Here is a 142500-nt window from a genome sequence, read left to right on the forward strand (position 1 = left end):
TGAGAGACTCTCTCCTCTCATCACGGAGAGGGGGGGGGGAGGAGGAGGAATGACACATCATCATTAGCTTTGGCTAACGGAGAAGGGTTCTGGCTACGACCAGGCCTGACCACCATTGGACTGAATAGCAGAAGGACGATAGACTGAACACACCGAAAGATCATTAGAATAGATTTTACAAGGACAATACGAATTGGTTCCCATCTGATTATGAGGTCTCTGTTTATGTAAATAAACACTGCTTCTCCTTGTAAGGTATTACGCTGTGTCAAAGTGTCAAATTCTTATGAAGGTGGAGAATTATTATGGTTTGCGGATCGCACTAACGGGAGAGATAAGGATTGTATCAGCCAGTATATGAGACGTCAGGACCATTAAAAGTACACAACGCAGAGGAGTGGATGGAGAGAGGATAACACAAGAAGACGTGATACTGGCCGAATGATCAGAATCTAACACCCTGCATGCAGAGTTCTGTAAGATTCTCCTACATGTCCAGAGGAAAACTACAAACAATGCATGCAGGGCAGAATTAGGCCGTTACTCACTAATACTAAAAATACAAAAAAGAGCAATTAACTTTTGGACACACCTAAAACAAAGTGACCCCTCTCGTACCATTATCAAGCCCTGCAGTGCCAAGAGCTGAGGAGCATCAGGAACCCCCTTACCCAGCTGGTCCTGAGGCTGAGTCCACAAACCTGCTCTCTTAACACACCTCAGGAACAGCACACATCACCAATCAGAATAAATCAAATTACTACACAGCTAAAACAAAACTACATCACCTATTGGATAACACAAACAAAAGCACAGAGCAAAATGCAGTGCTATCTTGCTCTAAATCGACTGTACACCATAGCAGACTATTTGAGCATGGTGACTGATCAACAACTAAAAGAACCTTGACAAAATACAGACTGAGTGAGCACAGCCTCGCTGTTGAAAAGGGGAGGCACAAGAAAACCTGGCCTCCTGCAGAGCAAATGCTGTGCTGTCATTGCATCCTCAGTGAGCCTGAAACTGAGTTGCACTTCCTCACCAAATGTGAAAAATATAAATATATTAGAGAAACGCATTTAAAAATTTTTTAATTAATAACAAAAGGTTTTCTTGCACTACCAGATATAGGAAAACTACCAGTCCTACTAGGGGAGGATTCAACAAGCTGTGAGCTAGCAGCAGCCTATGTTGCTGCCTGCCATAGACTGAGGGACAGTGAGTGACAGTCACCTGACATGTTTATGCCGTAATATTGTATGTTTTATTTATGATGAAAATGTTTGTATGTACTATGGCATAATATCTGTTTTGTATTTCATGTTTATGTTATTAATCATTTGCTTTGGCAAGATGTACAAGTTGCGTCATGCCAATAAAGCCATTTGAATTGAATTGAATTGAATTGAGAGAGAGAGAGAGAGAGAGAGAGAGAGAGAGAGAGAGAGAGAGAGAGAGAGAGAGAGAGAGAGAGAGAGAGAGAGAGAGAGAGAGAGAGAGAGAGAGAGAGAGAGAGAGAGAAGAGAGAAAGAGAGAGAGAGGAAGCTAGAGAAACAAATGGGGGGAGAGGGGGAGAGGTGAATAGAGAAAGAGGGACATGGAGAGAGAGAGAGACAGAGGGAGAGACAGAAAGGCAGGGGAAGATACAGGAGAAAGAGAGAGGCAGAGAGAGAGAGAGACAGAGGGAGAGACAGGGGAAGATACAGGAGAAAGAGAGAGGCAGCGATAGAGACAGAGAGAGAGAGAGAGAGAGAGAGAGAGAGAGAGAGAGAGAGAGAGAGAGAGAGAGAGAGAGAGAGAGAGAGACGGAGGGAGAGACAGGGAAGATACAGGAGAAAGAGAGATAGAGACAGAGAGCGGGGGACAGAGATACAGGAGAGAGAGAGACAGATGGAAAGTCAGGAGAGAGAGATGGACAGAGAGAGGACTAATAACACCAATCAAGAGGCATCACCAGAGAAGAGACCAATAATTGGAGACATGACTCATCACCATATGTGCCCAGGTATGGACTTCAGGGTCATGTTGAGGGATCTTCATTTTAGGACTTCAGGTTAACCTTCTGTAGTGTGGTAGTGACGGATAAAAAAACGGATAAATAGTTTTTTTCACCATATTTCTAATATTTATTTTGGCTAAATACAATTATAAATATCTCGACGAATTACCTCTGAATATGAATCAAAAAAAAATATTAAAGATTCGCTCACTAGTTCTACCAGAAACGGAGTTGAGGCGAAGCATTACTAAGCTTCTGTAGTGTGGCAGTGAAAGGGTTAACGCGCCCTCATCGCGCCGCAGCGCAGTTTACATCAGGGCCCCACAATATGAAAAAGCCGATGAAAAAGCCATTTTTATCACTCCGTTTCCGTATTAAATTAATTTACTTTTAGCCATTAGTTGGAAAAAATGCACCCTACCGAAATTCGTTCGCTCATAAAATTCGAACTGTGTTTTAATGGTTTTTAATTAAGTTAAAACACACGTTTATAAAGGCCGTAAAGGCCTCTTTTTTTTAATCTTTTTTTTAGACACTGCGTTACGTTGCTTATAAATCATCTGAACTTATAACATTAAGATAGTGTATTAATAGTGTGTTATTCTAAAGCTAATGACGTCTGTGTGTTAACACCTATTAAGTACAGTACTTAACCCCTGTGGACAGGCCCCACAGCCCGCGCGTGTAGTTTTTTCTCCTCACTTGGAAGAAAATTTGTGGAACTATTATAACAATAATTACCTCATTTACAAGTTGTATTTAAGTTTGCAACTAAGGGCAAATAAGGAACACATCAATGACAATTCAAATATGTAAAAAAAATCAAGATATCGATTTTTAGGATTTTCTAAACAGCAAGACATTTTCTTCATTTCAGAGCACCTCCCCCTTTGCGGATCAAATCGGGTTTGGTCACGGCGAGTCACATATAGCAAGAACCATACACGTGCACACACACACAATCAAGTGTGCTTGAGTATACAGACACACAAACATACACACACGTGCAAACACACGCTCACTTTCTCATCTCCCCCTCCCTCCACTGTCACTCATACTGCTACACACACACTTCCATCTTGACATTCAAACAGTGCTGTTAGCACTGACATAAGGGCTCTTCCTGCTAGTCAAACTGGCAGCACTTAATGCAAAAAGGCCGTTCAACCTCAAGGGAAACACTTAACAAAAAAATCCCTTTCACCTTTTCCTTTGTAGAAGCACAGATGTATGTTATTATGAAGCTTTTGACTTTCAAATGGGGCAATAGGCTTTTCTTTTTTTTTTGTAATCATGTTGAAACATTCTTTTTTTCTTTTACAATTTCTGCCTAGCAATAGCTTAAAAAGCAAGGGGGGGGGAATAATTCGATTGGACCAGTCAGAGTGTTCTAAATTCACCTCCCAAATGGCTTGTCAGTGTCACATTTTAACATGATCAAAAGCAGACGTGTGGCCATTTGCTATTCAACATGGCAGACGACATCATAATACATTGTTCCTTTACTTTGCAGTGTTTGTTTAGCCTGACCCAGGGCTGGACTGGGACCAAAAATCGGCCCTGGCATTTTTGGCCCAGACCGGCCCACCATAATCGTTCGGACACCACCCACTAGTACATCCTTGCAGTCCCCTTAAATATGCGTACCTACTGTACTATTCCCCCAAACCACTACAAAGCTGGGTAGTAAGTGCCATGGACAAGTGTACCAGTGCAAGTGGACCAGTGTACTCACTCACTCTTGGCTGAATCTTGTTTTGGGTGGTGATGTAAAAACATCTGCATCATAGCAGGCTCAGGACGGGCAAAGTAGTCTATAGCCTGTTCATCCCTGTCTCTCTCCTCCACAACCTGGCTTGACTAGACATAAGGAGAGAGAGATGATTACAATTAACTGGTACATTCAGGTCCAGAATTGTTGGAATTCCCTGACAAAGATGTGCAAAAAGCTGTCAAATGTAAACAATACCATACTGGTAATGAGCAAATAGTTGTTTATTCAATGAATGCATGGAGCTGTTCCATCTTATTTCATTTGATACTAACTACTCAGTTCATACAGATTTCAAGTATTCAAATATCAATGATGAATATTGCATAAGGTTTACACAGTTAATAGATCACCTTCTTGTTTTATATTCATGTTCAGAGAGGAGTAATAGTTAGATCTTTGTATGTGATTTATATGGCAAGTAAATCAATGGTGTGCTTGTTTGTTTGGGGAGTTTGACCTACAGTTAATGTGCCTACCATGTGAAGGTGCATGATCAATGGACAGCACAAAAACAATTTGTGTAGGTGGAGACTAGAGCTACCACAGATAGTAATAAGTTATAAGAGTAAGTAATCCATACCATATATATCCTAATTACCTTATTACCATACTTGGCTGAAAATAAACATTGCTGCCTGTTATGAATGTATTTTCCCCTGTAGGCTAATACATAATTAAGTAGGCATACATTTTTGCAGTTGAGCAAAAATTTGCAGGTGAGTAGGCTATGCTGTGTTTTTATGTCTTCCATCGAGGACCACCTTGGAAATAAGTGTTTTAATGAATGCGTTTAGGTGATATCCTCAGGAATACAAATTGGTCAAGGTAATTTGTTTTTATGATGTGTTTTTAATTTCCAAATACAAATCTAATCAAATAAAAAAAGCAGTTTTTGCAGTTGAGCTACAGGTAAATTATACAGCCTTTTCATGCATCTTTATCAAGGGAACCCTTATCCTAATGATTTTAAAAATAATATTATGATGATACGATATGGACCTAGTAGTTGGGTCATCTGTGGCACTTCGTTTCTCAATGGATTTGTCATCTAGGAGGGTTAATAAACAAATTTAGCCGGGGTGTATTTTTTAAAAAGGTGGGGGAAATTTGTGAGAGACCAAAATCCAAAATGGCTGCTGTGGAAATTAACTTTTTAATGGTTTGACCTACAATGATGCACAAGACATGGTACCAGCCCCCTCTCAGTCATGTACCAGCCCCCTCTCAGTCATGTACCAGCCCCCTCTCAGTCATGTACCAGCCAGCCCCCCCTCAGTCATGTACCAGTCCAGTCCCCTCTCAGTCATGTACAGTACCAGCCAGCCCCCTCTCAGTCATGTACCAGCCAGCCCCCTCTCAGTCATGTACCAGCATCCTCTCAGTCATGTACCAGTCCCCCCTCAGTCATGTACCAGCCCCCTCTCAGTCATGTACCAGCCCCTCTCAGTCCTGTATACCAGCCCCCTCTCAGTCATGTACCAGCCCCCTCTCAGTCATGTACAAGCCCCCCTCTCAGTCATGTACCACAGCCCCCTCTGTCATGTACCACAGCCCCCTCTCAGTCATGTACCACAGCCCCCTCTCAGTCATGTACCACAGCCCCATCTCAGTCATGTACCAGCCAGCCCCCTCTCAGTCATTTACCACAGCCCCCTCTCAGTCATGTACCACAGCCCCATCTCAGTCATGTACCAGCCCCCCTCTCAGTCATGTACCACAGCCCCCTCTCAGTCATGTACCACAGCCCCCTCTCAGTCATGTACCACAGCCCCCTCTCAGTCATGTATACCAGCCCCCTCTCAGTCATGTACCACAGCCCCCTCTCAGTCATGTACCACAGCCCCCTCTCAGTCATGTACCAGCCCCCTCTCAGTCATGTACCACAGCCCCCTCTCAGTCATGTACCACAGCCCCATCTCAGTCATGTACCACAGCCCCCTCTCAGTCATGTACCACAGCCCCCTCTCAGTCATGTACCAGCCCCCCTCTCAGTCATGTACTGTACCACAGCCCCATCTCAGTCATGTACCAGCCCCCCTCTCAGTCATGTACCTGCACGACTGGCGGGGGGGTGCTTAGTAAGATATGTGATTGGGCCAGCCCAGTTTCAGTCAGTACCAATGGGCCGCTGTCCCAGCCTAGTAGTAAGCCGGTCGTTGACCAAATTTTTTTTTTTTTTAAGTTTACATTTTTTTTATTTTTATAAATATATATATTTTTTTATCAAATCATAATGCCCCAAATATGCGTCGGCCCACCGGGCATTTGCCCGGTATGCCAGATGGCCAGTCCAGGCCTGGCCTGACCCTGTTTGGAATAGGGCCTAGTGGCAGGCAACATGAATGACCACAAGGTGGCGCGATACAACGTAAGGAGGACAGTGACAGAGGCCAAACGGCGCTACAGGGATACAATTGAACTCCAGTTTGAACAGGCTGACTCTAGAGCTATGTGGCAGGGGCTCAAAACGATGACAGACTACAAAGGCGCCTCCCTCAAACTGAACAGTGACATCTCCTTAGCAAATGACCTCAATACCTTCTATGCAAGGTTTGATGCTGGTAATAACAACACCAGCCCACAAGCCACGGCAATGGGGGGGGGGGGGGGGGGGGGGGTCTGCTGCTGATGGAGACTCAGTGTTCAGGGTAACAGAGCATGAGGTGAGGCGGACCTTTAAAAAAGTGAATATCAGGAAGGCAGCAGGTCCAGACGGCATCCCCGGCCGCGTCCTAAAAGTCTGTGCCGACCAACTGGCCCCGGTATTCACTGACATATTTAACCTGTCCTTAGAACAGGCTGTCATCCCCACCTGCCTGAAGAAGTCCACTATTATCCCTGTACCCAAAAAATCCAAGCCTGCTTGCCTCAACGACTACCGCCCTGTAGCTCTCACCTCCATAGCCATGAAGTGCTTTGAGAAGCTAGTAAAGGGCTACATCTGCTCCTCCCTCCCCATCAACATGGACCCCCTGCAATTTGCATACCGCCCCAACAGGTCCACGGAGGACGCCATAGCCCATGTGCTGCACACAGCAGCATCACACCTGGACAAGAGGCAGGGGAACTATGTGAGAATTCTATTCATCGACTACAGCTCGGCATTCAATACCATAGTCCCCTCCATACTCATAGCCAAGCTCAGGGACCTGGGCTTGAACTATGACCTCTGCCAGTGGGTCTTGGACTTCCTGACGGGCAGACCCCAGGTGGTGAGAGCAGGCAACTGCACCTCCTCATCCATCACCCTCAACATAGGGGCCCCCCAGGGCTGTGTTCTGAGTCCCCTCCTCTACTCCCTGTACACACACGACTGTGTGGCTCAGCGGAGTAGCAATACAATCATCAAATTTGCTGACGACACAGTGGTGGTGGGCCTGATCTCTGCCAACGACGAGAGGGCCTACCTGGAAGAGGTCAAGGTCCTGGCGGGATGGTGCCAGGAAAACAGCCTCTCCCTGAACGTCAGCAAAACAAAGGAGATGATTGTGGACTTCAGGAGGTCGGGGGTCAAGGACTACAGCCCCCTCAGCATCGACGGGGCACCGGTTGAGAGAGTCAACAGCTTTAAGTACCTCGGAGCCTACATATCCGAGGACTTGACATGGACCACACACATTGACAGTGTTGTGAAGAAGGCACGACAACGCCTCTACTTCCTCAGGCGCCTAAGGAAGTTCCAAGTCAGTCAGAAGATCCTTAAGAACTTCTACTCATGTACAATAGAGCATCCTGACTGGCAACACAACATTCAGCCGAACGCACAATTGGAGGGGGGCTCCCCACCCTCCAGAACATTTACAACAAGCGGTGCAGGGGCAAGGCTAAGAGAATCATTAAAGACTCCAGTCACCCGAACAACTGCCTCTTTGAACTGCTGCGGTCAGGCAAGCGATACCGGAGTCTCAAGGCGAGCACAGAAAGACTCAGAAGAAGCTTCTATCCCCAGGCCATCAGGCTGCTAAACGAACAATGAACACTACACAACAACAACCATCAAACGCACATAGCACACACATCCACACGCACACACTCACTTTAAACAAACACACTGTAGCACCCACTCCACACACTTTATAGCACACACTCACTTTAAACAAACACACTGTAGCACCCACTCCCCACACTTTATATTTATTGATGAAGGATTGCACTACAACTCGTACACCTTACTGTAAATTGTACCTAAATTGTACCTCATCCCATTTCTGCTTTGCACTATATAGTACTGTACATTAGTACACTGCATAGTATTGTATATTATATGGTAACTCAGTTACGTCTATTCTGCATCGAACATTGTACATATGTCTATACTGAACACTGTGACCTCATTTTCTACTTCTAAATTACATGCTATACTATGTTATTTGATACTATCTTGTCTAGCACAGTCTCTGGAGCGTAACAGTAAGAAGCATTTTGTATGAAAGTATTCTGTACTTCTGTATGACAACTATTAAAGAAACTTGAACTTATATACTCATATACACAACTATATATATATCATCTATCAAGTCACGCCTAAACCATATATATAATCCATCACGTTACACCTGAACCATATATATCATATTATCAGAAGAAAACGGAATGAATTAACAAGTAAGAAATAATTACGGACTGGAGTGTGTAGAGGTATAAACCCTTGCCTACCACCAGGCTGGGTAGTGTAGAGGTCTAAACCCTCACCTACCACCAGGCTGGGTAGTGTAGAGGTCTAAACCCTCACCTACCACCAGGCTGGGTAGTGTAGAGGTCTAAACCCTCACCTACCACCAGGCTGGGTAGTGTAGAGGTCTAAACCCTTGCCTACCACCAGGCTGGGTAGTGTAGAGGTCTAAACCCTCACCTACCACCAGGCTGGGTAGTGTAGAGGTCTAAACCCTCACCTACCACCAGGCTGGGTACTGTAGAGGTCTAAACCCTCACCTACCACCAGGCTGGGTAGTGTAGAGGTCTAAACCCTCACCTACCACCAGGCTGGGTAGTGTAGAGGTCTAAACCCTCACCTACCACCAGGCTGGGTAGTGTAGAGGTCTAAACCCTCACCTACCACCAGGCTGGGTAGTGTAGAGGTCTAAACCCTCACCTACCACCAGGCTGGGTACAGTAGAGGTCTAAACCCTCACCTACCACCAGGCTGGGTAGTGTAGAGGTCTAAACCCTCACCTACCACCAGGCTGGGTAGTGTAGAGGTCTAAACCCTCACCTACCACCAGGCTGGGTAGTGTAGAGGTCTAAACCCTCACCTACCACCAGGCTGGGTAGTGTAGAGGTCTAAACCCTCACCTACCACCAGGCTGGGTACTGTAGAGGTCTAAACCCTCACCTACCACCAGGCTGGGTAGTGTAGAGGTCTAAACCCTCACCTACCACCAGGCTGGGTAGTGTAGAGGTCTAAACCCTCACCTACCACCAGGCTGGGTAGTGTAGAGGTCTAAACCCTCACCTACCACCAGGCTGGGTAGTGTAGAGGTCTAAACCCTCACCTACCACCAGGCTGGGTACTGTAGAGGTCTAAACCCTCACCTACCACTGCAGAGACCCGGGTTCAATTCCCAGCAGCGGTACCTCCGGCTTGGTCAGTCAACCCTACAAACACAATTGGCAGTGTTCACGGGTGGGAAGCCAGTGGGGTATGAGTCCTGGACTGGTCATTGCAATAGCGACTCCTACTGGTCGGTCTGGGAGCCTGTTCAGCGGGGAAGGGATCTGGGGGAAGATAGCGTGAACCTCTGCACGTGTTACACTCTCCTGTTGAAACTCGCCACGTGAAAAGAAGCAGCTGGTGACTCCACATGTATCGTAGGAGGGGTGTAAAAAGTACCCAGAAATTATACTTATGTGAAAGTATGGGTACCATCTCAAAATCTGACTCAAGTAAAATCTAAGTATCTATCTGGCTAAAAACACACTTGAGTAAAAGTAAAAAAGTCCTACTTTTAAATGTACTTAAGTACTAAAAAGTAAAAGTACATTTTTTTTTAAAGGGATAGACCAGGGGTCTCAAACTCATTCCATCGTGGGCCAAGTTTAAATTTTAACTATACATTGCACCAGGTGAGTTAGTTGAAGAGGTGAGCCAATTAGTGAAATTATCAGCTGGTGTTTAGGCAAGGCTGGAATGAAACCAAGCATACACTCTGCCCACAATGGAATGTGTTCTGTGATAGACAATGCTGAAATGAAAGAACCGAGGACACTTTTTTTGCATTAAAATGAACTAACATGGACGCCATGCACATCACAGCATGAATAATATCACAATATTAAAAACAGAATGGTGTATCCTGAATAATATCACAATATTAACCACAACATACTGGATTATCCTGAATAATATCACAATATTAAAGGCAGAATACTGGAGTACCCTGAATAATATCACAATATTAAAGACAGAATACTGGAGTACCCTGAATAATATCACAATATTAAAGACAGAATACTGGAGTACCCTGAATAATATCACAATATTAACCACAGCATAATGCGGATCTGACTGTCTATTCTTCTGATAGCAGGTGTTTAATCAAAGATCCCCGCTTTCTAGTGTTGCACAAGGACCAATCAGCATGGGTATGGGTGGGTTCATTTTCCATTGATGGTACATAAATTGGGGATATGGGAGCATGTACTGTAAATCTCAAGAGAGAAACTTTATGAAAGAATGTTGCACAGATTTCTATAATGGCACAAGCAGATGTGACAGGTTTATAGGGACACACACAAATGTGTCAACAGTTGGGTTGTGTGTGTTTATGTGTACAGTATACATACAGTACATGTATTTCCCATTACAATACAAGGATGTGGCTCCCCTCGTTTTCAGAGGCATTGACAGTCCTTTATAGGGATATTGCATTTTTTTAAGCCGATAAAATAGAAATAAATGTCCTACTGCTATGGACGATTGCTAGAAACAGATAATGACACATGCCTCTCTTCAGATAATGAAACATGTCTATCTTCAGATAATGAAAAATTTCTATCTGCAGAAAATGAAACATGTCTATATTCAGAAAATGAAACATGTCTATCTTCAGATAATGACACATGCCTATATTCATATAATGAAACATGCCTATATTCAGATTATGAAACATGCCTAACACTCTTTATAACAAAAAGGACAAACGCATGACTTAACAGAAATCTCATTTTAACCTTTATTTAGCCTTTATTTAGGCTATAAAATGAGAAATCTCATTTTAACCTTTATTTAGCACATACATTCAGATAATGAAACACTAAATTTGTTCTTTCAACAAAAGTCCTTGTCATTCAATGTTATTATTTTGTACTCTTGGTCAAACCCTACCTGTATATATAGGTACAAACTAAAGGAAGAAAGAGAGAAAGGCAATTCTACATTCTGACAAATAATTGGCTGTAAAAATACCCATTGTGCTTTTTAAAGCCCATATTGGCCAATGCCAATTGTCTGCCAGTCAAATGTATCCTTCAATCACTTTTCAGAAGTATGGCATCTGTCATTGTCAATATGATGATAGTTGGGGAACCGCATTAAAGGAGCAGTTCACCATCTGTCCATCCAGGTGGTTTAGGTGCGATTTGCCTGGTTCTGGAGATATCTGCCATGGAGAGATCTGCTGTCACTCCAACACAATGGAGATGAAGGGCGGTGTACTTTGGTACGACGGTCTGTGGATTATCCTTAGTAACGGGTCATGATTCCTGCTTTTTGAGTTTCTCTTAATGTATTTTGTCTGCATTTTCATTCAAGATTCAAGAGGTTTATTTGTGACATACATACACAAGGCATACAATGAACCCCTCATTGAATGAACCCCATTGCCACGAACCAAGTGCCATTCAGCTCCATTGTACTGGAGTGACGGCAGACATCTCTATCGCAGACAGCTCCAAATCACACCGACACTATCTGGATGGATAGCAAGCTGGGTATGAGGGAAATGTGTTTTTCTGAATTTTGGGTGAACTGCCCCTTTAATGTAATCAGCAAATTATTATATATATTTTTTTAAATAGACAGAAAATAAATTTCACACAGAGAAGCTGGGGGCGAAAAGGTGGCATTTCGAAATGGGCCTTTGCTGGTTTCAGACCCGTTCACACAGAAACACCATCTCTCCCTCCGTCGCACCGTCTCACCAGCGGCCGATTAAATAGGACGACCCGATATGAACCCTCAAGTCTTTGAGGGACAGGACAGGTTGTTGTCCCGGTCCTGGGATGGCTCAGTCTCCGCGATACTCCGCTTCAAGCCTTCCCTCTCTCCCCCTCGTCTTCCCCCCCGTCCCTCCCGCCGCCCGCGTCCCCCCCGTCCCTCCTGTCGCCCGCGTCCCCCCCGTCCCTCCTGTCGCCCGCGTCCCCCCCGTCCCTCCTGTCGCCCGCGTCCCCCCCGTCCCTCCTGTCGCCCGCGTCCCCCCGTCCCTCCTGTCGCCCGCGTCCCCCCCGTCCCTCCTGTCGCCCGCGTCCCCCCGTCCCTCCCGCCGCCCGCGTCCCCCCCGTCCCTCCCGTCGCCCGCGTCCCCCCCGTCCCTCCTGTCGCCCGCGTCCCCCCGTCCCTCCTGTCGCCCGCGTCCCCCCGTCCCTCCTGTCGCCCGCGTCCCCCCCGTCCCTCCTGTCGCCCGCGTCCCCCCCGTCCCTCCTGTCGCCCGCGTCCCCCCCGTCCCTCCTGTCGCCCGCGTCCCCCCCGTCCCTCCCGTCGCCCGCGTCCCCCCCGTCCCTCCCGTCGCCCGCGTCCCCCCGTCCCTCCCGCCGCCCGCGTCCCCCCGTCCCTCCTGTCGCCCGCGTCCCCCCCGTCCCTCCTGTCGCCCGCGTCCCCCCCGTCCCTCCTGTCGCCCGCGTCCCCCCCGTCCCTCCCGTCGCCCGCGTCCCCCCCGTCCCTCCCGCCGCCCGCGTCCCCCCGTCCCTCCCGTCGCCCGCGTCCCCCCCGTCCCTCCTGTCGCCCGCGTCCCCCCGTCCCTCCCGCCGCCCGCGTCCCCCCCGTCCCTCCCGCCGCCCGCGTCCCCCCCGTCCCTCCTGTCGCCCGCGTCCCCCCCGTCCCTCCTGTCGCCCGCGTCCCCCCGTCCCTCCTGTCGCCCGCGTCCCCCCCGTCCCTCCTGTCGCCCGCGTCCCCCCGTCCCTCCTGTCGCCCGCGTCCCCCCCGTCCCTCCTGTCGCCCGCATCCCCCCGTCCCTCCCTTCCCTCCTGTCGCCCGCGTTCCCTCCGTCCCTCCTGTTCACCGCGTGACCTTCGTCCCTCCCTTCCCTCCTGTCGACCACTTCACCTTCGTCCATCGCCTCCTTCCCGCCATTCCGCGTCTTGCCGTCGTCTCTCACCGCCGCCCCGTCCTCCTTACAGGCGGCGCCCCTCGGTCCGGTTCTGACCGTCCCTATGTTGGCCTCCGCCTCGGTGAAGTAGTTCTGGAGGACCGCCACGGGTCCCTTGGCGGAGAACAGGTGGTCCAGGTAGGCCTCGGCGTACTGATCGGAGGTGATGAGGTCCAGGTTGGTGGAGGAGTACACAGGACCGGGGGCGTTCTCGGTCACAGCACCTGTTATTATAATAATAATAACTTGATTTGTATAGCACCTTTCATACAGTTCTATAATAATAATAATAATAATAACTGTATTTGTATAATAATAATAACTATTTCTATAGAACCTTATAATAATAATAATAATAATAATAATAATAATAATAATAATAATAATAATAATAATAATAATAATAATAATAATAATAATAATAACTATTTGTATAAAGCACCTTTCATACAAGAGACCTGTTATAATATAATGATAATGTTATTTGTATAGCACCTTTCATACAAGGGATTGCAGTTAAAAGTGCTTTACATCAGTGAGAAATAAGACATAAAATCAGTGTAAAACAAGCAGCGAGAGCAAAGCATAAAGTGGGATAAAATAATGCAGATATATTAATCAAATCATATCAGAACCTCATGTTCCAATATGCTTCTTGCAAAATAAGTAAAATAATAGCAAGGGTAAAATGAGCACATACAATCACAGTTTTTCACAGTAGGATCTAACAGCCCAACAGGCCACTCTGTTTATGGTTTGATTCAGTTTTAGTAGAATAGAATAGACATGAAATGAGCACATAAAGTGCAGACATATAAAATCACAGGTTTTTTTAGTGTTGAGTTTAGTTCAATTCAATTTCAATTAATTTCCAATTGGGTTTCATTGTCAGAAAAAGTGTGTATTGCCACACGACACGCTGTAGGCTAATTACTGTAGGCAAACAGAGAGGAAGAGATTATCTAGAAGAGGAGATGGTGTAGTGGTGCAGAACCCTGGCCCGTTCTGACCTGGGGTCAGATCCCTCCAGAACCTTCTCTGCTGTGTCTCTAGAACCATATGTACCCCTTGCTGGCCTGGGGTCAGATCCCTCCAGAAACATCAACCTATGAGACCCAGACCGATTAGGTCTCCCTATCAGCCGCCTCCATAAATCAATTACAGTATAAGGCTAATAAAATGGCTGTTCTGTGCTACAAGGGGTTAAAAATAAAATATATGCCGGTGTAAATATGGCCTATTTGAATATGGTTAAGAGAGGTGTCTCCGGCTGTGGTATGTGGGGTAATGCTTTAGATTCAGTAAAACCAATGTGTAACAGAATGTACAGGTGGAAATGGTTCTATCGCTGTGCCGTCTTGTCATTTATCCAATCTTGACTTAATTATTTAGAGGGAAAAAGGTTGGCAGTATTAGAAATTGCTGTATAACAACTCGTGATTTTAACACGTATCACATGTTAGCATCTTCTTAAAGGTGGACTTCACCAAAAACAATGCTGATTTATTTTCCATTATTTTTATAATCTCACACAGATCCAAAAACTCTAAAACGCTTTGCAAACGTTCATTTAGTTTGACAAGTTATTGAGAGTAAATGAGTTTGAATATGGCCACCAGTGATCATGTCATCGGGGACATTGAATCCGTGTGTTGTGTTAATTACAGCTCAATGAAATGACAAGATAGTAGTCCCTATAAGACAAGGTGTTGCTATTTTACATCATTTCATGGAGCTGTAATCAACACAACACAAGGATTCAACGTCCCTGACGACACCACTCGTGGGCCATATTCAAACACATTTACTCTCAATAACTGTCAAACTAAATTAATGTGTGCAAAACTGTTTCGAGTTTTTGGATGTGCGAGAGATTATGTGCAAAATAAACCAGCAGTGTTTTTTTTTTGGTGAAGTGCCCCTTTAACCTCTTAAGCCCGGAGCCCTATTTTCTGAAAATCCGCCTAAGATACATACCGTACCTAAGTAAATGGAATATTGCTCCACTTCTACAAGGTCCATTTGCATGTTCTTGGTATCTAGGGACATCTATGGACCTCAGTGAATGTATTCCCAGTGTCAGAAATATTGTGTCTATTACTAACTAGGCTTGCTTAAATTGTGATGAAACAAAGGAGAATATGAATTATGATTATTTTCTTTGCATCTTTGACAGTGAATAAAATGCAAAAAATTACCAGACATGAAAAACTGCCACTGATCTCATTCAGTACCTTCTTGAGATAACGTGCACAGATAATTTAAGGAAATTAATGAAGGGAAGATGATTAAACAGAAGGTTTTGTAGGACCAATGCAATTAGAAATATTATTATATAATATAGAATAGCAGGCTTATAAATTACCTTATTATAGCCAATTGGCACATTTATGGATTGTGCTTAATCTTATCTTTCAAATGCCCAAGTTCAATTTGGATTTAGTATCACCAGGCGTGCATAATAACAGATAATGACATCTACTGTATTTACAGTAGGTTTCTTATTCTGGCCAGAGTGATGCCATTTTGAAACTGATTCAAATCTGATTGTTGCTCAATGCTAAAAATAGGGGAGACAAACTAACTGCTCTCCAATATATGCCAATAACGTTAAAAAGTTTTGTGGTATATTATCCCGAGTAATAAGAGATATTAAAATGATTCATACAGAATCCATTTGCTTTTTTTTTTACCTAGAGGCCTCTGGGTAGGGTGTTTCGAAAAATTCCAACGCTCATTAAAAACTCTTGATGTCCTCTTCAAAATGGCATCAACAAAACTACAATTAACGACGGACAATTTTTCAAAATGGCCGACTTTTCGCAATAAAAACAGAAAAACTCAAACTAAAATCTATCTAATAACACTTTAACCTATTGGTAAACTAACGTATTGATGATAATATACATTATAACTGCTGTTGCGACATGGTTATGATGTTCATACTTGAATACGTAAAAAAATAAAAATAAAAAAGATTATTTTGACAGACAGTCTGGAGAACTTGATTTATGACGTGATGTCATTTGCGGTCCGCCCCCGGGCCACACGGGCGGAAGAGGTTAATGTGAGAACAGTGATTACAGAAACAGTCCTGAGCTGAAAATGTAAAGGGATATTTAAAGACGGACACCTTTCTCTCTCTCCATGGCGGAGAGGGGGACAGTGGCATTCCGTCCCGTCTCTTTGTCCGTCACGGTGAGACCCGTCATGCTCCCCTCCTCGTTCTCCCCGCCGGATGCATCACTTGACCCCCGTAGGCCCCCTCGACACTTCACCACACACACAGTACTGGCCTTGTGACGCCTGAGAGAGGGAGGAGAGAGGGAGGAGCAGGAGGGAGAGAGGAGGAGGAGGGGAGGGTTGAGAGAGAGGTGGAGGAGGGAGAGAGGGAGGAGGAGGAGAGGGAAGGGGGAGATAGGGAGGAGAGGGGGGAGAGAGGGAAGGGGGAGAGGGGGAGAGAGGAGGGTTGAGAGATGTGGAGGAGGAGGAGGGAGAGAGGGAAGGGGGAGAGAGGGAGGAGGAGAGGGAAGGGGTTGAGAGAGAGGGGGTTGAGAGAGAGGGGGAGGGAAGGGGTTGAGAGAGAGAGGAGGGTAAGAGGGAAGGGGTAGAGAGGAGGACGGTAAGAGGGAAGGGGTAGAGAGGAGGAGGAGGGGAAGAGGGAAGGGGTAGAGAGGAGGGTAAGAGGGAAGGGGTAGAGAGGAGGACGGTAAGAGGGAAGGGGTAGAGAGGAGGAGGGGAAGAGGGAAGGGGTAGAGAGGAGGGTAAGGGGGAAGGGGTAGAGAGGAGGAGGAGGGGAAGAGGGAAGGGGTAGAGAGGAGGGGAAGAGGGAAGGGGTAGAGAGGAGGACGGTAAGAGGGAAGGGGTAGAGAGGAGGAGGAGGGGAAGAGGGAAGGGGTAGAGAGGAGGGTAAGAGGGAAGGGGTAGAGAGGAGGAGGAGGGGAAGAGGGAAGGGGTAGAGAGGAGGGTAAGAGGGAAGGGGTAGAGAGGAGGGTAAGAGGGAAGGGGTAGAGAGGAGGGTAAGAGGGAAGGGGTAGAGAGGAGGGTAAGAGGGAAGGGGTAGAGAGGAGGAGGAGGGGAAGAGGGAAGGGGTAGAGAGGGGGGTAAGAGGGAAGGGGTAGAGAGGAGGAGGAGGGGAAGAGGGAAGGGGTAGAGAGGAGGGTAAGAGGGAGGGGGTAGAGAGGAGGAGGGTAAGAGGGAAGGGGTAGAGAGGAGGGTAAGAGGGAAGGGGTAGAGAGGAGGAGGGTAAGAGGGAAGGGGTAGAGAGGAGGAGGAGGGTAAGAGGGAAGGGGTAGAGAGGAGGGTAAGAGGGAAGGGGTAGAGAGGAGGGTAAGAGGGAAGGGGTAGAGAGGAGGGTAAGAGGGAAGGGGTAGAGAGGAGGGTAAGAGGGAAGGGGTAGAGAGGAGGAGGAGGGGAAGAGGGAAGGGGTAGAGAGGGGGGTAAGAGGGAAGGGGTAGAGAGGAGGAGGAGGGGAAGAGGGAAGGGGTAGAGAGGAGGGTAAGAGGGAGGGGGTAGAGAGGAGGAGGGTAAGAGGGAAGGGGTAGAGAGGAGGGTAAGAGGGAAGGGGTAGAGAGGAGGAGGGTAAGAGGGAAGGGGTAGAGAGGAGGAGGAGGGTAAGAGGGAAGGGGTAGAGAGGAGAGGAGGGTAAGAGGGAAGGGGTAGAGAGGAGGAGGGTAAGAGGGAAGGGGTAGAGAGGAGGGGAAGAGGGAAGGGGTAGAGAGAGAGGAGGGGAAGAGGGAAGGGGTAGAGAGGAGGAGGGTAAGAGGGAAGGGGTAGAGAGGAGGAGGGGAAGAGGGAAGGGGTAGAGAGAGAGGAGGGGAAGAGGGAAGGGGTAGAGAGGAGGAGGGTAAGAGGGAAGGGGTAGAGAGGAGGAGGGTAAGAGGGAAGGGGTAGAGAGGAGGAGGGAAAGAGGGAAGGGGTAGAGAGGAGGAGGAGGGGAAGAGGGAAGGGGTAGAGAGAGAGGAGGGGAAGAGGGAATGGGTAGAGAGAGAGGAGGAGGGGAGATAGTGATAGAAAGGTACTAAATTATATATTATTGTATTATATTATACAACTAGAAGATATAGACAATAATTACCTATAGAGTGGTATGATCTGTGTGAGGTCTTCTTGGTATTGGTCCAGGGCGGCCCTCGCAGCCAGGGGCTCAGGCTGGCCCTCTAGCCCGGACAGATGAACCAACATCTGGGTATGAAACGCCGCTCCACTGGCCCATTGCTTCAGAGACCTGGGGCGACAGGGCAGTTCTAAGAATAACCTAAGCACTTAGTAACTTAAGACACAAACTAACCAGCAGGTACAGTATGTCCCCGAACACTGAGGACTACTGTTCTACTACTCAGTACTACTACTGAGAACTAATGTTCATGTTTTTTTTGTTAGAATAGCGCCACCATGAGGCCAGCCGACTCAGAACTTCACAGGCCTGCTTGCTGTAAGGCAAACATATTTGTCATGTTTGGTGTAAATAGGAAAGTATGTTCACAAGTAACCAATCACTTCCTGTTTACCATGCGCTTCTCAGAAATGTTACCATATTGGTCACATGGTTGGGACCATAGATATATGTGCCTAGTCGTGGATAGGAGGGACTTGTTGAGGCAACATCAGATTTTATTTTTTTTACATATTATGAAAGTACAGATTCATACCTTCAAAATAAGCCATCACTTGAACATTTTGGTGGGATACTTTTCAAGCTACTTCCTATGAATCATGGTGATATCACACAAACTTATTCAGAGAAAATGGCCTTGGAACCTTCTGGAGAGTTTCACACTTGTGTGTCAACTACAACCCTACCCACAATGCATTGTATTCCATGGCCCCCTCTCTCTCTGGGGACATTAACACCTTGCGTCAGGCTCTTTTGTTATGGCAATGACTCTGTCTTGTGGCAAGTTGTTGTGGTAGTTGAAGTATTTGCAAATTGTATTGTATCATATTGGAAATTCAAACAGCGTCTAGTTTCTGGCTGTTGTTTTATTTTTATTTTTTTTGGGGGGGGGGGGGGAGTCCTCTTTTCCCATTTCATTTATTTTTCAAATGTTGTTTTGCCGGTCAATGGTAAATGTAGCCAAACTAACACTGGGGTTTGAAATAAAACTATTGAATCAAAATAACTGTGTTTTGTTTCGTAGTGTGACTTGTCGTACAGACCTTGTAAGTCTAAAAGCTAAATGACTAAATGTAAATGTATTATAATGAAAATGGGGGACCCTGATATAAACAAGACAATCAAGTGAAAGAGTTAACCTTCTGTAGTGTGGTAGTGAAAGAGTTAACCTTCTGTAGTGTGGTAGTGAAAGAGTTAACCTTCTGTAGTGTGGTAGTGAAAGGTTAACCTTCTGTAGTGTGGTAGTGAAAGGTTAACCTTCTGTAGTGTGGTAGTGAAAGGTTAACCTTCTGTAGTGTGGTAGTGAAAGAGTTAACCTTCTGTAGTGTGGTAGTGAAAGAGTTAACCTTCTGTAGTGTGGTAGTGAAAGGTTAACCTTCTGTAGTGTGGTAGTGAAAGGTTAACCGTCTGTAGTGTGGTAGTGAAAGGTTAACCTTCTGTAGTGTGGTAGTGAAAGGTTAACCCTCTGTAGTGTGGTAGTGAAAGGTTAACCTTCTGTAGTGTGGTAGTGAAAGGTTAACCGTCTGTAGTGTGGTAGTGAAAGGTTAACCTTCTGTAGTGTGGTAGTGAAAGGGTTAACCTTCTGTAGTGTGGTAGTGAAAGGTTAACCTTCTGTAGTGTGGTAGTGAAAGAGTTAACCTTCTGTAGTGTGGTAGTGAAAGGTTAACCTTCTGTAGTGTGGTAGTGAAAGTGTTAACTGATCCAATCTTCTCACAAACTCACTAAACCTCACAAACACCAGCAAGGAAAGGCTGCATCAAAATAACTGTTCTGTATCACACTAGCTCCCGCTCAGCGTCTCATTGCATATATCTCGACAGAAGCTCCTCCCCCTCCCTCTCACTCGCTCATTGTCTGCCTCGCTCTGTTTGAGGAAGTGTCGGGTTACACTATCTGCCTTGCTCTGTTTGCTGTCGCTGTCAACCATAGAGGGGGCGTTAGTTATGCAAATCAGTGCTATATTAACACTTTGGTCGCCAAAAACGCCTAAACTCGTCATTCCCCGCCATGCTCATTCTGCCAAAGACGCCGTACCACGTCATTGAGATCAATATTTCAAAAATCGGTGATCGCAATCATATTTCTCCCCCGGAGACTTGAGATCTACTGTTGATTCCCTCTCAACTCTCCAACGGTTCAAGAACGCCATCTGGTGGCCGATCGGCGGATCACTCAAACCGGAAAAGGAAGCTGGTGCTCATTCCAATTCGGTCCGATCACTCGCTAATAGTCCCGGGACTCGAACTAGACACAATGGATAGCAATCCGTTACCAATAACTCGATAAACAACATGATTTGGACGTATATACTATCATACAACCTGGAGATGGATCGCATATTTCAACATCCCATAATAGGAATATTTCTGCTCCACGCTCATCGCCCAACGCTACGAGGAAGCTACGGTGAGTTTCAGCGTTTTTTTTTAACGTGTTCGATACAAACTGCTCTAATGATCATATCACCCACACTAGATGAATCATCTAACATTGGCCACGGAATTATAAACGACCCCCCCGCCCCATCCGGTCAACATTAGATGATAAGTAGTAACTTCTAGAAGCACGTCCATTTGAAATGTGTTATCTCGCGCAGATCGCTATCAAACTGTATTTGATCATCAATATAATGCATTTAGGGCTATAAATCACATTCTGGAGAATGCTGCAGAAAATGATAAAAACATACTTATACTTTAGACCGTATTTTAGTATGAATATGTGAATGAAAAAGTATAACGTTGCTACACCCTGAACAATAGATACTTGACGTTGAATGGGCCATAGTAATGTCAATTTAGCAATACAATTTAAAAAGTTATAGCCCTGCAAAGAAGGGGAACTTCTCCATAGACAAATAGAGCTGGCGTGGGATGGTTTATTATGGATATAAGCCTGGCGAAGAAAGTGTTAACGTCAGCAAAACCGTCAAATCAGAACAGCTTAGTTGAGTGAGGGAGGATCTCGTGAACTCGAGACTAGACTGCTGAGTCAATATGGTAATTAGAGACACAGACCCATTGATACTAACCCATATTACTATAAAACCATGCTAAACACAGAAAAAAGCCATTTATAATGCATGTCCCCTTTAATGCTGGCACTGAATAGATGGGCCCCGGAAACAACGTGGCACCCAAAGTGTTAAGGTGATGATCTGTACAAACAAAAATACTCTTAACTCGCTGAAATCTTGACGGATTTACAAACGTTATTAACGTGGCTATGATTCTTGCTTGGAAGATTATTATTATTTTTTTCATATGAAAGTCCATTATAAGTATGCAGTATGATAACTACATCTCTGACGTTTTTAACAAACCAAACGGTTGAAAACTTTGCAAGCTATGGTCATTTCAATAGTACATGCACCATAGACATGCATGTTATGAGTGGGCGTGCTCCACCTACGCAAGATGGCCACCATGTGGCAACACTATGTGGCAACGTCGGTCTCCGTTGGCCAGCAGCGCGGGTGAGTCATCTAGTCTATCTATCTAGGTCGTCCTCGGACGGGCCCTCCATCGGTGCTTCCAGTCATCCCGATCCTCCATGCATCTGGCTAGCTCGCCGGTGCTTTCTGTTCCCACATCTCTCCTGAGTACGTCCACGTAGGTTAACGTGGGACGTCCTCGTGATCGATGCCCGTGTGTTGGTTCCCACAGCACAAGTTTGCTGGTTGGCATCTCATGGTGTCTCTGGCAGTGACATGCCAGCCTCATTCTCCTGACTGCCACTTTATCGCTCACCTTTAGCACCCCCCCATACAAGTTTGCATTAGTGACATGCTCATCCCTGTTGATGTTGAGCACCACACGCATCATTCTGGTGTAGCACCCATCCAAGGACTTCTGCAGGGTGGGCTTCAAGGTCCAGCATTCACTGCCATACAAAAGGACAGACTCAACTGTTGTGTCCTTGGGCAAGACACTTAACCTACTTGCCTCGTATGAATGTGTATGCATGTGAATGAATGTTGGTGGTGGTCGGAGGGGCCGTAGGCGATGATTATTCGCCACGCTTCCGTGAGTCTGCCTCAGGGCAGCTCTGGCTGCAATTGCTTACCACCACCGGTATGACTGTGTATGAACGAATAATGGACTCTGTGAAGTGCTCTGAGTCATAATGGACTCTGTGAAGTGCTCTGAGTCAGAGAAGAGCGCTATATAAATCCAATCCATTATTATTATTATTATTATTATTATTTAACTGTTGCATGAAAGAAGTTGAGCTTGATTTGACGGGGGAGGTTGGATTTCCACACACTGGTCATGCCGTGATATATATCTATGGTTGGGACTATCAATGATCTAATGGCGCTTTTCCACTGCATGGTACCTACTCGACTCGACTCGACTCTGCCTTTTCGGTTTTCCATTGCCGAAATTTGTGGATGTTACCTGGTACCGGGTACTTTTTTTTGTCGAGGTTCCAAGTGGTGGAACGGGTACCAAAAAGTTACCTGAAACACTGATTGGTCAGAAGAGAAAATCATCACTACGTCATCATTGCGCTACACAGGGGGCGTCCTGCACAAAAACACAAATCTTTAAATAGCCTCGCGAATACTAAACATTAGCATTCAGTATTTGTTTGCAGCGAGAACAAAGTGCAATAAACCAACAAATATTCATTCAGTGTATTTTGCCTCATTTATTGATGAAACTAAACAGCAACACAATTTACCACCAAGAACAAAGAGTTTAGTCTCACAAAAAGATAGCAAATTGTGTTCGCTTATGTGCTAATGTGACTGGGATTTCCCATTATACAGTAACTGTTAGCATTGTGGCTAGTGTACATTAGCTAATAAGGCACTGGTTTCATAACTAGCTTCGATATGTCTTTGACTAGCGTCTTTGAAGGAGACGTCACAGGTATTACCTGCAGTGGAAAACGAACGAAGTACCAGGTACTAGGGCTGTCACTTTAACAAAAAATCGAATTCGATATTCAGAATTGTAGGCAAATTCAATTTCAAATTTCAGCATCAAAAAAGGTTTTTAAAATTGCAATAACCATGACCAGTAATTATTTGGAATACGTGTAGGTCAGCTACGTAATGGTGGAACGACTCACCTGCCTGCTTTCATCGTTGGTGAAAAACAATCTGCCGGAGCAGCAGGTGATACAATCCCGATAATTAGGGGAGCATCAGCTAGCCTGACGGCTATAATTACGTGTCGAAAGATTCCAGCCAGTGAATCCACAGAATTGGTGGCTCGCCAGGCAGGGCGAGGAATGGAGAGAGATGCGAGAGTAAAGAATCAATAATCCTTGTTGCCAATATTGTGTATAATAACTAGGGATGTCAGTTTATCGCATTAATTAGATTAATTAATTACACAGCAAATTATCGCGTTATGAAAATTAACTAAACATTTATTAAATAAAGTTTTTTTTTTAATTTATTTTAAATATTTTTAAATCTCATTCATTCCATAAGAAGGTACAATACACATTTACAGACTTTTTTTTAACATGGTCCATTTGCATGTTCTTGGTATCTGATTCTAGGGACATCTATGGATCTCAGGGAATGTATTCCCAGTGTCAGAAATACTGTCCGTTACTAGGCTTGAGTAAATTGTAATGAACCAAATGAGAATATCAATACATTTCTTTTTATCTTTGACTGTGAATAACACCATGCTAAACCAGACCTGAAAAATCTAAGCAAATGAATAAATGTTTATGTTTATGTTTATTAAAGGATCCCCATTAGAGACCCATGAAACGGCCTCTAGTCTTCCTGGGGTCCTGGACAAAACAAATACAATACAAATGTACAACAAAAAATACAAATAAAAAATTTAAACAATTTTAAATAAAAAAGTTATACAAATATACAAATTCACATTATAAAAACTAACATTCCAGTCAAACAACAAAAAATAGAATACACAGATAAGTTACATACTTGACATGTTTGCAAGATATCTCTTAATATTTGTTTTGAAAGTAATTTTATTATGTATTGTGGATGAGATGTTTTTCGGCAGAGCATTCCAGAGTGCTATTGACCTATATATGCCAGTGAGTTTGAGACAATTTGGTGCTGATTTTGTTCTGATGTTACCAGAATAAATAATGAATAAATGGAAGATGATTAAACAGAAGGTTTTGTAGATACAGTACTGAATTCTGCCATCCGGACACATGCCATTTGAAATATGATTATAGAATATCGAATATCAGGCCTAAAATGGTTATGCGATTCAAATGCGATTAATTAGACTAATTAATTACAAATCCTGTAAATAATGATAAATTTTTTTAATCGCCTGACAGCACTAATAATAACACAACGGTAGACGTTCAAACACTCAAGCCAACTGCCGGCAATAACAACACTTGGCATGTCGCAAAACCCATAGACAGTCAGTTTAAATTGTTTTCAAATTCGAATTTCTCCGTATGATATGTCGTAAAGATATTTCAGTCCCCAGATTACAGTTTGGTGTGAAACAGGCATAAATAAGCATACATTCCAATATGGGTTCATATGTCCTAATGGTAAATGTCTGGATATCAGGCTCATGATTTTATTTGATTTTTCTTTTTTTAATTAAGAGTTTGGCCTGATGGTGGCGCTAGACCAAAGTTCATGGGGTCACCAAAATCAACAGGGTTCTCCCTCTAGGGGTCATGAAGTTATGAGTTATCACATTCAAACTTAGGACCTGCCACGGCAGTGGCGACAATCAATTATATTCCAAACACTGTCGTTCAGGGATAGAATTACACTATTATTTCTCTACTCTACTTTATGGTATCTTGCGCTATTCTATTCTATTTATACATGGAGTAACAAATCTATTTATACCTGGAGTAACAATACTCTCTCCTCTCCCCTCTTCTCTCCTTTCTTCCCCTCCCCTCCCCCTCCCATCCTCTCATCTCCTCTTCTCCTCTCCCATCCTCTCATCTCCTCTTCTCTACCCTCCCATCCACTCTTCTCTCCTCTCGTCTTCTCTCCTCTCCCATCCTCTCCCATCATCTCATCTCCTCTCCCATCCTCTCCTCTTCTCTCCTCTCATCTCCTCTTCTCTCCTCTCCCACCATCTTCTCTCCTCTCCTTTCCTTTCCTCTCCTCTCCCATCCTCTTATCTCCTCTCCCCTCCTGTCCTCCCAGGTGCTCTCCTACCCTGTCCTGTCCTATCCTCTCCTCTCTATTCTCCCATCCTCTCGTCTCTTCTCCCATCCTCTCCTCAGCATTCCAATCCATTATTTTCTATTCTGTGCCATTCTATTCTCTACAGCAGTGGTTCCCAAACCTCTCCTCGAGGCACCCCAGCCGTTCCATGTATTTGTAAAATTCCACCACCAGCAGACCTGATTCAACTAATAAAGGGCTTGTTAAGTTGAATCAGGTGTGCTGTGGTGGTGGAATTTAACAAATACATGGAACGGCTGGGGTGCTTCGAGGAGAGGATTGGGAAGCACTGCTCTACAGTACACACCTGGAGTCACAGACCCCCCACAGCAGGGCGGTCTTCAGCTCGGTGAGGGTGAGGCTGAGCTGGGCCTCCAGCCTCAGGGTGTCCTGTGTCAGTCTGCCGTGGTCTCCCAGGTTGATCCTGCAGCGTTTCAGGAACTCCTCCATGAGCGACTGCAGCTCCGCCACGCGCTGCTGTAGCGTTTCAGGAGAGCACACAGGTGGGGAGGTCAGGCACAGACGCAGCTGAACAGGTGCAGTTAACCCTTTCACTGCCACACGACAGAAGGTTAACCCTTTACTATCACACAACCGACGGTCGCTGTGTGTTAGTGAAAGGGTTAACCGGCTGTCGTGTGGCAGTGAAAGGGTTAACCTTCTGTGTATTGTCGCAGTGAAAAGGGTTAACCGTTTTGGTAGTGCGGCGGTGAAAGGGTTAAACAGATGCAGTTAAACAGATGCAGATAAACAGATCAAATCAAATCAAATGTATTTGTAAGGCCCGACAACACACGTTAATAATGTCCCCATGGGCCGGACACGTCTTCTTTAAAAAAAGACAAGAAGAAACATACAAGATACAAGAGTTTTATTTGTCACGGCATACAGGTATACAGTGAAATGCGGGGGGTCTCACCCGCAACGATGTGCATAATACAAGTAATAATAATAATAATAATAATAATAAGAGTCCAACCAATAGAGCGACATAGACAGTGCAATAAACAAGTAACATCACAATAAATCAAGAACAAAACAAAAACAAAAAAAAGTCCAAACAAATTAAAAATAAAATAAAATAAATGCAAACTCACTAAAACGGACCACTTGAGATTAAATATGTCTAGACAATATCCTTTGCTGTTTACTAAATAATATTCAGTATGTATGTACGCATTGAAATGACGTGTGGGATTTTACCCGAGTTCGATACCCGTATGCCTATATAAATCTGTCCCTATTGGCGCACCGTTAATCAGGACAGCTATTGGCGCACCGTTAATCAGGACAGCTGGAAGCACCTGTGAAGTGATGTAGTCGGTCGGCAGCAGGAACGTTTGGTGCATCTTTGTTTCGCCTTTGTATTCCTGTGCGTCGCGACTTTTATCCTTTTGTATCATGTATTGATCGTGTGTTTTAAACAGAAGAAAGGACCTTTTCGCTTACATTCCTTGGAGAGCGCAACAAGGTATGCTTTGTTGTTTATTTGATTATGGTTGCAACTTTGTATAATGTAATTTGTAAATGAATGATTTTATGTCTTGTGTAAGAATGTAATCCTTGTAGTTTTGATACCAATGTTATTTAGTTTAGTGTTTGTACTGTGCTGTGGAAACCGTTATGTGAAATGTTTGTTTGTCTGTTTATGTACGTTTCCAATGCAGTTTTCACGGTGCTAAGATGACGTCACGGATGGACAAATAAATAAAGATCGTCTTATGCATCAGTCGAGACTCTGTCGTTTGGATCCAAGGGCTGTAACAGTGAAAACTTGCCCGCAACGTCTGGGTCTACTCTCCTGAGTCCTGCCATGCTGTGTTGCTGTCTTCATTGTCAACAACCCGCGTTCATCTGGTCCACGGCGCGCATTCGGGCAAGGACGTGCAGCAGCAATTTGAAGAGACTGCAGGTGCGGTGAGAGACTCTGATCAACAAACAAACAAACTGAACTGCTACTTGTTGGATTGATACGAACTATAGTAGCCTAAGCAGATCATCCCAACCAGCAGATGATGGTTATGAAATGTTCATGTTGGCTTATTGAACTGCTGTGCTAGATGATTTCTCATGTTTCATGCTTGAATGGTTTGATTTGAACTTGTAAAAAAATTAAAAAAAAGAGGAAAAAAAAGAACCTTCACCTGGAACTTGAAGTTACAATTCGCTTATGCTTAAATTCCATTAGCTTTGCCCAAGCTCCCTTTGATTGGACTATTTAAAATATTGATGTTTTGGGAGCTCAATATTTAATGTTTAATGTTTTAATGAGGTGAGCAGAAGGCTATTTCACAGAAGTCCTCAAGCTCTAGTTATCTAGTTTCAGTGATCTGAATTCACACATTAATTTGCAATAGATAGCAAAATGTCAGTGAATGGAGAAAAGGGAAAAGTCCCTGATGACAAGGACTTAGGTCCTAAAGAAGATCCTTCACCAGTTTTGATTGATTGATTGAAAAGTTTATTAACAGATTGCAGAATGGGTACAGTACAGTACATCTCAATACATACAATTGTTAAGGGGATGCAGACCAGAGAAAGACTTTCGTCTTGTTTCCACCAGGGTCCCCCATTTTCAATTCATCATAATTCATCAGTTGAGGAGGATAAAAGGCCTACTGACTCACAAGAAATTGCCACTGGTTCTCGCCAGCGGGAGCTAACAGTTAAGGGCAAACAAATGCGTGAAGAACAAGGTAAAAAACATTTAAAGGCATTTTTGAAAACGTATGAATCCTGGAAGAAAATAGCAAGAGAGTCTAGGACAAGACTTAAGACATTTTGTCTGAAGGAAGATCTGGAGAAAATAAACAAAGACATTCAATTTGTATATGACCATGTAATGCAAAATTATGAGGCACTCCAACGCAATTGTCTTAATACTACTGATGTTGTGCAAAAAATAGATGCTTGTAGCACACTGACTGCAGAGATAGGTGATATTGTGAGTAAACGACTGGAAGTAGGTCTAGACCAAGAGACTTTTAAAGAGGAAGTCGAAAAGGAAAGAGTGCGAATGACTCTAAATCGTGATGGAAATCAATCTATTTTTGGTAGCACTAACACAGAGAGTGTAATTTCTCACGATTGTTTCTCTGTTGTTAGCAGAGCCTCTAGTAAGCGAGTTGAGGCAGAGGCAGAACTTGCGGCTAAATTAGAACAAGCAAAGTCTATGCAGGAGATACAGGTTCAGCATGCTAAACTTAGTAAGCTGGAATGTGAATGGAAATTACATGAGTCACAAATGATGGTGCAAATGCAACAGAGGCAGGCTGAGGTCGAACTGCATCTCGAGGAGGAAAAAACAAAGTTGAAAATGATGCATGCAAACATGGATGTTAAAGTGGCTGCAGCTCGAGTGCGGACATACAATCAGTTTGAAGGTGATGTAGTGGGAGAGCCCAACACCACCGTCCCAGTCATCGTAAAAACTCCAACTTTTAATTTGAACCACCAACTAGGCACCACTGTTGCACTGCCCCAATCACAAGAACTCTCTCAGAGTTTTGCAGTCAATCTAGCAGAAGCAGTTGCTAGCTCACTTAGCTTAAACCGTCTGCCTGTTCCTGAGCCAACCATGTTTGCAGGTGATCCTTTGAAGTTTGTTGACTTTAAGATGACATTTACAACTCTGATTGACAGAAAACCTATCCCTGTTGGTGAAAAAATGCTGTATTTGAAAGGTTACCTCACAGGCGAGGCACGCAAGGCTGTGGAGGGAATCTTTTACCGGAGTTCTGAGGATGCATACGAAGGCGCCTGGGCCGTGTTAAAGGGCCGGTATGGAAACCCTTTATCATGCAGAAAGCATTTCAGGACAAGCTTATGAAATGGCCTAAAGTTGCCTCAGATGATCCTTTAGCACTGAGAGATTTTGCAGACTTCTTAAGGGGCTGCGCTGAGGCTATGCCCCACGTTAAGGGCTTGTCTATTTTAAATGATAGTGAGGAAAATCATAAGCTGTTGAGAAAACTACCAGATTGGGTTGTATGCAGATGGAGCAGACTTGTAGTAGAAGAACTCGATAGATCCGAAGAATATCCTACATTTGAACGTTTTACTGAGTTTGTGCAGAAGGAAGCCCGCATAGCCTGTAATCCTATTGCCTCTCCGTTCTTGTTTAGCTCCAAATCAGCAGAGGATAAGTTGCCCGGGAAGGTAAATGCATTCAGCACTAGTGCTCAAGTGAAAGACCATATACCAGAAAGCCTCCCTGGTTTTAGGCCATGGCTTTGATTGATTGATTGAAAAGTGTATTAACAGATTGCAGAATGGGTACAGTACAGTACAACTCAATTCAATTGTTAAGAGGATGCAGACCTGAGAAAGACTTTCGTCTTGTTTCCATCAGGGTCCTCCATTTTCAATTCATCATATGACACACACGACATACAGATAGACAGTACTGCTACATCTATACATTTATGACATACCAGATTTTCAAATACAGTACTGTTTGTGATACTAAAATCCAGAAAAAGAGTGTATATACATTTGACATAGAAACTGTGCATTGGAGGAGGTTGGGTAGGTGGGGTGGGGCTGTACATTGGAGGTGGGGGGGGACACACACTGTACATTGGAATACTGACATACATTTGACATAGAAACTGTACATTTGAGGAGGTTGGGTAGGTGGGGTGGGGTTGGGTGGGGCTGTACATTGGAGGTGGGGGGGGGGGGGGGGGGGTTGGGTACATTGGAATACTGACAAAGCCATGCTTGGTCTTTATTGTACAACTGGGTTAGGACATTTGTAGGGGCCAGTTTTGAATTGCAGTCTCCCGTAGGTGTTCTTTGAGAGTGTTTTTGAAGGTGGGTAGTGATTCACATTCCTTTACAGCTTTGGGTAGGGCGTTCCACATTGTTGTGGCATAATTGCAAAACGTGTTTAGTCCCTTGTTTGAGCCGAATCTGGGTTTTACATGATTTGTGGAGCTCCCTCTGGTGTTGTGATCGTGGTATTCACTGACCTTTGGGAAGTATTTTGACATGTACATGGGTACCTTGGTCGTGTAGTGTATCTTGTAGACCAGGCCCATTGCAAGTTGCTGTACTCTGTCGTCTACTCTAAGCCATCCTAGGTTGGCAAAGTGTGCAGGGGTGAGGTGGGTTCTAGGAGTCAGGTCAAGCAGTAGTCTGACTAGTTTGTTTTGAGATGTTTGTAATTTGGTTTTTAGTGCTACCATGCATTATCTGTAAAGAAGAGTTTCATGGTATTGCTAGGTGCCCAGCTTTCGCTTCCAAGTCCATGGCAGATAAAAGGTTGTTTATTCATCAGAATTATTTGTGCTTTGGGTGTCTGCGCAAAGGGCATGTCACTAAAGACTGTAGGACTCGACATATCTGTGGAGTGTGTGGCCGACGTCACCCAACATGTTTACACGAGGAAAGGGAGACAAGGTTTGAGGAAGCAGCAAATGGGGTTCAGACTTTCACAGAAGGAGAAAGAAACCAGGAAGTCCATAGGGTCTTGAGCCACGCGCTAGTTCAGAATGCTTCTGCCACCTCTAGCATTGTCCCAGTTTTCTTGTCATCTGCAAGAGATCCTCAGAAGGAGATTCTCACATATGCTCTTCTTGACACACAGAGCGATTCGACCTTTGTCTTGGAAAGTCTAGTCAGAGAATTGAACGTGGCATCTCGACCATTACAGCTGAAGCTTAATACAATGACTGCTGTAACTGAGGGGTACAATTCCCTGATAAGTATGGTATCATTAAACCACTACCGCTTTATGTACTTTAACTACTGGCCATACAGTACACGATATCTAAATATGATGAACACTTTCCACAATGAAATCGGTTCCAGTCAAAGGTAATAATCAAATATTTAATGGAGCAAAAGGTACATAGAATATTTATCTTACATTTATCATTTGAATGCACTTGTAAGGCAAATGAGTACTCGTAGGCAAATCAACACTGAATGTCCAATCTCTGGTTACGCAGGAAGCAAGTATACAACCTGGCTCTTAGGGAATTATATCTATGGTACACTTAATGATATAGCGGGATATTCTGGAGGGGGTCCTCCCGGTTGTAAGCCGGTAGGGGGGGTAGGAGAGCCGTCGGTAGTAGACCGTCTGGTCAACGATATCTATGGAGACTTCAAGTACAGAAGACAGTGCAATAGACTCTTGATCCGCAGATGAATACACCTTGGTTCTCTTGTAGGCTGTAGCTCCACAATGAAGAAGAAGCTAGGCGACCTCAGTCTCTCTGAGCGCCGACTCAACTTGACTCCTCTCGGGGGTAAATCCAACACTCACAGGCGTCGGCGATTATCCGCTCCACAAATCACAGTACCAAAGCAAATATATATTCCAGCCGCATAGGGCTCAGCAGTCGTCGGGTAGGTAATCCAGTGTACATGTCCCTCGGTCCTCGCCTAGATCTCCTCGGATGAAAGCGCCATGTGGTCGGCCCAACCTGGATAAGACTCTAGATAACACGAGGAAGCGTTGGAGATGCTGGTCACTTTAGAACTCTAACCGCACGATGCACCATACACGATAGACTATTATTACTTGATAGAAATACGTCGCACTTTGACGGTACAGTGCCAAACTCTGACAATTCAGTTATTAATTCGCACGAGGTCTCAATGCTATTCTAAGGCCAAACAGGCCATACTTCACCGCACGTCGTATCGTGGGTGAGGCTTCACGTTCTGTTACTAAGTTGGGAAGAAGGGTAAGGGACTTATACATTTACTTGCGCCATATTTATATGCACGGTGAACAAATAGTGCCACTCTCATTTCGGTAGCCGTATCCCTGAGCGGAGCCGGGGCTAGTACGGACATGTCTCGTCGGTACCTTTGAACTTGACGCCAGGGGCTGGTCCCCTGGCGCCTGGTCCTTTGTCCAATAAGAGAATGAACTATTATGGGCTATAGTAGGCTAAAGGGATATTCCGTGTATATGTACAAGGAATATACAAGGGATATCAAACGACATACAAATACTATTCAATATATATCAATAAATAAATATTAGTGCTGTCAAACGATTAAAATATTTAACTCGATTAATCGCATGATTGTCCAAAGTTAACTCGCGATTAATCGCAATTTAATCGCGTTTATTATTTTTTACCATAAACTGATATTTTTCAAGTTTTAATACTCTTATATCAACATGAGTCGACAAATGCTTGCTTTATGCAAAAAATGCATTGTTTATTTATTGCCACAATAGAAATACTGTCCAGAATCTTCAAGTAACTTATTATGTGCAAACTGCATTGTAAAACAAATGCAAGATCATAAACTAAAAGAATAAATAAAAAGCCCAACAAAAAAATAACAGATGGGCATACCAATTTACTAACTAACATTACATAGTAATGATTACTAACACAGTAATGTTGAACTTTACACGTCAAAACAGAGTGATGCACAAAATAACTTAATATAAAACAATGAATAAAGTGTGCATTAAACAGTGTAATACAGGACTCAAATGATATAGTGCAGTTAGGCTATAGCCTATAAACAGCTGTTCTGTTGTATTCAGCAGAGTCAGGCTGAACAACACAGCCTCATTCTCTTCTGTTCTTTTAACAGATCAAATAAACACCAGCTCAGCTTTCTTCTGCTCTTTTAACAGATCAAATAAACACCAGCTCAGCTTCCTTCTGCTCTTTTAACAGATCAAATAAACACCAGCTCAGCTTCCTTCTGCTCTTTTAACAGATCAAATAAACACCAGCTCAGCTTCCTTCTGCTCTTTTAACAGATCAAATAAACACCAGCTCAGCTTCCTTCTGCTCTTTTAACAGATCAAATAAACACCAGCTCAGCTTTCTTCTGCTCTTTTAACAGATCAAATAAACACCAGCTCAGCTTTCTTCTGCTCTTTTAACAGATCAAATAAACACCAGCTCAGCTTTCTTCTGCTCTTTTAACAGATCAAATAAACACCAGCTCAGCTTTCTTCTGCTCTTTTAACAGATACAATTAATATCAGTTATACTATGTGTGTGTGTGTGTGTGTGTGTGTATGTGTGTGTGTGTGTGTGTGTTTATGTGTGTGTGTGTGTTTATGTGTATGTGTGTGTGTATGTGTGTGTGTGTGTTAGTGGGTGTGTATGTGTGTTTGTATGTGTGTTTAAGTGTATGTGTGTGTGTGTGTGTGTGTGTGTGTGTGTTAGTGGGTGTGTGTTAGTGGGTGTGTATGTGTGTTTGTATGTGTGTTTAAGTGTATGTGTGTGTGAAGTGGGGATATAAGATGCACTGGACGCTTTTGGTAAACATGTGCCTCGTTACCACACTAAACAAGCCCCGACTGAGAATTGCTGCAATGTCAAAGACAAAAGACAAACAAATTGCCAAATATTGCTCTGTCTCAGCTATTATTGGCAGCTTAGCCGCGTGGAGAAGGAGGTGCTATGTGTACCCTTAAGTGTTCAGTGCTGCTTGGCCCCGATACATTTGATTCCCTGTTTATGTAATATAATTTGTGGAACCAAATAAAGTATTCAAGTGTGTGTGTGTGTGTGTGTGTGTGTGTGTGTAATTATTTCTTTGCACTGAGCCAGTTGCTCAAACAGACAAGCCTGTTGACATTTTCAGAAGACAGGGAGGCTCTCTTCTTTGAAACAATATGCCCAGACAGTGAAAACAACCTCTCGCATGGCACGGAGGTGGCAGGTGTTGCCAAGTACTTGCGTGCAAGGCAGGCCATCATGCTGTGTGCCCCTTCATGGTTGGACCACCACTGCTGTGGACAGTCCTCTGTGTCAATAGTTGGCTCCGCCCTGTAGCGCTCCACACATTTCTCAATGCAGTCCTCTTCCTCTTCATCCGATGAAGACGGTGGAGCAAGCAGAGCTAATCTTTTTGTCCCCTTAGGTGGCTCAGACGTCGTTGGTTGTTCCTGCTGTGCAGGCCACCCCCTGAGCAAGGCACTGATCGAACGCCACACCTCAGCCCTCTCAGCTTTGCTCAAAGACTTGAGGTCCTTAAACCTAGGGTCCAGAGCTGTCGCAACCCTCAGCCATGTCAAGTTTGTTTTGGCCTTGCGTTGCTTCAAGTCTGCTGTGAAGGTCTCCTTGAATTTCACCATATATGCTGGGTCATCCTCAGAGACATCCATGACTTGTGACAGATGGCACAAGGCTGGCAGCACCACTGAGCAGGATACAAACTTCTCTCCTCCGAGAAGTTCTGTTATGTACCTGCAATAATAGTGGAAAGAAAAAAGTTAGGAACTTGTTACATCACCCACACAAGGGCTGAGGACCCCCCCCCCCCCCCCTCACACACACACTTTGTTCAATACCCTTTTCTGTAAGTTTAGTGTATTTTACTTGTTACTGCATTGTATGTGTTTATCATGTCCTACTTGTAAAGCACTTTGGTTGGCTTTTAGTAATTGTAAATGTGCTATAAAAATAAAGCTGACTTGACACAGTCTCCCAGCTCTCTCTCTTGCCCCTTCTTCATCTCTCTCACACCCCCCTCTTTCTCTCTCTCTCACACACTCTCTTTCTAGCTTGCCCCTTCTTTATCTCTCACACACACTCTCTCCCAGCGCTCTCTCTCACACACACACACTCTCCCAGCGCTCTCTCTCACACACACACACTCTCCCAGCGCTCTCTCTCACACACACACACACACTCTCCCAGCGCTCTCTCTCACACACACACACTTTGAGTCAGAAATAATTCACCTGCAGGGTTCCAGTACTGTCTCCAACTTCTGCAATTTGTCCAGCTCAGCTGCTGTTGGCATTGTGACCTTGGTTGCATGTAGGGCCAGGACCTCTCTCAGTGGTTCTTGATTCCTCAGAATCCGCCTTATCATCTCCAGGGTGCTGTTCCATCTAGTTGAAACGTCTGGTGTGAGTGCCTCTTTAGATTTTCCATTTGCAACCTGCTGCTGCTCAAGCTCTGCTGCATTTGGTGCGCTGTGTCTGAAATGGCCCACTACCTTTCTGCATTTTGTCAATGCATTATCAAATGGGCTGTTTTGTAGAGACACTGTGATGGCTCGTTGGAGGAGGTGTGCTGCGCAAGGCATGTGTTCAAACGGGAGTCGGCTGGACGCTGCGATCATGTTGCGTGCACTGTCGGTGGTCAGTGTGCTGACTTTATCTTCAAGGTTCCATTCTCGGGCTACCTGCATGAAGTGCTCCGCGCATGTGTTGGCAAAGTGCCTCTCCTCTGTCTTCATAACAGTCAACGCATGTGACTGAAGTCCCCACTGCTCGTCAAAATAATGCGCTGTGACCCCGAGGTAACTGTGATTAGCGAGTGAAGTCCAATAATCTCCAGTGAGCGCAACTGTGCTCGTCACCCCCAATGCCTCCGCCAATTTGGCTCTCTCGTTTTCATACAAGCCGCCAATCTTCTTGGTAGTAGTGGCTCTACAAGGCAATTCATAAGTCCAGTCGTTGGATGCGATGCGTATGACTTCACGCAGACCGACATCCTCCACAATGTTAATCGGCCTGCAAGCCGTAGCCACCCATTTAGCGACCGCTGTTGTTAGCTTGCGGCTTGTAGCGCTGTCCAGCTGTTTCCCCAGCATATTATCACCCATCGTTGTTTGCCTCAAGCGAGGAGGAACGGGGGTGGGGCTATCTGCAATGGCACTGTGTTTGGCATACAAGTGGTATCTTAAACTAGACGTACTCCGGTGGTAACTCAACTCACATCGACAGTAGATACAAATTACCTTTGTCCAGTCGAGAGAGCCATCTGGCATGGCTTTGAAGCTAAACTTGCCATTCAAAATAGTGTCCTGTCTAGGCATTGTGCTGCTAACAGGGGTTTGTTGATAATATTATTTGCCGCGGCTTCAACGTTAGTGCATTGCTTCCGGATTTCCCAAACCACGGGGGCCCGAGGTCCAATCACAGCCCGCTCGTTAATCTCGCGACAAAAAAAATAGTGCCATTAAAGGAAGTCAAAGTTAACGCGATAATATCGCGCTAACTTTGACAGCCTTAATAAATATATATATTCGGTTTAATCTGATCCTTCGTAACAGCCGCCCCCTAATTAGTCCCACCTAATTAGCTAAGCAGAGACAGATTAACCGCACTGTCCACTACTCAATGTCCGCTGTGAGGGTCAGTCAGTTCACAAAGTCATGGGGTCATGGTCGTCATCGATAGTATCGGGGAGCCTTGGCAGTTCTATTAGCCTCGCCACGGGTCGGGTGTAGGTCCGCCCTTGGACGAGCACTTCAGCTGCTCGGACCTTTCCATCGGCACCGGTGATCACTTTGCTTACGCGGCCAGCCGGCCACATAGCTCGGGGTAGTGACTGGTCGATAATCATGACGACTGTTCCTTCTGTCAAATTGTCTCTCTCTTTCACCCATTTCTGGCGGGTCTGTAGACACGGTAGGTAGTGGAGTAGGAAGCTGTTCCAAAACTTGTCAGCCAATACTTGACTGTACCTCCACATTCTTCGGCCGTTCGCTTCTTCAGGCCTGTACATTGTCTGGGGTAGCGCGGGGTCCAGCCGCACCATCAAGAGTGTGTTGGGGGTGACTGGGTCGACATCTGCTACATCACTTGAGACGTAACCGAGGGGCTTTGAGTTCAATACTCCCTCGATCTCCGTGAGGACTGTCATTAAGACTTCTTCTGCCACGGTCTGGGCCCCAAGCACGGCGTACAGGGCTGTCTTTATAGAACGTACTTCTCGTTCCCAAGTTCCACCGAAGTGAGGTGCGTTCGGGGGATTAAACTGGAAGTCAATCTGGGATGGAGCGAGGTGGGTCTTAAGTTCTGGGCCCATAGCTTGGAAGCTCTCTCTCAGCTCTCTTTCTCCGCCTTTGAAGTTTGTCCCGTGATCAGACAATAATGTAGACGGTTTTCCTTTCCGTGATGTGAATCTTCGGAAGGCCATAAGGAATGAGTCTGTGCTCATGGTTGGAAGGAGTTCGATATGTATCGCTCTGGTGGTCATGCATTTGAATACAATACCCCACCGCTTCTCGGTTCCTCTTCCTTTCTTTATATACAGCGGGCCGAAACAGTCCATACCGGTGGAGTGAAAAGGCTTGTCGCCGAGTCGGAGGCGACAGGGAGGTAGGTCAGCCATCCGGGGTATACTGGGCTGGGCTCGCCACTTACGACAGTCTAGACAGGTTCGCTGGAAGCGCCGCACTGCTTCTCTCCCTTGCAGTATCCAATAACGACGTCTGATCTCCGCGAAGACTCTCTCTGCCCCTGGGTGGTGCACATCCTCGTCGTATTTCTTTATGATCAGCTCTGTGACCTTGTGTCGGCTGTTCAAGACTATCGGGTACTTGACGTCATCCGGTAAGTCTGGGGCTCTCCGCAGACGACCACCCACTCTGATGAGACTATGGGCGTCGCTCTCGGGGGCTAGGTGGAGCAGTCTGCTGTCTGATGGGACGGGCTTTGCTCCCTGTAGACAGTCTAGCTCATCGGGGAACGAGTCTCTCTGGGCTCGTTGTAGTAGAAGAAGTTCTGCTTCTTCGTAGTCAGCTGCTGAAATGTCAGTCGTGGGCTGAACCTCTGGGTGGTGCCACAGAAATGTCTTTAGCTGCGCACTCTGTAGGGTGAGGCAATCGTCTATGTCGGGGTCTGTGGAGACGAGTGTGTTCAATCCACAGAACATAGGTTTCTTGTTTTCGGCCTCCTCTTTACTCGCCTCCCGTGGGGTGGGTGTAGGCCACTCTTATTCGGGGAGCTTGAGAAACTCTGGTCCGTCACTGTAGAGGTTGTGACGGGTGAGGTCATCCAGGGACATTCCCCGGGTGATGACGTCAGCTGGGGTGTCCACATACCTCCAGCTCGCTACTTCTGTTAACTCTTGAATCTCGGTGACTCTGACTCCCACGAAGACCTTGTATCTGCACGAATCAGACCGGATCCATGTGAGTACTGTCGTGGAGTCTGACCACAAGATTGTTCTTTGCACCGGGATGGTGAGTTCACGTTGGATTAACGTGGCGAGCTGCGCTCTTGCTAGGGCTGCGCAGAGCTCTAGACGCGGGATAGATTGTTGCTTTCGTGGGGCTATTCTTGAGCGAGCCAGGATGAAAGCAGTATGTATTTCTCCTCCCTCCTCTCGGGCACGCAAGTAGGCCACCGAACCGTAGGCTACTTCGGAGGCGTCGCTGAATACGTGCAGGTCCATCTTGCATGTCTCTGGCCTCACTGTGGGTGGGAAGTAGCTGCGGCGTATGTTAACACCTGGGAGTGAGCGGAGTTCCGTCTCCCACTCTCTCCATGTGGATGCAAGGTGTTCGGGTATGGGATCGTCCCAGCCCTGGTCCTTGTCCCATAGCGCTCTTACAATCATCTTTGCCCTGGTGGTGTAAGGTAGAATACATCCCAACGGGTCATATTGTCTGGCGAGTGTTCTGTATACACTCCGTCTGGTGGTCGGTATTGCCGTCGACCTTCCCTGCTCCTTGGTCAGGGGTTTGTGTCTATAATGGAGCGAGTCTGTTTTGAAGCGCCAGACTAGTCCTAGTGTCATTTCTTGGGCTTCTCCTGGGATGGTCGCCATCCAGGTCTCGCTGCTCGCTGCCTTGTCCTCGGGGGAGAGGCTGCGCAATACTTGCGGGTCGCTGCTGGCCCACTGCCTGAGATCAAAGCCGCCTTTGATCAGGGAGGCGCGGAGCTTGAGTAGAAGAGCCTCGGCTTCTTCTGGCGTCGAGGCGCTTTGTAAACAGTTGTCCACGTAGAAACTATTCGTCACACTTTGTCGGACCTCTTCATCTGCTACTGGGTCCTCTGCGACGTGTTTTTGTAGTGCAAACGTAGCACAGCATGGGCTGCATGTGGTTCCGAAAGGGAGGACTTCCCATTGATAGATGGCTGGGTGCTCATCTCCGATCCTCTCTCTCCATAGGAACCGCAGCAGGGGCTTGTCCTCCTCCACTAGTCTCACCTGCAGGAACATCCCTTTGATGTCGCCGCTGATAGCCACCTTGTCCTGGCGGAAGCGTAGTAGCACGCCTAGTAGAGAGGGGCCGAGTGTTGGGCCGGGCAAGAGCTCTTTATTCAGATTTTGTGATCCGATCTGGTAGCTGCAGTTAAACACAATACGATCCTTGCCGTTGTGGTGGACCTTGTGGTGCGGCACGTACCATGATTCGGTCGTCTGATCGGCCTCTTTAATGTCAATTTTCTTTATGTGTCCCGCTGTGATTAGCTTGTTAATCTCAGCGCGGTACACAGTCTCTTGAGCGGGGTCTTTGGCTCGGCGCCGCTCTGTGTTCAATAGATACCGCTCCGTCGCTTCTTTTGTGGCGTGAAAGGTGGGCATTCCCTCTCGCCTCAGGAGTGGAGTTGCGTATCTCATCACTCCGTTGGCTGTGACTCTCTTTGTCCCTTGCTCGAGGAGGGCTATAGCGTAAATATCTTCCTTAGAACGAATGTCTTTCTTTTCGTTCTTAAAAGGGCATTGTCTCTAGTGTCCATAGCCTCTCGACATGCTGCAGGAGAGTGGTGTCTTCTTCTGTCACTCTGGAGTGGAGGCAGCTAGTGGCTGCTGTTCGGTTAAGAGACTTGGCGAGGGGGCCTTGTAATGTCCATCCTAGGCGGGTCTCGACTGCTGCAGGACAACCTCTGGGTCCTGTATGGACCCGGTCTATCGGGACTATGAGGTCTGCATGGTCGGAGCCTATCAGCAGGGTCGGGGTGGCACCGTCTATGAGCGGGATAGGTAGTTGACGCAGGTGCACATATTTATCCATCAGCTTGGCGATGGGGTAGGTGTACTGCGATAGTCCTATTTCTTGGCTGGTGAAAGCATTAGTAATCCTATACCGTCTCTCTGGCTGCCCGCTTGCTGCGATAGTGAAGGAGACATTCTCGCCCTTTATCGTCTTTAGATCTCTTCTTATTGTCCGAATCGTCATCTGGTTTTCGCTCCCCCGCAGCCCCAGCTGGGCCGCAGCGGACGCGAGGAGAAGGGTCTTCTCTGACCCGTCATCAAGGACGGCGCAAGTGTCCATGACCTTATCTTGGTAACTCAGTGTTACGCGGACCACCTTTAAGAGCACCTGGGCGCCCCCGCTGCTAGCGGGGTCAATGTACATAACACTTGCCTTTGTGCTGCTGGATGGTGCAGGCTTTCTTCTGTTACTGTCGTGTAGGACATCTAGGTGGGCTCCGTCACACCGACTACACCTCTTCTTTAAGCGGCAATCGGCTGCCATGTGACTGCGCGCACATCGGTAACAGCGTCGGTTGGACTTTATCCATTGACTCACTTCTTCAGCGGTCATCTTCTTGAACATGTCACATTGTGACAACCAGTGTTCCTTTTCGCAGTACGGGCACACCATCTTCCACTTCTCTTTCATCGAGGGGGTACTGTGGTTCTTGCTGCTCGGTACTGATTCTGATTGGTGCATGACAGTCACCAATCTTCGGCCATCGTTTGCTCTCCTAGGTCCCTCTCTGGAGCTTGGTGTGCTCCGCACGAACGTATCCAACCGTAGGCTGCTGACTTCTCTCGCCAGGAAGTCGGCTAGGTCTAGGAGGGATGGCTCGGGACCGTTAGGATCACGGTGGTCTCTTTGCCGCCTGAAGCGCTCCTGTCGGGCGGGCGGCAGCTTCTCTAAAATCCTCTCGACATTCGAGTTTGCGTATAGTTCGTGCATACCCTTTTCTCGTTGCGCCCCCAGCATCCCTACCAGGGATTGTACTTTGATAGACAGGTCGTCTAGTGAGCGATTGTCTGTTGCTGGGGGTAGGCGGTCAATATGCCTTATCTCTTGTATTACGTAATCCCATATACGTCCATATCTTTGGTCTAGAGCCGCGGTGTATGGGGTCGTAGAGGTGGCATAAGCTAGCGCTATGTTGTGCGCTCTGGGCACTTTCAGGTGCTTCAATAGGATAGCATACTTGTGGCGTTCATCAGCTACATCCACCATCATTGTCTCTAAGCACATCCGTAGCTCCGTGTACTGTGCTCGGTTCTCATGGGTGAAGTCTGGAAACGTCGGTGTGCCAATGTATGACGCCGTGGATGGCTGGCACATCGGTGAGCGTTGGAAGAGAGGCCTCCTAGGCGAGTCTCCTCTTACGCCTCTCGGTGGGCTGGTACCGGCAGGGTACCATGGCCCGCTGGTCCAGGTGCTATTCCTCGGGACTGGTCGTGCGTCATGCTCACCCGTGAATAGAGTCGGGGGTCTGTAGCGCAGAGCCGCGGGGGTATAGCCTGGGCTGTACTGGACCTCCTGGTCCTGTGGAGTACTGTGCTGCTGTCGGGCTTGACTCTCCTCCTCTCCCTCTTCTTCCTCTGTCAGGTCATCTAGATCCTGTAGTCGTCTATTTAGCCTCTCCGCGGTGTACGCCGTTCCTTCTTTGTAGCTGGGTCTCACTTGGACCGGTCGGGGAAGGGGTTCGGAGGGGGGTATAGGCTCTCTCTGGTGGTCGAGTTCAGGGTCGCTTAATCGGTTAGGGGAGGGTGCCCTTGACCCGTGTCTTGACGAGGCCCTGGAACCCCGTGTCGAGGGAGGGGGTGTTGCCCTGGCGATCAGCTGCTCCATTAGCTGCGCTTGTAATCGGTCGCGCTCGGCTTCGCGCTTGGTGAGAGCGATGTCGCGCTCTGCTTCTCTTTGGGCACCGGCAGCGGCGCGCTGGGCTTCGGCGGCGGCGCGCTGGGCTTCGGCGTGGTCTCTTACCATATTCTCTTCCGTCTGAAGGCGTCTAATCTCTAGACGTATACGATCTTCGTCGCTCCGTTGCTGCGCTTGAATGCGTTCTCTTTCCATGGTAGAATGTTCGCGCTCACTAAGCGTCTGTGCTTGGAGCCGATCGCGCTCTGTGGAGGCTGCTAGGCTGGCGAGGAACGCCTGTGCCAGCATCTTGTCCGCCTCGCTGGGGGAAGACGCTGGTTGAGGTGATCCGCTCCTGGCAGTACTCGTTGGGGATGCGTTCTCCTGCGGGGAGTCCTGGAGCTCTATCTCCTCGGCGCTCTCCTCATCTTGTTCCGTGCAGAGTTCCATCTCTGGAGGGTTGTCTTCCTCCCGGAGCTCTCCGGGGACTACTTCTTCTGTCTTGGCGGGGGGTAAAGTCGTGTCAGTTCCCTCCTGGTCCCCACCGTGAGCTTGGTCAGTTACATTAGAACCCACTAGGGCCTCTGTGGTCGGGGTATCCTGGTTGATAGGGTCGGACATAATTTTACTTTCTACTTTTACCGCGTTTACCGCTTGTAGAAGGCTAGGTAGTATACTGGCAGCGTAATCCTCTAAGTACTGAGGTGGCTGCCGTCTACGCTGCGGGCGTTCTACTTTAGGAGGACCGTTTCGTGGAGTGTTCATCATAGGCCATTTCAATATTAATACCACTATATTAATATTACACTAATTACCATCCGGCTCGAAGGACCAATTGTAACTGAGGGGTACAATTCCCTGACTGTATTGATAAGTATGGTATCATTAAACCACTACCGCTTTATGTACTTTAACTACTGGCCATACAGTACACGATATCTTAATATGATGAACACTTTCCACAATGAAATCGGTTCCAGTCAAAGGTAATAATCAAATATTTAATGGAGCAAAAGGTACATAGAATATTTATCTTACATTTATCATTTGAATGCACTTGTAAGGCAAATGAGTACTCGTAGGCAAATCAACACTGAATGTCCAATCTCTGGTTACGCAGGAAGCAAGTATACAACCTGGCTCTTAGGGAATTATATCTATGGTACACTTAATGATATAGCGGGATATTCTGGAGGGGGTCCTCCCGGTTGTAAGCCGGTAGGGGGGGTAGGAGAGCCGTCGGTAGTAGACCGTCTGGTCAACGATATCTATGGAGACTTCAAGTACAGAAGACAGTGCAATAGACTCTTGATCCGCAGATGAATACACCTTGGTTCTCTTGTAGGCTGTAGCTCCACAATGAAGAAGAAGCTAGGCGACCTCAGTCTCTCTGAGCGCCGACTCAACTTGACTCCTCGGGGGTAAATCCAACACTCACAGGCGTCGGCGATTATCCGCTCCACAAATCACAGTACCAAAGCAAATATATATTCCAGCCGCATAGGGCTCAGCAGTCGTCGGGTAGGTAATCCAGTGTACATGTCCCTCGGTCCTCGCCTAGATCTCCTCGGATGAAAGCGCCATGTGGTCGGCCCAACCTGGATAAGACTCTAGATAACACGAGGAAGCGTTGGAGATGCTGGTCACTTTAGAACTCTAACCGCACGATGCACCATACACGATAGACTATTATTACTTGATAGAAATACGTCGCACTCGACGGTACAGTGCCAAACTCTGACAATTCAGTTATTAATTCGCACGAGGTCTCAATGCTATTCTAAGGCCAAACAGGCCATACTTCACCGCACGTCGTATCGTGGGTGAGGCTTCACGTTCTGTTACTAAGTTGGGAAGAAGGGTAAGGGACTTCTACATTTACTTGCGCCATATTTATATGCACGGTGAACAAATAGTGCCACTCTCATTTCGGTAGCTGTATCCCTGAGCGGAGCCGGGGCTAGTACGGACATGTCTCGTCGGTACCTTTGAACTTGACGCCAGGGGCTGGTCCCCTGGCGCCTGGTCCTTTGTCCAATAAGAGAATGAACTATTATGGGCTATAGTAGGCTAAAGGGATATTCCGTGTATATGTACAAGGAATATCAAACGACATACAAATACTATTCAATATATATCAATAAATAAATATATATATTCGGTTTAATCTGATCCTTCATAACAACTGCCATTGACACAATCATAGCCAGCCACACAGGGAACAAAATAACTGCACGCCATTCGCCAAATGCATGTAGATTTACCGTCTGGCGGCTAAAAATAATAGTCTGCCCGCCAGCTGGCGTGTAGTTCATATCGATACTCTTATTTTGAAAAACCTGTGCGGGTCTCATTGCCGCGCCAAGCGCAGCTCCAGTCATAATATCTGGGCTCCGGCAGCTAGCAACGTTCAGGTTCATATGATACTCTTATTTTGAAAAACCCTCTAGCAACTCCGCGAGTCATATGATATCCGCCCACTCCGTGTTTCACTTTCTTGAAAACAGAGCAGCAGCGTCAACACAGCAGCGTTAACACAGCAGTGCGCCTACAGACGCGAAATAAGTCTGTGATGTTTTTTTTCTTCTCACAACGAGTCCAATGCAGCTACATGCTTTGCACCGTCGCCATTCCTTTATGCCCACATCGCCCGAAATGAACGTTTATGTACCAATCACTACAACGTTAACGTAAGCTAACAAGCTAATCCTGATGATCAGACGAGGCAGAGCCACAGTGAACAGCACTGAGGAAAGGGAAATGGGGGGGGGGGGGCACTCTCCCCTTCCCTGTGTGTGTGCGTGTGCGTGCGTTTGGAAAGACGACGGAGTCACTAGTCAGGACTCAGGACAGGAGTATATTATAGTAAACTGAGGATTACTGAGGATGGACAGATAATGTTGATATTCAAATATAAAAAAGTTTCGAGAGGAGTGGAAGTTTGAAGACAGACTACAATATGATGCGGGGGTGGTGAGTTGAAACACTGTGTGTGTCCCGACCCCACTTCTATGTTTCAATCAATTATTTGCATTTAAAACTATTAACGCTGACTCATTCCTTCAGTCCACTAAAAATTATGCTAATATTCCTTATGTTGTTTATGATATTAATTGAAATTAGCATATGAGAGTATTATATGTAATAATAACACATGGCGATATACTAAAAAGCTATTTATAATTTTTGGCTAGTAAAAAATCTGCCCGGCTGGTACTTTTAAAAATCTACCAGCCGAATGGCTGGTAAGTCAAAAAGTTAAGTTTGTTCCCTGCAGCTACAGTGTGTGTGATTTGCAAGTTCGAAGTTTCTATTCGGATAATCGGATACAGCTACAGCAATCGTATACACGTGACTTCATTCCGGCTGATAAATCCTGTATACCAACCAAGACTACAGCATTACAGTGGCCACATCTCAAACATCTGGACAATAAGTTGCCAGCACTCCAGGAGTGTGATGTGGGACTGTTGATTGGTTACAATTGTCCTGCAGCTCTGGCCCCCAATTGAAGTCATCATGGGTGGTGCGAATGAGCCGTTTGCCCAGAAAGCAGAGCTGGGATGGAGTATCATAGGATCAGCCAATCCCCACCTTGATAGGCAGGGAAGTCAAAGCTATGTACACAGAGTTGCTGTAAGAGAACTGCCAGTCTCATTAGCCTCAGACGTTTTGAGTGTGCGGGAGTCCGACTTCAGTGAGAAGAATTCTGAGGGCAAATACGTCTCACAAGATGACGTGCGTTTCATACAGCTCCTTAGTGAGAATATTCAGCAGAAAGAGGATGGCCACCTGGAGATGCCTCTCCCGTTCAGAGGTGGTAGTCCTCCCTTGTTGCCAAACAATAATAAGTTGGCGACTATTCGCTTGCAACATCTAAAGAGGAAGCTTAAGGCCAATCAACAACTCTATGATCATTACACAGCCTTTATGAAGGAAGTAATCGACAATGGTGATGCGGAGCTAGCTCCAGAGGCACCTTCGGGAGAGATCGTTTGGTACATACCACACAATGGTGTACCATCCAGTGTGCGAACCATACCACGATATTCGGGGGAGCTCAGAGCGTGTTTAGTCACTTATTACATGGCGTTTTCACATTCGCCGAAATGCTTGCTTGTGATTGGTCAATAGCCCCCCGACAGCGGTCAATTTCAATAATGACCGCTGTGGGACAATAATGACCGATGTGCGCAGCTGTTCGCAATCAAGCCCACATCAGTGCAGCAAATCAGACACACCTGCCGCGACTGCACTGACAGCGGAGTGTGTGTATTACAGCGGAGCCAGAACAGAGGCTGCCCGCGATAATAATAATCACTTTATTTGGGCTGACAGAGCCACAGAACAACTGCGATTTGTCAAATGAATTAGGTATATTGTTAGTAAGTTAGCCATGTAATAAGCGGGATAATGTATAGCTTTACTCGGTCATTGTCGCAAAATAATTGACCTTCACTGACGTTTAAAACACCTCGCCGAAGCGGCTCGGTATTTTAAACTACGTGTCGGTCAATTATTTTGCGACAATGACCTCGTAGCTATACATTATCCCTTACATATTTGTCATGTCTAGGTGGGTTTTCCAGCAAACTCACCACTCTCGCTGCCGTTGAGTTCGTAAGGGCTGCTACCACATAGTAGTACTTGGTGGCATCCGCGGTAATATCCCTGAGAGCGAATTGGGCTTCGGCTTGCGCAAACCAAGCGTTGGCACTCTGCTCCCAAAACTCAGGCAGCTTGAGTGAAACTGCGTTCAAAGTTCTGCGATTTGCATTCTGTTGTTCAGTTGACATATAATCGATATAATCTCCGAAATACGTCCAAGATCACGTCAGGGTCACAAATGTAGGAATGCAGTAATGATAGCGTAGACGGTGTCGTGTTCCGATGCAAACAACAACACTTCCATTCATCTCGTCTCTCTTTAACTACGTCATCCCCCGCTAAGGGTCATGGGAGATGTAGTAAACACCACAAAAGGCTAGAATGCCGTGAATTATGTCCCAGTAGCCACTACACGCAAATCATTAATCATACATCAAAATAGCATAATTTTATTATTATACACGAAGATGACGATACAGAAAATTACAGACAAATGAGAAATGCATGGCAAAAATAGCATTTATTGCCAGTATTTTAGAGACCCCCCAAAAATTCACAAATCATGTTTTCAGAGGAGCTGAACTAGGGGAGCCAATGGCTCACCGAGCTGCCCCATGGTTCGCACCCTGGTACCATCCCAAGAAGCCTAACAAGTTAGGAGTCGTTTTTGATTGTTCGGCTAAAGTCTGTGGCATCTCCTTAAATGACACCTTGCCGACAGGCCCAGATCTGATAAATTCCTTGGTGGGAGTGCTCTTCCACTTTAGGAAGGAAGCAGTGGCTATCATCTGTGATATTGAAAGTATGTTTCACCAGTTCCTTGTTACACCTGAGCATCGTACTTACCGGAGGTTTCGATGGTGGGAGCATGGAGACCTTGATCACGAGCCAAAAGAATATCAGATGGCAGTCCACCTGTTTGGTGCAGCTTCCTCTCCAGGGTGCGCTAACTTTGGCCTTAAATACTTGGCACAGAAATACAAGGCACGCTATCCCACTGCAGCATCATTCATAGAGAGCAGTTTCTATGTTGATGATGGCCTAGTTGTTAGTTAGTGTTCCAACAATTGAAATGGCTTCAGAGCTGATCGTTGAAGCCCAAGAGTTGTGTAAAGGAGGAGGGTTACGACTCCACAAATTCAACTCGAATGAGAGCAAGGTTCTTGGTTGCATCGAACCGTCTGAAAGTGCAAAGACCAGTGCAAAGGCTAGTGGTTCTCCTCAAAAGTGAATAATAGGTCATAGACATGCATACATACAGTAGCATGACGATGCTTATTTGCATAATTGTCTAAAGTCAAGATAAATGGTATTTTGGTCTTAAATCATTCATGATTATTTTTGTGTTGTATCATGAAGTGATTGGGGGGAGTGTAATGGACCACTTGAGATTAAATATGTCTAGACAATATCCTTTGCTGTTTACTAAATAATATTCAGTATGCATGTACGCCTTGAAATGACGTGTGGGATTTTACCCGAGTTCGATACCCGTATGCCTATATAAATCTGTCCCTATTGGCGCACCGTTAATCAGTACAGCTGGAAGCACCTGTGAAGTGATGTAGTCGGTCGGCAGCAGGAACGTTTGGTGCGTCTTTGTTTCGCCTTTGTATTCCTGTGCGTCGCGACTTTTATCCTTTTGTATCATGTATTGATCGTGTGTTTTAAACGGAAGAAATTACCTTTTCGTTTACATTCCTTGGAGAGCGCAACAAGGTATGCTTTGTTGTTTATTTGATTATGGTTGTAACTTTGTAAAATGTAATTTGTGAATGAATGATTTTATGTCTTGTGTAAGAATGTAATCCTTGTAGTTTTGATACCAATGTTATTTAGTTTAGTGTTTGTACTGTGCTGTGGAAACCGTTATGTGAAATGTTTGTTTGTCTGTTTATGTACGTTTCCAATGCAGTTTTCACGGTGCTAAGATGACGTCACGGATGGACAAATAAATAAAGATCGTCTTATGCATCAGTCGAGACTCTGTCGTTTGGATCCAAGGGCTGTAACACCTAGCAATAGGAAAAAATGCACCACAGGCAATGTGGAGGATGCAGCTAAACAGGTGCAGCTAAACAGATGCAGCTAAACAGGTGCAGCTAAACAGATGCAGCTAAACAGATGTAGCTAAACAGATGCAGCTAAACAGGTGCAGCTAAACAGATGCAGCTAAACAGATGCAGCTAAACAGATGTAGCTAAACAGGTGTAGCTAAACAGATGTAGCTAAACAGGTGCAGCTAAACAGATGCAGCTAAACAGATGTAGCTAAACAGATGCAGCTAAACAGGTGTAGCTAGACAGATGTAGCTAAACAGGTGCAGCTAAACAGATGCAGCTAAACAGGTGCAGCTAAACAGATGCAGCTAAACAGATGTAGCTAAACAGGTGCAGCTAAACAGGTGCAGCTAAACAGATGTAGCTAAACAGGTGCAGCTAAACAGGTGCAGCTAAACAGATGCAGCTAAACAGGTGCAGCTAAACAGGTGCAGCTAAACAGATGTAGCTAATCAGGTGCAGCTAAACAGGTGCAGCTAAACAGATGTAGCTAAACAGATGTAGCTAAACAGAAGTAGCTAAACAGATGTAGCTACTAGCTACGTTAACCAGCTGCTAAAGTATTGCCCTTTGTGTTGTACCAAGGACACAAGCAATCAATTAGCTTTAATTAACCAAATATTAAAGCTACACTCCCTACATAATCTATTCATTATTTTATTTATTTAACTTTTGGGTGTGGTGTAGCCAGGCAGGGGGATAATTAATAAAAATGGTGGTATGTGTTACACCCAGCCATTTTTTTTTTATTTTTTTTTTTATAATTTAACGACTATTCGATGCCCATCCCTATTCACTAGGGGTGTAACGATGCATCGAAATGCATTGATTCTAATGTGACGATTCAACTGCATCGATTTGAAAATGTTGGAATCGATTATAATCTAAATTAATCAGACAATTTTTTTCTTTTTTCTTTTTTGTATTGTTTTTATTGGCCTATAGTCCATTCATGCTGAGTGAATCAATTGCCCCAGCCACATTTGTGTATTTTAATTTTTTGGAGGAATTAACTGAAGAAAATTAATCGAATCGTGGTCAAATGAAGAAATTTCATGATGCATTGAATCGTTGCCTGAAGATTCATAATCGAATTTAATCGTTGTGAGGTTGCATCGTTACACCCCTACTATTCACGATCAGCTGGTCTGTCCCACATTCCGGGCTACAACGGCAGTGATCAACACGACTGTGAGGGAACCGGCTGTGCCGTCTTTTCGATGCTAACGGATTGGAATCAAATCAAAGCCAGGTTTATTTGTCACATACCGCTGCCAAAGTACGAGTGAAAAGGTAAAGGAAGTGAAGCTGGTATACAACTAAGCTAAATATATACAGGGACAATGGGATGGGAATATACAAGAGTGGATGGGCTGTCAAATGTAAATCATAGATGGGTTGTACTGTGCGGCTGGGTCTGGTGGAACCAGTCAGTATGTGATCTATTCACCTCAGATTTGATGGACAGAGGTAACAAGCCTGGTGACGGTGAGAGTGTCTCCCAGACCTACCAGCAGCAGTATATATAAATTATATATAACGTTTTATAATAAAAAAAAATGTACCTGGCATAATGATGAACCTGTTGACCTCGCCGTTGCCCCCGATGAATGCCTTGATGAAAAATAGGCCATCTCCACCACCATGGCGACCACCGTGCCCACCAGGCCAGCCAGGCTGGGGTCGTCCGAGAACATCGAGAGTCGACCGATCAAATCCCTCAGGTAGGTCGGTACCCGGTTCCCCATGTCGCCTTGCAGCTGGGCGAGGAAAACAAACAAAGAGTCACTACATGCACACCGTCCAAGGAACCAAATATTATAAGTAAATTATATTATATGTATATATACGGTAATATATTAATAAAACTTTTGTCTTTTATAGTTTCCTTGACCCAGTCAGGGATGTAGTGTAGTGGAGCATAAACCCACCTGAAGTCAGATTTACCCAACTTTCGTAATTGTGAAATAAGAGTTTATCCACCTTTTCATCAGCCGATGAGTAGATACTGATAGATTATAGTAAGTAGTATCAGATTGAAGTTACATGAATAAGAGTCTTTCTGAGGAGGAAATAATAATAATAATAATAATAATAATAATAATAATAATAATAATAATAATAATAATAATAATAATAATAATAATAATAATAATAATAATAAATAATAATAATACAAATAAATTACAAATAGACATATGTTGTTTACATTGGAGATTTAGTATGCGGTTACCGTCGGTAGTGTGATAGTAAAGGGTTAACATTCTGTAATGTGGCAGTGAAAGGGTTAACCTGCTGTTGTTTGTTTATTTGTTTATTTATTGTTATTTGCACTTACAAACATACATTCTGGAATAAAATAAGTAAAAGAAGAAGAGTTAAAATGTGCAGGAAAGGTTAAAAAAAACCAAGGGCTTATAAGCAACCTCCTATCTTAAACCTATATAGGATAACTACAAAAAATAATCCCCCCCCCCCATCACATTATGCACAAACACACATGCGCATATCCCTCTCTCATACACACAGATACATACAATACAGTATTATACAACAATTATAATGGTGGGGGGAAAAAAGACTGCTCACAAATACACATGGATACTACAGACTACAGGATCTGTAGTTCTTTTTTAAGTTTGCTTTTAAATGTATTTAAAGTGGAACATGTTCTGTTAGATTTTGTATATCATTCCACATCACTGCACCGATAAACAAATGAGAATTTGGCAACAGAGGTCCTACAGAAAGGAATGCGTAAGTCTTTATTTCTTCTTGTGAGATGTGCATGATAATGAGAATTAAACTCAAAATAACTTTGAAAGAAATTTGGCAAAGATAAAGGAAGACCAATCACTTTGTACATAACAACCCCTGTTTGGTACTTGTTGACCTCATAAATTGTGAGTAGTTGCAGTTGTTTAAATAATGGTTTGGTTGGGGCTAAATAAGAAGAGTTGACAAAGGATTTATGAGCTATATGGATTGTTTGTAAGTAAGATGGGTAAGTGCTGGCCCAAATTATATTGCAGTAAGAGATGTGAGGATGAATTAAACTGTAATACAAAGTTAGTAATGTGCTCTTTTTTTAATTGGTTTTTAACCCTTTTTATAATGCCCAACTATTTTGAAACGTTCTTGCAAACAATTTCACAATGATTCTTAAAGAAGAGTTTCTCATCGATATTGACACCTAAGAACTTCACTGATTAAACTTGTGCAAGTTTATTGTTATTGATACAAATCTTGGTTCCGTCTGAAATGTTTTTATTCGTATTTAAAAAAAAATAATGAAGTTAGATTTTTTTTACATTGAGTGATACCTTGTTTAACTGAAACCAATAGGAAAAATTAATGAGTCCAGAATTTGTTTTATCAATAAGGGAATCAAAATTCTTGTCAGTGACTAATAGATTTGTGTCATCAGCGAATAATATAGGTGACAATAAACTGGATGCATTTGCAAGATCATTCACATAAATCAAAAACAACAAGGGTCCTAGAATGGACCCTTGTGGAACACCACATTTTAGTACAGCCAGCTGTGATCGATTACCATTGAAAACTACACATTGCTCTCGGTTGTTTAAGTAATTCTCAACCCATTGTATAACCTGTTTTTTAAGACCATAACATGACATTTTTGATAATAAAATGTCATGATTCACTGTGTCGAAAGCCTTTGATAAATCTAAGAAAATGCCTAAGGTATATTAATTTTTCTCCAGTGCAGCTGTAATTTTTTCTCTAAGGTGCAAATGAGCCATATATGTAGAGTATTTTTTTCTAAAGCCATACTGATGTTCGAACAAGATATTGTTGTCATCTAGATGTTTCATGATTCTACTATATACCAGCTTTTCAAGATTTTTTTAAAAACAAGGTAGTATCGATATAAGACGATAGTTTGAGAATACAGAGGGGTCATCAGCTTTAAACAGCAGTATAACCTTGGCAACTTTGAAGACTTGAGGGATAGTGCCTGATTCAAGGGACATGGAAAAAATGTATGATAAAGGATCAATAATTGAAGATGCAACCTTTTTGATCAAAGAGGCTGGAATTTCATCATGGCCAGGAGAAGAGTTTTTTAGGCTCATAATAATATCAAGTACTTCTGAGGTCTTTACAGGCTCAAACGCATTTAGAGAAGCATACTCTTTACTTATAAAATCAGTTGGAGAACCAAGAGCATTGCCTATATGTTTTGCAAGACATGGTCCCACATTCACGAAGAAGTTGTTAAAACTATTCGCAATTTGGGATGGCTCTGTCATCTTATCCGTACCATCCTGAAATTCAGTTGTGGATGGAGAAGAGGAGTGTCTCATATTGAGTAATGTTTTCAGGGTGTCCCATGTCGATTTAATATTGTTTGAAGAGCTAATAAATTGGTCACTATAATAATCCTGTTTGGCATTTCTAAGAAGATGATTGTGTTTATTCCTGTGTGTCTTGTATGAAGCATACTTTAACACTATGATCGCCAATGACGTGTTTAGACGTCATTCCTAGCCATGCTCATTCTGCCGAAGACGCCGTAACTCGTCTTTGATGTCAATCATTCAAAAATCTGTGATCGAAATCATATTTCCCCTCCGGAGCCCTGAGACACACTGCAAAGCTCCACTCAACTCTCTAGCGGTTCAAGAGGGCCATCTGGTGGCCGATCGGCAGATCGCCAACCGGAAATGACCCTTTGAACCGGTAGTGCTCATCCATATGTGGTCCGGGCACTCGCTATCGTTAGAGAGACTCCGTATTGACACAGTGAACATCGATCGGTGCAAATAACTCTAAAAAACAACATGATTTGGACGTATATACTATTATACAACCTGGAAATGGATCGGATAGAAAAAATTCTGTTCCACGCTCATCTGCCAGCGGCGCGAGGAAGCCACGGTAAGATTCAGCGTTATATTCAGCGTGTTCCATATAAACTGCTATGATGAACATATGACCCACTCTGGATGAATCATCTAACGCTGCCCACGGAATTATAAACGATCCCCCGCCCATCCGGTCATCATCAGATGATATGTAGTAACTCCTAGAAGCACATCCAGTTGACATTTTTTATCTCGCACAGATTCCTACCAAACTGTATTTGATCATCAATATAATGCATTTAGGGCTATAAATCACGTTCTGAAGAAAGCTGCAGAAAACGATAAAAACATACTTATACTTTAGACCATATTTTAGTATGAATATGTGAATGAAAAGGTTTAACGTTGCTACACCCTGAACAATACATATAGGACATTGAATGGGCCATAATAATGGCAATTTAGCAATAGAATTTAAAAAGTTATAGCCCTGCAAAGAAGGGGAACTTCTCCATAGACAAATAGAGATGGCGAGGGATGGTAAATTATGAATTTAACCCATGGCGATCAAAGTGTTAATGGAGTAGGACTATTTTTTATATAATACATTTTTCTTTAGAGCAGTTTCTGTGGAGCAGTTTCTGCCAGTTGTGTGGCAGTGAAAGGGTTAACCGCCTGTAGTGTGGCACTGAAAGGTTAACCTTCTGTAGTGTGGCAGTGAAAGGGTTAACATGGGCCAGAGAGCCATTCCCTTAGGCTCTGAGCAGCAAACCTGTGTAGTATCGCCCTCTTGTGGTCAAAAGGTGTAACTTAATATGTATTTCAATGTCATAATTAACCTCTTAACGTTCGACGGCCCTCATACATCATTCAATACATTGTTGGAAAGTTGAATTTGGCGCCTATCGATCGTCACCACACTCAACCTATTGTGTGCTTCGGGTCTCGGGTTATGGTGTTTTTGTTTTGGTTATGGTTGTTTTGTTCTTCTTGATTTATTGTGATGTTTCTTCTTGACTTGTTTAAAGAAGACGTGTCCGGCCCATGGGGACATTAACGTGTGTTGTCGGGCCTTACAAATACATTTGATTTGATTTACCCGTACTTTTCGGACTATAAGCCGCGGCTTTTTCCCCCATTTTTCGACCCTGCGGCTTATATAACGGTGCGGCTTATATGTGGACGAAACCCGAAAATCGAAATATTGCTTTTTTTACTGCAGTGAAATGTTATTTATCTGTTTCCTTATTTGCTAAACTTAATACAAATGAGTTAATTCTTGTTATTTGTCCGACAGTATTGTGTCCCAATGGGAGTCATTCTCTGTAGAGGTGGGAACTTAAAGCTCAATATAAGAACGGCCATGCACCACCACCCACAGAATCGAGAAAGAGCAATCAATCTGTCAATCCTTTCCGTGTCCGGGCCGGGTGAAGTTTCCCGCGTTGAGTCAAATTAAGCCGCAGTCTCCACTCCTTGGTAATTAAACATTAAAACACATGCGGCTTATAGTCCAGTGCGGCTTATATATGTACACATCATTCAATTTAGCTGCTGCGGCTTATAGTCAGGTGCGGCTTATAGTGCGAAAAGTACGGTAGTTGAACGTCCCGTGATTAAGACGGGGAGGACGCGACCCTCTTTGCGCCGCCCCTGTGCCTCAAATAGATCCGTTATCAGCTCTATCTTTAATCTTTCAAAATGTTCAGTTGCTATCGCTATCAGCTCTATCTTAAATGTTTCAAAATGTTCAGTTGCTATTGCATGCACTCATCTGTGTTTCACTACACACATGAGTGCATGCTTACCAACTATCCGTCTGCAACACTACTATCACCGACATCTAAGAAGGGAGATCCCCCCTTGAATGGCCCTTCTAAGGTTTCTCTCCTCTACATTGCCTGTGGTGCATTTTTTTCTATTGCTAGGTTTTAGTGAGTTTTTCCTTACCTTCGTGTGGGGTATGTCTGGGAGTGTTGCATTTATTTAACATTTTTTGGACTTTATGGTGTTTTTGTTTTGGTCTTGATTTATTGTGATGTTTCTTCTTGACTTGTTTAAAGAAGACGTGTCCGGCCCATGGGGACATTAACGTGTGTTGTCGGGCCTTACAAATAAATTGTATTTGATTTGATTTAAATGCTTTTTTTTTTTTTATCAGATCCAATATTCATGGCTTAAAACCAATTTCCGACAATTAGTTACAACTTTAGATTAAAAAAATATATATTTCTTGATTGAGAACTATTTTATCATGGATGAACAAAACTTAATGCAAATGGTTGAATTGAATTTCAAGGACGTTTTAAGCATCTTGTTAAAAAATTCGCTGTTTAAGGAATTCCAGGCCTAGACTTTTTATGTCAAAAATCAAGCACTTTAACACATTGCCTGCCGGGCATTGTACCCATCTAATGCCCCTCTCTGCCAGCGCTACAAGTCTATGGAGTGGCTCACCTTCTTTGCAGGGCTATAACTTTTTAAATTGTATTGCTATATTGACATTACTATGGCCCATTCAACATCGATTATCTATCGTTCAGGATGTGGGAACGTTATACTTTTTCATTCATACAAAAATACCGTCTAGAATATAAGTATGTTTTTATCGTTTTCTGCAGTAATTCCTAGAACGTGAGTTATAGGCCTAAACGCATATATAGATTATCGATTGCCGTTTCTTCCCTAGAACCGCTATATTAAAAAATTCAAATGTATTATGATCGGTATAGTTATGCTTCATCATGCGTGAAGGAAAGGGGGGGGGGTCGTTTATAATTCCTTGATCGTCACTAACTGCTTTATGTAGTATGGGTTGATTTATTGATCAGATGGTTTGTAAATAAAGAAATGTACAATTGGGCTGAAAATAACGTTAGTGTCCTCTTACTGTGCGTCAAAGAGACTCGCGGTGAAAGATCCAAAGTATAGGACGTCTATCGCCTAGGTCCATTTCCGGTTTGTATGTCGCAATAAACGCCGAAATCATATAGATTATTAAGTTTAGAAAGCGATCCATTATGTACATTGTGTCTGTCGGGAGCCTTGCAACGATATGTGACGGCCGGATGAATTTAATCGACGCACATCAGCCATATCCTGTAAGCGAGTGTAATTCGCCCGACCATCCACCAGGCGGCGGTATTGAGCCGTCGTTGCCGTCACCCATAGGGTCCAGCTGCAGCGTCGGGGGTGTATATATGAATTATGAATGCCATGGCAGAAAAATGAAATATTGATCTCAATAACGCTGCACAGCGAGGTCGGGCGGTCAAAGCATGGCGGGCAATAACGCTTTAAAGCGTTTCCGGCGGTGGATGTGTTAAGCACTTCAAGGACCTTGTGCGAACCCTGTAATGTGAATGCACATCCCAGTAATTTCAGGCACAAAACTGGCCTCACAGAAAGCAGTCCATTTATTTATTTCCCTTAAGGCAGCGCACTTGTTTTTACAGTCATTTAGGGCTGTCCCCGACTAAGGATTTGGATAGTCGACTATGATTGGACGAAATTTGCCGATAGTCGACTATAAGTCGGCTATAAAAAAAATGTAATTAACATTTTCTCTTTTTTTTTATTCCATTTGGGCTGTGGGGGGTGCTTAATATCTGAAGGAGTCGACGGAAGGCTTCTTGTCCTCTGCAAAAGCATGCAATTGGTCCACTGATGGATACATCTTGATATTTGTCTAGTCTAGTGTGTTCATTAGATGGGTGAAATCCTCTTTCAGTGCCTCTGTGCCTGTTTTCTTAGGCAGTTAGCCTCTGGTATGCGTGCCATTAGCGTTAGCCACACTTCTAGGCCTCTTTTCTTTTGGAGAGAATGATACAAATATATTTTTTTCTTTTTTTTACTAAGAGGTTGGCAGTCGACGACGGCTCCTTTAGACCGATTAGTCGACTATTCGACTAATAGGGGTTAGCCCTACAGTCATTATTTTGAGGTTATTTTGACACGTTACTCAAATTGCACATAATAATGTGTCAAACCCAGGAGCATGTCAGGTAAAATCTAAGGCTGTCAAAGTTAACGCGGTATTAACGCGTTATCGCCCGATTTTTTTAACGCCACTATTTTTTTTAACTCGCGATTAACCTGTTAATCTGTAGACCATTTTCGCCTAAAGGTACCTGCCTAAGTAAATGGAAGATTGCTCCACTTCTGCAAGGTCAATTTGCATGTTCTTGGTATCTAGGAACATCTAGGGACCTGGGGGTATGTATTTCCAGTGTCAGAAATATTGTGTCTGTTACTAGGCTGAGTAAATTGTAATGAAGAAAAGGAGAATATAAATTATGATTTATGATTTTTACATCTTTGATCAAAAATGTATACGGGTAGGAGAAAATGCTCACTGAGCTCATTCACCACCTTATTGAGATCATGTGTACAAAAAAATCTAAGCAAATGAATAAAGGGAAGATGATTAAACAGAAGGATAATCGATTTTAATTATAAATTCATATTTGACCTTGAACTTGACCTTGACCTTATTATGGCCAAATCATACATCTATGGATAGGGAAAATGCTCCTCTTTCCAATGGCAGGGTTGAATCTGGATTTAGTCATTTCCTTGCGTTTTTTACGATAATTAGCATTTTTCGATAAAATCGTATTTCCGATCAATCGTATAAAACATCGGTAAAATGAAAATATACACTTTGACTACTGTTTTTGATAGGGTTATGGTCTTTACTCTTTGCTACAAAAATAAATATTTAAAAACATTAACCTCTTAACATCCAAGGGCCCACATGTGGACGATTCTTTGCCGACCTCTAGTGGCTCGGTGTGCATTTATTTTAATACAATATATTGATAGAATTACAGCCCTATTTGTTGCCTGTCGATTGCCCTTTCAGGTGACAAAATCCATTCAGCGGTTCTCGAGTTACATGCCGATATGTGAGGCGTGCCCCAAAGTACGCAAAAGTACACATTACCACCCTCGACTCCCGGGGCTCTAGTTCCGTCAATTATTTGGCGATCTCGAAAATCTTTGCACAGGGTTGTAGCCAATGAGTGTGGCTTTCCAATGATACCCCATGATATGATAATTGGGGATCTAATACGGTCTCTATTGATCGATTTATGATAAAGAAAAGGAGGGGGTCCTATAGGGGGACCTTAACACATTGGGCGCCAATAACGTCATACAACGTGTTTCAAGGTCATGCGAATTCTGCCAAACCACGGCGTACGACGTTATTGATATCATATTTCATTTTTTCGCCATGGTATTCATAATTCCCTCACCCAGCCTCGGCTGATACGGTGGGAGCCTGGACAACTCTGCAACGCTTCAATACTGCCGCCTGGTGGATGATCGGGCGAGTTACAACCGGAAATGGATCTCTGGTGATCTCCGTGCATCTGGGAAATGCGTCCGGCACTCACATATTGTTGCGGGACTCTAGACACACATCCGTGTATATGGATCGCTGCCATAACTCAATAATCGATATGATTTGGGCGTTTATTATTATTATACAAACCGGAAATGGATCTAGTAGATCGCAGTCAAATAAGTGGGATCTTTTTCCTCCAGTCTCATCGGCGAACGGTAAGAGGATAGTAACGTTACTTTCAGCGTGTTTGTTTATTATTATTAATGCAAACTGCTCTGATTAGGGATGCCCCGATCGATCGGCCACCGATCGTTATCGGCCGATAATCAGTATAAATATGCGATCGGTGATAGGTGATAATGCTTTATTTTCGCCGATCGAAAAACCGATCGAAAAACATGATCCAATTCTGAGCGGAGATCTCACTCGCTGAGTTCTGTCTCAGACACACGGAGAAAGCTGCGGCGTCTGCTCCTCCTCCTCCAGCCCCTCCCGCACTCATGTAAACACTAGTCTAGTCTATTGGGACACTGGGACCTCCGTGAGCTAACGTTAGCTACTGTTACAAAATGACCCAGTCAACTATTCACTTTTAGTTTAATACATGATGAGGCATTGTCTAACGGTATCTAGCCGGCTAGCTACTGATAGCTCCTGATATCAACAAATGCTCGAGCAATAGTCTAGTACTAGTGTATGATACCTCCGTTAGCTCACGTTAGCTCACGTTAGCTCACGTTAGCTCACATTAGCTCACTGTTCAAAACGAAATGTCCCATTCAACTAAATAGTTCACTGAGGCGTTGTCTTAACGTTATCTAGCCGGCTAGCAGTAGCTACAGATAGCTCCTGATATCAATGTCTTATAACATGGATTCGATGCGTATTCGAGCCCCGGCTTGCATCGCAGTCACAAACGGGGCTAGCTGAGGGAGTAGGGTATATCTGCAGAGCCGCAGATATACCCTGCTGAGGGCATGCTGAATGTGATTTGACCAAAGCAGAGTATACACACAGACAGTGGAGATAGCGAGCATTTTGACTTGTTGCGTGGTGGCGATGTCTCGCAGATAATACAACTACAAGCATAATTATATAATATATATATTTTATAAAAAATATTTAAAAAATGTATATAAAATATATATATATATATTTATTTTTAATCAAAAACGATCGATATCGGATCGGTATCGGCCGATATGGCTCAAGACGATCGGTGATCGGTATCTGTGGCAAAAAACGTGATCGGGGCATCCCTAGCTCTGATCAATATATCACCCATACTACATAAAGCATTTACTGACGATCACGGAATTATAAACACCCCCCCCCCCGTTCATCCGCACATGATGAGTCATAACGTTTAGGATTATGTACAGTTGACATTTTTAATATAGCGTGTATCGGCAACAAACGGCAGTTGATCATCTATATGCTTTATGCCTAAAACTCACGTTCTAGGAATTACTGCAGAAAACGATAAAAACATATTTATATTCTAGACGGTATTTTCGTATGAATCTATGAATGAAAATGTATAACGTTCCTACATCCTGAACAATAGATAATCGATGTTGAATGGGCCATAGTAATGTCAATTTAGCAATACAATTTAAAAAGTTATAGCCCTGCAAAGAAGGTGAACATCTCCATAGGCTTAGAGTGGTGCAGAGAGTGGTATGAGACGGGCAAACTCCGTGGCAGTTAATGTGTTAAGGCTTAACAAAAAAAAAAAAAACATATATTTTTTTTTTTACTAGACTTCACTCAGGTGTATTATTGATGCTCTCATTGATACTATGTTTGTTTCCGAAGTGTGTGTGTGTGTGTGTGTGTGTGTGTGTGTGTGTGTGTGTGTGCGATATAGAGAGAGAGGGGGGTGAGAGAGAGACGAGGAAGGGGCAAGAGAGAAAGAGAGCTGGGAGAGTGTGTGTGTGAGAGAGAGGGGGGGGGGGGGGTGTGATCAGCTTTTGCCTTTGTGTGGGTGAATGTAACAAGTTCTTAACGTTTTCTTTCCCCTATTATTTCATGCACACTTTATTCATTGTTTTAAATTATAACTTTTTTGTGCATCACTCTGTTTTGAATTTGATGCAAATTTGCAATGCATGAGGGTCATCCTTTTGTGTTAAATGGCTGCATAAAGCAAGCATTTGTTGACTTGCATGTTGATAAGAGTATTAAAACTTGGAACTTGAAAAAGATCTGTTTAACACTTTGAATGCCCAGCAGGGGGCGCACATTTAGTGCTTGAATGCCCACATCCACTTCAATGTTAGCATTAATATCGCCTAATCTATGTTTTAATGTGTCTAATCTGCCCGTCGCATTATCAATGACCTATTTCCAGTCAACATTGTCGAAGCAGATTAAAAATCGGTTCATTTCCGTTTCATAGCATTTAGAAAACCCCTCGTTTTCCCCAAAAAAAAAAGAGGATTCCATGATAATCGCCCCGTACTGTAATATTCTAGAACGTTGTCATTTGTCGGCCTATTTATGAATCGTTTTCAAATAAACGCTAGATTATCGATAGTATAATGTGTACGCGTGCACGCTAGTGCCGCGTGCTGAAAATCGATTCTCTCAGTTCCTGATCGCTCTTAGAGTCAAACAGCCATATCACAAAAAAAAGAAAAAGCTTATATCTCCGTGAAAACGGGTCTGATTATCCTAAGACTGATAACATAGATTCCTTACCTGAGATCAGATGGTATCCAAATGGATTATTCCAATTCCTGAATAAATCGATCCTTTTATTGATCCCACGCGTATACTGTAAAAACACATAATCCCCGCTGCTCTGAGGGTCCAGCATGAAGCTGATCGACCCCGGTTACATGAGTGAGAAGTAAAATGTGGAGTTTTTCTCATTCATTTTCATTGAGTTCAATCCAAAAGGGTGAATTACCATCTGGGAGACGATAGGGGGCGCTTTTTTCACATCTGAGCGCCTGGGGTGGCTGATTTTCCAACGGTAGACTCGGTTGATGAAATATGAATTCAGATCGCTAATAAAAAAAAACGAGAAAAAAATAATATTCTCGTTATGGGCATTCAACCCGCGGGGGGTAAACCCGAGAAAACTTGAGTTGGGCATCCAAAGTGTTTAGAAAAAAAATAAAAATAAAAAAATGCGATTAATCGCGAGTTAACTATGGACAATCATGCGATTAATCGAGTTAAATATTTTAATCGATTGACAGCACTAGTAAAATCATATCCTGTGGAAATGTGCTTTTGTAAAAAGAGATTGGGGAGTAATTCTCAACTCCAGAAGGTCCCCTGTAACTAATATAAAGTCCTGTGTGAATAATAGCCGGTGGCTAGAGGTTCCGGCGCCTGTGTTCTTGACCACATTGTGCTCAACTCAAAAGAGTTATGGGTCACATGACATTTTTATTGCCAATTCATATCATCATCAATAATGTCTCATTCAAGTTTGACTTTCAAATTCCTATTTAGCCTACTATTATTTAACCATTGTAAATGTGGACAATAATATATATTAAAATTACATTATTAAATTGTTTATTTGGAGGGTTATTGCTATTATTTCTAATAGCACCTACACTAGTAGGTAGTCTGTTAGAAGTCCGATAATCAACTTTGAGTAATCAAGTATGGCGTTTTTGGATTCTACATTCACAGTGGAGGCATGCAAGAACAATACTCAAGGCATACTTTTAAACCGACATTGATAAATGTTACACTTACTATGCATTTCTGTATTTTTTTACTGTATATTTTATATTAGAATGTAACATAGGAAATGTATATATCCCGACCGCATTTTATTCTTAGGCTTATTTTTATTCTTATTCGTGACTTTTGTTTTTGTCTACCTAAAATGTTTACTGTGAGCGATTTGCAGTGCCGAATTTCCCTCGGAATGAATAAAGTATTTCTATTCTATTCTATCAAGGGGTGAGTAACTGATATATGCGTTTTATACATGAGATGAGTTTTTAGGGGTCCCCGTCGTTTGTTCGATTTACCTGGCGTAGCTCTTCCTGGAGGCGGGCTCTGGAGTCCAGGATCTCGTCTCCATTGGACAGGAGGAGAGGATGTGCGATGCACAGGTCTGGCACGGCCCCGCCTTCTATCATGGAATTGTAGAGGAGGGAGCCAATGGCAGCTTTCGCTTCAGATAGCTCCTCCTCTGAGGAAAGCACCTGGCCCATGGTGATGGTGGGGTGTGTGTGTGGTGTGTGTGTGGTGTGTGTAGGGGGTTGTCAGGAATATATCAGTAGTTCAAATACACTATTTCATGGGGACATCTGAGGAATAAGAACACAAAAACAGCAACCATTAGCCAACATTATAGATGCGAGGTCTTCTGACCAGGGCTGACACAACTCAAAACAAAAAGGTGATGGTGTCTTTAAAAAGTTATGGCTCCGACATTGTGGAACGCTCTTCCTATTAGACACAATCTGCAGTTGTCTGAAGACTTTGTTATTCAAACTGGTCTTTGTTTTGTAACTTTGAGTGTTTTAAATTAAGATCGTTGTTAATTATGTTTGATTGTTTGTTTTTTACAATGTTATGGTCTTATTCATCATTTCATTTGTGAAACACTTTGTGACTCTGCTCTGTGAAAGGTGCTCTACTAAACAAACTGTACCTACTTACTTACATTCAAGATGGCCACAGTGTGAGAGGTCGTGTCTCAATTGCTCGTCTGTTTGTCGCAGTTTGTAGCCGATAATACTGCTATTTTGATCCACTTTAATTAGTTTGACCAGTTTAACCATTTCAGTTTCATTGCGGTGGTTTTTTTTCTTGTTTGTTCGTGAAAATGTCAACTATTTCACTGCAAAGTTTGATGGACGCCATCGAGAAGAGCATGACTGAAACGCTTCAAATGCTGAGACACATTGATTCAAAAGTGGATACAGTTCAGGCTGACTAGTATTCAGTAGGGATGGGTACCTTTCACATTTGAACCGATACGGTACCGGTACCTGTGAATCGATACCCGTACCCAACGGTACCTTTTTTCGGTACTTTAGTCTCAAGAAATTTTATTTACCTACCTCAGTCGTGAAAAGAAAATCCAAACTTCAAATAACTACAATTTCGACAGTTTTCGGCTTGCCATTGCTCCGACTGCTTTGTTGTTGAATCAAGTCAAATCCTAGGTAAGCATATATTGTGCGTGTGAACGTTGACATGAAAAGAAAAAAGGTAAAAAAAAAGGTAAAAAGAAAAAAAAAAAAAAAATTTTTTTTCCTGTATCTCACTTGAATCGATACTCGGTAGTACCGACGTGTTTCGGTTCGGTACCTCAAAAGTACCAAATTCTGTACCCACCCGTAGTATTCAGAACTCCCTGGTGATGTTTGGAAGTCAAGTCGAGTTAATTGAGGAAAGAGTCGGCAAAAACGAGAGTAATGTCGATAATCTACTTGCTCGGGTGAAAGTTCTAGAGCAGGGGTTCGCAACCTTTTTTCCCCCAGGGACCCCCAAACATCTCTGATGAAATTCCTGGACCCCCCTCCTAATAAAATAACATAAAATAATTTTTTTTTTGTCATTTTAATACTTTTTTTTGTCATTTTAATAACAAACTGCTTATACACAGCACAGGCATATGCATCATAATTAGACCCACTATGCTTCTTTGACTTGTGCCTTCAATCAACAAATCTCATCTTGCACCATATGTATTTCAAAATGTTGGCCAATATTCAAATCCTGTATTCATCCTCTCAAATCAGGCCCTAATGGTGAACGGTTTGCATTTATGTTGAATGAAGTAAGAATCCACTGCAGTAAAAATATCCTCACCTCGAGTGGTGGTAGTAAGGTTGACCGACATGAGAATGTCCTGCTTCAGATCCTCATTTTCGATATACTGCACATAAACGATGAGCACAGCCTTGTCTGCGACAGTTGTAGTTTCATCAAGTTATATGGCAAATGGACCCTTTCTAAGCTTTTCTGACAGCTGCTGCTCGCAATCACTTGACATCTTTTTTTTTTATCCACTTTTTCTCCCATTTTCTATATTTTCTCCCATCCCAATTTCGTATCATCCAATTCACCCCTCCCCTGTCACGAACGCTGTTTTTTGCCTCCCACAAGCCAGCTGCAATGTGGACTAAGTCATACATAGCACAAGTCCCCTCTGGTACTTGAGGTAACAGCAGTCGCATCTTTTCACCTGCGCAGCTCGATCTCTCAGTGGCGAGGAGTAACGCGTGGGAGGCTCATGCTGCCCCCGACACTTCCTGATTCTACTGCGCAGGCGCACCAACCGACCTGTAGGAGTCGCTGTCCACAACGCCCGATCCCCACCCATCAGTTTCCCACCCCCTAATACGGTCAATGTGTATTAGTATGAACGACCAGCTAAACTGAAAGCAATGTGGAGCGCTGGGCTCGAACAGGCGAGCCCAGCGTCTCTGCATTCGTGGCGAGCGCCTTGCCCACTACACCACGTAGCCGCCCAATCACTTGACATCTTATCAATTCGGTCTTTCACTACATTGTTCGAGAGTGGTACTGATTTTAGTTTATCCGCCACCTGTGGGCTGCACAGTTTCTAAACCATTTTGATGCAGGCTGGTTTGATGAGCTGCTTGCCAATATTGTGCGGTTTCTTTGCTTTTGCAATTAAAAGAGAACACTCAAAGGAGGCTTCGGTAGCCTTCTGTAAATCACTGCCACCCCTGCTCCACGCTACTCTAACATCAACGGGCTTGTTCGCCTTGAGAGACTGTTCTTTCCTCTGAAAAAAGTCCGGATCCTTCCCAACGGTTTCTGGGTGCTTAGACGCCTGATGTCTCTTCAGCTTGCTGGGCTTCAGGCTCGAGTTTGCCAACTTTTCTCCACAAATCACACACTCAGGTCATTTGTCTGGTCCCTCAGTGAAGCCCATGGTGATGTAATTTTCGCGATTGCTGTAGGTCCTAACTTTTTTTGCAGATGAGCTGCCGTCATCTCCTTTTCGTTTGTCACACATTTTCGCCTCTAGCGGCTGACTTCAGACGAGCAGAGAAAGTTAACTAGCGTGCTAGGCTAGCTACGGAAAGTGATAGTCAACTGATTCGCGTTTTAGCGGCTACCCGGTAGCCTACTGTTAACGTTCAAAAATCATGTCTAGATGTTTATTTATTTATTTATCTTTATTTTTTATTGTAGTGGAGAGACTATTCATGCTTCTGATGATAAAAATATGCGAATTAAATATTTCTATGAAAAAAAAAAAAAAGAAAAAAAAAAAAAAATCATCTGTGGTCTGGCGGACCCCCTGCGCCCCCTGGCGGACCCCCAGGGGGTCCGCGGACCCCAGGTTGGGAATCACTGTTCTAGAGGAACACAACGCTTACTTACGTGAGAAGACTGATGACCTCGAGAATCGGAGTCGTCAATTGAATCTTCGTGTCGTCGGAATCCCTGAGTCTGCCGAAGGCACCGATGTGATTGGGTTCATGTCCAAATTAATTCCATCGCTCCTGGGTCCGGATAACTTCCCCACGGCTCCAATCATCGAAAGAGCCCATCGCTCACCGACAAATCGTCGGAACGAGCGTGGCACTCCTAGGCCCATCATCATGAAGTTGCTCTACTTCCAGGATAAGGTGAAAATCCTTCGACTTGCCAGAGAGAGTAAAAGAGTGGAATTCAACCGGTCTCGTGTCTACTTTAATCCAGACCTCAGCGCAGACTTAGCGAGGCGTCACAAGAGCTTCGCCACCATCGAACGCAAGCTCCGCGAACGTAAGATCAAGTACTTTGTTCGCTATCCATGTACATTATGTGTCACCATTGATGGCAAAGAAAAAAGATTTAACTGTCCCAAGCTTGCTGAAAATGCCTTGATATCTTTACCGAACTCTCCAGAAGATATGCGGTACGAATGATGATGTTTATGACTGAGTTAGTGCTCGGTAGCTCTGCTTATGGTCCGAGCCGGCGAATTAATTGGCCGTGCCGTCTCTTCGTCTTAATTCTCCTGTGTTCCTTCATATGAAGCGATGCCTCTGCATTATGCGTTTTGTTTTATTTGTGCCATGTTTATGATTTGGAAATATGTGCTCAATGTTAGCGTGAGCCTACTACATGGCTTCATTAATGTTACATGCTGTTGTGTTTACATTCTGAATGTCGTAGAGAAATGCGTCACTTCCGGTAGCGCCTACGTGCGTACGTCACGTTAATACAGTGAATAATTCATAGTAGAGATTTATCAGAATTAAAGATTTATAGCCTTCGGTGCCGCCTGTAAATTTCAGGCTACAAACTTTTCTTTTCTTTTTCTTTCTCTAGAATACAGACAGAGCTTTGAGTTTATAGTGAATTCCCATAGACATGCCAGGTACTGCTGGGACATGCTGGGATTTAGTTTTGTGTTGTCATGTATTTATGTTATCTGTTGTGTGTGTGTACTTGAATGTATGTCGCTCTCCTGCTCCCTGCCCATTATCCATTGTTCCTCCTTGCACAAGATTATATATCCCTGTTTTTTTTTATTTGATTTTTTCTTTTAATACAACTCTGGTATGATGAATACTTCTAAAGGTTTAAATGTTATCCATCTGAATATAAGGAGTCTGTACCCAAAAATGTATCTACTTAGAGCTTGGCTTGTCTACAATAATCCCAGTGTAATTACTGTGTCTGAGACGTGGTTGCATAGTTCAATCTCTGACAATGAGGTTGAACTTGACAACTATGTTCTGTACAGAGCTGATAGGGGTACTAGAGGTGGAGGAGTGGCTACATATGTCAAATCAAACCTGACATCTGAGCTCCTCAGGCCAAGGGTAAACCCTATACATTTTGAGTGTCTTTTTATTAAAATTTATTTTCATGAAAATAAACAGTTGACCATAGGAAATATTTATAGACCTCCTGATTCCCCCTCTGAATCTACAAATGATATATTATCCACCATTAACTCTTTAGATCGTCCAAATGAAATTATTATCTTGGGTGACTTTAACATCAACTGACTAGTTCGATCATCTAGTAATGCTCGAAACCTATTTGGCAGTGTTAACTTAACTCAACTCATTAGTGAGCCTACTAGAGTTGATACTAGATCCAAGTCCCTGCTAGATTGGATTCTCGTCTCACACCCGGACAGAATTTCAAACTCTGGTGTGCGACCATTCTATAATCTTCTGCATTTGGAAGATAAAGTTACCACGTTTACCACCAAAATGTATCAGGATAAGACAATGTAGGAATTTGAATATTGAGCACTTTATTCAAGATATAACATCTATAAATTGGGACAGGTTTAAATTAATTCCATTTGTTGAAGATGCAGGGAATTTCTTCTACACTGAGCTTACTAATATTATTGACCATCATGCTCCCTGGAAGACGCTCAAAGTCAAGGGTAGACACTTGCCCTGGATTAATAGTGAATTTATAAATCTGTATAAACAAAGAGATAAGGCTTGGGAAAAGCATCGTCTGACAAAGGATTCTGCCGACTTCATTGTATATAAACAAATACGGAACTTATGTACAACTAAAACGAGAAATGCTAAATCCAACTATTTCAAAGATTGTTTAAGCAATGATTTTAGCAATCCAAAACAGTTTTGGAAGAGAATCAACAGTATTACTGAGAAGTCATCTATAAATCCCACTCATATTAGAATTAATAATGAAGTTGTCAATGATCCCTCCTCAATTGCACTTGCCTTTAATCAGCACTTTATGTCTGCAGACTCAAATTTAATGACCCCTCATATTCCGATGTGCCTCTTAATAACACCAGATGCAACAGCTCTTTGTCCTTTGGAAGTATCCGTCCGCTTGATGTTCAAAAGGTCATTGATGAATTAAGATTGGGTACTAGCTGTGGTTCAGATGGTATGGAGATCAAATTCATCAAACTTGCATCTCATGTATTATCATATCCTTTGTCTGATTTATTTAATTTATCTTTAACAACTAATGAAACTCCTTTAAGCTGGAAATGTGCAAAAGTCATTCCATTGCATAAAGGTGGTGATCCTTCTGATCTCAATAATTATAGACCAATTTCAATTATTAATAGTATAGCAAAAGTCTTTGAAAAACTAATTTTTAATCAATTATCCCATTATGTTAATGAATCTCATATTTTATCCCCATGCCAATCTGGTTTCAGGCCATACTACTCCACAAATACAGCCCTTCTGAAGTTGACCAATGATGTTCACTCAGCAATGGACAATAACATGGTTACTGGTGCAATATTTATAGATCTCACAAAGGCTTTTGATTTGGTTGATCATTATCTTCTTCTTGACAAACTGTGTGCTATTGGTGTCTCTTATAATTATTTACTTTGGTTCAATTCATATCTCCACCATAGACGCCAGTGTGTATCATATCAGGGTAAACAGTCTGATTTTTTTATTATGGATAAAGGTGTTCCTCAAGGTTCATCTTTAGGACCATTATTATTTTCTATATTTGTTAATGATCTCACCCTGATACCATCTGACTGTCTTACTCAATTGTACGCTGACGATAGTGATTTATTCCTCTAAGTCTGATATTCAACAAATTCAGTACTCTTTACAGACTCATTTTGATGCTGTCCAGAAATGGTTAGCTATTAACCAACTTTTATTAAATAAGAAGAAGTCCTATAGTATGCTTTTTGGTACTAGATCAAATCTGGTGCAAATATCAAATCAGTTGTCGATTAAGTTTTTAGATGATGCTCCTCTTGATATTGTCGATGAATATAAGTACATGGGTCTTTGGCTTGATTCTCAACTCACCTTCAAGTCACATATTGATGCTGTGATGAAGAAAACAAATTGTAGCTTGAGAATATTGTATCGTTCTATTAACTGTTTTTCTCTTCAGGTTAGGAAAAGAATCATTATACAGCTGGTACTTCCAATAATGGATTACGCAGACATAGTCTATCAAAACACGACACTAACAAATCTCCGTCCTTTAAATGTTACTTATAATAGTGTTTGCAGATTTATATTGGAAGAGGCGAATCAATAACGCGCGTGACAGGTCCTTCAGTGACTTCCTACTTTATTCATTCACAGAATCAACACCGTACACACACCTACTACTCCCCTATATCTCCTCCCCTGTGACGCGTCAACTCTGGCGTGAAAGACTCCCTTAATGTGACACCACACAGGCCCCCCCCGAACACCCAGAGTAGACATACCCTGCAACCCCAACCCATACCAAAAAAAAACCCAAAGTACTCAGCCCCTCGTAGGAGGCCTGACTACCCGACCATAACGACTGCGCTTAACAGTCAGGGGGGAAGGGGGAAGGGCACGAGCCGGCGGCCGTCCGCGCCGGCGGCGAGGCTGGACTGGGGGAGAGTCCGGGGCTGCTGCCGGGGTAGAGGCAGACATGGGCCGCAAACTTGCGGCAGGAGTGGGGTTGGGTGGGCGGCCGCGCCGTCGGGGCTGAGCCAGCTCCACCGGCCCGTCCGGGTCCATGTGTGCAGGCTTCAAACGGTCCACCGATATCCGCTCCTGAAGCCCCCCTCTGTCCACCATAAAGCTCTTGGGTCCCGCTTCCAGGACCCGAAAGGGCCCATCGTATGGAGCCTGGAGTGGAAATCGGTGGGCATCGCGGCGGATGAACACGTACGGGGCTGACATCAAGTCCTTGGGGATGTAGGACAGGGGAAAACAGTGATGTGCGGGCACGGGAGCGAAAGTGCTGGCGGCGTCTCGGATGGCCAAGCGATGAGTCGCAGCTGACCAGGGGGCTGTGGCACCTGGGAGGAACTCCCCAGGGACTCTCAGCGGCTGACCCAACACGAGCTCAGCCGAAGATGACTGCAGATCCTCCTTTGGGGCCGAGCGCAGGCCTAGCATGACCCACGGCAAACGGTCAACCCAATTACTGTCCGTAAGAGCCGCCCGGAGAGCAGCCTTCATAGTGCGGTGGAAACGCTCACAGAGACCATTTGCCTGCGGGTTGTATGCCACGGTGCGGTGGAGTTTCACCCCCAAACTCTACGCCACGGCGCTCCAGAACTCTGACGTGAACTGGGGCCCTCTGTCCGAAGTTAGATCCGCAGGGGTACCAAAACGGGCCACCCAGGTGGAGATGAACGCCCGAGCCACGTCCGCCGATGTAGTGGATGACAGGGGCACAGCCTCCGGCCACCTGGTGGTCCTGTCCACCATGGTCAGCAGGTGAGTGAACCCCTGGGAGGGGGGCAGCGGGCCCACCAGGTCCACGTTAACATGATCAAAACGTCTCTCCGGGATGAGAAATGGCCCCAGCGGGGCCTTAGTGTGCCGATGCACCTTGGCACGCTGGCACGCTACACAAGAGGCAGCCCACCCCTTGACGTCCTTCCTGAGGCCCGGCCAGACGAACCTAGCCCCCACCAGCTTAACTGATGCCTTCACCCCCGGGTGCGACAAAGCATGTATAGCATCGTAAATGCGGCGGCGCCAGCCAGCGGGGACCATCGGGCGAGGTCGGCCTGTGGAGACATCGCAGAGGAGCGTGGCCTTACTGTCCTGGAACACCACATCCTCCAGTCTCAGTCCTGTCGTGGCTGTCCTGAATGCCTGGATGTCCATGTCCGTGCACTGGTCAACTGCCATGGCTGCGTAGTCCACACCCAGGTGCACAGTGTTGACCTGCACTCTGGAGAGGCAGTCAGCCACCAGGTTGTCCTTGCCCGCCACATGCTGCAGGTCCGTGGTAAATTCCGAAATGGCGGACAGTTGGCGCTGCTGCCGTGCCGACCATGGTTCCGTGGTCTTAGCCATGGCAAAGGTCAGAGGCTTGTGGTCCACGAAAGCGGTGAACTCCCGGCCCTCCAACAGGAACCTAAAATGACGCGTGGCGAGGAAAAGGACCAGCAGCTCCCTGTAAAACGTGCTGTATTTCCTCTCGTTGTCCCGCAGTGTCCTGCTGAAAAAGGCCAGAGGCTGCCAGGCGCCAGCCACCCACTGATCACACACCGCCCCCACAGCATAGTCCGAGGCATCGGTCGTGAGGGCTATTGGAGCGGCCGGGTACGGGTGTGCCAGCATAGTAGCGTTAGCGAGAGCAGCCTTAGCACTATCAAACGCCTGGACCCTCTCAGGGGACCAGTCCACCTCCTGATTGTCCTTCTCCTTAGTGCCTCGTACAGGGGGTGCATCAAGAGAGCCGCTCCTGGTATGAATCGGTTATAAAAATTGACCATACCGAGGAACTCCTGTAGGGGCTTGATGGTGCGAGGACGTGGGAAGGCAGTGATCGCCTCCACCTTGGTGGGCAGAGGCACAGCTCCCTGTGAAGAGATGTGATGGCCCAGGAAGTCTATGTCTGGCCGGCCGAACTGACACTTGGCTGGGTTAACAATCAGCCCATGTTCATTCAGCCGCTGAAACAGCTGTCGGAGGTGCAAACAATGCTCTTCAGCAGATGTGCTGGCCACCAGGATGTCGTCTAAATACACAAACAAAAATGACAACCCTCGCAGCACAGAGTCCATCAACCGCTGGAAGGTCTGCGCTGCCCCCTTGAGTCCGAAAGGCATCCTTAAAAACTCGAAAAGTCCAAACGGGGTAATAACAGCGGTCTTGGGCACGTCTCTGGGATGGACTGGCACCTGGTGGTAGCCCCGCACCAAATCCACCTTGGAGAAAATGGTGGTCCCGGCCAGGTGAACAGAAAAATCCTGGATGTGCGGGACAGGGTAGCGGTCATGATCCGTGGCACTATTGAGGCGCCGGAAATCTCCACACGGGCGCCACTTCCCATCAGCCTTCGGAACCATATGCAAAGGCGAGGCCCACGGGCTGTCGGAGCGCCGCACAATGCCGAGCTGCTCCATTGTGTCAAACTCCCCTTTAGCGATGGCCAGTTTAGCGGCGTCAAGGCGGCGTGCGCGCGCGAAAACTGGCGGACCGGCCGTGGGGATATAATGCTCCACCCCATGTTTTGCGACCATAGCAGAAAACGTGGGCACAGTCAGAGCGGGGAAATCAGCGAGAAGCCGCTGGTACACGTCCCCCGTGGCGAGGATGTTGGCGAGGGCAAGCCGCCCCCCCCCCCCCCCCCCCCCCCCCGCAGAGTGCAGGGGTAAGTGGCAAATGACACCGCGTCAATTAAGCGACGGTTCGCCACATCCACCAAAAGTCTATGAGCACATAAAAAATCCGCGCCCAGTATAGGCATTGACACAGAAGCAATTACAAAATCCCAATTAAAAGCATGTCCATTGAAACAAACAGTCACTGACCTGGTGCAGAAGGTGCGAATCGGAGTTCCATTGGCGGCGTCCAGCGGGGGGCCGTGACTGCCACTCAAGCCGTCCGCAGCTGAAGCTGGCAGGATACTCCGCTGGGCTCCCGAATCCACCAGCAAGCGCCTACTGGACAACGTGTCCTCAATGAACAGCAGCCTCGTCGTGTCGCCAGCACTCACAGCTGCTAATGAGCGCCGGCTCTGGCATTTCCCTGGCCGGAAAAAGAGCAAGGCTGCTCACATCGCCTGGCTTTGGCACCATAACGCAGATGAAAAAAACAAAGTTCATTCTCCCTCCGGCGATCCGATACCGCAGCTCCAGTCATCTCCCCCGCCGGCAGCGCAGCGTTAACGTTAACGCTGTAGTGGCGGGTTGCCAGCAATATTCTGTCAGCCTCTTCTGCCATCCCCCGATAATCCTTGGCTCTCACGAGCGGCGAGCTGGCCAAGGCAGTGCGTACTGGAGGTGGGAGCTGACGCAGAAATAACTGTATAAACAAAAATGATGCGTCACCTGAGCCGAGCAACGCCAACATGTTCTCCATGAGCTCGGTTGGTTTACTGTCACCTAAACCGTTCAGTGACAACAGGCGCTCCGCCCGCTCCGTATCTGACAGCTGAAACAGCCGTAACTGTTGTTTGAGAGCGGCGTATTTCCCCATGGCCGGCGGCTCTCGTAAAAATCCCATGACGCGACGGGTGGTCTGTGCATCCAATGCAGCGACGACATGATAGTATTTCGTGTCGTCCACTGTGACACCTCGCAGATGGAATTGAGCCTCGACATGTTGGAACCATGGGTCCGGGTCGTGCTGCCAAAACTCGGGCAACTTGACAGACACCGCAGCTGCCACCGCAGCGGGCCGAACAGCGTTTTCTTCGTTATCACTCATAATAATAATAACAATAATAATAATAATCCAACGATCAAGGTCACCAATGTGGGAAGTTGAAGGAAGAGGCGAATCAATAACGTGCGTGACAGGTCCTTCAGTGACTTCCTACTTTATTCATTCACAGAATCAACACCGTACACACACCTACTACTCCCCTATATCTCCTCCCCTGTGACGCGTCAACTCTGGCGTGAAAGACTCCCTTAATGTGACACCACAAGGTGTCCTTATAGAACCCATCACTATCTTATGTTTGAGTCGTTAAACTGGCTTTCTCCCCAATTCAGAAGACATTTTCATTGGTTGCTTTTTGTTTATAAATGTATTTACTTTAATTATCCCCCCTATCTAAAGCAGTTCTTAACACCATATAGTAGGGATGTCCCGATCCGATCACGTGATCGGGATCGGGGCCGATCACGTGATTTTCCGAAGATCGGGATCGGCAAAAAAAAAAAAAAAAAAAAACGATTTTTTTTTTTTTTTTATAACTTTTTTTTTTTTTATTCAACAAACATGACCATGTTCACGTCTTAAACTCATACTGAGGCCTTAGTTTTGGTTTTAAATTGCATATCATCATTCATTTATTTATTGTCACAGAGCAGAAGAATTTTGCCAAAACAAACCAATAGTATCCAGCTGCAGAACGGCAGACCAGCCACAATCTCAGACCCAAATAATTTTTTTTTATCCCAATTTCTCACATTACATTCACCCTGAATGTTGACGTTATCCAGGTGAAAAGTTAACTTCATAAATCATTTGATGTATAATTAAATCAAAGGAAATGCGTTTGGGTCTGAGAGTGTGGCTGGTCTGCTGTTCTGCAGCTGGATACTATTGGTTTGTTTTGGCAAAATTCTTCTGCTCTGTGTGACAATAAATAAATGAATGATGATATGCAATTTAAAACCAAAACTAAGGCCTCAGTATGAGTTTAAGACGTGAACATTGTCATGTTTGTTGAATAAAAAAAAAAAAAAAAAAAAAAAAAAAAATTGATCGGATCGGGAAATATCGGTATCGGTAGATACTCAAAATCACATGATCGGGATCGGATCGGGAGCAAAAAAACGTGATCGGGACATCCCTACCATATAGTTCAACTTTAGTATACCTCGAACTAGGGGTGCACCGATATGAAAATTGGCCACCGATACCGATACCGATTGTTCAACTAACACAATCGGCCGATACCGATACCGATAATTGTGGCAAAAAATAAGTATTTTTAAATTTTTTTAATATTTTTTTTAATATTTTTTTTTTATTTTTTTTATTTTTTTTAATGAAACTACTGTATATTTGTATGTGTGTTTGTATTTGTAGGCCTCTTTACTTACTTAAAAAAGGAAACATCAAGAAATATGTTTATGGTATCACTGATCCCTCTCCCAGTATCGTCTGGCGGCCTGCAGAGGGATACTATTTTCTCAACCAGAGCTTTCAACCAATGCAATGGAACCATTCTGGCGGCCTGCAGCGGGATACTATTCTCTCAACCAGAGCTTTCAACCAATGCAATGGAACCATTTTGATTGACAGTCGATTCGGCCAATTACGCCACACCGCTAGCACCCACCTCCTGCTTACCACCAAGCGTTTATTCATTTTTCTACTTCGGGGCATGCCGCCATTGATGATCTGCTTGCGAGAATGCGAGTCAAACTCAGAACCACAACAAGCTAATACGTTAGCTGCCCGGCAGTGCCCGCCGACCAGCGCGCTCCACAGGATGGCCAAACGAGACACAATGATTTTACTGCAACAAATGTTATAATAAAACAAAGCCTTTCTATACATTTGTCTGGTTGAAAACTTTATTAACAGATTGCAGAATGTGTAGTTGTGTACGGAATGAGCAACGGAATGTAACCGAGCTATGCACGGCTTGCTTGCTATCTTCGGGTAAATACTATGCTGATGTAATTGAACGTGTAACTAACTATAATAACGTTAATGCCACAAAACGAATGTTTGTGTCATTTTAACAGCAGATACTTTCTTAAATGCCATCCTCCCGACAGAGCGGTGTTGATGGGGAGCTCTGATGGATTCGCTTGGTTGTGTTATTACTATGCATTGAACAGCTAACCGAAAGCTAGGGTTAACTAATGTTAAAGGTTTAGCCATAACGTTACGTTGGCTAAAGTTGGGGCTATTCTTAATCCAGTAATAATGGCTGCAGACCTGCAAGCAAAGTACAGCAAGTTGGCAAAGGAGTATTCCAACGTAAATCACATTTTCACCAGTAACGTTAGTCTTCTGCCTCCCGGCTATGAACGGACTCGGAGTAATGCCTTGCTGCTATGGGTAATAATAATATGCTGATGTTATTGTCCGTGTAACACTAACTATATAACGTTAATGCCACAAAACGAATGCCTTGTTAATCATAAATAGTAACTTTGATGCAGTAGCTTGTGTGTGTGTGGGGGGGACGGCGGGCGTTGTGCAGGTGGGTCGCGAGTGAACTTTTTTTTTTTTTGCCTTTTGACGCTACACAAATGGATGGTTAGTTATCGGCGACTGCTATCGGCACATTTGAGCTTATCGGCCGATAGGCCGATAGCAGTCAACAAGGCACTTATCGGCCGATACCGATACCCGACCGATATATCGGTGCACCCCTACCTCGAACCATCAAAGCTATCGGTCGACTTGCCTTTAAATATAAAACACCAGCTGATTGGAACAAACTGCCTAGTTCACTCAGATCTCTTACTTCTTACCGGTTATTCAAGATATCTTTGTTCACTCATCTACAGACTACTTGCACCTGTTATTGATTTACTGTGTTAGGGCTTACATGTCGTTTACAGATCAAATTATAATTTTGTACGCGTTTTATAAGGGAACATATATATATTGGTGATCCTCTTAGGAGGAATCAGTGTGGACTGGGAGAGCGTCTGTCAGTGTATAAGTGCATTTGTTGTCCTGTTTTTTGTTTTGTTATGTATTGTATTGTATTGTATGTTTTCTATCCTATGTTAAGGACCCCCTCGAAAACGAGATAGCATATCTCAAGGGGTTTATCCTTCCAATAAATTTCAAATTTATTGGCACATCCTTCATTCCGACAGCCATCAGACATTATAATTAGGGATGGGTACCGAATTCGGTACTTTTGAGGTACCGAACCGAAACACGTCGGTACTAGGGATGGGTACCGAATTCGGTACTTTTGAGGCACCGAACCGAAACACGTCGGTACTACCGAGTATCGAATCAAGTGAGAAACAGAAAGAAAAAAAAAGAAAAAATACTTTTTTATTTATTTTTTTTACTTTTTTCTTTTCATGTCAACGTTCACACACACAATATATGCTTACCTAGGATTTGACTTGATTCAACAACAAAGCAGTCGGAGCAATGACAAGCCGAAAACTGTCGAAATTGTAGTTATTTGAAGTTTGGATATTTTTTACGACTGAGGTAGGTAAATAAAATTTCTTGAGACTAAAGTACCGAAAAAAGGTACCGTTGGGTACCGGTATCGATTCACAGGTACCGGTACCGGTATCGGTTCAAATGTGAAAGGTACCCATCCCTAGTCGGTACTACCGAGTATCGATTCAAGTGAGATACCAAAAAATAAAAAATAATAATTTACTTTTCTTTTTTTTTACCTTTTTTCTTTTCATGTCAACGTTCACACGCACAATATATGCTTACCTAGGATTTAACTTGATTCAACAACAAAGCAGTAGGAGCAATGGCAAGCCGAAAACTTGTCGAAATTGTAGTTATTTGAAGTTTGGATTTTTTTTTCACGACTGAGGTAGGTAAATTAAATTTCTTGAGACTAAAGTACCGAAAAAAGGTACCGTTGGGTACCGGTATCGATTCACAGGTACCGGTACCGTATCGGTTCAAATGTGAAAGGTACCCATCCCTAATTATAATGCATCATTGTAGGGCTGACCTTCGAATTTTTTTTTGGCACAAGCTTCGAATTAAAAAAAAAATGTATTAATTTTTTTTTTTTTATCTTATCTTATGTTGTGGGACTTGTACAGCACTTTGGTAAACTTTGTTGTTTTTAAATGTGCTCTATACATAAAGTGGATTGGATTAATGAATTAAGTAGCCCCTTTCGTGACTGTGACGCAGCCAACACGGCTGTGTGATTTAATTCAAGGTGGATCGCTGTTGTCGTTTGAACAACTTCAGATTTCATGGGAACTACCAATCCCCCAAATCAAGAATGTTTAAGATGAATGAAGTAAGATTTTGATTATTTGAAATATGGCCTGTGTAGACTAATCTATGCACAGAATTATGTCAGTCTACAAGGTCCGGATTCTACATGGTCCGGCAATGTAGACCTTGTAGACTCCACTACAGACCAATTATCAGTGAATGTTCATGCATTTTTAAGAAGGGCTACTTCCACAAAAAAACAAAGAACTCACCAAAACATCTCAGTAGCACCTTATCTAAATTTTCTATTTCATATATGGAGATTCATATTTATTTATGTATTGCATGCATTTCTACATTTTATTTCCTATTTTGTTTATTCATCCCAGTATCTTTCTTTCTTATGTGTGGAATTCTACAAGGCATTTACATTCACATTTACATTTAGTCATTTAGCTGACGCTTTTTTATCCAAAGCAACTTACAAGTTCTGTACGACAGGTCATCAGGAAGGATACAACTCTATCAGCTGAGTAACAATATTCATCAAAGTGTTGCGTGTTACAGTGTACAGTAGGTTAGTTTATTAGGACAAGTGCATGACAGTAAGGTTAGTTATGGTTAGATTTTTTTAATTTTATTTTTTTAATTTTATTTCAGATAATGGTTGAAGAAGTGCGTCTTTAGTCGACGGCGAAATATTGGATGGGATTCGGCTGTCCTAACTGGGGTGGGTAGTTCATTCCACCATTGTGGGGCAAGGACTGAGAATAGGCGTGTAGGTGGTGTATATGTGTTTGAGGATGATATCCTTCAAACAGGCAATAGTGATGATATAATTTGGGCAGTGCTGAGCTGGGTTACTTTCCTCCAGTGTATTTGTCCCCCGGGCCCACCCAATGGCCCCATGCACACACACCGAAGTAAAAATTTAAATTGAAAATTTAAATTGAAAAAGAAAAACGTTGATAATTTTTTTTTTTTTTTTTTTAATTTCGATTTTTTTTTAATGTTCGAAGCTTGTGCCATCGAACGAAGCTTCGAAGTATTTAAGACAGCCCTACATCATTGTGCCTCACCGCATCACTGAGCACAGGGTGACAGTACTATCTTCCTGGACTTTTACTTTTACAATTTTACACTTACTGTATATTTTTACTGTATATTTTATATTAGAATGTAACATAGAAAATGTATATCCCGGACCGTATTTTATTAATAGGCTTATTTTTATTCTTATTTGTGACTTTTGTTTTTGTCTACCCAAATGTTTACTGTTTACTGTGAGCGATTATAGTGCCGAAATTCCCTCGGGATGAATAAAGTATTTCTATTCTATTCTATTACCTGGGTGGTGAAAACCCTACCACTCTGGACAGCATAACAGAAATGACTTGGAAGTAAGAAACCATGATTTAGGTTAATAACGCTATTCAGCACAGAAATACCATCACTGTTGTGAAGGGCCAGATTAACACTGAGAATCAACGTTTTATTGTTTATATAACTTGTATATTATTTATATATATAAGCTATATCCCTTTAAGCCTCCGTTTGAATCATAGCGTTATTCGCTTTCCTCATTGGATAATGCCCTTGACGTTGGCAGCGCCAGGAGTCGCGCCCTCAGACAAGTTCAAGGACGAGTCTGGACAAGTCGAGACATGCCTGGGGCCAGCGCATTGATTCCAGACAAGAGCTTCGGCTGCGCACTAGAAACTCCTCTAAGTATATATATTGTGGAAGGGCGCAAACAGTAAGAGTTCGTCCGAAGTAATGCAACAGCAGTAGTTGAACCTAACGTATTGTGCAGTTCGTCATTACAGTTAACGCAGTAACGTTAACCCAGTTCGTCTAGTAGCAGAGTCAAGTTCGACCTAACTTAACGTGAAGTAAAGAGTCGTCATTTAGTGTGAATCGTAGGGCTGGGCGATATGGAAAAAATAACGATAACGATATGATAATTTTATTTTATTTCTCGATATCGATAATTATCGAATTGTTATAAGTATAAAAAAATTAAATTTTTTTTTTTTTTTTAACAACAGATGTATGTTTATTTTGCAGCAATTCTTTGTCATTGCCGCCATCTTTAGTGTTACATCCCCTCACACTCCAGTTCTCAGGCTGCAGCTGGTTTAAAAGCTAAAGTAAACCGGCTTCTCTGCTGGCTGTGGCTCCAGAGGAGTTGAACAGTTCTGGCTCTGCTAGTTTATTTTCGATCTTTTGGCGCTTTTTTGGTGGACAAACCACCGCACATGTGCACTGTGACTCGTGACTGGAGTCTAGTTCTGCTAGCACACATAGCCTACTGTGTACAGACTGTTTCAAAATGTATTTTAAATTAGAAAGCAAACAAAATAAATGGACAAGAGAAAAAGAAATCTGAATTTGGTCAGTATTGTCATTTGGACAAGCAAAGCCATTACTTTAAGTTGCAGGCAAGAAAGACAAGTCTGTCCACTGTCACTGGTTTTAAAACTGCCCTGTTGCAGGTAAAAAAAAATAATAATAATAAAAAAAAAAAAAAAAAATCGATATTCGATATCGATTATTAAAATATATCGCGATATTTATCGTTATCGTTATATCGCCCAGCCCTAGAAATCGTATTACAGCAGTTCGTTCGGTGTGCAGCATTAACAAGCAGTTCGTTCGTTTAGTAACTAGCGTGAACCTTAGCAAGTGTGTGTGGACTTAAAGTAATTAGTGCCAGAACACGAGGTGGACCTAGCAGCAGAACTATTGGACATGTGAGCATTGGAACCTACCGCGGCGATATTGTAGAACCATTATTGGTGGATTATAGTGACTTGTGGAAACGTCGTACCGTGGAGAAGATCATCGTTAATACCATTGTCGTTTGGATTTAACTACCCTGAAGATTCTACATCGGGCTAGCTTCGGGGACGAAGCTGGCTGGCTATCATCATTGCTATCGGGCATTGGATTACAGCTATTACCTTGCTACTGAGCACTTGGATTATAAAGACCGGATCCGTATGAGAACCCCTTTCTTCAAGTGACCAGCCTGAGTATCCGTATATTCTTCATTCCTCCGGAGCTTACAACTCTGTGGGAGGATATCACCAGTCTCCAGTTATACCCTCGTTTGCCCACTATATTGCCATCTCACGCCATGCGGCGTCCGGTCTAGTATACTTAGCCTAGGAATTATTCATTCCCACTGACTTTGCTACTCTCTGACTTTCTAATATTATTCGCCATAAAAGAGCGACCCAGTAATTATCAGTTGTATCTTCTGCATAATAATAAAATACTGTAAATGATATCTCTTTGTCACCGTGCCGTCTATTTGAGTGTCTGCCATAATAACTGTACTGTCTGGCAAGTAATAATAATATGTAGTAGTGGTTTAATCTATCACAATCTTTAATACAGTCAGGGTTTTGTAACCCCTCAGTTACAATCACATTATGTAATTTTTTTTCTTTTCAAAATGTTCATCATGCATAATCTCGTTTTTTGAGGGGGTCCCCGACCACAAAACATAGAAGTAAAAAAATATATATATATATATAAAATAATCCAGACAAAACTAAATACAAACTGTATAATCAATTCAATGACATAAAACAATAAACATACAAAGACATGCACATAGAGAGCTCTCATACTCCGCCACACACACACCCCATTACATGTATTACAAAAACAAGTTGATGTTAATAAACAAGTAATGAAATCGTAAATGTATGGAACGATGTAACTGATTTGAATGAGCTGGCTAAATTATTCCAGTCAGATGGTGCTTTACACCTAAACGCTTGTCTCCCAATTGCCTTTAATATTCTAGGAGCATCAAAGAAAGGTTGTTGGGTGTGTTGATTGATTGATTGATTGAAAATGTTATTAACAGATTGCAGAATGGGTACAATACAGTACAGCTCAATACACACAATTGTTAAGGGGATGCAGACCAGAGTACTATGATCAATAGAAAATGGGGGACCCTGATGTAAACAAGACGAAAGTCTTTCTCTGGTCTGCATCCCCTTAACAATTGTGTGTATTGAGCCGTACTGTATTGTACCCATTCTGCAATCTGTAATAGAATTTTCAATCAATCAATCAGAAAGACTTTCGTCTTGTTTACATAAGGGTCCCCCATTTTCAATTCATCATAAAGTGATATTTTTTATAAAGGCCTGCTATGAGTAATACATCTGGTAACATGCAGCATGCAGCTAGCGTGTAGAACACTGGACAGACAGACCACCGCAACACTTCCGGTACTTTGAGCTCATAGGAGAGTCAGCTAAACCGCAGCACAACCACTTACTCTAATAATCAACATCACGAGCTCCATGTGAATGAATGAATGAATGAAAACTTTATTAACAGATTGCAGAATGGGTACAGTGCAGTACAGCTCAATACATACAATTGTTAAGGGGATGCAGACCAGAGAAAGACTTTCGACTTGTTTACACCAGGGTCCCCCATTTCCAATTCATCGTAAAATGTCATGTAACGCGGAAGTGCAGTGGTCCATAGGCCCATCGACCACTTTCACTAAGCATTAGAATGCAATGCGATAGCATGTTTGCTAAAATGTGTTCTCAATAGTTGGAACACAGATGCAAACATAGCTTAGAAGTTTTTAATACTTACTAAATAGACACAATCCAATCCTCTCTCCTCTCCTCTCTGCCTCCTGCTCACCTCCTGCCTGTTGCAGTGAAGAGAGAAACCAAGACAACAGCAGAGTAGAAAGTAGACCAGCGGTAGAACTAGAGCTCCCCCTAGTTGCAGTACCAATGACATGTAGCTACTAGTGTGTCATGCTGGTGTTTTTTATTTAATCTTTTTTTTTTTTTTTTTTATATAGCAGCTATTTTTCATAGTGGAAAACTAGGCCAAGGGCCTTTTAACTCCACTGACTGTGTTTACATTAGTCATTTAGCTGACGCTTTTATCCAAAGTTCTGTACAACAAGTCAGCAGGAAGGGTACAATTCTGGCAACTAAGTAACATTGTTTATCAAACAGTGTTGAACTTTGGTGCTACAGTCTTCAGTGCATAGTAGTATAGACATAATATTAGCATAGTACTAGATAGTCAGGGCCGCCTGGGATGGCTGCTTTTTTATATAGCGCTTTTATCCAAAGCGCTTCACAATTTGTTACTTACATATTACCCATTCACACACCGACAGTGGAGGCAACCATGCAAGGTGCCAGCCTGCTCATCGGGAGCAATTAGGGGTTAAGTGTCTTGCTCAAGGACACATCGACACGCTGCCCAGGAGTGGGAATCGAACCGGGAACCTCCGGATTGCCAGACGACTGCTCTACCTCCTGAGCCACTGTCGCCCCAGAAATGGGAGAAATGCGAGGCCCTGTGCGAGATTTAAACGCGAGGCCCCCCCCCCCCCTAAAAGGTAAAAATATATATATATATATATATATATATATATATATATATATATATATATATATATATATATATATATATATATATATATATATATATATATATGCACAGCACTCTCTCCCACCTTGACCGTCAGAAGGGGGGCTATGTGAGACTGTTGTTCATTGACTACAGCTCAGCGTTCAACACCATAGTCCCCACCAGACTGGTGGACAAGCTGATCGAGCTAGGTCTGAGCTCCGCCCTGAGCGCCTGGGTACTGGACTTTCTGAGTGAAAGACCCCAGGCGGTCAGGGTGGGGGGTCAGACCTCCAACACCATCACCCTGAGCATCGGGTCCCCCCAGGGCTGTGTTCTAAGCCCCCTGCTGTACTCACTCTACACACACGATTGTGTGGCCAAGTTCAGCTCCAACTCCATAGTGAAGTTCGCAGACGACACGGTGGTGGTGGGGCTGATCTCGGACAACGACGAGAAGGCCTACCGGGAGGAGGTTGAGGTACTGGAACGTTGGTGCCAGGACAACAGCCTGCTCCTGAACATTGGTAAAACCAAGGAGCTGATCGTGGATTATAGGAGAGGACAGCAGGAGACACACACACCACTGATGATTAACGGGGCTACCGTGGACAGGGTGAGCAGCTTCAAGTACCTGGGGGTCCACATCTCAGAGGATCTGACATGGTCAACACACATAGACACAGTAGTAAAGAAAGCGAAGCAGCGCCTCTACCACCTGAGACAGTTAAGGAAGTTCAAAGTATCGGGGAAGATACTCCAGTCCTTCTACTCAGGAGCTGTAGAGAGCATCTTGACCGGAAACATCACTGCCTGGTATGGGAACAGCACGGCACAGGACAAGAAGGCCCTACAGAGAGTGGTGTGCTCAGCCGAGCGTACCACGGGTATTGCGCTACCTCCCCTGCAGGCTCTATACAACAAGAGGTGCAAATCCAGAGCCTGCAGGATAATGAAAGACCCCCACCACCCCAATAACAGCCTGTTCCAGCTGCTGAGGTCAGGCAGACGCCTGCGAACCCCAGCTACTAGGACGGAGAGGCTTAGGCTAAGCTTCTTCCCCCAGGCCATCAGAGCCTTGAACAACGAACATTGAGAGACACAGAAACTGAACTATCCACACACAAGCACACACACGACACGCACGCTGAGCACGCTCACACACTAGCAGCCACTTTAACACTCATGCCGCACACACGCACACTTATGGCCAGAGGAAAGGCCACTTTAAATTAGTAAAACAACAGGAACAGTGTATTGCACTACTAAAGCTACCTAGCATGTCCTATATGCTCTGTAAATACTATGTACAGATACCGAGATGGCACACCATGTTACCTGTTATTGCACTGTTGTTTTTATTGGATTCTATTATATGTTGTACCACTGTATTTTTATTGGATTCTATTATATGTTGTACCACTGTATTGCACATCGTCGCGGGCAAGACCAGCCGCATTTCATTTGTATACCTGTATGCCGTGACAATTAAAACTCTTGACTTGACTTGACTTGATATATATATATAATTTTTTTTCTTTTTTCTTTTTTCTTTTCATACAGTCAACATATTCTTAAATAATAGCGCTGCCCGAGGCTGGGCATGATACAGTCAACATATAGCAAGAGAGAGAGCGAGAGAGAGCTCCCGTTCTACAGTCAATATACAGTGTTATCGCTGCAATGCCCCTGACCCTCCACCAGAGCAAGGCCAGAGAGAGAGAGAGAGAGACACACATGGGAAAGAAACAACCCAAAACCAGAGCAAATTGAAATGCTATTTGGCCCTAAACAGAGAGTACACAGTGGCAGAATACCTGAGCACTGTGACTGACTCAATACTAAGAAGATCCTTGACTAGGTACAGACTCAGCGAGCACAGCCTAGCCATCGAGAAAGGCCGCCATAGGCAGACCTGGGCCCTCATTCATCAACCTGACTTACGCACAGATTTGTGCTTAACCTGTGCGTACGATCATTTCTAAGCAAAGAGTGGGATTCATCAATTTCAACTTGAACTTGACTCCGTGCTTACGTGTACGCACAGGTCAGAGCACACTTAGCTGACGCCCAGTGGTAGAATATCGTTACTACGCACAAGCGCTCCTCAGTACATGCATTCGTTCCAACGCGGAAATAAAGACACTGGCCGTGTTCTGTAACTTCTGTATGACCCCCGTAATTCATTATAGTTCATTGTGAAATAGCGATATTAGTGTAATTATTGTCAAACCCTAAATAGCATGTGGAATAGGTCTTTCTCTCCGAATGAATGCAGGTTTATATATATAGCGTTATGGGGTGCACTGACTGCGCTCGCAGGAACTGTTTTCAGAGATAGCATCAGATAGGGATGAATGAGGGGCAGTCTAATTGCAGAGAGAACATAATATTAACTAGAGTCCACTACCCGAGACACCTCCTTCATTTGTACCGCAATTTGGGACCCAAATTGGAGCTACGAGCTTAAAAGCTTTTCCGTGCTTATTTGATCAAGGTCCAGCTGCAGAGCCGGAGAGACAGACAGCAGAGAGACAGACAGACAGACAGATAGACACTGTTCCACAGTGTGTGTGTGTGACCACTAGTCTCCTAGTAGAGACCCCCCCCTCTGGACCACCTCCCAGTAGAGACCCCCCCCCCCTCTGGACCACCTCCTAGTAGAGACAAGTTTTCAGAAATGTATGTTTATATATGCAAATGAGGCACTTCCCCATTAAATATGTGGACATTTATGGATGCAATAAGGCAAAATGAAGTAAAATGAACAACTAAATGTGTGTTATTGACGTTTTATTGTCACTAGTTTCATAGAAGACATGTTTAGGAAGCAAAATATAACAGAATCTCAAAATCAACAAAAAAGGTATATTTGCCTATTCACCTGCAGTGTCTCGCCTTAATCCTCATCTTCGTCTTCTTCCTAGAGAAGTCTCTACTAGGAGGTAAGGCTGAGCCCGAACGTTCGAACGTTCGAACGTTCGTTCGTTACGTTGACATTTGGACTTTAATTAATAGGTTCGAACGGTCGGTGAAAAAAAAAAAAGCAGGCGCGCGACGTTGAGGCGATGTGAAGCGGCGCGTCCCCCGAGTGTGCTCGGCTCAACCAGTGTGGTCTCTGCCGGGCTGTAGCTGGATACTATTGTCTCAACCAATGCAATAGAACCATTTTGATTGACAGGCGATTCTGCCAATTACGTCACACCGCTTGAACCCGCTTCTGCTGTTACCACCAATCGGCAGCGTTTATTTATTTTTTTACTTCCGGCAATACATTTATCTGCTTGCGAGACCGAGAAGCACAACAGAGTGAACAGACTCCGTAGCTCCCCGCTGAGGAAGGATCATTAATGAATACCAGCCTTTTTCGGCCACGGAGCGCGAGCTTCATGGCGGGAGGTGGTTGCGTTGTAAACAACTCTGGCCGAGGGCGGATGGGCGGCAGGCGTGTTGGGAGCCCGGCGGCACCCCGCCGGTGTCTCTCTGTCGTCCCCCGTTCCGAGGTGGTGGAAGGATCGAGGCGCGCGCCTCTCTCCTTCCCGTCGACCAAGAGTGAATACCTGTTATTGAACGTGTAACACTAACTATATAACGTACTTAATGCCACAAAACGAATGCATTTGTTTATCTAGCCCCTTACGTGACTGCGGTGTGCAAGGGCTATTGTTTATCATAAGTAGGAACTTTATGCAGTAGCCTACTCAGTAGCTTGTTTATTTTTGTGGTAATATTGCCTTGGAATTTCATAATTAATATGTGTGAATAAATTAGAGAACCATACTGCAAAAAGGAATGTGTGCCCTTTCAACAGTAGAGGGTGTTTTAAGTGATACTGGGATTAACAGCATAGTCAATGTATGTTCAAATTATGTTAACCAAGTGACTGTTTGATGTGCAGTATTTAGGTTTGAGATGCAAACCTGATTGTTGATTCCTGTACACAGCAGCCATGTTGATGTTTTCTGATAAATCCTTTGTTCTATTCACCTTGGACTCCTGGCTCTGATCAAATAAATCAGCTGAGTTGAACTACAATTCTGGTTTGTCTGGCCTACACGTTTTATTCCTCATCTGCTAAAGTCTGATGAGGAGACCAACAATTCTATCAAGTATGAATCTTTCCTCCTCTTTCCAGATAGTCAATCTCATTGTGTTGTGCTACAATAACCTCAAATTATTGTAGAAAGTCTGTGGGAATTTACCACAGAAATGGTGCCGTTCTTCCCTACCCTTTGTGTCTCCCCCTGAAAAGGTGCGGTGGGGTCTTGTCATATGTATCATATCTGGACCTTGCTGTGTGTTGGGGACACGGGGCAAAGAGCTGGGGTGTTGCTGCGTTTGAAGTGATTAGCGATGGGCTTGTTGTCTGAATGGAGGAGAGAGAGGGACAGAATGAAGGTTGGTTGTGTACGCCACTGTTTGGGGCCCGCGGTGAATATGGCTTCTGCATGCATGGGTCTGGGAGCGCGGTGTCTTAGGTTAGGATGTCCGGAGGTATGACGATCGCGCTTGTTGTGCAGTGAACATGCAAACGTGGGCTTTTTGTGTTTGTATGTTCATTCAGACACAGGAGGCCGGTCTCGGCCCAGCGGGCCACGGGGGTTGGGTTGGTTGACTCGTATGGAATATACTTTATGAACTGTACGGGGGAGTTGCACCAAGAAGGTTGGTGGCGCACAGACTATCTGGTCATGATGTAAAGGGAGATAGCGTCGCATGACGGCAGGTAAAAGGCTTTTCTGGCTAGGAAGCGCGGCGATCTGGTGTGTGCGACAGGGGCGCGTTCTGAGTATATAAATTCCCTAAAAATTATTCTCAGGAAGAGGGCGCGGGTAATGGTTGATTAAGATTTTTTTGTTCTGAATGGGGAGAGAGCTGTGTATAAGAAGAGCTCTGTTGTTATTTAGAACATGCAAATCAGGTATGGTAAAGATGAGTTTGGCCCCTGCATGATCGGGGAACTTGGTCTGTGCGATTACAGGATAAAAACGTAGTAATTAATAGAAGTGTGGGGTGCCGGCGTGTTCAAGAGGCTCAATAATAGAATGGTTTACTGGCTGATCGCGTGATAGTCCGGACGTGTCTGCGGGAACCAATCGGCCGAATTAAATGAAGATATATATTCGTCCTTAGGTATAATATCGAATTGGGTCCGGAGATCCCTTTTTAATCTTGAGCGAAACCGGCGTGTTGATTGATTACGTTCGCTGTGATACAAAAACAATTCGGTCGAAATGACTGATATAGTACTTAATGGTTGTATGGGGACTATGGCTATGGTTAGGAATTGTATGGGGGGGCTATGGCTATGGTTATGAATGATTGGCGTAACGTAGGAGCTTCTTGTTATTTTGTTATGATATTTTGATGACCAACGGACATATGTTTGAGGCGAGTCCCTGCTGTTGGATGGGGCTAGCTGGCTTAGCTCTGTGGAAAAGTCCGCGGTGAAGCTGGGGACGTTACGATGGCGTTATGAGAGAATTGTTTAAACGCTGTGGCGGCGATTGCAGGTAAGGCGAATTTAGACGTGGACTGGAGAGATTGTTGCCGTTTTGAGGGTTATTATTGATGCAGTAACGATGGTATAATATGATATTAGGGATTCGCTGCTTGGTGACGTCATAGTGTTGTGGGGAGTATGTAACGTTCGCGGTGCTATGAAGTGAGGCGGAGTAGGTAGGAGAAAGGATTCGTGTTGAACTATATGTGCGGCGTTGGTTGGTGTATTTGTTTTAAAAATTATTTTCTGTTAGAGTGGTTGGCTATTTTAAGCTTGTGTGAATTGTTTATGCTTTGGATGGTACTGAGCGAATTGCGTGGATGAACGGATCTTGAAAGGCACGGCTCCCGTGAGGGCCTTGAACGTCGCATTAGAGCTGGCTAAAGCTAGTTAGCTTGCATGCCGTTGTTTTGTGGCGTTTGGGGGCGGCATATGTCACGTTTCGAGTTTTGAGAATGATGTTGGGGAAGGGGTAGATAACGTGGTAGATAACGTGATAAATGTCGTGGCAGATTATGAATATCGGGGCAGGTTATGAATGTCGTGGCAAATTTTGGTTGTCGTAGGCAACGTTATAACAGCCGCATCGGTTGCAACTGCGCATGCGCGGTACAACGTGGATTGGGTCTGGTGCATTTCGTGATAGTTCGCTCAGGGGATAGAAATAACGGGTAAGAGGATATTCTGCATTATGTAATATGGCGGTATTTGTATATTGTGCATTGTATTTTTGTGTAAGCAGGGGAAGGGATGTAACATGTATAGTGGTTAGGTTAGGGGTGATAGTCAGTAAGGGTTTACTTAGGGTGCAAACAATACAGTGAGCCTATTGAGGAGGAATGGAATAATGGATACATTGCCTATGATAGATCTGGGGTTCACAAACCGGCTATAACTGGGTAGTTTGTATTAGAGTCTTTGATGCACAGGGGTATATTTTTAACCAGGGGGGAATGAGTAAGTACAGCTCAATACACACAATTGTTAAGGGGATGCAGACCAAAGGAAGACTTTTGTCTTGTTTACATCAGGGTCCCCCAGTTTCACACGTGTATGAGGAAAGGAGCATTTAAAACTAACCACTATAAATGTTATGCTAGCTTGAATTAAGATGCTTGTATAGAATGCATTGATGTTGAAATGTCAGATGTTGATACTTGTTATAGCTTTAATAACACTGAAGATTTAAATAGGATAATGTTTATATTATTTGCTAAATGTTTTTGTAGTGGAATTTGATACAAGCCCGGTTGTGAAGCAGGATAATTTACTGATGCTTGTTTTAGATTGTTAAATCTTTAATACACTGTTAATATGGTTAGGACATGTGTTTATGCTTGTTTTAGATTGTTAAATCTTTAATACAGTGTTAAAATGTTGACACAAGCCTCCGACTTGTAGGATAATTTATTGATGGAGGCTTGCTGAAGATGACAAATTTTGACATGATTGTTTTTATTAATCCTTAATAATTTTATACGCTGGGGAGGGGGTTGACCTTCTCCCTGGGAATGTGTGATTAATTCAAAAACCTGGGGGCGGCTTGCCTCTGGGAAGATGAGAAGTGTGATTAACCATTTGATGATTTACAGATGAAGGTTATTTCATGAAGTGAGGAGATAGGGTCTTTGTGTCAAAAGCCTTTATGCTCAGGGGAGACTGTATGCATGGAGCATGAAAGAGACAAAAGTGAGGAGGTGATATTGCCCGGGGGGTAGGAATCCGTTTGAGGCAGTAAACGGCCCAGGGGGGTCGTGTATACAACTGCTTACAAAGGCGGTTCTTATATGACAGGATGACGTGAGATTAGATGCAACAGGAGAGAGAGGTCAGAGGTGAAGATGCAGGAGACAGTTGTAGAGTGAGAGAACAGTTGGCAGTTATTTTTATGACAGGGGAAATGTTGAGACAGGAAGCGTGCTAATACAGAACACAGCTGATGGAGGAGTGAGCACAGTAATTGAATTAGGATAGCCAGCTCAGATGAGGTTAATTACATTGGGGGGCTACCTGTTTGATTAGAAGGATTAGCTTTGGCTCTCAGGACACTGGGTATGTTTTGGGGTCTATCGCTGAGGGGGTTCCCAGACTTCCTCTGGATGTGAGGAGTAGAAGATACAGTGAGAACTGTATGGTGAGAAAGTGTGAATTGTATTAGCCAGGGATGAGTGTAGCCTGATGAGAGAGTAGAAGAGATGAGAGCAGGAAGGAAGGGAAACTAACGTTGTCTGTGGACCTGAGTGATGATTAATGAGTTAAATGTGTGTGTTGAATGAGAGAGTTTTGATGCATGAGTGAAACAAGCGTGAATGGCTTTGTTTATGAGTGTTTACCTAGAAATGTGAGGATGAGCTGAATGTCCTTTTGATTTCAGTGAATGATTGAGCGGGGGATGGTGGCCAGGAAGCTTACCCATTCACACACAGACACACACACACACACACACACGGACACACACACACAGACACACACACACGGACACACACACACACGGACACACACACACAGACACACACACACACACACAGACACACACAGACACATTCACACAATTTGGTCACACATGCATGCACACACGCAACTTAGCTTTCACTTAAGGTGAAACTGGTCTTAAGAATAACAAAATGGGTTTAAGTATGATATATCTGTGTTTATGTAATCAATTGGATGAGGAATTGGATTAGATTTTTAGAGTTCTTTTCTATTTTTTAATCTTTGAATTTAGCGTTTAGATTTCTTTTCTTTTCTTTCTAAATAACCATTAAGGTGGTCTGCGGTTGGAGCTGCGTAATTTCATTTGATTTTACTAATTTCTGTCTCCCCAGATCATGTAAACGGATACCATAATTTTAAAAAATTGTGTTTTATTTGAAATGTGTAATGTTTAGATTAAATTGTTTTAATTGTTTTCAACAAATAGGCCTCTGGCTGTGAGCCCAGAAGAACAAAGCCGGATGAAAGAGTGGTAAACACTGTTTCATTTAAGGCAGAGTAGGTTAATTGGGGTTCTGGATGAATGGGTCATTTGGATTCCCCGGGAGGGGGCCATAGTCAGGGGAAATGTGGGAAAGAAAAGAAGAAGACAAGAAGGCAAAAATTGATGAGATGTACCAAAGAAAAATGGAAAAAGAAAAAATGGAGAAATTTTGAAAAAAATGAATTTTAATTTTGGGAAAAAATGAATTTTATTATGTATGGTTAGTATGAAAATCAAGTCAATATACAGTATATGACAATGTGAATTGCCAAAGTGGGGAATGTGGTAATATTGCCTTGGAATTTCATAATTAATATGTGTGAATAAATTAGAGAACCATACTGCAAAAAGGAATGTGTGCCCTTTCAACAGTAGAGGGTGTTTTAAGTGATACTGGGATTAACAGCATAGTCAATGTATGTTCAAATTATGTTAACCAAGTGACTGTTTGATGTGCAGTATTTAGGTTTGAGATGCAAACCTGATTGTTGATTCCTGTACACAGCAGCCATGTTGATGTTTTCTGATAAATCCTTTGTTCTATTCACCTTGGACTCCTGGCTCTGATCAAATAAATCAGCTGAGTTGAACTACAATTCTGGTTTGTCTGGCCTACACGTTTTATTCCTCATCTGCTAAAGTCTGATGAGGAGACCAACAATTCTATCAAGTATGAATCTTTCCTCCTCCTTCCAGATAGTCAATCTCATTGTGTTGTGCTACAATAACCTCAAATTATTGTAGAAAGTCTGTGGGAATTTACCACATTTTCTTCTGAGTGCTTTGTTTAATTACATGTTTACATGAACAGCCACCACTGTAAACAACATGTTTTTTCACCAATAGATTATGCAATGCCGCCCTCCGTAGGATCTATAATACAAAAAAAAAATATATATAAATAGCTCCAATAGTGAGTATGTCTGCTGCAGAGCCGCAGAGCCAGGAACATTCTACAAACGTGTCTAATGTGAAATATATAAGCATATAAGCAAAACTAGATTTTAGGTCTGTGATGAAAAGGGGCCTCGCGGGAAGGGGGGCCTCGCAAAAAAAAAAATAAAAAATCTTTTTCTTTTTTTTTATTTCTTTTTTGTGCGAGGCCCCCCTTCCTGCGAGGCCCTGTGCGACCGCACTGCTCGCACACCCCCTGAGGCGGCCCTGTAGATAGTAATATATAAGCAAGGAATATTACTTAAGCAAAGTGCAGTATATTGATTGAAGAAGTGTGTTTTTGGTCAATGGTGGAAAATTGGGCAGGTTTCGACTGTCCTGACTGGTGGGAAGTTTGTTTTTATGTGGATTGAAGTTGACATGACCTTGGCATTCATTTTCTTAAGAAATGTGGGAAGGGTTTGGATTGTGTGTAGTGTGTGAGTTGTACTTTGTTAACCACTTAAGCATCGGGCACAAATTGGGCTTTTTTTTGACGATTGCATACCCAAAGTAATTTGCTATTTATTATACTTTATACTTATAGCACATGCATGAGTCTGGTCTATTTTGAAAGGTAACATCCTGAAGTACCTCACACAATAAAGAAAAATCACTTTGAGTGCTAATGAAATAGTAACAGAGGTTTGAACACACTGAAGTTAATACGAAAAATTGGGATGGGAGAAAAATAGAAAATGGGAGAAAACGTAGATAAAAAAAACACACTGAAGTAAAAGTTTTGTGTACTCACATTTATTTGTACTGGTTGTCAGATGCCTGTTTTTAAGGAGCTGGAAAACATAATGGCCATAATGGCCTGACGTCTTATGTAGTATAGGTCCAAAGTTGATAAAGATCCCACAGAAAATGTATGTTTTAGAAAGGTTTTTGTAATGTGTGTACCGGTAAAAATTCTGCATGATTATCCAAAATGGCCATCCGCTGCCATTCATTTCGATGCTCTAGTCAAAACAATGTACTTATTCATCTTCTTGTGTCACCTTCCCTCACTCTCAGCGCCCATCTGGTATCGCTTTCGGAGCAGACGCTCCTTGGCTACAACGGTGGTCAATCATTTTCACCATCAGGGGTGACTGGTCAGTTCAGGACCGCTCACAACCGGACGTGGTTGTCTCGGGCTGTACAAATAAATTTGATTTGATTTGATTTGAACTGGCATGTAGTGGGACCGTTCGACATTACCAGTGTCAACGCTTCTTCGTCTGTAATGGGAATGAAAGATGACAGATTAAAAGATGAGGTTCTTGATTCAGCATTTGGAATGGGTGGGGGTTGGGAGAAGCAGCTGCGGATAATAATAATATTATATATTGTTATAATAATAACACTAATAATATTGCAAGGTCTTGGGGCGGCTAGGTGGTGTAGTGGGCAAGGCACTCGCCACCAGTGTGGAGACGCTAGGATTCGCGTGTTCGAATCCAGCTCTCCACATTGTTTTCAGTTTAGCTGGTCGTCCGCAGTAATACACATTGGCCGTATTACGGGGAGGGAAAACTGAAGGGTGGGGATCGAACGTTGTGAACAAGAGACTCCTACAAGTCGGTTGGTGCGCCTGCGCAGTAGAATCAGGAAGTGTCGGGGGCAGCGTGAGCCTCCCACGCGTTACTCCTCGACACTGAGAGATCGAGCTGCGCAGGTGAAAAGATGCGACTGCTGTTACCTCAAGTACCGGAGGGGACTTGTGCTATGTATGACTTAGTCCACATTGCAGCCGGCTTGTGGGAGGCAAGAAACAGCGTTCGTGACAGGGGAGGGTTGAATTGGATGATACGAAATTGGGATGGGAGAAAATATAGAAAAAGTGGGAGAAAAAGTGGATCAAAAAAAAATATTGCAAGGTCTTTGGCAGAGAGAGAGGAGGGGGGAGGGGATGGAGGGGGAGTGATGAGGGAGGACATGGTGGCATGCAGTTTGCGGAGGTTCTTAGCCAAGGCCTTACATTTACATTTAGTCATTTAGCTGACGCTTTTATCCAAAGCGACTTACAAGGTCTGTACGACAACTCGCTGTCTTAGATGATTCTTGTGTTTCTCTCTCCCCCTCCCTCCCTCTCTCCCCCTCCCTCCCTCTTTCTATCCCATGCCCATCTTTCTGGTCTCTCCCTCTCCCCTCTTTCCATCTCTCCCCCTCCCTCCCTCTTTCTATCCCTCCTTCTCTCTTTCTATCCCTTGCCCATCTTTCTTGTCTCTCCCTCCCTCTCTCTCTATCTCTCCCTCCCTCTTTTTATCCCTCGCCCATCTTTCTTGTCTCTCCCTCCCCCTCCCTCCCTCTCTCTATGTCCCTCCCTATCTATTTCTACCCCTCTATGCAAAAGGCTGCATAACTCCTGTGTTTAGCTTGATATACAGCGTGGCAATCTTTCTTTCAATCTTTCTATCTTTCAATCTTGCATGCTGGATATCACATTAGGAAATATGGACCCATAGTGGGAAGAGAATGACTGGAACGCATGTCGCACCCAGCCTAGCCTGATTGTTTGTTTGTGTGTGTGTGTGTGTGTGTGTGTGTGTGTGTGTGTGTGTGTGTGTGTGTGTGTGTGTGTGTGTGTGTTTAACTTTGTATATGTGCGTGGGGGTATCAATAACATGAGGAGATGAAAGCCAGAGAACAGCAGCATTTGTTCTGGCTGAGCGGAGTACACTGTCACAGTAAAATAGCCTATTTCACTTTACACCCTGGATCCACACACACACACACGCACGCACGCACGCACGCACGCACGCACGCACGCACGCACGCACGCACGCACGCACACACACACACACACACACACACACACACACACACACACACACACACACACACACACACACACACACACACACACACCTATACTGTACACACACAAACAAACAAAAAAGTCACGTGGATCGAATCCAGCCACGGGAGATTGTTAACAGAATTAGGGCGACAATAATGTGGTCAAGAGGCATGGTTTCTATCTTGAGCCTTAACTGGCATGATTCCTTTTATTCACATGGAAGAGTAGTAACACAGGTCTTCTCTCACTGAGAGACATGGGGGGAGAGAAAGAAGTGGGAGGGTACATCTACTTTTATACTCGCCACAAAGTGCTGTACCTGAGTGGTTTCGCCTAGACCGCCCTCTAGTGGAAACAGATATATATGCAACTAGACAGTTACTGGTGGAGACAGTTATATATGCAGGTAAACAGTTACTAGTGTAAACAACCATATGTACAGTTAGACCATTACTAACAATCCTACACAGAGCCTCTGACTTCAACACTCTCACTTAGGTTTGTATTAGCACTAGGGATGCTCGATATTGGCTTTTTTACCGATACCGATATTCCGATATTGTCCAACTCTTAATTTCCGATACCGATAGCAACCGATATCAACCGATACCGATATATGCAGGGTTTCCCCGTCCAAAAAACTGAATAATTTCAGGTAACTAATAATTTCACTGGATATATATATAACAAATATTGTTATTGTTTTTTTTTGTTTTTAAACCGATACCGATATTTTCCGATATCATATTTTACTGCCGATATCGGCCGATAATATCGGTCGGCCGATAATATCGGACATCCCTAATTAGCACACTGGCTGACTTCTTGGAAAAACATTTTACAAAGGAAATAATATAATCCCAAAAACATCAATAGGGTATGACAGTCAATATCTTCACATTAAACATGACCCTTGCAAATCCCTTCAATTTTAATTTGAAACAGGTTCCCTCATAGTATCTACTACTCTGTCGTCCATTGGACAGTAAACCGTGTCATTCTTTCTTATCTGATGACATACCTGATGAGATGATATTATTTATAATTACATGTTTACATCTATATTGACACATTGGGTTCCTAGCAATCACAATGGTCCCCTGGTTGTCCTCATAAACAACAGTCTCCATATATACACAATGTCCATCATTTTAAACGGTTTTGACAGAACGCCCATTCTTCAAGAACACCATATTCGGTATAGAGGATACATTTCAATTTCCTACTGCATTTTGAGCAATATATTCATAACCTTATCTTCATCACTTCGAGCAGTTGCTCTAGATAAACACATTTTGCATTGTCATAGCTAGAAACATATACTCAGCTTCACAGGCTGATAATATCACTGTAGGCTTTAAGCCTTAAACCTTTGTTGTCTTTCCTGAAACACGGCTGTCCGTCTGCTACACCTCTGGGATAACGAAAAACATATTTTTGACATAGTTCGATGCTTCTCTGTGGGGTCAACAAAAATACTATGACACTCTTACTCACTACAGAACATAGGTCAGGGCGAGTACAGTTTGTCTAACAAAATGAAGCTACCCACAGTTTATCTATACATCTCTTACTTCAGTCAAAACATCTCAGGACCTTTTCCACATATCTCTTCTGGGATATTTTTACACAATTGGCAGACTGTTCGAAGTCCATACCTATAAAATGGTTTAAACTGCCTAGGTCTTCCTATTGTTGTCTGGTGCGATGATCAAATCCTCCACTTCTGTATTTTTAAACATAGATCCTCTTTTGTATTTAAACATTGCAAATCACCCACCTCTGTACTTAAACATGGGATTAAACATGAGACTCATTTCAGTATTCAAACATGGTCTCTAGTCAGACTTTCAAACCTGGATTCTACTCCTTCAGCATTTAAGCAATTAGTCACCCTTCTTCATTATTTAAACATAGTGTACCCTCCTTCAGCATTTAAGCAATTTTCTACGAACCATACTTTGTATTTACCGTGGTCTTCAATACCCTCCTGGATTGAGTGCAACCATTTCCCTCCCACTGTCTGTCTGCCCTCTGGTAACTTGGTTGAATACACCCATTTTCCTCCCACTGTATGTCTGCCCTCTTCGGGGGACAATGTGGCCTCTTTAAAGGTCGGGTTTACCCCACTGACTACCCTGTAGTAGTACTCAACGGGGGTAGGTGTATTGTCCTCCTCGTCACTCCCTTTCCTGGCATAGTCTGTCAGATATTCTGGGGGTTTGTGTTCCCTTGGGGGATACCTCCCACTGCTTGGGGCACTTGACGTCACCCTCAGGTGCTCCTCATCATCGCCCTCTGGGGGTTGCTGACTGTCTGTCTGCACGACTGTACTAAGTACACTGGGGTGATGTGTTTCTGTTTCTACACACCTTGCTCTGGAGTCCAGCTCTGGCTCCTCTGTCTGTGTCTCGCTCTCACAGGTTGTCTTCGTGACAAACTTGACTAGCATGTGTTTCTTCACACTCCCGTTACCGGGATGATAAACTAGGAAAGCAGGGCTTCCTTTGTCGTGTCCTACGAAAAATGGACGTGACGTCTCGTATCTTATCTTATACCTTCTCAACAGTGATTGGAACTCTCTGTTTTCGAACTCGGTTTCGTGGTCGGATCTCAGACATCTTACTGTGCCATAAGGGGCTACGTCTGCCGGGAATTTCTCTGTGGCTTGGAGTGTGTCACTCTTTCCTTTGAGGAAGTAAACAAACACTGCCCCTGTATACACGTCTGTAAAAGATTGTACATACCTAAACCCTCCTATGGACTCGTTGCTTACTGGGCCTGCTAGGTCCATGTCAACTAGTGCAAGTGGTACCCTTACTCTGTCTGTGGGATTTCTGTATCTCGGTTGGGTAAACTTCCCCGTTTTGCACATTGCACAATTTTTATCAGGTCTACGCTTTTCCCCTTCAATGTGCATGCCCTCTGACACTCCTTGCAGTTTCAGTAAATCCTCGTAATTACAATGACCCATAATCTCGTGCCATGTCTGAATATCGTGACTGGCCGTCCCGCTACACATATCATTATTATCATTACTCTGGTCGTTGTCATTACACTCCGTTTTCAGATAATATATTATCTGGTACATCTTTATGTCAAACCGGGTACCGTCAGGTTCTACAAGAACATTTTTACCTTTATCGAAGAATACCGTGGCACCGCTTGCAGTAGCAGCTATTACAGAGAATAGTCCTTGTGGGAACAATGGTACGTATAGAGCGTTCTTTAGCGCCACTGTACGCCGACGCCCCTTACTGTCCGTGAGGCATACCTGTGCGTCTCCCCTCTCTTGCGCCAATCCGTAGGTGCGTCTCCCGTCCGCTAGCTCCATGCAGTGCCTCTCCGGGTGGAAAGTGTCATCAAAGTTCTTGAACCGACTCCTGTCGTTGATGACATGGGACGACGCACCTGTGTCCACGATCAGTCCCCTTCTCTGGGCTCGCTGCAGCTGGGCCGGTCCGGCGATGCCCGCCGTCCGCGCCCCAAAAGCGCAGTCTTCATGTCCCGTTATTCTCCGGCCGTCGTCTCGACTCGTCTCACGTCGGTCGTCGCCGCCATCGATTCTCCGGGCGTCGTCTCGATTCATCTCACGTCGATCGTCGCCGCCATCGATTCTCCGGGCGTCGTCTCGATTCATCTCACGTCGATCGTCGCCGCCATCGTGTCCACTGTCGTCACCCCGTCCACAGCCGTCATTTTGTCAGTGGCCTCCGTCTCGTCCGTAGCCACCATTTTGTCTGTAGCCGCCATTTTGTCCGTGGCCTCCGTCTCGTCCGTAGCCGCCATCTTGTCCATGCACGTATCGCACGCTCTGGTTGTGTTTCTTCATGCACGCTCTGTCTGTGTGCCCCGTGGATTTGCAGAAGCTACACCAGACAGTCTTTGTGCAGTCGCTTCTCCGATGGCCTTTATCTCCGCATCGCCAACACGCCAGTTCCATCGTGGTCCTGGTTATCTCTCTTGGCGTCGCTCGGGCCTTTAGCACCCTCTCCCCCTCCTCCGCAGAAGCTGGGTGGGTGTCTTCTGAGGCCTCGAAGTTCCTTAACTTAGCCTTGAACTGTCCCAACGTCATGTCCGTTGAACCGTGTGTTACCAGGAGTGTGAACGGTTTGTACAGCTCCGGTAGTCCTCTCATTATCATCGCCATCATTAGCCCATCGCTTGGTGCTTCTCCGGCACTCCTCAGTGGCGTCGTGATCTGCTCCGCTCTGTTGACGTATTCAGTCACGGTCTCGGTGGTCCCCTTCCTCAGGCCCGTTAGTGCTATGTAGAGGGCCACGACTCTGGGTCTCCCTCGCCCGATGAAATGCTCTCTCAATACCGCCAGGCTTTCTCGGCCTCGGTCTTTAGTGTCGCGGAATATCAGCCCCAGGCTGGTGTCGTCGAGCATCGGCGCTAACTCACAGTATGCGCTTGCGTTACGCTGGTCGTCTAGGGCTTGCTCTTCCGCCGTCAGTTCTCCCGTGGGGGCCGCCAGGATCGTCTCCTTCAGCCCCGCCCCATGCATGCAGCACAGCATGCGCTCTTCCCAGAGCTCATAGTTCTCTGCTTTTCCATTGAATGTTGGCCATTTGCCCCTTCTCTTGTTTTCCATCCTCTTCGTTAGTGGTATGCTTAGCTTTTGCTCTTGTTGGCCTAGCGTCTAGCCACGCGGTGCTCCCGGCGCTAACCTAGCCTATACTTCAGCTAAGCTTGCTACAGTACCCTTATTATTTCGCCCCGGCGTTATCTGGGCCCATAACCTGTTAACAGAATTCGGCTATAGGGCGACAATAATGTGGTCAAGAGGCATGGTTTCTATCTTGAGCCTTAACTGGCGTGATTCCTTTTATTCACATGGAAGAGCAGTAACACAGGTCTTCTCTCACTGAGAGACATAGGGGGAGAGAAAGAAGTGGGAGGGTACATCTACTTTTATACTCGCCACAAGGTGGTGTACCTGAGTGGTTCCGCCTAGAGCACCCTCTAGTGGAAACAAATATATATGCAACTAGACAGTTACTGGTGGAGACAGTTATATATGCAGGTAAACAGTTACTAGTGTAAACAGCCATATGTACAGTTAGACAGTTACTAACAATCCTACACAGAGCCTCTGACTTCAACAGAGATGCACAAGGGCCATTCTGAGGCATCAGATATAATGTCACAATATCTTTATAATCTGAGCCCACATTTATCAACCTCCTGAGCACAGGAGTACTCGCCTAGGATCAGACTGTTCAGGTCACATGCCCATATATAACTCACTATGACTAGTCTCAGGTCACACTCCTACTTTGAGGAGATACAGGCCCGGATCTTGTAACTCACATTGCAATAATAAGTGCAACCAGAACCATTTGTATTACTACACTAGTGAGGCCATTTTTGTTACATACAGTATAATCGTATTCCCAACCACTCAATACAGAGTTCTGTAAAATTATGTTTCTGTTCAACCTAGCTACCTGAACTAACCTTAGCTATCAATATTGCAAATCAGACTGCATGCTTCTGTCAAAAGAACCATAAGAAAGTAAAATACAGTCAAACAAAACTGACCTAGCTAGTGTAAGATAGCTAGTGTAGCTAGTGTAAGTGTATGTTCTATGTTTTTATTAAAGCAGAAGTTATTAGGTGGTGTTGAGCGCCCTCTTGGGGGTTGTTTTGGGGAAGAGTTTGGGGCGCAACACCTGTCCCAGTTCCGTTGGAAGAGGAAGGAGGTGAATAATAATGACCCTTTAGCTCAGCTGGTTAGTGCGGCCGCCTGTGGATCCTATGATCCCAGATTCAAATCCACTCAGTTACACTAGCCTTGGTGAAAGCACTTGTGAATCTTGGTGAATTCACGATGGGAGAAACAGGTGTAGCTGCAGGACAGCACAGAGGAAAATTTATTCCTGACGATGCATGTGTCAGCTTTTAAACCAAGAAGTTAAAAGATCAACAGGTGTCATGACTTCAACTTCAACTGCTAATAGCGAAAATTCTACAGTATTTATTTCTTTATTTCAGATCCCCATTAGTCACTGCCTCAGCAGCGACTATTCTTCCTGGGGTCTGGATCCAAACATATAAAATTAAACAAGAATAATCAATAAAACAACATAAAAACAAAACAAATATCAATAAAACACCAATAAAATATACAAACAATTATAGAACATTAAACCAATCAAAATCAGACATACAAACAAATATGTATGCCAAATTTTCTAATATAGAACAATAACAAATATCAATAAAACAACAAATATCAATAAAACAACAAACAAAGACATCTCAGAGAAAACTAAAACGTGCTCAAAAACAGCACAACATTCCATACACTCATACTGTTACAAAGGATCAGATTAAACCGAATATATATATATTTATTGATTGATATATATTGCATAGTATTTGTATATCGTTTGATATCCCTTGTATATTCCTTGTACATATACACGGAATATCCCTTTAGCCTAGTACGGACCATGATGTTTCGTTCTCCTATTGGACAGCGGTCCACAGGCGCCAGAGCCATGCCTCCAGAGTCAGGTTCAAGGCTACCGTCAAGACATGTCTGTACATGCCCGGCCTTGCCCAGGAATACGAGACAGAGATGAGGTTGGCACTAGATTGTTCGCTGTGCATATAAATATGGCGCAGGTGAATACAGAAGTAGAGTTACCCAATAAGTTGAAGCCTCACCCACGATACTCCGTGCGGTGAAGTATGGCCTGTTTGGCCCCAAATAGAGCATTGAGACCGCGTGCGAATTAATAACTGAATTGTCAGAGTTTGGCGCTATACCGTCGAGTGCGACATATTTCTATTAAGTCAGTAATAGTCTATTTGTGTATAGTGTATCGTGCGGCTAAAGTTCTACAGTGACCAGCATCACCAACGCTTCCTCTTACCAGCTAGAGTGCTTATCCAGGCTGGGCTGCCTTCATGGCGCTTTCACCCGAGGAGACCTAGACGAGAACCGTGTGGACATGTACACTGGATTAATCTACCCGACGACTACATAGCCCTTTGCGGCTGGATTATATTTATTTGGTCCTGTGATTTATGGAGCGGAGAATCGCCGACGCCTACACGTGTGGGATTTACCCTGTAAGGAGCCACGTCGAGTCTGCGCCTCAGAGAGCCTGAGGCCGGCTAGCTTTCTTCACTGTGGAGCTACAGTCTACGGAGAACAGCTGTATTCGTCTGTGGATCAAGAGACTATTGCACCGTCTCCTGTACTTGGAGTCTCCTTAGTCATCGTTGACCAGACCCTCTACTACCGACAGATCCTCTACCCCTGCTGGCTTACAACCGGGGGGACCCTTCCAGTATCTCCCGCTATATATTACTAGTGTACCATAGATATAATTCTCTAAGATTCAGGTTGTATAATTACCTCCTGCGTAACCAGAGAATGGACATTCATTATTGATTTGCCTACGCACATTCCTTTGCCTTATAAGCGCATCCAAAGTATAATAGAGAAGTATATTATGTACCTTTTGCTGCAATAAATACTTAATTACCACTTTGTGTGGAACCGATTTATTGTGGGAAGTGTTCATCATATTTATATATCATGTACTGTATGGCCAGTAATTAAAGTACATAAAGCGGTAGTGGTTTAATGATACCATACTTATCAATACAGTCAGGGAATTGTACCCCTCAGTTACACATACTCTAATACTCCTCATAACCACTAGACAAACACATTCCAAAACAACACATAACCCAACACAAGAACCCATTCATTAGACACAGATTAGACCCAACCAAAATCAATCTCTTTCTGCATTACAGCCACTCGTAGTCTCCTCTTGAATCACACCTTACTGGTAATTGAAACCAAATACAGTATCCATTCAGGGTGAGTTAAATTGTATTCCTCAATGCCCACCATGGTATTAACACTTTGATCGCCATGGGTTAAATTCATAATTTACCATCCCTCGCCAGCTCTATTTGTCTATGGAGAAGTTCCCCTTCTTTGCAGGGCTATAACTTTTTAAATTCTATTGCTAAATTGCCATTATTATGGCCCATTCAATTATGGCCCTGAACAATGTATTGTTCAGGGTGTAGCAACGTTAAACTTTTTCATTCACATATTCATACTAAAATATGGTCTAAAGTATAAGTATGTTTTTATCGTTTTCTGCAGCTTTCTCCAGAACTTGATTTATAGCTCCAAATGCATTATATTGATGATGAAATACAGTTTGATAGCAATCGGCACGAGATAAAAAATTTCAACTGGACGTGGTTCTAGAAGTTACTACGTGTCATCTGATGATGACCGGATGGGCGGGGGATCGTTTATAATTCCGTGGGCAGCGTTAGATGATTCATCCAGAGTGGGTCATATGTTCATCATAGCAGTTTATATGGAACACGTTAGAATATAACGCTGAATCTTACCGTGGCTTCCTCGCGCCGCTGGCAGATGAGCGTGGAACAGATTTTTTTTAATTATGGGATGGAGAAATGCCTGATCTATTTCCAGGTTGTATAATAGTATATACGTCCAAATCATGTTGTTTTTTCGAGTTATTTGCACCGATCGGTGTTCACTGTGTCAAGACGGAGTCTCTCTAACGATAGCGAGTGCCCGGACCACATATGGATGAGCACTTCCGGTTCAAAGGCTCATTTCCGGTTGGCGATCTGCCGATCGGCCACCAGATGGCGCTCTTGAACCGCTAGAGAGTTGAGTGGAGCTTTGCAGTGTGTCTCAGGGCTCCGGAGGGGAAATATGATTTCGGTCACAGATTTTTGAAATATTGACATCAAAGACGAGTTACGGCGTCTTCGGCAGATTTAGCATGGCTAGGAATGACGTCTTAACTCGTCATCGGCGATCATAGTGTTAATAATACTGTGTGAGTTTATCTTGTTGACTGGGTGCATTTCACTGATATTGATTGTGTAATACATTAAAAGATTTTTACTAATTAATCTCACAATTTTCTGTAATTAATCTAGATTTATCTAGATTAAAAATAGCATTTTTTTTGCTACTTAAGACCGAAGTTTGTAACAGATATTTACTTGAGTAAAATCATGGAATTAATGTAAAATCAACACAAATAAAGTATATTTCGATTCAAAGACTATTTTAAGAGCTTTCTTTGAATAGTTTCTCTCCTGTGAAATACAAATGTTCAACAAAACCATCAACATAGTAATAGTATAACCACACCTCTATGATAAAAACCCACAGGGAACAATACACCTTTCAAATGTTTATTTCACCTCATTATCATGGTGTTTGAAAAGTAAATTATTATGGTGTTTGAAAAGTAAAGTATCATGGTGTTTGAAAAGTAGATTATCATGGTGTTTGAAAGTAGATTACCATGGTGTTTGAAGGCCTAAACCATTGCTGCAGTGGTACATTTCTCAATGCTAAAGATATCAGTAAGGAATATAAATATTTGGGGAAAAGCATTTGTCACATACGTGGGTTGTTCATTATCATTATTGCCATATTTTTAACACCATGTAACATCAGGTTAGTATATTTAATATGTTATTTTGTTTGTGTGATGTGTGTCATCTTCTAAACCCCTAATCCCCCTTCCCAGATGCCACTCATCTCGCTGATTGAGCTGATTGCACCTGCTTGGTGCACCTGTGGGCTGAGTGGGATGAGTGGATATAGCCTGGAAGATGACACACATCCAGGCTCCTCATTGTGTCACTTGCCGGTGATCACGGTGTTGGAGGTTGCCTGCGGTTGCCACGGTGGTGGAACTGTGTTTTCTTCATTTGCCTTTGTTGTATATTGTATTTGGCCTTGTCCCATAATTATATGGGACTGTGTGTTCATGGTGTTCACACTGCTACCTGGTATGTTCCGATACCATTTTTCCCTTTCCGATCCGATTCCGATACCTAAGCTTTGGGTATCGGCCGATACCGATATTTATCCGATACCAGTGCATACAAAAAAATAAAAATAAAAAATTATATAAATTATACTTTTTATTTTATTTTTTTACAGATACTGTTATACTGTTTTTTAGTAATAACTAGAAAGTAATGGTATTTATTCAACAACAGGTGATTGTATAGATTTGTATTAGTATCATTAATCAATGAGTATGGGCTGCAGCACTGCAGATATACCCTACTCCAATGATCCACACGGACATTAAACGGTGTTGCACTCGCTACTCAGTGGCTCTGCAGATATACCCTATTCAGTCTGTAAGCTAGTGGCAGATAGAACGTTCATGTTGTGATTTTTGATGCAAAATAAATATTCACCATTCTCTTTTGAAACTCCGCCTCAGACTCTTATCCTTTGGCACTTGCTGTACTTTGCTTGCAGGTCTGCAGCCATTATTGCTGGATTATGAATAGCACCAACTTTAGACACGGTAACGTTATCAAGCTAAGCTAACTGACCTAGCTTGTCTTCCCGCATTGACATTTGATAACGTTAGTAATAGTCAGCTAACGCTAGTCAGTAGCTACTTAACTTAAATACAATTCACCGTGGGTGCATTATTGTTGATAGACGGTCACGGACAGTGTTAGGTCCTGGAGAAAGGACAGGCGATCATCTGATTTGATGTAACGTTAAAGCGGATGTTGTTCCAACTAGCTATCTTTCCAGCTAATGCTATCATAACACCAGCAAAACACATCCCGTCCGAGCTCCACGTCACACCGCACTGTCGGGGACAATGGAATTTAAGAAAGTGTATCTGCTGTTAAAATGACACAGCATCACACTTTAAAACATGTTCATTTTATAATCCTCACTCTCGGCAGGAGATAAATTACATCATGGGATCGGAGGCTAGAATTTACGTGTACTCGCCGATAGCGATACCAGCATTTTAGGCAGTATCGGCGGCATTTCCGATACTGGTATCGGTATCGGAACAACTCTAGTATGTATTGGTGCTAGTGTTGCTACCAGGTAGCATATACATATATGTAGATTGTCCCCTGTGCTAATTGACACAGTCATGGGGGAGCATGTCCATATCATTGGCCTTATTATTTAATCCCTAGTGTTGTCTGTTTGTCCATTTATATTACCTTGTTTGTCCTCCCAGTACCTTTTCCCCTACGTGTTTTGCTTTGGCTTTCAATCCCCATCATTATATAATAAATATCATTTACCTTTTTGAAAAACGCTTTGTATTATTTCTTGCCTGCCGGGACCAGTGCATAAAGCACCTACTGGACGGACAGGTTTTCATGTGCAGTCCGCTCCAGCTTATATTCCATATGGTCATCAGACCGTTGTACATGACATGGGGGCTCGTTAGTTGGCACAATTGTATAGTTCCTTGTTTATTATGTAACATGTGGACTTGTCAATTGGAGCATGTCAGGTAGGTTGCGTTTTTTCATTGGTAAATTATATTGTTATGTATCCATTTTCCCTGCTACACAGTTTGATTGATGTAAACCGTTCTTGTATGTAATGCTCTTAACCAATCTGTTTTCTGCCACATAGGTAAAGGGTGGATCACCTGCTTGGTTAGGGGGAGGGGGGCACGCGTTGTGTAATCCGGTGGAGTGCGCAATGAAATCGGTAAGCGACTGAAGATAGGTGTAGTCCTCATCCCGCTAGGGGAGTAGTTTAGACGGGGTAGTTAGTGTTACCCAGGTGATCCTAATTAGGTGGTTAGGATCAACATTTATTATTTTCGTCAATAGTAGATGTGGTCATTAAATCTTATTGGTTAAGTTTTATACTGCGGAATGTGGCTGTTAAATGTGTTAAGCACGGATATCGTTGAGTAGGTGAGTGACTATTTTCTGGTGCCTATCATTTGTTTGGTGGTAATGCGGGTTGCTACGGGGGCGCACGGTATATATATATATTTTCTTTTTGTGTGGCATAGTCATATTCTGTTGGTGGGAATATGGCTGGGGCAGCTTTTACTTTGGACATTTTTGTGGCGGACCCTACAAGGGATCAGTTTGATATCTGCACAAAAGCTGAATTGTGTAGTGTCGCCAAACAGTATGGCATTACTGTCCAAAGTTCGAGAAGTAAGGAGGAGGTGAAGGCAATTGTGCTGGCTGGGTTATTGGATCAAAATATATTCAGTTTGCCCATAGCCCAGGGGAATGGCTCGGGGGACGTCACGCACGGCGAGGCGTCTAGCGAGGCTACTGGTGATTTAGACCGAAACGGTGGTGCAATACGAAAAAAAAGGTAGCACTACCAAGGCTGAGGAGAATGACAGTGATAGCTCTGTACACTCAGGACCCCCCTCTCTCCGAGAGAGCGGCTGTGCGAGATAGGGAAGAGAGAAAGGAGGAGAGAGACAGGGAGGAGAGAAGGGAGGAGAGAGACATGCTGAGGGAGAAGTAGGAGAAGGACAGGGAGCTTCAGTTGACTATAAAGAAGCTGGAGTTGGAGAGTGGTAGCTCTTCCCCCTCTTCAACTGGAGTCTCCCAGGCGCCTTTTAACATTAGCCAGCATGTTTCTCTGGTTCCTATTTTCCGGGAGTCTGAGGTGGAAGCATATTTCTCTGCTTTTGAGCGTATAGCACGTGCCCTGCATTGGCCAGAGAACATGTGGGCAATTTTATTGCAATGCAAGCTCACTGGTAAGGCATGCGCTTCATTACCAATGGATGACAGCTTGGAGTATGAGAAGGTGAAATGTGCTGTCTTACGTGTATATGAATTGGTGCCAGAAGCGTATAGGCAACGTTTTCGCGCACTATGTAAGTCCCCTTCTCAAACGCATGTTGATTTTTCCCGTGAACAACGGATTCTGTTTGATCGGTGGTGTTCAGCCTGTAAAGTGGATGACTTAGCAGCTTTGAGCGAGTTAGTGCTCATCGAGCAGTTTAAGACCTGCATGCCCGAGCGCATCGTAGTGTATTTAAACGAACACAAAGTATCTACCCTCCAGCCAGTGATGTACCTGAACGCGTTCAATGAACGATCGTTCATGAACGCGTTCGTATTTTGGGCGAACTTGAACTGAACGTACTGTATATCCGCTAAATGAACGTAATTGAGAACGCGTTCATTCTCAGCCCTGTGTAACGGAGTTCAAAAGTGCGTTCATTCTCAGCACTCTATTATAACGGCGTTCAAAGATGTGCCATATTTCATAATGCATTTCAGCCGAAAACTCCGTTAAAACACTGTAAACAGGCTTAAAAATTATGCGTAAAACCACCCGATCTGGCAACCAGCCTGTCACCCCCTGCTACGTCATCAGACTCCTCCTCACAACAAGCAGTGGAACAGGAATCTGCGCGCAGAAGCCGAGAGCTGCAGTAGCAGCGGCACTCGCTCAGTCGGAGTCAGACTCTACCTCTAGACGTCACGTCGGCGTATGCATTTAAAAGAGTTTACAATTCAAACTATTTGATAAACTTCTACTTTCAGCCCGGAAATGCATTCTGATAAACTGGATTAAGGATAAGCCTCCATTTTTACAAATGTGGTATAGAGAGATCTTCGGTGTGCTCCTACCCCATGAAAGACACTGCAATGCATAGAGTCAACAACGCTTCCTTTCAGGAGGTGTGGGCCCCACTATTAGACTATTTTCCTGCTGAAATGTATCGGATCCTTCTAAAGGCCCAGTGCCCCATTGTATGGACAGACCTAGGATAGAAAAAAATAAATATATGTATGTCTACATGTGAATGCGCTCGAGGCAAGTGCAATACTGTACAGTGCCTGTCTTGGTCTGCTTTCCTTTTTGCTTGTTTTTCTTTTTGTTTTGTTTTTGCTTGCTTATGGTGTGGATGATGGCATAGAGATGAACTGGAGGACCCCCCCCCCCTTGTCCCAATGTGTGTTTTTGTAATGTAAGTAACTGTACGTGAAAAATCTATAATAAAAAAAAAAATTAAAAAGAACTAAAAAGAACTAAATTGGTTCATTTTTGAAACCATGAACTTTAGTTCAACATTTTGAATTATGAACTATGAACTGAACTAGTTCATTTTAAAAATGTTGAACTGTGAACTGAACTAGTTCATGTAGAAAGTGAACTTTCCCAACACTGCCTCCAGCAAGCTGCAATTTTAGCAGATGAGTTTGCATTGACCCACAAACATGTTGCTGTGCGAAATGATGTGTATGTAAGAGGCGGCTCGTTCCCTCCTAGAGAGTCAACGTTTAGGGGGAATGGCGGGCAAGCATTTCGGCCACGCTCACCGCCGTCTAAAAGGGCAGTGGTGGTATGTAGTTATTGCAAGAAGACAGGTCATCTGATGGAGTACTGTTATACATGGCGAAATCGACGAGAGGCTAAAGGACCAGCCCAGAAACCGAAAGGGGTGGGGTTGATTGGCACAGTCTCATGTCCTGATCAAGAGAAACCAGATAGCTATTTCTAACCTTTTATATTTTCTGGTTATGTATCACTGTCGGGTGAAGTTTGTGACCAACGAAAGGTGAGGATCCTTCGTGATACAGGAGGTTCTCAGTCATTTATCCTGGCAGATGTGTTACCATTACTGCTGCTCCTGGTACCACGCCTGTAGCCGACACGCAGGAGGCGTGGATGGGTCCCCTGCCTCACTCTCTGAAGGATCCCCCTCGCCAGCCGCGCCCCCCTCCCACTCGGAATGGTAAACCTCTACAGAGACCTACAAGGGATGGTGAGCCCTGCACCGCAACCCCCCCTCCCTCTGTGCTTGTCATTGGGACTTCAATGGTGCGTCATGTGGCTGTCCCGAGGGCCAGAACCTACTGCCTCCCAGGAGCCAGGGTCTCGGACATCAAGGCAGCACTCCCTTCACTCATCAAGGACCATCCTCAGGCATCATCCATCATCATCCACTCCGGATCTAATGACATTAAGTATCAACAGTCTGAGTTATTGAGGGAGGACTTTAGGGCCCTGATCTCCACAGTCCAGTCATCTAAGAAATCCTGCATTATCTCTGGTCCCTTTCCCTCCCCTAGGTATGGGGATGGCAAGTACAGCAGGATCCGTGAACTTCATATCTGGCTGAAGGGTTACTGTTGCCTAATGATGATTCCCTATATAGATAATTTCTATGTTTTCTGGAGACGTCCAGCGCTCTTTGCTAGGGATGGCCTTCATCCCAACTGGAATGGAGCCCGGCTGCTCTCCATGGGTATGGACATGGCTCTGAGATCCGCAGTGAGTGGGAGTAGGGAACTGGTCCGGAAACATAGAACAGTGGATGTGGCCTGAAATGGGGTGAGTCCGATCCATCTCATAGTTCCTTGTGTCCATGTTTTTAAAGCCACTCCCAGGGATCAGGCGGATCAAAGCCCTATTGATGGACCTACTCCTAAAAATATCTCTGTTGTATGTGATGGTTTGTTGCGTGGTAGGCGCAGTTATGTAGAAGAGAGCGGTGTGGTCAGGAGTAACCTGGTGGATCTTAAAACATTTAGATATGTACACCCCTTGTCTCAGGTTCCTGTTCCCATAACCTCTGTACCTAATGATACAGTCTCTGCCACAGTTAGTCTGAACAGCCCATCTGCCTTCAAGGATAGGAAAGGGCTTGGCCTAATCCATTTAAACCTATGAAGCCTCCTTCAACAACATAAGTTAGACCATCTGAACATTTTAGTATCTCAGGCTGATCCTGATGTTCTGGTTTTATCGGAAACCTGGTTAAAAAAATCTGACAATGACTCATCTGCAGCTTTACAGCAGTATAATTTATATAGAAGCGACAGAGCTGGCAGAGGGGGTGGGGTTGCAATGTATGTAAAATCCTGTTTGTCTGTTTCAGTATTGAATACCATCACAGTTCCAAAGTGTTTCGAATTACTTGTGCTGAAGGTTGATTTGGGGCCTTGTAACTCTTTAGTTTTGATTGGTGTCTATAGGCCTCCCAAAGCTGAGGCTAGTGCTACTGATAAAATTATGGATATACTGTCATTATATTCTAATTCAGAGATGCTAGTGCTGGGTGATTTTAACTTGGACTGGCGAAATGCTGCTTCTAGTTACCTGAAGGAGGTGAGTGGTAACCTCTGCCTTACTTACTTGATTATTGAGAGCACTAGACCAAACGCTAAAGATCATGCTAAATCCACTCTCATTGACTTGATATTTTCTAACAGATGTGACAGGATCTCTGCTAGTGGTGTTTTTGATTTAGGCATTAGTGATCATTGTCCTACGGTCTGTGTTAGATCCACAAAGCTGCTGAAATCAAGACCGCGTATTGTTCAAAGGAGAAATCTTAAAATCTTTAACCCCCAAACCTTTTTGGAGGACATTGCTACTAATAATAGTCTATGTTTAGCAGGGTCTGATAATGTGCAAGCTGCACTGGATTATTTTATAAAGACATTTAATTGCTTTGTAGATAAACATGCTCCTTATAAAAGGACTAGGATTAAGGATAGGGTGGCACCGTGGTTCTCAAGTAAGCTGTCACCATTATTTTCTGAGCGGAACTCTGCGTGGTCACGTGCTAGACGCACTGGGGATACGCAAGACTGGCTTTCCTTCAGACAACTTAGAAATAGAACTACTGCAGCTGTGAGGAAGGCTAAATCTGATTACTTTTTAGACTTAGTCTCGAATTCCTACTCTAACCCAGCTAAATTCTGGGGTGCAGTAAACCTGTCAAAAAATAACCCTGCTACATTGCCATTGTGTATTAATGTGGCTGATTGTAAAATCTCGGATCCTCAGGAAATTTGTCTTGCTTTCAATAAACACTTCATTGAGGCTGGGTCCTTATTTGACAGGTTGTCTACTGGGCTGGCTCCACTGGATGTTGACTCTGACCCTAGCCCAATCTTCGATCATGCCTCGTGTGTACCTACATTTTCCTTCCAGCCATTTTCATCTAGTGAAACTCTCAATATCTTGCAATCCATAGACCCTAAGTGTTCTACTGGTGTGGACAATTTAGACTATTTTTTTTTATAAAACTGGCAGCCCCTGTCATTTGTGAGCCATTGTCACACATCTTTAACCTTTCTATTGCATCTGGCATAGTCCCGCAAGTTTGGAAATCTGCCAAGGTGCTCCCCTTGCATAAAGGGGGGGATAGGGATAAGATGGATAACTATCGTCCTATCTCCAAACTATCATGCCTAGCCAAAGCACTGGAGACCTTGGTAAACAACCAATTAAAAACCTTTTTCTCAAGTTGCTCAGTGCTAAGTACTCACCAATCAGGTTTCAGAGCAAATCATAGTACTATTACAGCTGTTACTTTGGTCACTAATAACATTATTTCAGCCCTGGACAATGGGAAGCATTGTGCAGTTCTCTTTGTAGACCTCTCAAAGGCATTTGATACAGTAGACCATCACTTGCTTTTGAATAGTCTAGCTAGCATTGGCCTGGATAAAGCCGCTTGTGCTTGGTTTCAGGACTATTTATCTTCAAGGTGTCAATCTGTGAATTCAGGTAACTTTCAATCTGATTTCCTGCCATTGTCTAAGGGTGTACCACAGGGTTCGGTATTGGGGCCGGTCCTCTTTACAATCTATATTAATGATATTGTTTCTAGTCTTTCAGCACTAGCAGGTTGTCAGGCTCATCTTTATGCGGGTGATACAGTTGTCTACTGCATTGCGGATACTGTTCAGGAAGCTATTGTGAACCTGCAGCTTGCGTTTGACACTCTCCAAAATGCTCTAGCTAAGCTCAAGTTAGTGCTTAATGCTAGTAAAACCAAGTCTATGATGTTTTCTAGAGCCAGGGTTATAGATTATGACATGCTACACCTAACAACAGCAAATGGTTTGTATATTGAAAGAGTTAGTGAGTATAAATATCTTGGTATATGGCTGGATGATAAACTTTCTTTTAAATTCCATATAGATAACCTAGCTACAAAATTACGGCAAAAGATTGGTTTCTTGTACCGTAACCACGCTAGTTTTCCTATGTTCTGTAGGAAAAGCATTGTACAGGCTGTTTTTTTGGTCAATATTGGACTATGGTGATGTCATTTACAGGCATGCGTCTGCGTCTACATTAAGGCCTTTGGATTCTGCCTACCACTCCGCCCTAAGATTTATTACGGGTGACAAATATGATACTCACCATTGTCTTTTGTATGAGAGGGTAGGCTGGCCATCTCTCTCGTTGCGACGTAGTTATCATGGGTATCTTTTTATCTACAAAGCAATTATTGGCAAACTCTACCTTATATTACATCTTTGTTGGTCTGGAGTGCTGTCACCTACCAAACTCGTTCGAATGATCGGCTTGTGCTCAGGGTGCCTCGAGTTCAGTCTGAGCTTGGAAAGTCTGCCTTCTCCTACAATGCTCCATACACATGGAATACTCTGCAACAGACTCTAAAGCTCGGAGCATTCCCGTCATTCATGGAGTTTAAAGGCATTGCACTTGACCTATGTACTGAATCATGTAATTGTTTTTAATCCATCATTGTAGTAATTGTAATTCATTGTAATTAATAACTGTTATGATATTTGTGTCCTTTGTTAACTCGTCATCACTGTAAATGAGGGAAACCTCAGTGCTTTCATGAGTATAAATAAAGGTTTGAAATGAAATTAAATGAGAAATCGTCCTGTCAATCGAGTGCCATTGTCAGGGGAATTGAAATGGGTTTTACACCCGCACCCAGGGCCGCCTCAGGGGGTGTGCGAGCAGTGCGGTCGCACAGGGCCTCGCGGGAAGGGGGGCCTCGCAAAATAAAAAATAAAAAAAAATAAAAAAAATATATTTTTTATTTATTATTTTTTTTATTTATTTTTTTTATTTTTATTTTTTTTTTGCGAGGCCCCCCTTCCCGCGAGGCCCTTTTTCATCACAGACCTAAAATCTAGTTTTGCTCATATGCTTATATATTTCACATTAGACACGTTTGTAGAATGTGTCTGACTTGTGTCTGTGTTCCTGGGTCTGCAGATATACTCACTATTGGAGCTCAGCCTCTGGGGTTCTGCAGGAGACATACTATTGGTTTCAACGAAGGGAGTGGTTTTACTTACATCATGTGTAGTACACTACGCCGGCGTGAGTCAGCTGCGTTTGACTATTATGCTTAGTTATGCCAGCCAAGACGAAGAAAGAGGTCGGTCATTATCAGTCGGTCGGTCACCAAGGAACGTTGACGAAAGGCGGGACAAATGGCCGGAGCCTTGTCATGATGCAGTCGGGATATAGCCATGATGATGATGTCGGCTAGTAGCTAGCTTAGCTAAAGGCTATCTAGCGTTAGCTAACCTAGAGACATGCAGCCAAGATGAAGAGGATGGTCATTTGGCAGATGAACTTCGTCAACTCCACGCGGTTGTCTCCATCCTCTTGGACGTTTGGTGAGTTTTTAACCTATTCTATTAACTCTATTCTATTCCCGCCGTGGACATCGCTCTCTCTCTCTCTCTCTCTCTCTCTCTGGAGCTAAACTGGCCGACTAGCTATTGTAGTACTACTAGTAGCTAACGGTGTGTGCCTGGTGTCAGCACCTGGCTGTATGTAGCCGCATAGCTTGCTTCTGCGTTAGCTAATGGTTAGCGATAGCCTGGTTGAGCTAACTGTTAGCCAGTTAGCTGTTTAGCTTCGACGTTAACTGCCGGCTGCGCTCGGCTGGGAACGTTCGTTTGATGCTATCAGTTAGCCTTGAGTTAGCTGTTAGCTTGTGCTACGACCATTGACATTAGCCGTGAGAATAGCAGGGGGTTCTGGCACTCTGACTACGACATCATCTTTGACAGAAGATGTAGTCGGGCCTGCACCATGACAAGGCTCTGGCCATAGCTTATTTGTCCCGACAGCGAGAGGCCTTTCGTCAACGTGGAGACCTGTGTTGCGGCCTTTCGCCCTGCGTTCCTTGGTGCAGGTAAGATTAATGAAAATGTCATGACATTACCCCACTCTTCCTTCCTTCCCCTCCCGAATGTTTTGTTAATAACGATGTTTTTTTCCAGGCAAAACATATGCTACTTCACAACATTTGGAGATACGACATGTGCTGTGTGTGATTGTCTTGGTCGTTTGTGTAGCTTGGGTAGCGTTGGGCCGTTGGCCAAAGCTGTGTGTGGCCTGGTGTCACAGTACCTGGCTAGCCTATTTAGCTGATGTCGGCCATTGGCTCCTTGCTGCTTTGGTTTCTCTGGTATAGACCCTCTTCTCTTTGGATTTAAGTGTTGATCTTTGTCCTTTTGGATCTCTCATACATGCTCTCTCTCTAACACACACACACATGCTCTCTCTCTCTCTCTCTCTCTCTCTCATACATGCTCTCTCTCTAACACACATGCTCTCTCTCTCTCTCTCTCTCTTTCTAACACACACAGTCTGCCTATGGCGGCCTTTCTCGATGGCTAGGCTGTGCTCGCTGAGTCTGTACATAGTCAAGGATCTTCAGTCACAGTGCTCAGGTATTCTGCCACTGTGTACTCTCTGTTTAGGGCCAAATAGCATTTCAATTTCTTTCCAATGTGTCTCTCTCTCTCTCTCTCTCTCTCTCTCTCTCTCTCTCTCTCTCTCTCTCTCTCTCTCTCTCTCTCTCTTGGATTTAAGTGTTGATCTTTGTCCTTTTGGATCTCTCATACATGCTCTCTCTCTAACACACACACACATGACAAACACACATGTTCTCTCTCTCTCTCTTTCTAACACACACAGTCTGCCTATGGCGGCCTTTCTCGATGGCTAGGCTGTGCTCGCTGAGTCTGTACATAGTCAAGGATCTTCAGTCACAGTGCTCAGGTATTCTGCCACTGTGTACTCTCTGTTTAGGGCCAAATAGCATTTCAATTTCTTTCCAATGTGTCTCTCTCTCTCTCTCTCTGTACACTGTATATTGACTGTAGAACGGGAGCTCTCTCTCGCTCTCTCTTTTGCTATATGTTATATGCGTTAAATCTCGCACAGGGCCTCGCATTTCTCCCAGGCGGCCCTGCCCGCACCTTTGCATAGAATACATGTGAAATCAGACCTGATTACAGGTTGTTTTTCCGTGGCGGTTCGCTCATGTTTCCCTGTAGAGGGAGTTGACTTTATCATGGGGAACGATATCCCTGGAGGAAAGGTAATCCCTGTTCTGGAGGTTATCGACGCCCCAGTGTCTGAATTTTTATGTGATGCATTGATTAAAAGTCATCCAAATGTTTTTTCTGTCTGTGCTGTAACCAGGGCTCAGGAGAGGAGACGAGGGGTGTCGCAAGGGGTGTCGCTGAGTGACTCTTATCTGTGGCGAGGCTCTAGCTGAGGACAGGTGGCCATCTAGTGGAGAGATGGAAAAGGTTGTGAGTAGCGTTCAGAGGAAGCTGGTAATTCCCAAATTCGCTGACGTGCCATTACCACTGAGACGTCAAGCATTGATCGATGCTCAACAAAATGATTCCTCCCTATCAAGCTGTTTTGCGGCAGTAGCCAGCACTACTGATAGTGGAAAACATGCCTTTTTGATAGAAAAAGGGGTGTTGATGCGCACCTGGGTAGCTAGGCCAGGTGTGACAGACTTGAAGTGTGGAGAAGACTATAGTGCACCAAGTTGTGTTGCAAGTAGAGTGTAGACATCACGTTTTGATGTTAGCACATGAACATGTCTGGTCTGGTCATTTGGGTATTTCTAAAACTTATGACAGAATCCTGCAGACATTTTTTTGGCCCGGTCTGAAGGCCAATGTGGTACATTTTTGTGGTACTTATAGTACATGTCAAATAGTGGGGAAGCCAAATCAGGGGGTTCCTTCAGCTCCCCTGCACCCCATTCCGGCAATAGGGGAACCTTTTGAGCATGTGATCATTGACTGTGTGGGTCCCCTGCCTAAAACAAAGGCAGGAAACCAATACATGTTAACTATTATGTGTCTTGCCACCCGTTTCCCAGAGGCAATACCTCTGAGGAAAATTACTGCCCCGGCCATTACCAAGGCATTAAACAAGTTCTTTGCAACTTTCGGTTTGTCAAAAACTGTACAAAGTGATCAGGGCACGAATTTCATGTCTAAAACCTTTAATCAATCATTGCAGGCCTTGGGTGTCAATCACACGGTGTCTAGTGCGTATCATCCTGAGTCACAGGGGGCACTAGAGCGCTGGCACCAGACACTAAAGGCGATGCTGAAAAAATACTGTGTTGATACAGGTTGTGGTTGGGATGAGGGTGTGCCATTTGTACTGTTTGCTATTAGGGATGCTAAACAGGAGTCACTTGGGTTTAGCCCTGCAGAGCTAGTGTTTGGTCACAGTGTGCATGGGCCATTAAAAATGCTTAAGGAGAAAATGTTGTCTGGTTCTCCTCCTACATCAAGTGTGTTTGATTTTGTCTCCCGGTGTAAGGAGCGTCTCCACTGTGCGTCCTCGTTGGCTAGGGAAGCCCTCGCCTCTGCCCATGGGGAAATGAAGGTGAGGTTTGACAAGAAGGCGGTGGTGCGGCAATTCGAGGCTGGCGATGAGGTGCTGGTTTTGCTCCCCATGCCTGGGTCAGCACTCTCTGCCCGTTTTGCAGGGCCCTATAAAGTGGAGAGGAAAGTGTCAGACACTAACTATGTAATATGTACGCCCGAGCGACGCAGGAAGACACGGCTGTGTCATATTAACATGTTAAAGAAATATCTCACCGAGCTGGTGGGAGTACGCAGGAGGTACAGTCTGGCAGCCCAGGAGCTGTTCCAGCTGTTTTGTTAACATGTGTAAACCCCCTGCCGGACGATGATTTGAAGGTGCTGTCCGAGGGTCAGCAGACGGGGCGACTGACTAACTCCGAATTCATGAGTGACGTCACTGCTCATCTGTTGTACCTGCCTGAGTCACAGGGTGATGATGTAAGACAACTGTTATTGTCATATCCAGTGTTGTTGTCTAATGTGCCTTCTAGAACGACCATCCTGGAGCACGATGTTGATGTTGGGAGTGCGAACCCCATTAAGCAACACGCATATCGATGTCCAGTGGTGAAGAGGGAGGTAATGAGGAAAGAGGCTCTGTACCTGCTGGAGAATGGGATGGCTAAACCTAGCCATAGTCCCTGGAGCTCTCCTTGCCTTTTAGCTCCCAAGGCTGATGGGTCTCCCCGTTTCTGTACTGATTACAGGAAGGTGAACGCTGTAACGGTGCCTGACTCATTCCCGTTACCCAGGATGGATGACTGCATAGACAGTATTGGTCCCGCTGTGTTTATCACAAAGCTCGACCTCTTGAAGGGGTACTGGCAGGTCCCCCTGACAGAGCGAGCCTCGGATATTTCGGCGTTCGTTACACCAGACCATTTTATGCAGTACACCGTCATGGCCTTCGGGATGAGGAACGCACCGGCCACGTTCCAACGTTTAATGCACCTGGTGTTGGGGGGTGTGCCTAAGTGCAATGTGTACTTAGACGATGTGGTGGTGTACTCTGATACGTGGGCGGAGCACATTGCTAACTTACGGGTGGTATTTGCACGTTTAGCGGTTGACCCTGAACCTCGCTAAATGTGAATTTGGTAAAGCCACTGTGACTTACTTGGGGAAGCAGGTCGGTCATGGACAGGTCCACCCGGTGGACGCAAAGGTCACAGCGATCCTTGCATATCCAGCCCCTTCCACTAGGCACGAATTACGTCGCTTCCTCGGAATGGCTGGATACTACCGTTGTTTTTTCAAGAATTCTTCCATGGTGGTAGCTCCCCTCACCTCTTTATGTAGCCCTATTGTGTCGTTTGTGTGGACCATGGAATGTCAGTGCGCCTTCGAGGCTGCTAAATCCCTCTTGTGCAGTGCACCTGTTCTGGCAGCCCCTGACTTTGTGTCTCCTTTTCAGCTGGAGGTCGACGCGAGTGCTGCTGGGGCTGGAGCTGTGCTGTTACAGACGGGAGAGGGCGACGTGCATCACCCGGTTTGCTACTTCTCTGTGAAGTTCAAGCAACATCAGCTGAACTATTCCACCATCGAGAAGGAGACGCTGGCGATGCTCCTCGCCCTCCAGCACTTTGAGCTGTACGTGGGGTCCAGCTCCATTCCAGTGCTGATCCACACAGACCACAATCCCCTTGTGTTTTTAGCCCAGATGTACAACCACAACCAAAGGTTGATGCGTTGGGCCCTACTGGTGCAGGGCTACAATATTGTCATCCGTCACAAGAAGGGCGTGGACAATATTGTGGCCGATGCCTTGTCCAGAGGGTAGGTCTGGGGGTACTAATCTGATGTTGGTTGTATAGGTAATAATGTTTTGCTCACCCAGTAGGTTCGCTTCTATGGGGCGAGGTGTCACGTACGTGGGTTGTTCATTATCATTATTGCCATATTTTTAACACCATGTAACATCAGGTTAGTATATTTAATATGTTATTTTGTTTGTGTGATGTGTGTCATCTTCTAAACCTGTTTTTCTTTCCCCCTTCCCAGATGCCACTCATCTTGCTGATTGAGCTGATTGCACCTGCTTGGTGCACCTGTGGGCAGTCAGTTGGGATGAGTGGATATAGCCTGGAAGATGACACACATCCAGGCGCCTCATTGTGTCACTTGCCGGTGATCACGGTGTTGGAGGTTGCCTGCGGTTGCCACGGTGGTGGAACTGTGTTTTCTTCATTTGCCTTTGTTGTATATTGTATTTGGCCTTGTCCCATAATTATATGGGACTGTGTGTTCATGGTGTTCACACTGCTACCTGGTATGTATTGGTGCTAGTGTTGCTACCAGGTAGCATATACATATATGTAGATTGGCCCCTGTGCTAATTGACACAGGCATGGTGGAGCATGTCCATATCATTGGCCTTATTATTTAATCCCTAGTGTTGTCTGTTTGTCCATTTATATTACCTTGTTTGTCCTCCCAGTACCCTTTCCCCTACGTGTGTTGCTTTGGGTTTCAATCCCCATCATTATATAATAAATATCATTTACCTTTTTGAAAAACGCTTTGTATTATTTCTTGCCTGCCGGGACCAAAGCACAAACTGGACGGACAGGTTTTCATGTGCAGTCCGCTCCAGCTTATATTCCATATGGTCATCAGACCGTTGTACATGACAGCATTTAATATGGTCTGGGTTGAAAAATAGTGAACCTATTCTTTAAAAGCTATTTACAACATATATTTTACAGGATATAAAACAGTAAAACAGTTTAACAGTTAAAGTTCATTCGAGTGCCGTTGAGCTTCTTCCTTTCTCTCTCCTAACTCTCCTTCTCTCCTCCCCTTCTCTCCTCATGTCCTCCTTCTCTCCTCATGTCCTCCTTCTCTCCTCATGTCCTCTCCTCCTGCCCTCTCCTTCTGTCCTATATACTCCCCTTCTCTCCTCCTGTACTCTCCTCCTCTACTCCCCTTCTCTCCTCTCCTCATGTCCTCCTTCTCTCCTCATGTCCTTCTTCTCTCCTCATGTCCTCCTTCTCTCCTCATGTCCTCTCCTCCTGCCCTCTCCTTCTGTCCTATATACTCCCCTTCTCTCCTCCTCTACTCCCCTTCTCTCCTCTCCTTCTCTCCTCATGTCCTCCTTCTCTCCTCATGCCCTCTCCTCCTGCCCTCTCCTTCTGTCCTATATACTCCCCTTCTCTCCTCCTCTACTCCCCTTTTCTCTTCATGTCCTCCTTCTCTCCTCATGTCCTCCTTCTCTCCTTGTGTCCTCTCCTCCTGCCCTCTCCTTCTGTCCTATATACTCCCCTTCTCTCCTCCTGTACTCCCCTTCTCTCCTCCTGTACTCTCCTCCTGTACTCCCCTTCTCTCTTCTCCTTCTCTCCTTCTCTCCTCATGTCCTCTCCTCTCCTTCTCTCATCCTGTCCTCTCCTCCTCTCCTCTATCTCTCTCTCTCTCTCTCTCTAGCTTCCCCATTCTCTCCATTAAACAAATATATTATACCTGGATACTGGCTGGATCAGTGGGATATTTGAATGGAAACAGGAGAGCATTCAAGTTATTTGTTGTTGTGTCATTTGAATCATTTCTCTCCCCATCATCATTTTCATCCTTGCTTTCTTTAGCATCTCCATGACCATCTGCATCATCATTTCTCTCCATAGCATCATCTGCATTCTCTTTCCTCAACTTCTTCATAATTTCTCTCAATAGAATCATCTGCATTTTGTCTTTCCTCCACTTCTTCATAATTTCTCTCCATAGAATCATCTGCATTTTCTCTTTCCTCCACTTCTTCACCACCTCACTTCCTGTTATCATCATTTCCCTCTTGAATATCTCCATCTTCATTGTCTGTACTGTCTTTATCTAAGGTGGAGCAAATCATATTTGTTTTATAATAGTAATATAATTGTACTGTATATAATATTCGTACTGTAGCCTACAATGTTATAATTGTATTATAAAATAATATGTCATATAGCACTACCACCACTAGCCCTCTTGCCTTGATTGGAATAAAAAGGATCTATGGTTGGTCAATAAAATGTTTAAGACACATTTTTCTGTCCAAAATAAGCATTATTGACAGATTCTCAGTTATAATCCAAACTATTGGCTCTGTGCAACAAGCTTGTACACGTAGCTAGTAGTGAAGGCTTACAAATACATACCTGTATCCTTATCTCCTCCCTTACTATTGTTGCTTTGGAGTGGACCCAATTTTTCAAAGAGAAGCTGCCTCTTGCAGCATTTTAATATTCTTCCGATTTCTTTCTCTCATTGGCATTCTGTAATCATAGAATATAGGCCAAATTAATGCTAAACCCACTTTTAAGTTTACTACCACTCTTAAGTTTCGCAATTATGCCACATCAATGTGGAACACCCTACCCACAGCTGTAAAGGAATGTGAATCACTACCCACTTTCAAAACCACTCTCAAAGAGCACCTAGAGACTGCAATTCGAAACTGACCCCTGTAAATGTCCTAACGCAACCCCTTCCAATGTACAATAAATGTCCTATTAAACCCAATAATACACAAGACCCTCTTCTTGGGACCAAGTAAGGTTTAGTCGATAATCCAATGTACAGTTACCCCCCCCCCACCCCGCCTAGACCATCCTCTAGTTTTTTCACTCAAAGGGGCACTTTTGCGTGATGTTTTTCAACTGTGGGGGCACATGGTCAAGTTTAGACCATTGGAAGGGTGCCAATGGGCACGTCCTCTAATTTTTGCCACTCAAAAGGGCACTTTAGCATGATGTTTTCCACTGTGGGGGCACATGGTCAAGTTTAGACCATTGGAAGGGCACCAATGGGCACGTCCTCTATAGTTTTTGCCACTCAAAGGGCACTTTAGCGCGATGTTTTCAACTGTGCGGGCACATGGTCAAGTTTAGACCATTGGAAGGGCACCAATGGGCACGTCCTCTATAATTTTTGCCACTCAAAAGGGCACTTTTGCATGACATTATTTAACCGTGGGGCACATGGTCAAGTTTAGCCCATTGGAAAAGCACCAATAGGGCACACCCTCACATTTTTTGCCACTCAAAAGGGCACTTTAGCGCACGTTTTTCAACCGTGGGGGCACCAGGGGGGCGATCGCCTGCCCCCCCCCTGAGTCCGCCAGTGGCCCTAGTAATATGTGAAGCCTGGTTTGATATTTGCCTGCATGTGCACCAGCTTCTGCAATATTGTAGCCAAATAAACACCAGAGATGCTTTGCTACAAGCGGAATTTGCAGGAGGTACTTAAAGGAACACATCTATTTCGTCTTGTAATTCGAGACCCAAAGCACACAATAGGTTGAGTGTGGTGACGAACAATAGGCGCCAAATTCAACTTTCCAACAATGTATTGAATGACGTATGAGGGCCGTCGAACGTTAAGAGGAATTATGACATGTTCATGTCTTAACAGGGGCCAGAGAGCCATTCCTGAGGCTCTGAGCAGCAAACCTGTGTAGTATTGCCCTCTTGTGGTCAAAAGGTGTAACTTAATATGTCTTTCAATGGACAATGATGGAAATGACCTCAAATAAAATACTTGTCGTTGACCGATTTGCAGAATATTCCAGAATTCAGTTATTTGGCCTGCTGTCAGCGCATGTGCGACGTTTCGTCCACCACGGCCTTGTAGTTGAGATTATCTGGGGATACACACACAGATACATACACATTCCTGTTCCGCATGGTGGGGACAAAGATGTAAGAACCATGGTGAGCTGTACGACCCACAGAATACATTCTATAATCAAATAAAATCAAATAAAATGTATTTGTAAGGCCCAACAACACACGTTAATATCCCCATGGGCCGGACACGTCTTTTTTTTTAATTTATTTTATTTTTATTTTATTGATCTTTTTCCCCCTCCTTTTTTTCCTCCGATTTTCTCCCATCCCAATGTTAGTCGTTATGCCAATTCCCAATCCCCTTCCTGGTCGCTGCGCACTTACCCCCCACAGTCGGTCTGGGAGAGTGGAGGCTATCACGTGCTTCCTCCGACACACGTCTAGCCAATCAACCGCTTCTTTTCACCTGGCAGCGCGGACTCTCACTGAGAGGGTGTAACGTGTGGAAGGATCACACTACCCCCCTTAGATCCTATCTGCGCTGAGCAGGCGCCCCGACCGAACTGTAGGAGTAGCTGTTTACAACGACCCGGACCCACCCCGCCAGCTTTACCACCCTCTAATACAGCCAATCGTATTAGTGTGAACGGCCAGCCAAGCTGGTGACAACGCCGGAGCTGTGAGCTGGATTCGAACAGGCGTGTTGGTGACAAACGCAATCTCCGCTATGCCACCTGACCGCCTGGACACGTCTTCTTTAAACAAGTCAAGAAGAAACATCACAGTAAATCAAGAACAAAACAAAAACACCATGAAGTCCAAAACATTTCAAATAAATGAATGCAACACTCCCAGACATACCCCACACGAAGGTAAGGAAAAACTCACTAAAACCTAGCAATAGTCTAGGGAGGGTTGATAGATACTATCACATGTCCCCTCCGATACATGCGGAGTCAGCCAGCCGCTTCTTTTCCCCTGACAGCAAGGACTCTCACTGGGGGAGCGTAACGTGTGGGAGGCTCACACTACTTCCCCTAGTTCCCTCCCTCGCTGAGCAGGCGCCCCGACCGACCTGTATGAGTCGCTGTTTACAACGACCAGGATACACACCCTGCAGGCTTCCCACCCGCTAACACTGCCAATTGGTTAGTATGGACGACCGACCAAGCCGGAGGTACAGCTGACAGCTGGATTCAATCCCAGTGTCTCTGCGGTGGTAGGCAGGCGCTTAGTCCGCTGCGCTACCCGGCCGCCCTGGTAAGCATATATGTGAAAAGAAGAGATATATGTAGTTATAAAGATATAGGAACCATGGGGAGCTGTACGACCCACAGAATACATTCTATAAAGATATAAGAACCATGGGGAGCGGGTGGCTACTGTCACGTTTTAGACTCAAACGTGAAAGTTGTAAACTATACTTAAAAATATAAGAGATGAAACACTTTTGAAGGTATTTATTATAAAAAGTTTAATATAAAAGTGAATTAGCAAGGTACAATTGAAATCTAAAGATTGTTACAACCGGCCGGTTGAGTATATAAAAGGAAGGATAAAAGTCAAGTCATTGTGCGTCAGTCCAGCAGTCTCGTCCGTCCAGTCCAGTCAGTCCAAGCAGAAGAAGTTAAAGAAGTGAAGCCCAGTCTCTTCTCTGTCAGGGTGTTTTATTGGTCCCCCAATCGACCAGTGTGGTTGTGGTGGTCGTCCTGCGTGCACGTTGTGTGTCTGTGTGTATTGGTCAGTCAGTATGTCCGCCGTGCATGAGTGCATGTAACGCACATTTACGTGTACGTTTGTGCATGTGTGTCTCTATGATAACGATCTGTGATTAATGGAGACTGGAATATGTGACCACTGGATGACCTAGTCGTATATTATTCGGCTTGTGGCATCTTGTTAAATTATGTGATCCGGCTTATCTGGTGCCGGTGAGTGCAAGGGTGTGTGTGTGTGTGTGTGTGTGTGTGTGTGTGTGTGTGTAGGTGTGTGTGTGTGACAGTGAGAGTGAGTGAAGGGGGAGGGCTGTGCTGTGTAGTGGAATGTATCAGTGTGTCTCCTGCAGTATTATGGAGAATCACTACGTGGAATTTAGTAATTATTTAACAGTCCCCCCTTTCCTAACGAAGTTAGGAATAAAAACGAAATAATACGAAAAACCTTACAGCAAAAACCATCAAAAAACAATCAAACAATACATTTCCAAAATGAAAAACAACAAAACCACCGGCCGATTCAACATAATAATCCATCCGTCGCATAGCGCAAACCACGAGAGTATCATCACAATCATCAACTTCTCTACTGGTCTCATCAAACAGAGTCCTGCATGTGGCCAAAAAAAACCTCCCGAGACAATCCACGGCCTAGAAAGTACGGCCTATCAAAGAACACACTTGAATAATAACTTGACATAATCGGAGGATAAAAGGCTCACATCGTCCCATGTCCCGACATATGGTGACGGCCCTCGGCGCAGCTCACAGTATCATCAGACTCACTGTGAGTCGTTAAACAGAACATAACAGTGTACAATAAAAACACCCTAAATCAAACAACAGCAATCCGTGGCACCGTATATCAGCCCGGACCACAATCCAGCGGAAGAGGAGAACCAGCCCCACACAGCCCGGCGGGGGGGCCGTGGCCACAACCACAACCCCCTCACCAGAGCAAACGTGAACTTGGTCCGCCCCTGTCAAAACAATTGCATGAAAACAAAATGACACAGCAAAACAGGAAACAAATGATCTACACAATATCTACTGCTAAAGGACACAGGAATGGGGACCACTCTAATGTTCCTACCAACACCTAGCAAGAACAAGGCTGCGGATGAATCATAAACACATACCACAGACCTCAACCTCACTAAGCATGAACCCGTTAAAAGGCCAAAACATATCAAACACTGAAGTCCAGGAAAAAACGTCCTTGATCTCAGCACATCCCCGGACACATTTCTAATCACAATGTTCAACGTACGGGATGACCAACACTAATCTAGTTGGGCTTGTGGAGTGTGACCACATACATTTTGGGGCCCAGAGGAGAGAGAGAATTTGGTGCGGCAGAGAGGTATGAGAGAGATGAGAGAGTAGGAGACAGAGTCCTATAATATGAGGCTTCTTCTCCCGGTACAGGCACAGGAGAGTCCACGTCATTCGGTGAGGAGAGACTAGGCACAGCTTCCTCCCATCTGCATATCACGACCTGGTAATACGCGGCAATGGACAGCCCACTTCCTGCACAGTCAGTGGGGGACAAACAGGGGAGGAGGAGTAGAAGAAGGATGTCCTTCGAGATGACTGCCCCCACCCCGCCAGCAGAGCCTAGTATCTTTAGACAGGAGGGATCGTAGGTGGGCAGATGATGGAACGGACCAGAGGGGAAGAGAGTGGAGCGAACCGTCTTCTTCTTCCCACTTCAATCGTCCATCTTTCAATTCTTGTGTCCGCCACAATGCATTCACTGGGCTTTGCCCCTCCAGGCTAACACACCAAACTAAAACCCCGTAATACGCCAATAATAACCATACAACCCAAGCCAGGAAACATATTTGAGGGTACACTACCAATTCGAACAGTCATCAAAATTCATTACCGTAACTTCATAGAGCAATAAAACCAAAAAAATAACCTAACAATAAACTGACGTCAATTTAACATCAACCAGGATCTGAAAAATATGGAAACGAAGCACGACACCCCCACACAATGTACACGTTTGAAACACTATTTAAGACAGCTCAGACAGTTCAGCCTTATTTTGCACAATATCAATCATATTCCAAGACAGTCCAGTTTTAGTTCAGTCACATTTTGCATAACTTCAATCAATTTATACTCTCTCATCTATTATTCCAATATTCTTATTTCAATTAATTATTCCAATTCAGTAATTTATTGAGGTGTTGAGTCCAATTCAGTTCAATTTATTCAGTTGTTGAGTCCACTATTCAGTTGTTGAATCCCACAGTCTCAACACCAACCTCCAGCAGTCACCCCGCAGGCCATCAGGCAGAGAGCGCCGAACGATACTCCATCCTCGTCAGTCAGCCATCACCCCCAGAGGACACTGCATCATACCGAATTCAGGCCGAAGTCCTGTTGCCGGCCCCTCCCCCTCAATTCGGCCCCAGCCCTACATTTTCAGGCGACCATCGAGCGACAGCTCGTGATATCGTCCGGGGTTTCCAGAACCCACCTTAAGGCAATTCCACCCCAAGATCAGTTCCGTCACCACCGGCAGAGGTATGGAGAGGAGAAGGGCCTCGGTACGGTTCTCAGCATGACCACAGCGTCCCCAAGGAAGCGGACGACAGCTGACCGTTCCCCCATCGCGTCCATGGTCGCTCAGCCACTCCCCAACCCGACAGCCCGCGGAAGAAACAAAGCACACAGAACACCACAGCTTACTCAACAACCACAAGCAGATTACAATTCATCTAGACACTCTCTATGAGAAAACCCATTGACTGAAACTCATACAAAATGCGTAAAGAACCACTCAACTTTCAGATTTCCAGTTCCGGCTCATCAGCGTCACCCTCCGTGCTCATCATCAGCGCCACAAATGAAAAATCAAAATAACAACAGGGGACAAAATTACAGTAGTCCAACGATTATACAGCAGTCCAATGAGTATACATCTAATGAGCATACAGTAGCCTAATAGTAGCCCAATAGTAGCCTAATGAGTATACAGTAGCATTCCAGCGTCCGACGGCCCCCAGAGGAGAGGAGAAAGAAAACCAAAAACAACAAAAAAAACAACACCCTGTCCTCAGAAACATGCAGTCGGGCCATCATCCAGTCGGATCATCATCATCCTCGGATGGCTCCATCATATCAGCAGAGTCCGGAGGCCCATGCAGACACAGGGGACCCCAGATGGACAGGAAAGAGACGGGCTCGAGGAGGAGAGCCGTCCGGCTTATCGGCATCCACCCCCTCATTATCAGCGTCACAAATGAAGAAAGAAAAAAATAAAAATTAAATAAAATAAAATAAAAAATAGGGGACAAAACTAAAAGACATAATTAAAAAGCCAAATTAAAAGACAAAATTCAACGACAAAACATGCTCAACACGCATCTACCAACAAAACTATGACAAACAACTACCACTCCACCATAACAAAACAAACAACAACAACCATTCCACACACATGCATTAGTTGCATCATAAACGCAGAACCATGCATCCATACAACAGACAGACATGCACTTAGTATCGTATTTAGGCAATCAAACATATTAGCGGCTATTCTCCCTGTCTGCTATTACTCCCCCTTAGGCCTAGGAGAGAGAGAACACGAGAGAGATTAATGGGGATCGCCCCCCTTGTGCTGAGCCGTCACATCTCTCAGCATACCTGATTCCCTGTGCCATCTCTTTATCAAGGGGCACCCAAGATACCAAGTACCAGGCCTAGTACACAAAAAACAGCCTCGTGTCCCAGGTTCGGGGGGTGGGCAGGGACATTCCCTGAACCGATGACCAGGCATGCCACACGAGAAACAAGTTTCTGGCCCTGGCACCAGGTCGTTCCGGAATGGGGGGTAACCCTGCGGTCCATTACCCCGCCTCTTCAGGGGCATCTGGACATAATTTAGCGTCACCTGAGTATCCGCATATAGTCGTGGCTGATTAGCAAATGGATCGGTTGTGCTAACCACAGGAGCCGACGGAGTACATGGGGGAACCGCCTTTGTTCTCCCCTCGATTTCCATAGTCAGTTTAACCTCCCCCAGAAAACAGGAGCAGTCAGCCAGGAATGTCTCGGCCTCCGCTAGTCCCTGTTTAGCTCTAGACTTAGCTTTGAACTCGAAGGATTTCGTCCCTCTCAAAACAGCGGTGGCCGTGGCTACTCTAGTGGCCGCCTGATTCGCGCACGCACTGAGTTCAACCTTTGCCGGTGCCGTTGCTGTCCAATGTCCTAAGACCCCTACCTTCTGCACCCTCCCAGCCCACTTTACAAATCTCATACTGGCTTTGCGTCTTCCTTCGTCAGCGACCTTACCCAGCCAACGTGAATGTGTGGCCCCCAATAGTTGGCCTACGCTACCCGGTTCACACGACCTCCACTTTTGTATAATTTGTTCAGTCATCTTCCTTGAAGAGGGATGGGAGAGAAAAAAGAAAAGGAGAGAGAAAAGTAAGAGGGAGAGAAGAATAGAACAGCGGCCCTCCCCGCCAACATTCGCTTTGACCCTTTTAACCTCCTTCCAGTTAAGAGTACCCTCCTCCCGTTCGGATGCACTCCTTCCCCTACTTAGATGCACCTCTCCCCGTAAGGTTTAGGCAGTCCGCTACGACGCAACAACCAGCTCCCTTCTTAGGACTGCCTTGTCCGACGTCGGCCCCTCTCCCCCAACAGAGATGCAGGTCTCCACTTCCGGCGGTAAGGTCTCCTCACATGAACGGAAGAAGTCCCCTTATTTTACCTTCAGGTGCAGTTTAAGGCTGGGTCCCTTTCCAATCTTAGGAGAGACAATCCAGATTCCTCTGAATTGACACCCCTCATCCCTCTGCTTCCCAGCATTTTCTTTTCAAAAACACTGATCACAGAAGCACAACTCGCCTACTAACCCTGTATCGGCTAGTAAGGTTACTGTGGCCTGACTGTACATTGAGCCAGGTGCATTTATGGTCTCTGCCATAACGCTCTCCCAACCGGCTGGCGACCCAGTCGATAGCGACCTCATAGTCCGTCATCAAGTCAGGACCCCAAGCAGCTGACTGTCCGTAGTACCTATCAGCCACTCAGTTTAGAAACCGACGGTCTTGTCCCCACCCCGCTTGCTCTGGGCATGGAAATATTGACCGTTTTCGCCAGCCTTGCCTGTTCACGGCAGGAGCTGTGCCCCCTCCGGTGCACCGCCCTACTCCTAGGTGTGGACTGTCGCCCACGTACCACCCAGTGCCCACACCAACTTACGTGCGACGTTTCCTGGGCCGACTAGGCGGTGCCACAGTGGTATGTTATTTCATACCTCGTTACGCACGAGGGCCTTCAGTAACTCCCCAGCACTATAGGATTGTGTTTAACGTGCGCCCAGACTCTTGCGAGCCCACTGCCGCCTGTTATTGGCTAGAGGTTCGGGGTGCCTAATCCCCTCCCTAACCAACCAATCCAACACATTAAAATGACATCCAGACAGAGATTATAATAAAACGGCAAACTTAAAATGAACCAGACTCAAAACCCAAAAAGAGTAAAAAAGAAAAAACACAAAATCTACACCCAAAAAATTAAAATAACGTAAAATAAGGAGCAAATAGGGAGAGAGAGTGTCGTGTGTGATGTGCGCGCAGTCAGCCCGTGTGTGTATCAGAGTCTGTGTGTTCATGTGTCAGTGTACGTGTGTGCGTGTCAGAGTGTGTGTGTGTATGTGTGCCTGTGTTCGTAATAGGTTGTGTGTGTGTGCAGACAACGTGTGTGTGTGTGTGTGTATGTGTGTGTGTGTGTGTGTCGTGATCGTGCGCGCCAGTGTACGGGCGTGTGCTAGCGAGATCATCAGCGTGTGCGTCGGAGCTTGCAGATGCCCGTGTGTGTCGGGGCTGGACCCGCTGGTGATAACCTCGTTGTGAAAAGGGGCCAAACTCTAGACCTCCCTCGCGGGTCCCCCTGACCCAACAGTTCCGAGCCCAATGGCCGGGCCTTCCGCAGGTAAAGCAGTACGTGAGGTTCCGCTGTTGCTCTGCGCCCCCTGTCCCTCAGCGTGCACGTCCAGCCATCTGTCAGTTTGATTACAAAACACAGACACATGACTCGTTGGACGCAAGAGAGAGAGAGAGGGGGACGCGTCCACTCTGTACCATCACACAACAATGCACACTGTAGCCGTGAGCGCAGCAGACCCGCCCTCAAAATCCCCAAAACCAAATGCACCGATTCATCTAAACTTGTGTAATTCGGCAGTTCAACAAGTCGAAAGTACTAATCTCCTTGGAGTGAAGCTGGATAGCACTCCGTCTTGATCCCAGCATATTAATTATATTGTTTTATATTGTCTTTAAAATGGGAAGAGCAATCGGCATACCCAGGAGACGTACTCATGTCAGACAGCGCAACGTTTAATTACATGTCATCTCGTGGCGCCGCCAGCGGCGACCTCCGTAAGCTCCAGGTTGCCCAGAACAGGGCAGCACGGTTGGTACTATGGGCTGCTGACCAAGGTCTAATGTGAGCCGTATGTGCATGCCCGCCTCTCTTGGCCTAACGTCGAAGATAGATTGTCTTGTAATACACTTGTGCTGTTTAAATCGGTCATGAGCAGTAAAACTCCTGTCCCCATACATGAACCGATTGTGTAATACTGTGCATGAGTATTACACTCGAGGTCCCAGTAGTGGGCAGCTCGAATTGCCAGGTCCTAAAATCAACGCTCTTAAGGAGATCTTTTAGTTTTAGAGCATTAACCCTTTGGAATAACCTGCCTCAAAACCTCCGCTGTATAGCAGATTCACTTTAAAAATACTCCCTAATCGTATATAATATATATGGGTGCATAATGTATACAGGCCTAATATGTGTTTCCATTATCTTCTATGCTTTTTTAAAAGTTGTTTGCAACTCTGTTCTGTGTTTTTTTTTTTAAATGCTATAAATATATCCAGCCCTATATTATGGAGATTAAAACCGCTTTCAGAAGACAGACCTGCCTTCAGCAACAGAGACAGACTGAACATTTAATACATTCATTAATATAAATTAATTAATGAATAAGTAATATAGACAAGGATTAATTCTCATTAGAATCATGCCTAATTATTCAAATGGTAAACACACACGCGCGCGCATATGACTATAGGACCTTCACATCTGTCAACAAAGAAACCATACTGCTGTAATTACTTCCGTCTTCAAAAGACTTATGACTAAAATACAACTTTCATATACTTATCCTATACGGCAAACCCTTCCTGTCTTTCCACCTCACGAGGCATCATAAGGCAACAGTTGCATTTAGAATCCAGACATCTGACGACAGAGCCACTTAGAATACGTGCAAGTGGAACAAATATCAACATTCTTGAACCCCATACACGCATGCTTGCGTCCTGTCGCGATGTCGTGATTAAATCGTTTTATCAGTGAATCAAAGTTGCAAAGAAAATATATACTGAGACACTTAAGAACCACTAAAAACAAGTTCTACCAAAACAGCAACGTCCGCTGGATGTTGACTAACAACCATTCGATTTTATGAGTGTATATACACGTTGAGTTCTCATCACAGGGATAATAGCCAAATCTAAATTACAATTTTCGTCAAGAATAATAACACCTGTACTGTTTCCGTGGGAAATATGGGTTCATTGCGTTAGATGTACTTCCAACAATAAAACGCGCTAACCAATCAATGTGACCGCAGTGTTATGGTTTGACACCGACCCCAAACGCAACGACACAAGAGAGTAGGATTCAGAGTTGCCAAAAACAAGGGCTTGTTTATTAAGACTAAATAAACAGCACAGACTTGGAAGGGTTCAAACAAAGATTGGAATACAAGCAAGGATGAATGTTGCTGCTCTGCAGCTTCTCTCGGGATGGTAGTCAGGGGAAGCAGACGCTGACGTCTGAGCCGCTCTGCAGACTTCTCTCGGCAGAATCTCCGAGGTGGTTGCGGGACCGAGAGAGAGAGAGGGAGCGAGTTAACTCAGAGTGCAGGTGGAACAGAGCAGGTGAACAGGAGAGGTGACTTGTACCCGAAAACAGAGTTATCCAAGTGACTGAATCTTCGGTGTAAATACACACTGTGAGTAACGTTCCAAACACAATCCCAAGTGATAGATATCTTCGGTGCAAAATAAACACTGTGAGCGAAGTCCCAAAATACAAATCCAATGTGATAATATCTTCGGTGTGTAAACACACAGTGGGAGATGTTAGGCCAAAAATATTATCCCAATGAAACAATCCAAAAAAGGCTAAACGCTGGGTGAGTGACTGTCTGATAAAAAGCTGGAAATCTTCAGTGTTATATAAACACACGAAAAATGGAATTGGATCAAAGACAGTCATAAAAAACTCACCCAGGCGTTGTGCGTAAAGAGCGTTGGAACAGAATGGAGCGAGCGCGTCGCCTCGGGGAAAGGGTGTCCAAGAGGAATGCTTCTTGAATATCCTGGAGGCAAAGCACAGGGAAACAACAGCAGGCAGCAGGAACGGCGAATGCAACTGAAATATCAAAACGATCCAACAAAACTTGAATGGGGAAACGGGGTATAAATAATATGGGAATGCTTAATTGACAAGCAGTGACAGCTGAGGGATGTGATTGAAAAGCGTGTGGACGGGGGAGAACCAATCAACGACGTCTCTGGGAAGAAGCGTGTGAATAGGGGAATGAAATGATTAACAGAAAACAAATGGAAAACAGAGCGAGTAGGCTTAAAGGAACAGAGCGAGTAAGTGAGCAAAGGACAAAAACCTCACAGTACCCCCCCCTCCACGGGAGCCACCCGGCGACCAGGCCGACCCGGCTCGTCAGGATGGGCACGATGGAAGTCAGTGATCAAGCCGGGATCCACGATGAGCTGCCGGGAGACCCAGCTACGCTCCTCAGGGCCGTAACCCTCCCAGTCCACCAGGTATTGGAACCCCCGGCCCCGCCGACGAACGCCCATCAACCGGCGGACTTGCCACTGGGGGTGACCATCCACCAACACGGGAGGCGGAGGATCAGGAGCTGGAGGCATAAGGGGACTGAGGGAGACGGGCTTAACCCGGGAGACATGGAACACAGGGTGAATGTGCATGGACGCAGGAAGTTTCAGGCGTAGGGCCGCCGGACTGAGTACCTTCAGGACCTCGAAAGGTCCGACGAAACGGGGGTTGAGCTTCTTGGCCGAGGATCGAAGCGGGAGGTCCTTTGCGGAGAGCCACACCCTCTGCCCAGGGAGGTAAGTCGGCGCAGGAACCCGGCGCCGGTCGGCACCACGACAGGCGCGCTCAGATGTCCGGAGCAGCGCGGTCCTGGTGATCTCCCAAACTCGTCGGCAGCGGTCGAGGTGGTCCTGCACGGAGGGAACTGCCACTTCCGCCTCCTGTGCGGGGAAAAGAGGGGGTTGGTAGCCCAGGGAAACCTCAAATGGTGAGAGGCCGGTGGCGGAACTGACCATTGAATTGATGGAGTATTCAACCCAGGGAAGGAAACGGCTCCAGGATGCCGGTCTCTCGGCTGCCACACACCGAAGAGCTGACTCCACGCTCTGGTTCATCCTCTCCGTCTGTCCGTTAGTCTGGGGATGATAACCAGAGGAAAGGCTGACCGTCGCCCCCAATCCCTTGCAAAAGGCCCGCCATACCTGGGAGGTGAACTGGGGCCCCCGGTCAGAGACGATGTCCTGGGGAAACCCATGAAGGCGGAACACGTGGTGAGTCAGGAGGTCCGCCGTCTCGGCCGCCGAGGGAAGCTTGGAAAGGGCCACGAGGTGAACCCCCTTGCTGAATCGATCCACCACGGTCAGAAGGCAAGTGTTCCCCTGGGAGGAGGGAAGACCTGTGACGAAGTCTAGCGCCACATGTGACCAAGGACGGCTTGGAACGGGAAGTGGCTGTAAGAGCCCGGAGGGTGCCTGGTGTGAGGCCTTGCTGCGGGCACAGACCGCGCAGGCCAATACGAACTCCTTGACGTCGTTCCGCATGGTGGGCCACCAGAAACGACGAGCCAGGAAGGAGAACGTGCGATGGACGCCAGGGTGGCAGGCGAACCGGCTGGTATGGCCCCAAAGCAGTACCCGGGACCGGACAGAGTCGGGGACGAAGAGACGATGAATAGGAACGTTGCTTGGAGCACGCTGGAAGCGTAGGGCACGTCTAACCACACCCTCGATGCCCAAGGTGATGGCTCCAACCACTCGGGCCTCCGGGAGGATGGGAGTAGGGTCCTCAGAGGGTGGAGCCCCCTTGGAGTGTAACCGGGACAGGGAGTCGGCCTTCGTGTTGCGGGAACCGGGGCGGAAGGTCAGCGAGAAGTCGAACCGACTGAGGAAACTGGCCCATCTCGCCTGCCGACCGTTGAGGCGCCTGGAAGCGCGGATGAACGTCAGGTTCTTGTGGTCCGTCCAGATGGTAAAAGGCTCCTCGGCTCCCTCTAGCCAATGACGCCACTCCTCCAACGCAGCCACGACCGCCAGCAGCTCCCGATTGCCGGTGTCGTAGTTCCTCTCGGCAGGGAGGAAACAACGCGAGTAGAAGGCGCACGGATGTACCTTCTGGTCCGAAAGAGAACGTTGGGATAGGACAGCGCCCAGTCCAGTATCCGAGGCGTCCACCTCCACAATGAACTGTCTCTTGGGGTCAGGGTGGAGCAGGATAGGGGCGGAAGTGAACCTCTTCTTGAGGGAGCGGAACGCAGCACATGCCGCTGGGGACCAGTCGAACGGCAGAGCGGGGGAGGTCAGCTTGGTAAGTGGCTCCGCCACTTGACTGTAGTTCCGGATGAACCTTCGGTAGAAGTTGGCGAACCCGAGGAAACTCTGTAACTCCGCCGACGAACGCCCATCAACCGGCGGACTTGCCACTGGGGGTGACCATCCACCAACACGGGAGGCGGAGGATCAGGAGCTGGAGGCATAAGGGGACTGAGGGAGACGGGCTTAACCCGGGAGACAGCTTGGTAAGTGGCTCCGCCACTTGACTGTAGTTCCGGATGAACCTTCGGTAGAAGTTGGCGAACCCGAGGAAACTCTGTAACTCCTTCCGAGTGGTGGGTTCAGGCCAATCCTCCACAGCTTGGATCTTGCGAGGATCCGCTCGGGTCAAGCCCTTCTCAACGATGAAGCCCAGGTAGTCGACGGAGTCGGAGTGGAAACGGCACTTCTCCGCCTTGACGAAGAGCCGATTGTGAAGGAGGCGCTCCAGCACACGGCGGACATGCTGGATGTGTTCCTCGAGGGTCCTGGAGAAGATGAGGATGTCGTCCAGGTACACCACCACGAACACCTCCAGCATGTCACGAAGGACGTCGTTCATGAGTGCCTGGAATACCGCCGGGGCGTTGGTGAGGCCGAACGGCATCACTAGGTACTCGTAGTGGCCCCTGGGGGTCTTGAAGGCGGTCTTCCACTCATCGCCCTCACGGATACGGACAAGATGGTAGGCACTCCGGAGGTCCAGCTTGGTGAAGACGGAGGCCTGGGTCAGTGGCTCGAAGGTGGAGTTCATGAGAGGTAGCGGGTACTTGTTCTTGATGGTGATCTCGTTGAGCTGGCGATAGTCGATGCAGGGTCGCAGGTCCCCATCCTTCTTACCAACAAAGAAGAAACCGGCCGCCACCGGGGAGGAGGAAGGCCGAATGAGTCCTGCTTCCAATGACTCAGAGATGTAGAGATCCATCGCCTTCTTCTCCGGAACGGTCAGACTGTAGAGGCGGCTGCCGGGAAGGGGAGCCCCTTGGCGGAGGTCGATGGCGCAGTCATAGGGGCGGTGAGGTGGAAGGGCCTGAGCCCTGGATTTTCTGAAAACCTCCAAGAGGTCGTGGTACTCGGGAGGTATGGACGAGAGGTCCGGAAGCGACTCACCAGCGGGCCTCCGGGGCGGGGGACAGGACGCCGCCTGCAGACACAGGGCGTGACAGGAGGAGCTCCAGCCCTTGATGGTACCGGAGGACCAGGCGATGTGGAGCTCGTGCAGCGCGAGCCAGGGCCTACCCAGGACCACCGGGACAAGGGGGGATTGGGTGATGAGGAACTGGATTCTCTCGACGTGGTTCCCAGCGATGGTCAGCACGACTGGGCCGGTGCGTTGAGAGATGTCGGCCAGGCGGTGTTGGTCCAACGAAAATATCTCCAAGGGCCTCACAAGGTCCTCAAGTGGAATGTTGACTCGGGTAGCAAACTCGAAGTCGAGGAAATTCTCGTCTGCCCCAGAGTCGATGAGGGCCTCCACCGTGGCTCGTTGGTCCCCCCAGGCCAGGGTGACGCTCATCAGATGGTCAGGTGGTGCGCGGCTCTGGGAATGGGAAAAACGGCTCACCAGGATTTCCCGGGGTCTCGGCGAGCCTGATCTTTTGGCCGGGTGGGGCAGTCGGCGATTCGGTGTCCCTCCCTTCCGCAGTAGAGGCAGAGACCGGACCTGAGCCTTGCCTCACGCTCCGCCTGGCTCAGATGAGAGCGTCCCAGCTGCATGGGTTCCTCCTCGCGAACCGAACGGGAGGACCCGCTACCACCAGTTGTGTTGAGGACAGGGCGTCCAGGAGTGACGTCATGCGTCCGGGGAATCCGGGGTACCTCAGGAGGTAACAGTCGGGTCCTCTTGCACCTTCTCTCCTGGAGGCGTCCGTCGATGCGGATGACGAGGCTAAACAGGTCCTCGAGGGAGTCGGGCACCTCCCGGGTAGCGAGCTGGTCCCGGACTGCGTCACTGAGCCCCCTCAAGAAGGTTAGGCGAAGTGCAGGGTCGTTCCATCCACTCTCCACCGCCGCCAGTCGGAACTCCAGGACGTAGTCAATTACCCTGCCGCTCCCCTGTCGGAAGGTCCCCAACCGGGCTCCAGGGTCCAGACCTCGGGCTGGATGGTGGAACACTCTGCGGAGCTCCGCCACGAAGTCTGGATAGGAGAAAACAAAATCTGCATCCATTGCCCAGGAGGAAGTGACCCACTGGGCAGCATGGCCTGAAAGCAAGTTCGTCATATAGGCCACTTGGGACCCTCTAGAAGTAAAACGGCTTGGTTGATGACGGAAAACCAACTCACATTGCATGATGAATGTGGCACACTCCTCGGGATTGCCGTCGAACAGCCGTGGGACGGAGAGACGGGGTTCCCGAGGTGCGGGATCTGCTGGGGCTGCGGGGAATGCTCCTGAAGGATGTGAGGGAAGTAAAGCATTAACGGTGTCGCTCAGCGAGTGAAGCTGAACGAGAATACCAGATTGTTGTCCCGCCAGAGCGGCCAGTGACTCTTGAATAGGCAGGACCTGTTCCCTGAGATCCTGCACCGCAGCCGCAGCCCTCTCTAGTTGGTGGCTGTGATCCCTGGTCAACTCGACTTGATTAGCAAGTGCGGTTCTGACCCTCTCTGTGTCGGCTGGGGTCGTCATTTTGGTTGGATCGTAATGTTATGGTTTGACACCGACCCCAAACGCAACGACACAAGAGAGTAGGATTCAGAGTTGCCAAAAACAAGGGCTTGTTTATTAAGACTAAATAAACAGCACAGACTTGGAAGGGTTCAAACAAAGATTGGAATACAAGCAAGGATGAATGTTGCTGCTCTGCAGCTTCTCCCGGGATGGTAGTCAGGAGAAGCAGACGCTGACGTCTGAGCCGCTCTGCAGACTTCTCTCGGCAGAATCTCTGAGGTGGTTGCGGGACCGAGAGAGAGAGAGGGAGCGAGTTAACTCAGAGTGCAGGTGGAACAGAGCAGGTGAACAGGAGAGGTGACTTGTACCCGAAAACAGAGTTATCCAAGTGACTGAATCTTCGGTGTAAATACACACTGTGAGTAACGTTCCAAACACAATCCCAAGTGATAGATATCTTCGGTGCAAAATAAACACTGTGAGCGAAGTCCCAAAATACAAATCCAATGTGATAATATCTTCGGTGTGTAAACACACAGTGGGAGATGTTAGGCCAAAAATATTATCCCAATGAAACAATCCAAAAAAGGCTAAACGCTGGGTGAGTGACTGTCTGATAAAAAGCTGGAAATCTTCAGTGTTATATAAACACACGAAAAATGGAATTGGATCAAAGACAGTCATAAAAAACTCACCCAGGCGTTGTGCGTAAAGAGCGTTGGAACAGAATGGAGCGAGCGCGTCGCCTCGGGGAAAGGGTGTCCAAGAGGAATGCTTCTTGAATATCCTGGAGGCAAAGCACAGGGAAACAACAGCAGGCAGCAGGAACGGCGAATGCAACTGAAATATCAAAACGATCCAACAAAACTTGAATGGGGAAACGGGGTATAAATAATATGGGAATGCTTAATTGACAAGCAGTGACAGCTGAGGGATGTGATTGAAAAGCGTGTGGACGGGGGAGAACCAATCAACGACGTCTCTGGGAAGAAGCGTGTGAATAGGGGAATGAAATGATTAACAGAAAACAAATGGAAAACAGAGCGAGTAGGCTTAAAGGAACAGAGCGAGTAAGTGAGCAAAGGACAAAAACCTCACACGCAGAGGCTATAGGCCTATATACTATGTCCATGATTATATTGACTAGATTATAGATTATAGACTAGATTATATTGACTAGATTGTCCATGATTTGGGAGCAATGTAAGGACGATATTCACTATGATTGTAAACATCCATACCAATCGCTCAGATATCCAGTCACGCCTTCTATTTACTTCCATAGGACGCAAACGTGGAATGTATTAGCGTTCTAGCCCAGACCCCGTCTTCTCACACGGGTGACGACACAAAACAGATCTTATGGTTATGATGTAAAACGAATATTACATTTTTAAGTCCCTTATCAAATCGTATCGGTCTTCTGGGGGCTGCTTTATGGTTTCACTGAAAGTGAACAAAGAAAGGTTTACATTGTGTCTCTTTTAGCAGAACCACACAAAGAACACAGGCTATACTGTTATTACAAAGCATACAAAATATGTGGGAGACCCTGATGGAAACAAGACAAACGCCTTTCTCAGGTCTGCATCCCCCCAACAATTGTATGTATTGAGCCGTACTGTATTGTACCCATTCTGCAATCCGTCAAATAAAGTTTTCATTCACTCATTCATTCACCTGTCCATTTTTGTTCTTCCGCCACTGTGCACGCACGTAATTTCATTCAACCCGCTATTACCATCATGCAATATGTGTCTGGTACTGTCTCTAAAAAACAAAGAATCGCAATAATAATTACTGTTCCTGGTGGACCCCAGGAAGACTAGCTGGTTGCAATGGCACCAGCCAATAGGGATCCGTAATAAAACAAAACAAAATCAAATAATGGGTAAAATGACTAAATGTATGCTCACTACCCCGTCGTTATAGAAATGCATGCCCGTCTCGCATCGGAGCGTGGCGGCGCCGCCTGGGCAAACAAAAACTTCTCCTATTTATCAAAAGAAAAACAAAACACCTCCGCTTCTCCTATTCATAGCAATTGCAGCACCCTTATTCCAAGCCATTAACATAACGTTCCATGATTAGTGCAGTGACCGCTTGTCATGGACGTCGGCTGAAACGAGCGCAAAAGAAAACAACGAATGAACAGCCCGCGGCGGCTCCCTGTTGCCCCCGGGCGCCGGCAGGAACATGCCTGCTCTATATACCAATACGCGCGTCTCTTCATCAATGCAGTCCTGTGTGAATCATGTGCGTCTCCCGCAACGTTACACATATGTACCGCAAGCGGCACTAACAGTCCCCGCGCCTCGGACCAAAAAATAATAACAACAACTGGTCGATTATGACGAATTGAAAACGGGGGACCCTGATGCAAACAAGACAAAAGCCCCTCTCCCCCCTTGGCCCTTTGCATGTCATGCAGTCCGCACACTGTGCGTGTAACTATAATTATGTAATAATATAACGCAGGACCTCTTTAGGGGGTCTTTAATCGGCATGCAACGAACTGGACCCTAAGTCCGGAATTAAAGCAATTCCTTTGGTATATTTCATTCCATGGAAGGTTATGTTTGTCAGATAAAAATTGTTGGTTTAACAGCATCTATAAGTGTGGTAAAAACGCAGACATTGAGTGCATAATATTTCTGTGAATATGCGCGTGGTACATGCCTCTGTATCCAACCAAACCGAAAACGATTGCTACCAGCCCACGAGTCGCGCGTCCGTGGTGGCTGCGGTGTTCACATAAACTAACCACAACTGCCTTTATAGCATAATGTAATAATATAATACCCGCTCCCACAACTGCTTATATAGCATAATATAATAATATAATATAATACCCGCTCTTTCTCAGATTCTGAGTATATACCCGCCTATCTTTAATGATCCATCTAATCATCAACGCATAGTGAAGGAACTGCAATGCCAAGAGGGTACAATAGATCCTGGATCCACAGACCTCCCATCCCTCGTGCGGCCGCAACGAGGGATTCAAAAGTCCATGAAGCCAAGACCCCTCCAGAGCAGCACATATATGCTCTAACAACAACAGGCTGGCCCCCCTACTACCAGTATACTAATTTTAATATAATATACTATTCATTACTACAGCACTCTCTACCCACACCGTTCTCCGACGGTGAGGCCTGGAGCCTGGGAAACAGCTAACGACCTACGGATATAGCCCCTAAGACATAACAAATATTCCACACATCCGGACATATAACAACACTCAGAATTTAAGAAGCCTGTACAATACAATACTCAACACTAAAATACGGGAATAAAATATCGGTATAACACAACTCATAACCTAACCACATCCAACATGGGTTCATCGTAACTCATAACCTTTTCAATCGACTAAGCTTATTTCGCAGACTAGGATTGCAGTAGGCTGACGCAATTAAGAGACTAAATCAGGACAAATTAAGGCTGATCAACCTTAACCGTAATCTGTTCGTAATTCCCACGCACTCCAGTCCTGCAATCCCAATGGTTGTCTGTATACTCTAAACTCTGGCTAGGGTCTAAGTCCCATGTACATTACAGCCAGGCCTCCCCGAGGTCTAGGGCTATACCCTATGATTTAAATAGTGGTATTTCTACCTGTGGCTCCAACTTAAACAAACAACCCTAACTTAAATAAATGGGTCATTCTAACCTAGTGTAGAAAAGAAAAAAAGAAAAAAAGAGAGAGAGAAAGGTGTGAGTGGGGAAAAAAATTAAATAAAAAGTTCTAGTATTAATTGCACCTTGCAAATATTCATTTCAACAACACAATTCAATGGGTTTTTACTTATATTTTTAGCAACCTATTCACAAGACAATAATGAGAATGCATCCACTCATAACGGCTGTTTTAACTATGCAGATTTCGACTTAACGTAACAGGTTTTTCTGCTTACCTTTTTGAAAGTGGATCCTCTGAGTGGATGTTCAGTCAATATTGTCCGCAAACAGCTAGGTTGGTAAGTCTGAATGAATGCCCACCCAGGGAACGCCAAATTGTCACGTTTTAGACTCAAACGTGAAAGTTGTAAACGATACTTAAAAATATAAGAGATGAAACACTTTTGAAGGTATTTATTA

General features: G+C 44.9%; 1 protein-coding gene across 1 annotated transcript; it reads right to left on the reverse strand.

The window, feature by feature from the left end:
* Positions 1 to 11949: 11949 nt before the first annotated feature.
* On the reverse strand, positions 11950 to 82658 carry LOC311234565 (uncharacterized protein; the record flags this gene model as incomplete). Its single annotated transcript, XM_084321814.1, has 7 exons — positions 82594 to 82658; positions 62713 to 62994; positions 50095 to 50289; positions 25654 to 25823; positions 18152 to 18301; positions 16208 to 16380; positions 11950 to 13298 (listed from the first exon to the last, which is right to left on the reverse strand). Exons 2-7 carry the CDS (start codon positions 62896 to 62898, stop codon positions 11950 to 11952), a joined length of 2223 nt encoding a protein of 740 aa, XP_084177940.1. The 5' UTR covers positions 62899 to 62994; positions 82594 to 82658.
* Positions 82659 to 142500: the final 59842 nt, after the last annotated feature.

This window comes from Notolepis coatsorum (genome assembly GCF_963971535.1).
Source record: "Notolepis coatsorum genome assembly, chromosome: 9".
NCBI classification, from domain to species: Eukaryota; Metazoa; Chordata; class Actinopteri; order Aulopiformes; family Paralepididae; genus Notolepis; species Notolepis coatsorum.